General features: G+C 49.2%; 2 protein-coding genes across 8 annotated transcripts; one reads left to right on the top strand and one right to left on the bottom strand.

Moving 5' to 3' along the window:
- Positions 1 to 13,234: 13,234 nt before the first annotated feature.
- ADAR (adenosine deaminase RNA specific) lies at positions 13,235 to 53,522 on the top strand. 7 transcript variants are annotated; one of them, XM_082202049.1, is made up of 15 exons: positions 13,235 to 13,319; positions 29,424 to 31,044; positions 34,843 to 35,035; positions 36,842 to 36,999; positions 38,544 to 38,679; positions 38,904 to 39,115; positions 41,396 to 41,552; positions 41,811 to 41,982; positions 43,502 to 43,595; positions 44,279 to 44,398; positions 45,114 to 45,247; positions 47,301 to 47,483; positions 48,952 to 49,064; positions 50,808 to 50,935; positions 51,592 to 53,522. In XM_082202049.1, the coding sequence occupies exons 1-15, from the start codon at positions 13,250 to 13,252 to the stop codon at positions 51,830 to 51,832; spliced, it is 3,732 nt and encodes a 1,243-aa protein (XP_082058175.1). In that variant the 5' UTR covers positions 13,235 to 13,249; the 3' UTR covers positions 51,833 to 53,522. The 7 variants fall into 7 exon arrangements, with proteins under 7 accessions (XP_082058175.1, XP_082058178.1, XP_082058177.1 ...); XM_082202052.1 differs by having other exon boundaries at positions 13,239 to 13,258; XM_082202051.1 differs by lacking the exon at positions 13,235 to 13,319 and adding an exon at positions 19,270 to 19,373.
- A 2,416-nt stretch (positions 53,523 to 55,938) lies between these two features.
- CHRNB2 (cholinergic receptor nicotinic beta 2 subunit) lies at positions 55,939 to 89,594 on the bottom strand. Its single transcript, XM_082202303.1, has 6 exons — positions 88,653 to 89,594; positions 73,938 to 74,083; positions 70,578 to 70,622; positions 69,079 to 69,188; positions 65,513 to 66,527; positions 55,939 to 57,359 (listed from the first exon to the last, which is right to left on the bottom strand). Exons 1-6 carry the CDS (start codon positions 88,693 to 88,695, stop codon positions 57,189 to 57,191), a joined length of 1,530 nt encoding a protein of 509 aa, XP_082058429.1. The 5' UTR covers positions 88,696 to 89,594; the 3' UTR covers positions 55,939 to 57,188.
- Positions 89,595 to 101,400: the final 11,806 nt, after the last annotated feature.

The following is a 101,400-nucleotide window of genomic DNA, read 5'->3' as shown; positions in this document are numbered from 1 at the left end:
GATTCCTGTGATCCCCAGTTTTGAAAAATAATAATAATAAAATGAATTAAAGATGAGGCAGACCGGAGTCTGCTTCAAACCTTGGAGAGACGCTGCCTGCCAGAGCTGACAATGCTGGACTAAATGGGGGGATGCTCTGAACTTCGGATATTTATTGAGATGCATTATGTTGGAGAGGAACTGTAGTTTGGTTGTAGAGCATCTTGCTTTGCATGCAGAAGGTCCCGAGTTCCCTCCCCAGCATCTCCAGGTAGAGATGGGAATGTCCGCTGTCTGATACCCTGGTAGAGGCAGATGGGGCTTTTCCACCTGGAGACGGGCTGGTGTGGAGGACTCCCTGGTCCTGAATGGGGTAACCTGTCCATGGAGGTGCAGGTCAGTTCTGTGTCCAGGGCAGCTGTTTACCAGCTCCACCTGGTACGCAGGCTGAGACCCCACCTGCCTGTGGACTGTCTTGCCAGAGTGCTGCATGCTCTGGCTATCTCCCGCTTGGACTACTGCAATGCGCTCTACGTGGGGCTAGCTTTGAAGGCAACCCAGAAACTACAACTACCGTATTTTTTGCACCATAACACTCACTTTTTTCCTCCTAGAAAGTAAGGGGAAATGTCTGTGCGTGTTATGGAGCGAATGCCTGCGGGTGGCGGGGAGGGATCTGCTGCAGTTGTGAGCAGTGGATCCATGGTTCCCCTTCCTTCCCTCCTCCGTGGTTACAAAGCATGGATCCACATGGATCCTCAGGATTTTTGCATTGGGCTACTCCAAACTCACTGTCAGATCACATGTCTGTGGCCACAGCATGAACCACAAAAATCATATATCGACTATTTCGTTTAGAATATTTTTTTTCTTGTTTTCCTCCTCTAAAAACTACGTGCGTGTTATGGTCTGTTGCGTGTTATAGAGCGAAAAATACGGTAATTCAGAATGTGGCAGCTAGACTGGTGACTGGGAGCGGCCGCCAAGACCATATAACACGGGTCCTTCAAGACCTACACTGGCTCCCAGTAGGTTTCCAAGCACAATTCAAAGTGTTGGTGCTGACCTTTAAAGCCCTAAACGGCCTCGGTCCAGTATACCTGAAGGAGCGTCTCCATCCCCATTGTTTAGCCTGGACACTGAGGTCCAGCGCCGAGGGCCTTCTGGCAGTTCCCTCACTGTGAGAACCCAAGTTACAGGGAACCAGGCCCAGGCAGAGTAAACCCTGCACAAATCCAGAGTGGAGTCCCTAAGACAGTTACATGACATCTTATATGCCCCTTTGGGGCAACCCCCTCAGCCAAGCTGGTGCCAAATATCTTGCTATGCTTACCACTGGGCCACATCCGTGAGGCATGCTTGGGTGCTGCCCACCCCCAACTTAGGGCTTCAGGGGTCAAGTACAATCCATCGAGCGCAGCGGCGTAGCGTGGGTTGTCAGCACCCGGGGCAAGGCAAGTAATTTGCGCCCCCTAACCTGCCGCCGCTGCCAGCTTCTCCTTGCTGCTGCCTGGGCTGGTCTGGTGTGGTTCTCTCCCACGCTCAGCGCTGCGCTGGGCGGCCGCTGCACTGTCCCTCCCCCAGATAGTCCCTCGCTCTCTCTCCGCACCGCACGCCTGGCACCCACTCCCTCCACAGTGGGCGGCGACCCAGCGGCTCGGATCAGATTCGCACAGCCAGCACTGCAGTGAGAGAGAGTGAGTGAGCCAGGTAGGGGCAGAGAGCTGCGAGTGCGAGCGCCCCCCCAGATGTTGCGCCAGGTGCGGCCGGCACCCCCTGCACCCCCCACGCTATACCACTGATCGAGCGGCACAATGGACCCGTGCATCTGGTTGTTAACCAGAAAGCTGGTGGTTCGAGGCCACCCAGCGACTGTGGCTGTGGGTAGGACTTCTGCATTGCAGGGGGTTGGACTAGATGGCACCTCGTGGTCCCTTCCACCTCTACAATTCCATGACTTTAAATGGAGCCATGAAACAAACAGGTAAGCAAGAACCCTCAGGTGAAAAGGTTAAAAAAAGAATGGGGTTGCTTTAAAAACTACCTGACAAAATACAGTTCCAACAATAACACTCGGCTGTGCCTAGATTAAGTTCACAGATATAAGGGAAATTTTATTATTATTTAAAAACAATAGAATACAGATTATTTAGCTGTAATAATTGTGATGAAGCCACAAAGAGGTAGAGGGAAGTCAATAAACATATAAGGGACACAAACAAAAGAAGAAGAAAAGAAATAAGAAGATAACTCCTCTGTAGGAATTTTGTGTATAGAATATTCAAATTAAGGTTTGTACTTCTTAAATAATGTTGTGTATTTGATAAATATCTTCTCTCTTTGTTTTTTTCCTTCTTTTTTATAATTTCAAAAATTTTCTTTTATCTATTTTTTCCCCTCTTGGTATATGTGGTTTAGGGTTAATCTATTCCTTTTTTTCTGTAATTTTTTTAAAAAATAAAGATCGAGGGAGCAGAAGCAATTAATCCTGAGGAAGAGGATCAGATCGTAGGGAAAAGTCGCTGGCCTGTCTGATGCTGCCCCCTGATGGCCATGCGAGATATGCGCAGCTCTGGTCTTGGGGGGGGGGGAGGACCAGCCCATCCTATGCACCTCTATGAGATGGTACCCAAGAGGGAGCAAGGTGAGATGGGCCCTTTTAAAGCAGAGGTGGGTGGGAACCCAGATGTTGTTGTACTCCAACTCCCATCATCCTCAGCCAATGGCCAGGGATGATGGGAGTTGTAGTCCAGCAGCATCTGAAGAATAGTAGTGGAGAATCTGTTTTGCATGCAAAGGGTCCCAAGTTCAGTCCTTGCCATCTCCAGGTAGGACTCCTTGTCTGAAACCCTGGACAGCTGATGCTATCAGACAATGCAGGCAATACCAATGTGTCCAGGGCAGCTGTTTATCAGCTCCACCTGGTCCGCAGGCTGAGACCCTACCTGCCCGCAGACTGCCTCTCCAGAGTGGTGCATGCTCTAGTTATCTCCCGCTTGGACTACTGCAATGCGCTCTACGTGGGGCTACCTTTGAAGGCGACCCAGAAACTACAACTAATCCAGAACATAACAGCTAGACTGGTGACTGGGAGCGGCCGCCAAGAACACATAACACCGGTCCTGAAAGACCTACATTGGCTCCCGGTACGTTTCCAAGCACAATTCAAAGTGTTGGTACTGACCTTTAAAGCCCTAAACGGCCTCGGTCCAGTATACCTGAAGGAGCGTCTCCACCCCCATCGTTCTGCCCGGACACTGAGGTCCAGCACCGAGGGCCTTCTGGCGGTTCCCTCACTGCAAAAAGCCAAGTTACAGGGAACCAGGCAGAGGGCCTTCTCGGTAGTGGCACCCGCCCTGTGGAACGCCCTCCCACCAGATGTCAAAGAGAACAACAACTACCAGACTTTTAGAAGACATCTGAAGGCAGCCCTGTTTAGGGAAGTTTTTAATGTTTAATAGGTTATTGTATTTTAATATTCTGTTGGAAGCCACCCAGAGTGGCTGGGGAAACCGAGCCAGATGGGCGGGGTATAAATAAAATAATAATAATAATAATAATAATAATAATAATAATAATAATAATAATAATAATATAGATGGACCCAAGGGTCTGACTCAGTAGAAAGTGGCTTCCTGTGTTTCTGTTCAAACCATTCCTTTTCTCAGAAACATGAGGTCTGGAATCTTATTGGATTTATAGCAGATGGACAGCTCAGTGGTAGAGCTGTTAGGCTACCCCTATCCCTTTCATAGAGCTACAGTTCCCAGTGTGGTTTAACTATCTATCCCTCTTCACAGGGGTTTCTGGGATCCTAACATATGGTTACCAGATGTTCCCGTTTCCTGGGGACAGTCCCTGGATTTACATATCCGTCCCCAGACAAAATCCGACCCCGGAATGTCCCCGGATTTCATTAATGTCCCCGGATTTATATTTTAAGTGTTGTAGATTTATTAGTAGGGAATGAATGTTGTGTGATTGGTTCAAGGGCACAAGACACATCATATGGGGACTTCCGGTGTGGCAAAATGGCGGGCACCATGGCAGCACGCAGCTCCTGAAGCCAGCCAGAGCCAACTGCGCTACCAGGCTGGCTCTAGGCTGCTGAGACTGCCGCTGCCACTGCCAAAGGGGAACCAGGGACGCCCAGCGTGTCAACTGTGGAAACCACTGAACACCCCCCCCCCGGCGACCCAAATCGAGCCGGGAGCGAGATTGCCTGGCCACCCAGCCGACTGCCCAGCAGCACTCCGGGGCCAGTAAAAACCTGGCAAACTATGGCCCGGGGGCCGTATCCGGTCCAATCACCTTCTAAATCCGTCCCACAGACAGTCCGGGAATCAGCGTGTTTTTACATGAGTAGAATGTGTGCTTTTATTTAAAATGCATCTCTGGGTTATTTGTGGGGCATAGGAATTCATTCATCCATTTATTTTTTTCAAAATATAGTCCAAGGTCTGAGGGACAGTGGACCGGCCCCCTGCTGAAAAAGTTTGCTGACCCCTGGTCTAAACCACCATGAGTTGCCGGTGAAGGTGGAAGTATCTGTAACTTTGCATGCAAACAGATGAGTTTGAAGAACAGGGCTCTGGCAATAGCTCCGTCCGTCAGATATATTAACAAGCGTCTTGCCAATTTCAGTCCCGGGGAATGAGTGCCGACGCTATTAATGCTTGGCGGCACCAAGAGGATATTAAAGTTGTTGTTTCTTTTGTGGCAGTTCCTTGTTTAATGAAACAGATAGTGTCTGGGGTGGCTCCCGGCTCCGTGTTGCTCGCTTCGTATTGACGGGCGCTGGAGAGCAGCCCTGAGTTTCCATAAATCAGGAGACTTGTAAGCTGGCCTTAATTACTTGGTTCCCTGCGCGAAGTAGCATTCTATGCCATCCGTGGATGAAATACAGCCTCATAAAGGCCCCCGTACAGATAATTTCAGAGAGATACACAACTCAGCCAGGAAGAGCCTCTTGGGAACGGTAAGGAAATTAATATCCAACCCCAGGCGTGTTTGCTCAGTGATGATCAGTGATCAAAAGGAGGAGAGCCACTTCCGACAGGTGGTTTTACAGGCGCATGTAGCATAGACAGCACAATACATTCGCATCTTGCATGAGGGGGGTTACATTCCAGGGATATTGTGTTAACATAAAAATCTGAGGGCTCCCTTGGACAAAAACAAAGACACCAACCAGGATAACTTGGAGCAAAACAGCAGCCTTGGCCTTTATTGGATACTGTCGCGACAGGATTCCCACCCGCAACAAGATGAAGCAAAATGGAAGTCCAGAACAAAAGAAGATCCCAACTTTTATTAGTTACTAATCCCCCAAACTACACCCCTAAGACTACATCACAAAAAGGAGGGGTTGAGGGAGGAGTTGTGGAGGTAACCTGAGTGTCTTGTCACCTGGCTGGTTCCCCCTTTCCCCCTCCCCATGAGTACTTTCCAGGTGACAGAGGGGAGTTTGCAGTTTCCTGCCCCCAAAGGGAAGAGCTGATCATTGTTCTTTGTTCCAGGCCATGTTGAATCCACTCCCATATGCAAGTCCTTTGTGACCTGGATGGTTTTCTGTCTGGGACCATCAAGGTTGTCATGCCAACTGGGTAGGGCTCCTGTGTACGTGCTGGAATGGTTAAGGGATTATGGCCGTCCTGTATCAAACCGTCATCCTTCATGGAGTAAAATAAAAGAGGACCAGTGTAAATCCGATGTATGGTTGATTTACTATGAATTTATAACAGAAACGACACGTATGTCGTGAGTGTGTGTGTGTGTCGTGTTTGTACAAACTGAATGATGGGGGGGTTTCCTGCAACACTGCGCATACGCGAACATTCGTATACCCGAACCACACCTTGGAACTGCCACCACCAGGGGTGCCAACTTGAAGAAAATATTGTGAAGGCCCGGGTAAGCCCCGCCCCACAAATTGATCACATGATGTAGTGCACACACATCATTTGAGTGACGATGCCCATCAACTTGGGCCCCCCCGCCCCCTCAATTATTTTATTGCAGGGGCCGGAACCCCCCCCCCCATGGCACCTAGGAGTTGGCTCCTATGACCATCACATGGCCACCTTTATCTTCCAAGCAAGGTGGAGAGCTTTTAAGCTCTTTGCCTTGCCTACCTGATTTCTGAGATGCTCTCACAAGGCCATCCGAGATCTCATGAGTGCATACCTTCCAATATTTCTCCAACGAAAATAGGGATCACCTATTTAATAATAATAATAATAATAATAATAATAATAATAATAATAATAATAATACCCCGCCTATCTGACTGGGTTGCCTCAGCCACTCTGGGCAGCTTCCAACATATAGAAAAATATAGTAAAACATTAAACAGTTTAAAAAAAACCTCCCTATACACGCCTTCAGGTGTCTACTAAAGGTTCTATAGTTACTTATCTCCTTGGCTCGGGGGTCACAGAACTCCATACCCTCCCACGTTTCTCTGATGAAAATAGGGACATACTAAGGAAAAGTGACGGGACATGGTTGGCGCTGTGGGTTAAACCACAGAGCCTAGGGCTTGCCAATCAGAAGGTCAGCAGTTCGAATCCCCGCGACGGGGTGAGCTGCCGTTGCTCGGTCCCTGCTCCTGCCAACCTAGCAGTTTGAAAGCACGTCCAAGTGCAAGTAGATAAATAGGTACCACTCCGGCAGGAAGGTAAACGGCGTTTCCGTGCGCTGCTCTGGTTTGCCAGAAGCGGCTTAGTCATGCTGGCCACATGACCCGGAATAACTCTGCGGACAAACGCCAGCTTCCTCAGCCTATAGAGTGAGATGAGCGCCACAACCCCGGAGTCGTCTGTGACTGGACCTAATGGTCAGGGGTCCCTTTACCCTTTAAGGAAAAGTGGGACATTCTGCGATCAAATCAGAAACCATGACGGCTTCTGTAAATCTGGGGCTGCCCCTGGAAAATTGGGGGACTTGGAAGGCCTGTGAGTTCATCCCAAAGCCTGCTAAGCCAGGCAGAGAGCTGAAAAGCTATTTTGGCACTGGGAAAACCCAGCACAGAGAGAGCTTTTAAGTTCCCTGTCTTGCATGCAGTGGTGTTACAACTGGGTTGGGGGGGGGCGCCCCCGGTGCTATGTCTGGGGGTGTGTGACAAAAAGGCACCCTGCAGGGGCTCTCCTCGCTGTGGCGGCATGAGCCGCAAGCAGAGGATCCTGGAGGATGTACAGTGTATGTGTGGCGTTGCACGCATGCACTGTACGTAATGCACATGCGCTATACATAGTGGTTTGCTGCCGGCGCCACTTGAGCGCCGTATGAATGGCAGTGGGATCCCTCTGTCACCACTACAGATGCATGTAGACGATCCTCTGTTCGCAGCTGCAGCTGTGAGCATAGGATCCCGGCACCCCATCGCCGGCAAACCGCTAGGTATAGCGCATGTGTGGCGTCGCTTCATACGGCACATGTGTCATACATAGTGACGCCATACATGCGCCCTGCGTCACGATGCCCTGCCCCGGGTGTCACGACGCCTTCGTTCGCCCCTGCTTGAGTGCATTTAATTTGTGTCATTCCAATTGTCCATCCTTCAACTGTGCAAAGTCACAACTGCGCAAGTTAAATGTGTGTGACTTCGGAGTCGACTGTATATTTTGGAAAGTTTTTCTATGCAGCTTGACACCTCTTTAGCTATCCAGATTTGGCATGATGGTTCCCAGGATCAAAGAGCAGGCGTTTTGTCAACGTATCGATACAACCGGACGCCATTTTGAATCAAAATGGCTGACCGAACCTTTCAAAACAGCCTTGGTTTTAACTAAATTTTGCACGGTGGACAGAGAGGTCAGCATCACATCCATCCCTTGGGCCACTTTCCCCAATGGCCCTGCCCACCACTGGAATGTGGCCCCCAGATGATCATCCATGAAGTTATGTGGCCCTTGGGCTGTAGAAAAAGGTCCCTCACCCATGCTGTAAAGGAAGCTCGCCCTCTTACATGGTCCACCACGCCAGAAAAGATGCTGTCGCAAGGCATCTTCTTCTTCCTTGCCAGCAGCGGGCTGCCTCAATGCATTTTGATCTCCTTGCCAGATGGTAAATTACATTCCCTTAGTTACAGGGGGGAAAGCAGCAGAGCAGCTGACAAGCTCAATCTGCTTAGCGCCAGGAATTTTTGTCCTAATCAAATTAAAAGGGATTTACCTCGGGGGAGGGAGGGAAGACAAGACAGACAGACAGAAAGAATGGCGAATCCAATTTAATTGGAGACGGAGTCCTTTCTGTCCGTCTCTCTCCCCCCCCCCCGCTCCCTTCCCTACCGCCACTCAAGCTTCCATTTTAAAATTAAAATAGATGGCTCCACCTTCACATTCCTGGAAAGCAGCATCAGGAGAATTTAAATTGGGAATCAGCTGAAATAAACAGCAGCACAGCTCAACACTGAAAGCAATTAGGAGGATGTGCTTACAAGCTCCGGGGGGGGGGGGACGGGACCCAGCAGCTTTGGAGGTGTGCAGGAAACTCCTGAGTCAGACCACTGGTCCATCTAGATCAGTGTTGTCTACACTGACTGGCAGCAGCAGCTCACCACAGTTTCAGGCAGTATTGTCTCCAGAAAAGGGGGGGGGGCGTACCCTGAGGTGTCATGGACCAGTTGGACGCAGAGGAATGGTGGGAGGAACCAGCTGGGGAATCCCCAAGGGAAGAAGGCTTGGAACCTGGGGAAGGGTGGTGGGATGATGAGAGTGCCAGAATCTCCGCTACGACTGAGCTGATAAAGCTCATCCTTCGGTCGAGCCTTCGGAATCTCCTCTGACGATAATTAACGACCTGAGCCTTTGATGAGGCTCCAAGCACGTTTCCCCATTCAGCAGAGTATCAAAGCAGCAGTAGTGACGAGATTTATGAGCTACATTGCTATGCTTTATTTTCCTAACTACGCAGACAGAAAAGAAATCATCCTCTCTCTGTGAGAGCAGAGAGCAACTGGAAAACAAAGGAACCGGAAACCAGTAAACATCACATCCATCTCCCGTCTTCCGTGAGACTTCCAACAGCCTGGAATGTCTCTGGAATGTAAACAGAGTCTTGTGACTCCAAACACTGCACAGTGGCACAAACAGAAACTAACAGAGAGGTCAGAGGAGGGAGAGGGAGAAGACTGGGAAGAGGAGGCATAAAATGAAGAGGTAAGAGGGCTTAGTGAGCGGGGCAAGTTGGTGGAAGAGAGGAGTCCAGAAACGGAGGCAGATGCTGAAGTAGGAGAGTGGGATGAGGGAGGCCAAGAGGCAGAGATGAGTCTGGCTGGTGAAGAGTCATGGGTGTCTCCCCCTACCTGCTGTGACAAGCTTCCCCGCTCCTTGTCTCCCAGAACCAGAAGAGGCATGAAAAGGGCAGAGGAGAGGTTGGCTGAAAGGCGCAGTCTCTGGCTGTTTGGGAAAAGCTCTGAGGAGGCAGGGACTTGCAGTCTTGGCGACTGATTATCGTGGAGGAAGACCCCCCCAGGAATGAGCTGCTCTGCTCAATCAAGTCTGTGGAGATTGTGGTATTCTAATAAAGAGTTAACTCCATCTTTGAACTGTGTGATTATTGACCGGCAGACTCCCATGACAACTGCTGCCCGTGCATATTCTCCATTCGCTGAAGAAGTACAAAAGGCCGCTCAATCTTGGAGAATTTGTCCTGTATTGCCAGGAATTATTTTATTCCCTACCAGCTGCATCATTTTGAAAGTGTTCACTTAAATCTGGAGCAAAACATCTCCTACCATATTGTGTTTTGTATTTGCATAAGTAATAAACTGGAACCATGTTTCTGGGAATTTCTCTGTGCAAATTTCTTCTGCACTGCTGAGTTAATTTCTCATCAAGAGCCAACTAGCAGATCCTGGCATACCAGGAGAGGAAACCACTTATTTGAGGACAGCATTGCCTGCTGCAAAAGACATTCTACTAAAAAACAATATTATTGCACGCCACCCCAATCTCTGAGCCGTGTGAGGTTTCAGGGATTCTGGGTTCGATTTCCTTGGAATGAGGTGCAGCAGAGACTGTGGTGTCTTTATGATATACGGTTTATTTACACACATATATAAACTGAGCCTACGATGGAGGAGCTCACAGCAACAACCCGCCAAATAGTCTTCCTTCTCCTATAGTTCATAGTTCACAAAACTGTAAAGTTGGAAGGGACCCTGAGGATTATCTAGTCCATGGGTTGTCAGCCTGGTCCCTACCACCCACTAGTGGGCGTTTCAGGATTCTAGTGGGCAATAGAGGGTTCTACGGCACAAGCTGAATCGTCCTTCCATCGAGCACTGGTGGGCAGTAAGGAAATTATACCCTCAAGAAAGATGCATTAGTGGGCAGTAGGTATAAAAAGGTTGACTACCCCTGATATAGTCTAAGCTCCAGCAATGCAGGAATATGCAGCTGTCCCATATGGGAATTGAACCTGCAACCATGGCATTATCAGCACCACGCTCTAACCCATGGGTAGGCAAACTAAGGCCCGGGGGCCGGATCCAGCCCAATCGCCTTCTCAATCCAGCCCGCAGACAGTCCAGAAATCAGCGTGTTTTTACATGAGTAGAATGTATCCTTTTATTTAAAATGCATCTCTGGGTTATTTGTAGGGCATAGGAATTCATTCATTTTTTTATTTCAAAATATAGTCCGCCGCCCCCCCCCCCACAAGGTCTGAGGGACAGTGGACTGGCTCCCTGCTGAAAAAGTTTTCTGACCCCTGCTCTAACCAACTGAGTTATCCATGTTGTCAAGCCTAGGATTCCAGCAGAAGTCAAACCTGCCTCCGACTCCCAGCTTCTGCCTGCTTCTAGCCTGCTCTCGGTTCACACACTCTAGCTTTTTACTTTTTCAGTACCAGCCAGGGAAGGGAGGGGAGCCGCCACCCCCCATTTGCCCTCTAGCACAAAGTGGTCGTTAGGGGCAGGGCCATTAATTCACAAACTTTCTTGACTAGGTCAGCAATGGAATCCTCCATTAGATTTTAACCCTGACTGGATCCAGGAACCCAGGGAATAGACGGGACTCAAGGATACAGAATAAGTCCCCAAACTAACAATATTTTTTAAAATAAAAAATCTGCCCCAATTAATTAGGTTAGGTAGGTTGCCTTCCCCACCCTGCCCATCTCAGGCTTTTAAAGGCTTCTAAGTTCAGGACATTTTGAAATCTTGCCAATGGTTCTGTTTTATTCTTCTTAAAAGATTGTTAAGCCTGAGGGCAGAACCTGTCTTGTTTTAATTGATTTTACATAAGCGGCTCTGTGAGCTTTTTAGAGTGAAGAACAAAGGTACAAATGCTCTAAATTTATAGAGGTAAAGGCCAGTGCCCCAAAGAAGGCAAGTTTTTATGATACTGCTTTGAGCACTGTGATATAACAGTGTGGAATAACAACAACAACAATAATAATTTATTTATACCCCGCCCATCTGGCTGGGCTTCCCCAGCCACTCTGGGCAGCTTCCAACAGAACACTAAAATACAATAACCTATTAAACATTAAAAGCTTCCCTAAACAGGGCTGTCTTCAGATGTCTCCTAAAAGTTTGGTAGTTATTTTGGTAGTGGTTGGAAGGGAAGACTGAGACCTGGGAGAGACTGGGCAGGTCACTTTGTGAACACGATGTTGGACTAAATGGGCCATTGGCCTGACCCAACAGGCTTTTCCATGTTCTTAGACAAATGTTCAAATCCACCACTCGGCCATGTAACTCACTGGGTTAGGCCAGTCACTGCCTCTCAGCCTAACCCGCCTCACAGGGTTGCTGTGAGGATAACATCGGGGAGAACAGTGAGGGAGGGAAATTAAATGTACAAATGAACAAGCAGACAATTTTAATTGTGTGAAGGTGAAAGCTTTTAGATAAAAGGATATTTTATTTTTAAAAAAGGGGGGAAATCCAACCAATAAATCAATTACAAATGCTGCAGCCTAGTAACAATGATTTATATATTACCATCATTATTGGCTTGGGATGTACCCAGCTAAATCATACTCAAGAGTTGTTTTTGTTTAGTCGTTTCCGACTCTTCATGACCCCCTGGACCAGAACACGCCAGGCACTCCTGTCTTCCACTCCCTCCTGCAGTTTGGTCAAACTCATGCTGGTAGCTTCCAGAACACAGTCCCACCACCTCGTCCTCTGTCATCCCCTTCTCCTTGTGCCTTCAATCTTTCCCAACATCAGGGTCTTTTCCAGGGAGTCTTCTCTTCTCATGAGGTGGCCAAAGTATTGGAGCCTCAGCTTCACGATCTGTCCTTCCAGTGAGCACTCAGGGCTGATTTCCTTCAGAATGGAGAGGTTTGATCTTCTTCATTCTTAAGGGAATCAGCCCTGAGTGCTCACTGGAAGGACAGATCCTAGAATCATAGAGTTGGAATAGACCACAAGGGCCATCGAGTCCAACCCCCTGCCAAGCAGGGGGCTCCTGAAGCTGAGGCTCCAATCCTTTGGCCCCCTCATGAGAAGAGAAGACTCCCTAGACCCACTGAAATTACTGCGCCTAAATTAACCCTGTCCATTGCTTTCAAAGGTTCTAAAGTACGACTACAGTTTAGATACAATGGCATGTGAGCCCTTTTGAGAATCCTTGGACGGGGGAGATTTATAAATAAAATTAAAAATTAAAAATACATTTTTTTAAAAAATGGCTCCTGCTCTCTCGCTCCCCTGCCTTTCACAAAGGTACACTGCCTCTGACTATGGAGGGTTCTCTCTCATACGCACAGCCAGCGAAGACAAACACCTTTCCCTGCCTAGGCGAAGGGCCTGTCACGTGACGCCAGGGCAAGCCCGGGTCACGTGACGTCGCTGCATCCGCCGCCGGTCGCGCCTCGCGTGACGGCACCACTCTGCGCCCAGCACGGCGGCGCTGAGCAGAAAAAAGGAGAAAGCGGACCGCTGAGGGGGGCAGTTCGCGGCGGGCCCAAAAGTCGCCGCTGAGGGGCGGCCGAGCTCCGGGGCGGAAAGCGGCCGAGCGGGTAAGGAGCCTCCGAGAAGCCTCCGGCTGAGGGAAAAGGAGCGGGAGGAGAGCGCGGGAGGGGGAAAGCGGCGGGCGCTGGGCGGGAAAGCGGCGCTTCGCTCCGCGCGTGCGCACTGCCCTGCTGTGAGAGGAAGCTGGCGCCCGGCGCGCATGCGCGGCCGAGCGACGCTTTCCCCGCCCCCCTTTACCAGGCGAGCAGTGCGCCGCTTTTTCCCCGATAGACTCGGCGGCGTTCTGCTTCGCGCATGCGCGCCAACTGCGAGCCGGTGTTCTCTGCGTCTTAAGCGACGATGCGCGCAGTAAGCCAAAGGGGCGGGGAAGGCGGAGGTTCGCGTTGCACAAGAGGAGAGGATGGGAGAGGTGGGTGGGCGATGAGAGAGGCAGGGAAAGGGGCGGGAGGGGTTGTCTCGCGTTGTCATCTCTTGTCTGCCTCGCGCTTCCTTATTTTTTTTGGGGGGGGGGCGGGGGGATCGGGGCCCTGCAGAGAAATCCAGCCAGCGGATCCTGTGCACGCTTAACCTGGGAGCGCAGCCCCGTGAGGCTTGCTCATGTGGGGAATTGCACAGTTAGTTAGCTTGCAATCCTGCATTCCCTTACCTGAATTCAGTGGGCCTGACTTCCGAGTGTACACACGCAGGGTTGCGCTATTCAAGGGCAGAGCCACACCATTTAAGGCACATGACAAAAAAACCCCCCACCAAATAACCCCAGGAATGGTAGTTTGTGACGGGTACTGGGAATTGTAGACCTGTGAGGGGAAACTATAGTTCCCAGGACTGTTGGGAGTCCTGTGCTCTTTAAATGTGCATCGGGTGTTCTTTAAATAATAATAATAATAATAAATTTTTATTTATACCCCGCCCTCCCCAACCAAGACCAGGCTCAGGGCGGCTAACAACCAATAATAAAAACAAGTTGATTAAAATACAGTTTAAAAGATTAAGATACAACATTAAAACATTAGGATGCAGCCTCTTCACAAATGCAAGGTGTGGATCAGGCATAGGCAGACTTGGCCCTCCAGATGTTTTGGGACTACAACTCCCATCATCCCTGACCACTGGTCCTGTTAGCTAGGGATCATGGGAGTTTTAGTCCCAAAACATCTGGAGGGCCGAGTTTGCCTATGCCTGGTGTGGATCTTCCCCATGAGTATTGCTGTCCTCCTTTCCACCTTAACTGCCCCCTGCTCACTATACCTCAGCGCTGCAGATAAAATGAGAAGAAAGCTGCAGGTGAGAGTGGGGTGGGTGTTGCATGCCTTTCTCCCCACACCTCACTCTAGAGAAAATGGAAAGGAGATGGTTTAAAACCTGGGGCTGCTCACTAACCCCAGAAACCTTAATGGTCTCCTCAGGAAGCATGGAATTGCAGGCCACTAGCCTCTTAGGCTTGAGCCCTAACCCCATCTACTATGGAACTAGCCCCATTGAATTAACGAGGCTTTGCTTCTGATTAGATGGAGTTACAATTGTGCTGCTAGAGTGGTTTTAGAAAGAAGGAAAGGAAGAAAAAGACAGACTTCTATCAAGTGGGATGTTGGAGTAGGATGGTTCACCCAGTCCTCCCCTCTGCCAGCCCGCTGCCTTTCCAATATGGTTGCAGAGGAAAATATTTTGTTTCCTCTATGCATAGGAACCACAAAGGCTGGAGGAGGAGGAATGGAGTGACATGTCCCTTCATTTCCAACCTGATCACTTTCCTGTATGGAATTCCTGGTTGCCTATGCAACCAGATGAACTGTTAAATACAAGGTGTCCTTTTATTTTGAAGGAAGGGATATGCTTATTATTGAGTCATGACTTGAAAACAATGTTTTCTTGTTGCTGTTCAGTATGGTTAGCTTAACTGTGGTTGACTAGAAAGAGATGATCTTAATGCTGATGGGGGACAGAATGCAGTGTATTGGAGCCTTCAAACAGTTCTAATACAGACTGTGTGCCCCATATTTCTTTGAGAGTACAGACTGTGGTACTGGCTGCAGAATTCAACTTTGCAAGCAGCTGGACTTTAAAAAGTAAAAGTTTCCAGCCCTTATGGTTGCTGATGTTTGCATGGAATTCCACAGGAGGTACCTGATGAAATCTCTAAAGCCAGCGTAGTGTGAAATAAGATGTCCAGTGGTCCATGCCCGACTTGCCCCTTTTGTGACTAGCAAATCCAGCCCGCCAAAGTTAGTAACGTGCATGGGGCTGGCAAAGAGTGACAGAGAACTCCATCGCTCTCACAGCAGCATGTTTCACTTCTGCGCTGGGGGCTTGGTGTGTGGTGGTCCACTTGGTTTCTGTGCTGGGCTCTGGAGAGGAACAGAGCCCTCCAGTCTTTCTCTGCCAACCAGCTCATCTGCCTGCATGGAATTCCTCATGGCCTCTGGCTGTCAGGCCAGCGCTTAAATGCAAGGCTGAGTGAGCCGCAGTAAACTGTTCAAAATGAAAGAGTGGTGCAGGCATGCATGATTTAATCAGGCTGCAGTTCAGGAGTGGGGAACATTTGGACTTCCAGCTGTTGCTGAGTATCCCTGAGCTTCTTTGGGAGGAAGGGCCTGATAAAAGTTTAAAAGTAAATAAAGCTTCCATCAGCCCTAGCAAGTATGTCTAACAGGCGGAGGGGGGAGGCAGGGAGCTGTAGTTCAACTGCACCTGCTGTAGTTCATATATATATATTGCAAATGTGTGCATTTGAAATGTTATACCCTGAAAAGCTATACTATGCTCACCCCTGTTCTTTAATGGCCCCCCTCTTACCCCGCCCCAGTATATTTTGATTTAATCACCTTCATTTCTGCAGACAGTTATCTGTGCTTCATGAGAGAGGCCTGCCTGCAGATCAGAGCTTAATTGAAATTGGAATCCATGCTGCTTTCCCCAATTGTCAGCCTCTGCAATAACATTAAAAGCAAAAAAAGGGGGGGTGCCTTTTCTTTCCACCTTCCTCTCTGAATCTCAGTGTGTGTTGCTCACCAAAAATCATTTGCTTAATAGGTCTCCCCTCACCTCTCGGATGTGTTAACTCTTTTATTATGTGTTGCTTCCTCCTGGGTGAGGACTTGACTGGCCTCTTTGCTGGTGACTATAAATAGTCTAGGGTGGTAGTAATGACTGATTGGTTCTCAGTGTTCATCCCACTGCATGGAGAGCCTTGGGGTTTTCCGTCTGTTGCTGAAATGTGTAGGTTTCTGTTCCTATTTCCATTTCACTTCGGAGGTAGGCTGGTAGGAATATGGAGAGCTTGAAATATTCCTGATTGCTTATCCTTTCTGGCCGGAGCAAGAGGTGCGTGAACAAGCAAGATGAAATGGTGGAATAGGAGAATCAGGGGAGAAATCCTACAGAGTTACTTCCCAGTGTGATTGGACATGGACCACAGTGTGGGTGGAGACACCCTTTCTCCATGGTGGCTTGCTCATGCGTCAGCTAGAACTTTCTTCTCCATCTTGCTTTTCCTCTGAAGAACTCTGAATGGCTTGTGTGAGTTTCCCAAACAGATACTGACTGCAGTCTCAGTTGTTCCTGTTCTTGGTGGACTAAATGGTGAAGAGCTCTGTGTCTTGTTTTGTTTTGCTGTGGAGCACGCCTTGAGTTTCACTCGTTGGTCCCTCTCTGAGCCTTAAGATTCTGTGTTGGTTCTAGATGCATCAAGGCCACTGTGCCTTGGAACCAGCCAAGCTTCCTCCTAAAACAGCAACGCTAGACAAAGATATCCAAAGTGAATAACATGCAAATGACTTTGGTAGTCCAGCTGCCAAGCCTTCCAGTGTATGCTGTTTAAAGGTGCATCAACCGCTTGTAAAAACGCGCTTCGCCAATCTGGACCAAGTTGGCGAAGGCTGCTGTACTTTAGAATGTTTTATATTATTGGCTTCTGCCTCATAACGGGCAGACCAGCAGGTGGCTGCTTACAAGCTTCAATTGTACCAACCTGCAGAGTGTGTGTAATGGGATACAGTGATGATTCTATTGATCTCTCAATTCCTCTGAGGGAAGCTTTCTTTTTATTGCGCCTGCTTCACATGTAGCACCAGTTATCTTTGCAGAGTGCCAGAAGGAAACCGGTGTGCGAATGGGTAGTTTTAAATATGGCACCTAATTAATGTGTGGAATTTGATGTGGGGGGCGGGCTACGGTGGCAGTGGAAAGGAAAAGCGGATGAAGCACACGTGAAGGCTGTCTGTACTATGCTAACCGAATCAAATGGAACCTCCACATTCAGAGGCAGTCTCTGATGACCCACTGCTGGGGATCAGCAGCAGCAGAGAGGAATAGCCTTCATTCCCTGTTTGTGACTATCCTGATAGATCTCCAAACTTAGTTCAGCCCTCTGATTGCTGTAGGGCCCCTCTGCGGCACTGATGTAGGATGCTGTGTGCCTTTGTGTGTGTAAAAAAGAAAGAAAAAGAAATGGAAGACATCCTTGCATTAGGGTACAGTGGTACCTGGGGTTACATACGCTTCAGGTTACATACACTTCAGGTTACACACTCCGCTAACCCAAAAAATAGTGCTTCAGGTTAAGAACTTTGCTTCAGGATAAGAACAGAAATCGGGCTCCGGAGGCGCGTCGGCAGCAGGAGGCCCCATTAGCTAAAGTGGTGCTTCAGGTTAAGAACAGTTTCATGTTAAGAACGGACCTCCGGGACGAATTAAGTACTTAACCCGAGGTACCACTGTATTGCCCATTAAGGCACTGCTTATTGTGCCTCCCAGAGAAGGAGGGGCTGCAGCTCAGTGTTGAAAAATCTGTTTTGCATTGTGAATGCTCCAGGTTCAATCCCCGGTTTCTTCAGGTAAGGCTTGGAGAGAACCCTGTCTGAAATCCTGGAGAGCCACTGCAAGTCAGTGTCGACCAGGAGTTTGCAGACTGTGGTCTATGGACTACCAGTGGTCCGCATACTTCCTTCAGGTGGTCTGGGAGGGATGGCAGATCCACCCCATTAAATATTCACAGTTGCTTTTAAATTGTGTTTCCGTGGCTTCGTTATTTCTTATATTGTATTGCAATTTGAATCCTGTGGAATAGACTTAAAATACAATTATATAAGGAGAAAATGCCATTAAAAATCATACAGCATCTAGCATAGCACATCACATTGCTACAACACGCATGAAGCAATTCGCCAAGCCCCTCAGCAACTTCAAAGTAGTCAGTGGGAAATTATTTATTTATTATTTGAACCACGAGTGTAGACACAGAATTGAGCAAGACAGACAAATGGTCTGATTCAGCGTAGGGCAGCTTTCTATGCCTGGACCACCAGGTTGGCTGCTGCAGGGAAGGGATTATTGGCCAAGATTTGGTTTTGACTTGATCCAGCTGGTCCCCTCTGATGTTCTTAAACAAATTCATAAAAGCTGCTCCCTTACATTCCAACAAGTCCCGCTCTCTGGGTTCCGTGGCCAGACTGCAGGTGTTGGCAGGATTTGTCCCAAGCATTACAAGGGGCTTAGCCCCTCTAGGTCCCAGTCGGAGCCCCTAGGAGGACGGGTTGCTCTCTTGTGTCGATGTGGGGTAAGGGGACCCCCCCCCAAGGTAGGCTTGCCCCAAGTGTGGAGTGCACCTTCACAGATTGTAACTTGGGGGGAAGAGTTAAAACAGTTCCTGATTTAACTTTGAAACCTGACCCTATCCAATGCATTGGATTGTATCCAACGAAGTATTATGCCCAGAGTAGATTCCCTGACATCAAGGGATTTGGCTAAATTAAGACCCAGTTGATGCAATGGTAGGGTACACACAGTTTAAACGAGGAACGTAAACCCTCAAGTGCTCCAGTTTTCTGATTCCAAACCCTAGACGGCGCACATTATTTTTAGAAATAAAAAAAAATAGCCCTTGATAACGCCCCCCTCCAAACTCCCATTTCAGTTTGTCCCATCCGTTTCTAAAGCCATGTATACCCGTGTCGTTCATCATCACCACGTGTGTTTAACAGGGAAGGTTTCTTTATAGGCATGTAGCTGTGGAGTCTGGTGTTAGCAACTTAAACATAGCTGTCAACTTTCCCCTTTTCTTGCGAGGAATCCTATTCGGAATAAGGGAATTTCCATTAAAAAAGGAAACAGCTATGAACTTAAACCATGCCTGATGCTGCTCTTTGAATTTCCCTTCCCTCTCCTTTTCAAAGAGGCGGTACCTGGGAAGAGGGAGATTAGGGAAAGCTCCGCCGAGGTTTCCTCCTCTCCTCTCTTCCGCCAAAGGGTTTCGAAGGGTGGAGGCGGAGAGTTTTCTGCCCTCTCCAAAGAAGGCGGCTCCGGCTTCACTTCCTCCTACTCCCCATGTTCCCCCCCCCGGCATCACGTGCTTGGTGGCGCCGCGCTGCTGTTGTTTCGTCATCAGCCCTTGCCGGCGACCCTCCTGCACAATAGAGGCGGCTTCAGTCGACGGTGCCCGCAGGGTAGTTTTTTGGGGGGAGGTAAGGTAAGGCTTCGCTCGGAAGGGGATTGGGGCACGGAGGGGGGTGCATGTGTGTGTGCAAAGTCCTGCTTTCCACCGACCTGGAAGAAGCGCCCCGTTTCCCATGCATTTTCACAAGGGCCGCACAAGCCTCTCTCCAGCCCCCTTTCCCCCCTCTCTTCTGGGGCTGCACCAGTGCCCCTCCGTAGAACTGCACCATGAAACGCCATGCATGCAACCTGCCTGTCTCTTGACGAGCCCGATCCAGTTGCATGCCTACTCGGAAGTGAATTTCGCGGAGCTCGGTGGAATTAACTCCCGCGTCGGAGAGGGGCATAGGATTGCAGCGTGATCTGTGAAATGGAACCTCCGGGTTGAGAAGCAGTATACCCTTGAACGTCAGTTGTTAGGAGAGGGAGCAACCCCCCGGAAATCGGGAGGGTGGTTGTTTTTCTGCTTTGTTGAAGGCTTCGCAGAAGAAACACGCAGTCAGCCCTTATTGGAAAAGGGGGTACTGTGGGTCTGGTCAGGGCAGTTGCCCATTAAACAGCACGCTTTGCATTAGTTGCTAACAAAATCAGCTGTAGTTTGGGAAAGGAATGTAGGCTATGTTAGAGAACTAGTGTAGCTTAATGGTGAAAAGCCTGGGTTGTGAACCCGGAAGTACTCTGTTCAGATGTTGTCTCAGTATGTTGTAGCAAAGTGGAGCAGTTACAGATAGGTAGCCGTGTTGGTCTGCCATAGTCAAAATAAAAATAAAAAATTCCTTCCAGTAGCACCTTAAAGACCAACTAAGTTAGTTCTTGGTATGAGCTTTCGTGTGCATGCACACTTCTTCAGATACACTGAAACAGAAGTTGCCAGATCCTTCTATATAGAGAGAAGGTGGGGAGGGGTATTACTCAGAAGGGTGGTGGGAATGGGAGATTGGCAGATAGCTGAGATGAGCAGTGAAGGTTAAGTGCACGCACACACAATAGGATGATAACCATCCTGGACCACCTTAAAGGGTTGTTTGTGAGCATTATTTTAAAGTGCTTTGTATAAATTCTGAGTAGTTCCGTTTATTTTTGTTATGAGCTTCACTATAGTGGACTTGGATCTTTCGTATCTCATTGATGGTTGTGTGGTATGCATCTTCGATTGTTTACATTGACTTGTTTATATCTGCCTCCTAAAGATTAATCCAAAGTGGCTAAGCACACATTAAAAAGTGTGTCTCCTGTGCTTACATTAATCCACAGCATGGTGTGTTTGCTATAGTCCAATGCATGCAGTGTTAACCCCTCCCCTTGAAGTCTCCCCGCAATCCTGTGTCTACCAGTGGCTGTCCTGTGGGAAAGGTTCTGTGAGAACACAGAGGCAGACAAAGGTTTCGTACACATTCAGTGGCGTAGCGTGGGTTGTCAGCACCCGGGGCAAGGCAAGTAATTTGCGCCCCCTAACCCGTGGATTTGTGCCCCCTGACCCGTGGATTTGCGCCCCCTAACCCCCAGATGTTGCGCCCGGTGCGGCCGGCCCCCCTGCACCCCCCATGCTACGCCACTGTACACATTGCCACTTACTTCTACTCCAGTGCTCTTCCACCACTGGTGTCCATAGGTATCCTGCGCTTTCTTGAGAAACACTGTTACTTGATGCATTTCCCATCTGATTTGAATATGTAAACTATTGTTATGCTGAGGTGTATACTTTTCAGACATTTCTTGTGCATGTGCGGATGACAGCCTATGTGCAGTTGGCAGTTTCATTGAGTAGCAGTTTGGGGTGCATGAGTTGCAGGCACGGGGAAACAAACCTGGTAGTGGTGTGTACAGCTGCTTAAAAAAGGCAAGTTGAAGCACAGGGGGAACTACTCCCACTGTGTTTTAAGCCGCTAATGTGTACATGCCAGCAAATCTGTCTCCTGTCCCAGCTCCCTTTGCCCCTCACACAAGTATTGACCACCAATTTTCTGTTGCAAGGATCCTGACAACTTTTTTACACATTGATCATTGTCTTGCGACATTAATGTTTGTAAGCCATCATGGAAGGAATTGCTTCCTGAAAGGTGGGGTATAAATCGTTGTTGCAATGATGACCACACTTCTAGGCATTTTTCAGGCTATGCTGTCTTGCCTTTTCCCTACACCATATGCAGCAGTTTCTCTGCTAAAAAGCACATGTGTACGTGCTTGTTTCTTGGCTTTCAGGGAGTAAGAGCAGCTTGAAGCTGTAGGTAGACACTTCTGCCTCTTGATGTGGCCAAAGCATGGTATTTAATTTATTTGGAACCCAATAGCCGTCACTGTCTGTTGTTGGTACAAGAGAAGCTAAATAAATATTAACACAGAACAAGCACACGCAAAAAATAGCAGCATTAAGCAGTTACAGAAAGTCACAGAAAAAAACACATTTAGACAGTAAAGACAATATACTGGAAAATAAAAACACTGTTGGTATAGTAACCTGGTCAACCATCAGTTTTACAGGAAAGCCAATTCACAGAGAGCCTAGGAACACGGGAATCTGTCTTACACCAAGTCAGGCCAGTAATCCGTCTAGCTCAGAATTGTCTACATCAGTGTTTCCCAAACTTGGGTCTCCAGCTGTTTTTGGACTACAACTCCCATCACCCCGAGCTAGTAGGACCAGTGGTCAGGGATGAAGGGAATTATAATCTGAAAACAGCTGGAGACCCAAGTTTGAGAAACTCTGGTCTACACTGATAGGCAACAGTGGCTTTCCAGGGTCTCAGGCAGGGCACATGCCCAGTGCCGCCTGTAGATGGCGGGGATTGAACCTGGGACCTTTTGCATGCAGAGCAGGTGCTCTTCTGCTGAGCTAGAGACCGTTCCTTCCATGGGAAAGATGGAGGATGGTTTCCCCCGGTCATCCTAAGTAGGCTGGTAGCAAGACCTGTTGCTGCAGCAACCACCACACCATGGTACTGCACTGCAACAAGATGCTGCTTGGGGAGATGGAACTTGGCCCTCTACTTGCCAATCATAATTTAAGAAGAGCCATTGTGGATTGGGCCCAAGGGGCAATCTAATCTAGCATCCTCAGTCCCTCATAGCGCCCTCTGGATGCCTCTAGGGAAGCCCACAAGCAGGACAGGAGAGCCACAGCTTTCTCTCACTGTCAGTCTCCCAGCAATACCCTTTTAGAAGTAGACTGCCTCTGAACATGGAGGCTCCATTTGAATATCATGATTTCTCATGACCATCTTTTTTCTCAGTGCGGTAAGGCACTATCTAGCCCTTGTGGTTCATTTCTCTCTTAAGCAAAGTTCCTTGGCTTACTGATCGTGATTTCTTTCAAGAAACACGAACCACAGTCAGTGAATTCCGTAAGCCTGGCAGCCTGAAGATTAACAAGCCCGGCCCACTCATGTTTTTCAGAAGCTGCCGTAAGTGCTGATCCTTCCCTTTTTCTGGGTCATTTATATTCTAGCAAGTTTCAACTAAATATCTGGTGTATGCTTGTTTTGGTTTCTGTGCATGTGTTACAGATAAATAAGATATTGCCTCACCGCATGTAACACAAGTGTTTGTTTCTGTGGTTGAGAATAGCTGTTCCAAGTGGGGAGGCGGTGAGCTCAATCTTCCCACCCCTGCAATCTTAATTTGTGGGACAATTGTTGTCAGTAACTTTTATCCATGTTAAGTAGAGGACCAGGCTAATTTCCTGGATGGTGGGAATACCATGCAATCTGTATCTGTCCTGCTACATAAGCCGCCCAGGAGGGCATCACTCCTATCAGCGACCATAAAGCAACTAACTGCACCTTTTGGATCACGTGCATTGCCCCGCATAGAGCTCACTGCAGCCATCCAGTTTTGAAGTAACCAGTGCCTGAACTACTGTGGCCCAGCTTCCCCAGTCCAGGTTGCAGCTGTCATAACCAGTTGCAGTTGGTAAAATTCACTTCTAGCCATTCATGTTACCTGGACCTCCAGGGACAAAGCTGGATCCAGAAGCAGCCCCAGACTGTGAACCTGCTCCTTCAGGAAAAGAATGGACCAATTGCTTGGACCTGGGAACCCTTCGCCCACAGTGCCTCCGCCTTGCCAAGATTCAAGCTCAGCTTGTTTCTCCACATCCCATCTCACCACTGCGTCCAGGGCGCTGTTCTAGGCCTTGCATGGCCCCTCTTGATTCGGATGTTGTGGATAAATAGAGCCGAGTGTCAGCAGCATACTGATGGCACCTTGCCCCAAAACTCCTAATGACTGCTCCCAGCGGCTTCATATAGAAATTAAATAGCGTTGGAGATGAGATAGTGCCCTGCGGCAGGCGCCCCATTCATTATGCACATTAAAAGAGAGAGCTGAACGGTATAGTTGCCTCTATCCCGAGTCAGAGAATTGGCCTCTCACTTTGAAGGCAGCAGCTCTCAGCAAAGACTGCCAGACCCGTTATTGGTGCGTTTCAGGGGGTTGGATTAGATGACCCTTTGAGTCCCAACTCTACAGTCCTGTGATTCCTTTTTGTTAACTGCAGATGTTGGGAACGGAATCTGGAACCCTTAGGGTGCAACACAAGATCTTTGCCACAGAGTTGTGAGCCCTTGAGAGAGTTCTTCCCGGGTAGTTGTGTGTAGGCTTATTTGCATGGCTGATTTTATTTTGCACAAAGCATCTGGGCTCTGCTACCGTCAACAGCTACGACATTTTGCAGACTGTTAAGTTTGGCTTTGAAAGTTGTTGAGATGTGCATTTCACTTTAGTCAGTGTCCATGCTGCCCGAGACCTTCCTCATTTAAGAATCCAAAGAAGGAACCTTTTTTCCCTTTCTTTTTCAAAGCGTATTCTCAATCGGGCAGGAAATGGGATATGTGTGAACTGCAGACTTGGCTGCCACAAGAGATGTTGTTGGCTCCAAATAATTGAAATATGTTTGGCAACGCCATGAATATTGGGCATGTACTTTCCCTCTGGGATAAAGTTACCGCCCTTGAACCTTGTTGCAAAGCGCAGCGTGAGAGCTGCCACTGGGGTGAAATTTCACCTTCCCGGCTCAAGTGACCAGGCAGTTTGAACAGAGGGGCTGCTCTCAGAGTGCCAGGTTAGACAGGTGAGTTGAACTGTGGCTGGTAAGTTTCTGTGGTCCTGTTTAGCCCCCCTGGGTGTTAGAAGAGGGTAGGGGCAAACTGGGAGTGTGAATTCCTCCCCTTTTGTAACTTAGATCCCCCCCCCCCACAACTTATGCTTAGCTGGTTTCAAGAACATGATGCAAACACATGCAAAAGCTTAGATCTCCTTTTGATGTGTCACAGCTGCCTGAGAGAAGGCTGCTGGCTGAAACCAGAATGATGTTAAAATAAAAAAATTCCTTCCAGTAGCACCTTAAAGACCAACCAAGAACTAACTTAGTTGGTCTTTAAGGTGCTACTGGAAGGAATTTTTTTATTTTGACTATGGCAGACCAACACGGCTACCTATCTACTACCAGAATGATGTTGTTGTTGTTAGAATTTATACATCACCTTTCATTTGAAGCAGAAAATACCAAGGTGGTTCACAAAAAGATAAAGACATCAGCGAAAAACGACGACAACAAAACCAGTAATGACACAGCTGCCCACAATTAATTAGAATGCAATGTAAAACAGCTGCATTAAAACATCCACGATTAAACTATATAGTAAACAAGCCCATCAAAGCAGCATCGCAATTAAAACATGAGTCTTAAGCGGGGAAGTGTTTGTCTGAACAAGTGTATGTTCAAGAGCTGGTAGAAGGCCAGTGCTTGATGGGGCCTCCTTTATTTCAGCAGGTAGAGCATTAAGCAACACTGGTGCCACCACTGAGAAAGCCCACCTCAGTGTTACCACAAGCAGATAATCATCAGGCTATGGCAAAATGAATCGTCTTAATGCCTTACCAGGCAGTGGTGGGAAATGGCACCTTTCGGTTAACCAGGTCCAGAGTTAAGCTCTTTCCTTCCTCCCGGAAAGACCTGCCTCCAATCTTTCCAGTGTATCTTGAGGCCGTTATATATATATTTTTGGGGGGTGGGGAATAACTTGTGTTTTAATGGGGCAGAGCATTGGTGGGCTTTGAATCTTAACCTTGGTGAATTGAGGAGAGGGCCCAAAGGTTCTTGATCCATGTACAGTGGTACCTCGGGTTACAGACACTTCAGGTTGCAGACTTCGCTAACCCAGAAATAGTACCTCAGGTTAAGAACTTTGCTTCAGGATGAGAACAGAAATCGTGCGGCGGCAGCAGGAGGCCCCATTAGCTAAAGCGGTGCTTCAGGTTAAGAACAGTTTCAGGTTAAGAACAGACCTTCAGAATGAATTAAGTTCTTATCCCGAGGTACTACTGTATTCATAACTTACAAGAATGAGTCCTACAGAATATGCATGAATACCCAACGATCTTTGTGACTTCACTCTGAAAGGCAGACACTGTATATAATATCACATCGGTGTTGGTTGTTATTGGGTGCTTTATTGGCCATAGAGCTATTCGCTGTAAGGTTTTAAAATCCTTTCACGTTCATGTCGCAAATGCGTGGTGCTCAATTTAGTGCTGTTTTGTTTTTGTTTTTTAATTCTTTTGGGGGGCTTCTTTGCCAAAGATGAACCAGGTGCTTCCCACTGTTCCTCAGCCCATGCAACAGCTGTGCAGTTCTGCCCCCCCCATTGAACTGACCTGGCGAGCTCTTCCACAGTCACCATGTGCATGTCTCGTTTTGCACCTGGAGAGGCAAGCGGGTTATCTGAGCCTGTTAACCAATCCGAGGAGGAAAGTTTATGCTGTGCCATTTGCAACCTGCCCTTGACCCGGTTTTGAGCTACGCGCCTGCATCGCTTAATGCTTCTCACTTGGGGTTCTAGGATGGCTCCTGGCGCCTCTGCTCTGTTGGCTGTCTGAGATCTGCAGGTATCAATTATGTGTGTTAACCCAGCATGCTGGCTTATGGGAGTTGTAGTCCAAAATATCTGGAGGGCATGATGGACTGGCCTATGACTATGTTTAAGAGGAGGTAGTTGGAGGGAGGGGGCGCAGGTCACTTCCATTCAGTTTTCTCTTCTGTCATATCCAGGCCTCATCTGCACCATACATTGAAAGCACTATTTAAACAGTTGTGGCTTCTCCCTAAAGAATCCTGGGAAACGGTTGTTTGTTAGGGGCGCTGAGCGTTAGGAAACCCATATTCCCCTCCCAGAGTTCCCTGGGAAAAGGAATTGATTGTTAAACCACTCTGAGAATCGTAGCGCTGTGTGTATTGTAATTTGTCAAGATGACACGCACCCATAGGAGGTGAAGCCAGAGCAGTCATTCATACATTCACCTGGTCATTCACTAGGCAGGTTCCTCAATACTCTCTGTACTGGAAGTTGCTGAGCAGTGAGCAATGGCTGAAAAGAGCCAACTCCATGAAGGCAAAGGGGCAGTTGCTGTTGCGGATAGACGCATGTGTGTCTCAGGAGCCTTCGAAACAAACAAGCAGATAGAGGTGTGTGAACTTAGTAGTGAGGCTGGTTTAGGAATGACCAAAGGTATTGTTAAGGAGATGCGGAAAGATACCCCAAACTGCAGGAAGCTGGTGCCTCTTTGGTTGCAAGTGTTGGAGCAGAGAAGGCTGAGTTGAGGTCTGGCAGCTCTGGGTAAGGGATAAAGGAAAGAAGAGTTAGAAGTGAACGAATCTCCCAGTTAGAGAAGCATGAGATTCTGGTAAGTGCTTTCCCTTCTGCCTCGCAGATAACAGTCCCTCCCACCAGCCTGTGATGAAAAGGAACCAAAAATATTTTCCTGTAAGTGGCTGTGGGGCTTTCCCTTTCTAGGCTTTTTTTACTTCTAGGCAATGCTGCAATGAGCTTGCAAGAGAGGGGGAGGAAGCACTCATCATCGGTTTCTCGCCCCCCCCAACCTAAAGCTAATGGCTTTACCTCCGGCCCATCCCTCTGTCTGTAACTAGACACTCCTTGGGCGGAACAGCATAGAGGGAGGCTGGACCTCCGGAGAATTGAAAGCGAAACTTATCTGGCAGTTATGTTAAGTGAGTGATCCAGCCTGCCTTCTGTACTGTGGAGAGAGAAGGGAGGAGGATAGTGGGGTGTTTGTGTAATTCTTGCAGAGTCCTTGCTTTGTGGCGAGCCTTTCCTTCTTCCCTACCACCCCACGGGTGTCTGTGTCTCTCATAGTGTGGGGGGGACACACCTCCTCTTTTTCCTCTTGCCTTGCCCCCTCCTTGTTCTGGGGAAGGCCTTCTCTTCGCAGAGCTTTCCCCCTCTTTTTTTGTTTCTTGCTATCTATGCAATGCCTGGTTCTTACCAGCGTGGAACAAAAAGAGGTAAGACTATCCGATTTCCCTTAGCTATACCTGTTTTACCAGTTGCCTCCCCTTGAAATGCCTGGAATTCTCTCTGACCCCTCAACCAACCAACCCCCCCCCCCCCGCCTTCCTTGTTCCCTTGTAGCTCCTGAGATTGAGGTAGTTAGAGTTTGAACAGAGGGTATTCTGGAAAGGAATATAGCTCCCTCTCTGTGGGCTTCAAAACCCCAGAGAGCCACTGCCAGTCGGTGTAGGCATTACTGAGCTAGCTGGACCAATGTTCTGACTTCTCATAAGGCAACTTCCTGTTCTCCCAGAGAGCAGAAGACACTTAATTTGGTTGCTGCAGAAAGAGTTGTGGTGCCTTGAAAGATAGCCCGTCCCATGGCTCCATACCATAGTAAATTTGTGAGTCTGAAAACACCACAGGTCTCTTTCTTTGTGTGTGGGTACTGTGACATACCGAAGCCACAATACTATACCTGCTTTCCTGGCGACGAAGCCCCTGTGAACTTGGTGGGGCGACCCTGTACATCTAGGAATGTAAAAGGATTGCTTTGCCAGGCTGCAGTCTTGCTAGCACTTGCTTGGGAGTAAGTTCTGTTGAACTCAGTGAAGTTTGCTTTCGGGTAGGCCCGGCTGGGATTGCCTTAACATGGCTACCCCTCTTAAGGATTTCTTTTTCATCGACTGAAGGGAAGATGTAACTGTTATGTTGGTTCTGTGGGTTAGAACAAGGTGGTTGTTTTTATTTTTAAAAAAAAATTTGGCTCTCCAACATCAGTCATAGATTTTTCCAAATCTGCCTCTTGGAGAGAAGGCCTTTGAAGGCCAGGTGGTGGTCAGTTTTACAGCTGTACTGAGCCAAATAGACTCTGAAACCGTGTAAACAGACTCTGCTGACAAACCCAATTTGCAGCTGGGTTTAAATCTCACATATGTATAGACTGGGGGAAATCCCAGTCATTTTGGTTTGCAAGTTTTTCATCCTGGCATCTGGAATCTTAACTCTGCCCCAGGATTGTTCCTCTTAACTATTTTCTAAAGGTCTCCTAGGAATTGCCATTCTGCTATGAAGCTACTCTTAATCCGGCCCCAACCATATCACCACAAACGCAGGCAATATGGCTGTACAGGGAAAGGTGGGCTATGGGGTGGTTTTCAAGAACACGAGGAGAGCTCAGAGTGGCCTGCCTGGTCTTGTTCACACCGTGTCCGAACAGATGTCGACGAGAGACGCACAAGTAGGACTTAGTGCATTAGCAAAGCTCTGCACCTGCAGTTTGCAGCAACTGTTAACTCAGGGCATGCTGCCTCCCACCGATGGCCTCATTCTCCCTGAATTTGTCTATCACTGCCACCTGGGGGAGTGGATTCCATAGTTTAACTCTGAACTGATGGGAAGAAGTGCTTCCGTTCTTTTCCCCCTGAATCTCTTTTACTATGTGCTGGGAAGTAAAGTCGCACAACTCTCCCTTGGTTGCCCAAGAAACCCTGAATCAAGCTGAACATACCTTGCGTTGAACCGTGTTTAGGAGACTCGTTCTCCATCCCAGGCTCATCTGTAGATCTCCCCTGACCTTAGTGCCTTAAGCCAGTGTCGTCCTCTGATAAGGGAGCGCAGGTCTTCAGCAGCTGTACAGGAGGCTTCCGCTCTATCTGACAGGAGCCTCTTTCCATCGTCAGGTGTTGTCTTTTGGGAACTGGGGCAGAGGGGCTGGTTTCGGTAGAACTGCGTCGGCTCCCCCGAGCGTGTACCCGAGGTCTGAAACGTGCCCTGTTCTCTTGTTTTCTCTTTGCCAGGCCTCTGCGCAGCAGCCCCCGTGAGAGCAAGCCGCAGCTGCCTCTCGTCTGGTGCCCATGTGCCCGCCCCCAGCCCTGCGCCCCAGCAGCACGCTATGAGCAGAGGTGTCACTCGAGGCAGAGGTTCAGATCAGGTGCCCCCAAAACATAGCGGCCTCTCTAACCCAGCTTTCTTTAACGGTCCTCTTGTCCCGCAGGGAAGCGAGGATTTTCGGCAGCGGCAGGTCCTCTTCCTAAACGGGCAGCTCGGCGAAGCCCCGCTGTGGCAGCCCCGGGCGCAGCGACCCCAACTGTACCAGGGCTACCGCCGAGGTCCAAGCGCCTTCTCACCTCCCCAGAGCTCCCAGCACAGCAGTTGGGGCGCAGCCAGGAGGCTTCCCTGCAACAGTAGCTGGCAGGAGCAGAAGCAGCCTCCCCAGCCCCCCCGGCCGAGGTACAGCGGCAGTTCAAGGAGGGAAGTTGACGGGCTCATCACAGACTTACGGCACCTGACGCTCTCCGGCCAAGGAGTTGAACAGCGGCTCTTGGAGATCTTGGGGCAGCTCCGACCTGGGGAGGCCGAATCTGCCCGCTGCCTTGCCCGTAAACTCGAAGTGCAGAAGAAGGAAGTCAATCATCACCTCTACAGGCTTCTTACGCGAGGGCAGTTGTGCAAAATAGGGGAGCACCCTCCATTGTGGAGGTTAGCAGACAGCCCTAGGCCCCAGGGAGCGTTGAGAGAAGGGAACTCCGCCGGCCAGAGGGGCCAGGGCCGATTCCCAGTTCCTGGGGTTGGAGGAGGAGGAGAAGAGAGCTCTGCCTCTGACCCAGAGGACTATCCTGATTCCGCCGCCATGGCCGAGGTCAGGGAGAAGATCTGCAACTACCTGTTCAGCGTCGCGGACTCGACGGCGCACGACCTTGCCAAAAACATCGGCCTCTCCAAGGCCCGGAACGTGAACTCCACCCTGCTGTCCTTGGAGAAGCTGGGGGAGGTGTGCAAGGAGAACGCCAACCCCCCCAAGTGGTCCCTCACGGACAACAAGCGCAAGAGGATGCAGAACAAGCAGAAGGCGGAAGAGGTCAGGGAAATGGCCGCCCCTGCTCCAAAAGCGGACCCCGAGCCTCCGACCCCCTGCGCGGAACCGGAGCTGCCCGCCAGCTTGCCAGCTCCTCCTCTTCCTTCCCCTTCCCCGCCTCCTCCTCCACCGCCGCCACCGCCGCTTCTAGAGAGTGAGGAGGAGAACGTCGAGAACGGGCAGCAGGTGTCGTCAGAGCCAGCGGAGCAGGGAGACGCTTGCTCTCCCCGGGCGGCGGCCCCCCCTCCTCGCAAGCGGCCCCGGTACCACTGGTTCCCCAACTACGACAACTTTGAGAACGGCAAGTGGGCCACCGACGACATCCCGGAGGACCTGAATGCCATCAACAACCAGGACGAGGAGTCCCGGTGCATCATGGAGTCCCCGCTCTCCCCCAGCTACGCGGCCCAGTTCGACACGGCCTTCCTGTGCACTCCCTTGGAGAAGCTCATGGCGTGCCAGAAGAAGAACCCCGTCAGCGGCTTGATCGAATACACCCAGTACACGTACCAGCATTGCGAGTTCGTCTTGCTGAAGCAGAGCGGGCCGTCGCACGAGCCACGGTAAGAGAGGAGAGAGGGAGCGCTTTCTGGGGAGGGGGGTTGTTCTTAGCGGGGAAAGGGGATTGTGCTTGCTCAGCGTTTGTGCGTTTGTCTCGGACTGTGCAGGTCATTGGCAAATATGTTAAAAAGAAAAGTTTTCTCCAAAAGGAGAAGGGGATTACCGTATTTTTCGCTCTATAACACGCACCTGACCATAACACGCACGTAGTTTTTAGAGGAGGAAAATCCGTAGGCATGCCACCCGTAGGCATTCCCTCCATAACACGCACAGACATTTCCCCTTACTTTCTAGGAGGAAAAAAGTGAGTGTTATGGTGCAAAAAATACGGTACTTTTGCTCAGGTTACATTTCAGTGCATTTGCCTCAGCTTGTACAAGTCCCTGCAGACATTAAAAAGAGCAGTTTTCTTTAAAGCAAGAGATGTGATTTGGTTAAAATGCTAGTGTGATTGCAAGTGGTTTAAGATTATGTGTTGCCCCTCTTCCTTTCACAACTGCTTTTGCGTATTACTCTGCCCCGTAGGTTACAAAAGCCTCTTAATAAGCAGGCAGCTGAGATATATATCAAGTCTTCCCTTAAAAAGGAAAGAAAGACTGTTTGTTTTAATACTTAAAATGCAGGACTCTCTGTTCGTTCTTTCTTTCTTTTACAAAACACATTCTTATTATATTAACAGTTCGAGTGATGACACAGCAGTCTCTGCTGAATAATCTAATAATGTCCCACAGCCCCAAGTCCGTCTAAATTTAGTTAGTAAGCTCTGTGGAGCAAGGACTCGCCGTCTTTTAAAAACTCCGCATAACGCTGAGATGCTGGTGTCAAAACCCTGATCATCGTGTGCGACGATCGGTTTCCGCCTTCAGGGCTCTGAAGTTGGGGAGCGCAGGACAGAGGAACGAGCAGCAATGGGCAGCAATAGGAAGGTTTCATTTCTGCTTGCTACATCTCTTCCTTCAGGCCTGCAAAACAGCCACTTGCAATTTAAGAATCGCTTCCCACTGCCAGGCAGGGAAAGCCTCAGGGGGAAGGAGGAAGACTCAGCTAAGCGAGAGTAAAATGGAGAACCAAACCACCTGCATGGTGAATGTATTTCTCCTCCCCCCCCCTCTCTCTTTCCAAATTTGAAAAGCGGTGCCTGGCATGAGCTCTGCGGTCCCCTTTAGAGCGGAGGCTGGGGGAAATCTCTTTTTCAGCCCGAGGGGGCCACATTCCACCATGGGCAGCCTTCCTGGGGCCACGTGCAAGCAGTGGGTGAAGCCAGAGGTGAAAGTGAGCAGGAAAAAGGCATGCGAAAATTGGGGCATTTCTACACCCTCCCACCCACATCATCCAGGCAAGCAAGAGGCGTTGTTGAAGTTCAAAGGCACATTCTGTCCCGACAAAAGCACTTGAAGAGGGTGCATGGAAGGGGGTGTGTGGGTCAGCCTGGGGAGGGGGATGCAGCCTGCGAAGTGTCCTGGGGGGCGGATAGAGAGGCCTGGAGGGTGACATTTGGGCCCCCAAGCCTGAGGTCCTCCACCTCGGCTTTAGAATAGCGAATCTTCAGCTGCAGTTCCAAAGGGGGGGGGGTAAGCCCGCTGTGTGGCTAATTAGTAGTTTTGCACTAGGCAAATATTATGCCCCATAAGTTCCTGTGTGGCTGGAGGAGTTCCACGCTGTCTGCTTCTGGCAGGGAGCATCTGTTGCCATGTGGGGGGGGGACCCGGAGCGTTCCTCTTCCCTCCCTCTGGCGCATCGCTCTGAACAGTTGGGTGGGTTGGATTTTATTTTTACGTTCTTGCTTGGCTGCTCTTTATAGCCACTGTGTTTTTAGAAACACACACACACACACGAGTCTCTTTCTTTCTCTCTCACTCCTTGCCTTTTCTAGGCACCAGCAGAGTGTGTGTGCCACCCTCTGGTACATCAATAGACCCGCTAGACAGGAAAATTGGCCTACTTTTTTCCATGAGAGCAGATTCTTCCCAAGCAAAGGAGCGGGGAGCTTGAAACCGCAACCGCTATGGGGGCATTGAGCTCTGTAGTCTCTGTTGCTACCTGGGCCAGTGGAGGCTGGGGAGCTTGAAATGTATGGGGCTTTGCCCTGCTAATCTCATTCTGCCCCCTCAGCCAGCTCCCACCTGCCTGCCCCTCTTTCATTTGTTGCAGAGGGTGGCCCCGTCTGTCGGCTTCCTCCCGCTTAGCCTCAGTGTTGCCCTTGTAGATCTCAGCAGGGAGGGTGACTGTGGCAAAGCAGGAATTGGGTGGCGCCACCTACTGCTGGGCTCCCAACCTTCGGCCGTACAAGCCCCAACAACAGGGGTCAGCAAACTTTTTCAGCAGGGGGCCGGTCCACTGTCCCTCAGACCATAGTTTTTTGGGGGAAATGAATGAATTCCTGTGCCCCACAAATAACCCAGAGATGCATTTTAAATAAAAGGACACATTCTACTCACGTAAAAACACACTGATTCCTGGACCGCCCGTGGGCCGGATTTAGAAGGCGATTGGGCCGCATCCGGCCCCCAAGCCTTAGTTTGCCTACCCATGCCAACAAGCACCTGCCACCATCAACCTGGGCCTTTTTCTTCCTTGTCTTCCTTGTAGTGCTGCCACAGTTTGAAACTGGGTTCCTTGGGAGTTTTAGTTTTTGGGGTGGGATGGGGCTTCCTCCAAAGATAAAATCTGTAATGGCAGTCCAGCTTCCCTGAAAGAGAACTGCTAGCACCTTCTCAAAGCAGGATCCAGTATGGTTTCAAATTGGACGGGAATCACATGTTGATATTCCTACATTGCGGCGGGTTGGGCTAGATGAGCTTTGGGGGGCCCCTTCCAACTCTACGATTCTATGATTCACCTGGCAGCCTCTTTGTCAGCAGAACCAGAGAAGAGGGCTGGGCGGCTTCTAAGGGTTCTGCTCCTTAGAACAGAGAGGCCCAGCTGGCTAGCAAGCTTTTAGAGCATGCCCCACAATCTTTGCTGTGCCCACAGATCAGGCAAGGAGGAAGGAGTTCTCTAAAGGCGTGATGGGGGACATCTCTGGCCTTCCAGCTTTCATTGGGACTCCCAGCCTCCCACAGCCTTGGCCAGCATGGCCAATGCTCGAGTGCTGGTTCTGCCACCCCGGTGTAAGTGCTGCACCAATAAAAAAGGTAAAGAAACCCCTGACCATTAGGTCCAGTTGTGTCCAACTCTGGGGTTGCGGTGCTCATCTCGCTTTATTGGCCGAGGGAGCCAGCATACAGCTTCCGGGTCATGTGGCCAGCATGACTAAGCCACTTCTGGCGAACCAGAGCAGCGCACGGAAACGCCGTTTACCTTCCAGCCAGAGCGGTTCCTATTTATCTACTTGCACTTTGACGTGCTTTCGAGCTGCTAGGTTGGCAGGAGCAGGGACCGAGCAATGGGAGCTCACCCCGTTGCAAGGATTCGAACCGCCAACCTTCTGATCAGCAAATCCTAGGCTCTATGGTTTAACCCACAGCGCCACCCGCATCAATAACCCCTTCCTAACAAAACCTATTTGTCGAGGCAGAGGGCTTGGAAAGGAGAACCAGTGTGCTGTAGTGGTCGGCATCGGACTTGGGACCATAGAAGCCGAGGCTCAAATCCCTGCTCATTCGGGACGTCCGCTGGGCTAATCACGCACTCTCGAGGCCTAACTGTGTGGCTATCACTGCGAGGATAAATTGGGTGTCGGGTGAGGGGCACATACACTGCCTTGAAGCTCCTTGGACATAAATGTGATAAATAATGGCGCCAGATTCACTGATTAGCACACATCCTCACCATTTTGTGCCTTGTGTGTTTTGGTCAAGGTTTAAATTCCAGGCGGTGATCGACGGTCGCCGGTTCCCCCCGGCAGAAGCAGGCAGCAAGAAGTTGGCCAAGCAGGAAGCAGCCGCCCACGCCATGAAGATCCTCTTGCGCGAAGTCGAGCACGAAGGGGAGGACGGCATGGACCTGGAGAAATCCTTATATGAGGACAGTTCTCTCAGCGAAGCAGAACTGGTGAGAGCGGCTCCCCACCCACCCCTGTAGCAGGCAGGGGCTGAAAGTGGAGCTCTCTGGAGCTGCCATTTCTGTGAAAAGCGGCTCCACCACAATCCGATTTCCATATCGATTTATTTTCTCACAATGGAAGTGGCCCATCATCTTCTACTTGTTGATCTGTAATAATTAGGTGGTAGATCTGTGTTAGGGTTTTTTTTGGGGGGGGGGGTATGGTTTTTGTTTCTTAATGGTTGTTGTAAACGATTTTGATGTTTCTTGAAAAACTGTGGTATATACACACATACGCCTCCCTACCTTTTAGTCGATAGTTGGGAATGCTGCCTCTGTCAGTGGAGAACATAGTCATCAAGGTTAGCCCAGAAAGGGTGTTGTTTAGTGATAACAACAGCAAAATGACCAAGGGGATTCGGATATTTAATTTGGCACAACTTACCTGAGAATCAATTTACCTGAGAATCCTAAGGGATGCAGGTTAAACCACAGAGCCTAGGACTTGCTGATCAGAAGGTTGGCGGTTCGAATCCCCTTGGTGGGGTGAGCTCCCGCTGCTCGGTCCCGGCTCCTGCCAACCTAGCAGTTCGAAAGCACATCAAAGTGCAAGTAGATAAATAGGTACCACTCTGGCGGGAAGGTAAATGGCGTTTCCGTGCGCTGCTCTGGTTCACCAGAAGCGGCTTAGTCCTGCTGGCCACATGACCCGGAAGCTGTACGCCAGCTCCCTCGGCCAATAAAGTGAGATGAGCGTCGCAACCCCAGAGTCAGCCACAACTGGACCTAATGGGCAGGGGTCCCTTTACCTTTACCTGAGAATCTTCTGCTATTCTATTCTATTTAATGCAACAAATAATTTTAGTAGCTGTGACTGTGGTTTTATTGTATGTGTGGTGTCTGATGATTTTTATGTTTTGGGTTTTTTTGGGTTTGTTTGTTTTTTGTTCTCCTTCTGAATGATGCCGTGGCCTACGGCTAGTGCAATAAAAAGTTTAATTGGTCAATATATATATATATATATATATCTCAAAATGATTTCCCCCCCACCTCCTTAAATTAGGCTGCAAAAATGAAGAAAGCTAGCCAGGTATGGACTCAGGTGTGAAAGGATTTTGAGCCGAGTTCAGTACTGTTGAAAATAGATCCTAAGGTCATCAGCATGAGGCACCCTGTCCTTTTAATTCTTCACTGTTGGTCTTTGCACCTGACTCTGGTAGGCAGACCATGGGGTTGTAGTAAACAGCAAAATAGATCTGTCTTGCCTGATGTCTGCCCGGCCCTGCTGTAGTCTCTCCCCCACCCCCTGGGAAATTATCCACAAGCCCCTGGGGTTCTGCAACAGGCTAGTCAGTGGGGGGGGGGTCTCCCCCAGGCTAGGGTGCCTGAAACTGCAGCCCTGTGAGCCAAAATTTTGCCTCTGGGGAGAGGTTGGGGGTCAGTGGAAGTTTTGTTGAAGGTGGTGGTCAGCTCGCTTTTATAGCCATCCTTTCATTTGCATTTTAAATTGCATTTTAACCTGTATTTTAAATTGTGGGGGTTTTTTGGTTTGTTTTTTACTGTAATTTTATTAGTGTTAGCCGCCCTGAGCCCGGCTCTGGCCGGGGAGGGCAGGGTATAAATAAAATTTATTATTATTATTATTATTTCCTCTTCTGGGCACCAGGAGGATAATTTCCCATTGGTGTCCCCCCCCCCCCGCCCTGAGTTGCCAAACCAACAAAACAAAACAGCAGAAAGAGCCCCACGCTGCAGCGTCCTGGTACAACCCCTTCTTTATTTCCTCCTCTCTTCCTTCCTTCCTTCCCTCTCCAGCCTGAGCAGACAGAGTCAGAGGCTTTGTCTACAACGCAACAGCTGAATGTGCTTTCTGGGAAGAACCCCGTCAGCGCCCTGATGGAATACGCACAGAAGTCGGGGAGCATCTGCGAGTTCCAGCTGCTCTCTCAGGATGGCCCTCCCCACGATCCCAAGTAGGTCGCGACTCACGTTCAGAAGCGTGTGAAGCTCACGGCGTGGCGAAGCCCTAGGCTGCTGTTGCTCTCTGGGGAATAGACCAGGACACAGGCACCACCTTTGGTTTTTTTTGGGGGGGGTGAGGATGGAGGGAGGACTCGTTTATTTATTGCAAGAGTCCCTGAGGACGTTCGCGCACGCACATCGTTACCACCGGGAAAACCTCTTGTTTCTCCTTGTGCTGTATTCAAAACCTGCCAAGGAGTCCAGATCATTTTGTTGTCTTTTAAAGTAATTTGTAGAAAGTTCCCATTCTTCCTTGAAGTCACTGTTGTCCTTTTCACACAGTTTATATGTCAGTTTTGCCAATTCCTGCATAGCTCATCAATTTTTCTTGCCACCGGGATTTCCTCGATTCTTCCATCCTTGTGCCAACAAGACTCTTGCCGCTGTTGTAGCATACATAAATAAGTTCTTTATTTTTCTTGGCAGGTCTTGTCCTACAATCCTTAACAAAAATGCTTCTGGGTTCTGTTACTTGACTGTGCAAGAGACAAAGCTCTCAGGGCTCACTGCTAAAGATCAAAAACATTCCTGGCGGTCTTGCTTCAAGAGGCCTGACTTACCGTATTTTTCACTCTATAAGATGCACCAGACCATAAGACGCACCTAGTTTTGGGAGGAGGAAAACAAGAAAAAAAATATTCTGAATCTCACAAGCCAGAACAACAAGAGGGATCGCTGCTTTCGCTGCTGTTCTGGCTTCTGGGATAGCTGCACAGCCTGCATTTGCTCCATAAGACACACACACATTTCCCCTTACTTTTTAGGAGGGAAAAAGTGAGTCTTATAGAGCAAAAAGTACGGTAATCTCTTTTAATTGCCTCTCCTGAGCCCCTTCATTCACTAGGGCAGGTGTGGGAAGCCTTTGGCCCTCCAGATGTGGCTGTGTCGCAGTTCTTATCAGCTCTAGCCATCATGACTGGTGGGCAGGAGGGATGATGGGGACTGTAGTTCAGCCACACCTGGAGGCCAAAGGTTATGGGAGCACCCAGCCCACTAACCAGCCTCCAGCTGTTTTGTTCTCCAGCTCCCATCAGCGCCAGCTAGCGTGGCAAACAGGTCGTGGATGATGGTAGTTGTAGGCCTCCAATTTTTGGAGGGCCACAGGTTGAGGTAGGTTGGAATCAGCCTTGCCTTTGCTCCCCCCCCCAAAAAAAGCAGCAGTTATCTCAAAGGGGGACAGTCTAGGTTATAATATTTGACTAGCTTGGTTTAGGTTATAGTATTTAGCAGTGTGCTGGGCTCTGCACAAAATGCAGAGGAAGATATTGGCTCTGTCCAGTGGCTTGTCTGTCTAAAAGGAACTAAAATCAAGAAACGTGGTGTGTGTGTTTTTGGGGGGGGACAGGCTTCCTCTCCTTTTTCTGTTCAAAGGGAGTGGGGTTCTGGAAATGCCCCAGGCCCCACCTGCTTTCCTGCTGCAACCACTTTCTGTGTGATCTACCTTCGGTCTCAATAAGCCCATGAACTCTCTGCCTTCCCCTTTTCCTTCGATCAGGTTCAAGTACTGCGTGAAAGTGGGCGAACGCGTCTTCCCTGCCGTGGTATCGAACAGCAAGAAGGGAGCGAAGCAGATGGCCGCCGAGGCCGCCATGAGGGGCCTCACTGGGGACACCAGCACCTTACCTGAACAGGTATTCTTGTTGTTTATTGTTTCTTAAAGGTATAGACCGCCCCATACCCATAGATCTCGGGGCGGTTCGTAACGTGAAATCACAATATGAAAAACGCTCAGTACGTCATGAAAATGAGAACGGAGACAGGTTTCCCAGCCTCCTCTGTGCACCGCGCTCCCTGGCCTCGTTCCAGCCTCCTCATCAGCCTCTTTCTCTCTCTGTTTCCTTGGCGACTTTTTCAGACAGAGGCCCAGGGCGACCAGCCTGCGGACGTGCCTGGTGTCCAGCCTGCAACTGTGGAAGAGGCAAAAGCCGCGAGCGCTAAGGGTGTCGGCGAGCTGATTAAGTACCTGAACTCCAACCCAGTCAGTGGCCTCCTGGAGTACGCCCGGGCCAATGGCTTTGCTGCTGAGTTCAAGCTGATCAATCAGACTGGGCCACCCCACGACCCCAAGTGAGTAGGCGGAGTGGCTCTCTGCCCAGCCAGCCAGAGGGTTCTTTCCTTGTGTTGCTTGCAGAACATAGAAAACAAAGCCCAGGCCCTTAGTCTCCAATTCGACTGTCATCTTCCGGCTGGCAGGGGCTGTTCTGTCTAAAGGTCTTTCCCAAGCCCTGCTGCTCAATCTCTCTTAACCAGAGAGACCCCGGGGGGAACTGGAGTCTCGTGTGCAAAGCAGGGGCTCCGCTGCTGAGCTACAGAACTTCTGTATCGGAAAGGGCTCGCCTGCATCGCCGATAAGTCCTCCTGGTCCACTAGGGAACTGCCCTAGGCAGGATGGCCATTAAACATAAGGAGATTCTCGCTGCAGGATCAGGCCAGCAGCTCTGCTCATCCAGCCTCCTGTTATCACAGTGGTCAGCCGTACACCACAAGGGAAAGCCCCGAAAGCAGGACCCAAGCACAAGAGAAACTCTCTTGTGGTTTTCATTGTTATTACAGTGGACGCTCGGGTTGTGAACGTGATCCATGTGGGAGGCATGTTCACAACCTTCAGCGTTCGCAACCCACAGCGCCGCGTCTGCACACGCACAGGTTGCGGATTCGCCACTTCCGTGCAAAGCGCAATTTAGCGCTTCTGCATGGCCGCTGAAACCTAGAAGTAACCCGTTCTGGTACTTCCAGGTTTCAGCGCGTCCGTAACCTGAAAAAAACACAACCTGAGGTGTCTGCAACTCGAGGTATGACTGGTATTATCATCATCATCTTCTATTTTCTGGATACTTGTCCACAGATATATGAAAGTTCATACTCAATGCAAGGTGTGTTTTTATAATGCACCAGAATGAAAGAATAAAAAAATTCCTTCCAGTAGCACCTTAAAGACCAACTAAGTTAGTTCTTGGTATGAGCTTTCGTGTGCATGCACACTTCTTCAGATAAGAAGAAGTGTACATGCACACGAATCTGAATTGGTATCTGAAGAAGTGTACATGCACACGAAAGCTCATACCAAGAACTAACTTAGTTGGTCTTTAAGGTGCTACTGGAAGGATTTTTTTTTTATTTTGACTATGGCAGACCAACACGGCTACCTATCTGTAACCGGAATGAAAGAAACACTTTAAAAAATCTAAATCTAAAAAGGAACGGAAGGAAAAAGAGGGAAATGGAAAGAAAGGAGGGGGGCCCTCTCTTGTGGTTTTCAGGAGCTGGTGCCTCTGTGGAGGCAGAGAATAGCCACCGTGGTCTTTGATAACCTTACCCTGCATTAATTTGTCCAATCCTCGTCTAAAGCCATCCAGGTCAGTGGCCATCACCCCCTCCTGCAGAAGCAAGTTCTGTCACTGTTGCCTGAAGTCCTTTTACAGCCAGCTTTCTTGGATGCCCCTTTTACAAGAGAGGGAGAAAAAACGTTTCTCGGTCCGCTTTCTCCTGTTAATATGTCCTGCTCTGTCCTTGTGGCTATAATTTGTTCTCAAACTGTTTTTAATATTGTATTTTAAATCATTGTAACCTGCCCTGGGACCTTATGGCAAGAAACTGAATTATTATTACAGTGGTGCCTCGCAAGATGAAAAGAATCCATTCTGTGATTCTCTTCGTCTAGTGGTTTTTTCGTCTTGCGAAGCAAGCCCATTGAAGGATTAGCGCTATTAGCGGCTTTTAGCGGCTTATCTGCTGATCAGATCAGCTGATAAGCGGCTTAGCGGCTTAGAAAAAGGGGGGGGGAAGGAAACAAAACCGCAGGAACTCTCAAGACATTGTCGTCTTGCAAAGCAAGCCCATAGGAAATTCGTTTTGCGAAGCACCTCCAAAACGGAAAACTCTTTCGTCTAGCGAGTTTTCCGTCTTGCGAGGCATTCGTCTTGCGGGGCACCACTGTATTACGATTATTATTTACCACATGGTTGCCCTGGACTGTAAGCTGAGGATGGGGCACCTCTTGGGGCCCTCCAGACGAGGTCAGGCTTCCAACACCTGTCCAGCCACACCTGGACGGCCTCAGGTGTCCCCTTTGGAGAGATGTAGTGATCCAGCCTGCTTGGTGGAAGTCCAGCAGCCTCTTAGCAGGCTGATCTTAAAAACAGAACAAGGGTGGGGGTAGGACCCAGCCAGTCCCTTTTCGGGCTTTACTCAAGCTTGCTGCATTCTTTCTGACCTTTCCAACTCTCTCAAGCTCTTCCTGTGCATTGTTTTCCTGCTGGGGCTCTTGATTTTATAGCGCCAACCTCACCCAGGGCCCCTCGGTTACCGAACCTGCACCTTCTCTGCTGATTTTCCTCCTCCTGGCAGATTCGTCTTCCAAGCCAAAGTGGGCGGCCGCTGGTTCCCGGCCGTCACGGCGCACAGCAAAAAGCAAGGCAAGCAGGAGGCTGCCGACGCGGCGCTCCGGGTTCTGATCGGGGAGACGGAGAAGGCAGAGAACTCCGAAGGCCTGACCATCACAGAGGTAACACTGCCACCCTCGCTTGCCTCTCCTTTCGCTGTTAATGGGCCATATGGGAAGACCTTGGACCCGTAGATGTTGCTGAACTACCGCTCCCATCACCCCGAGCCATTGGCCATTCTTGCTGGGGCTGATGGGAGTTGAAGTCCAGCAATGTCCGGAGAGGCTTCCTTGCAGTTTGCTTCTCTCCCCTCTCCCCTGGGCCTTGTTCTTCGGCTGTGAAAACTCCCAGCCTCCCCTTCTTCTTCTTCCATCTCGCAGCTCCCCGTGAGCGGAAGCACACTCCACGACCAGATCGCTATGCTGAGCCACCAGCGGTTCAACACCCTGACCGCACGTATCCAGCACAGCTTGCTCGGGCGCAAGATCCTGGCCGCCATCATCATGAGGCGAGGGCAAGAGGGCCTGGGGGTCGTGGTGAGCATCGGAACAGGTAAGAGACGCTTCTGGTCCGGGCAGGGGGATTACCCATATCAGAGCTGGGAAGAATCTTGCTTAAAAGCTCCATTTAGCCATGGCTAAGTGACTCTAAGGGATGCGGGTGGCACTGTGGGTTAAACTACAGAGCCTAGGGCTTGCCGATCAGAAGGTCGGCGGTTCAAATCCCCACAACGGGGTGAGCTCCCGTTGCTCGTTCCCTGCTCTTGCCGACCTAGCAGTTTGAAAGCATGAAGTAAAAGTAGATAAATAGGTACCACTCTGGTGGGAAGGTGAACGGCGTTTCTGTGTGCTGCTCTGGTTCGCCAGAAGTTGCTTAGTCATGCTGGCCACATGACCCGGAAGCTGTACACCGGCTCCCTCGGCCAATAAAGCGAGATGAGCACCGCAACCCCAGAGTCGTCTGTGACTGGACCTAATGGTCAGAGGTCCCTTTACCCTTTACCTTTATTTAAATGACTCTAAACTGGTGTTTCCCAAACTTGGGTCTCCGGCGGTTTGGGAACTACAATTCCAGTCATCCCTGACCACTGGTTCCTTCTAACTAGGGACAATGGGAGTTGTAGTCCAAAAACTGCTGGAGACCCAAGTTTGGGAAATCTTGCTCTAAACAAAAACTTTTTTTTAAAAAAAAAAAGGTCATGGGGAACAGATTATTTTTGGATACCACCCACTCAGGTCACTTTGTTCTCACCCCCCCCCAAAGAAAAGCCAGATGGAAATGGACCGAGCTGGCACCCTGCTTGCTTGTTGCTGTTCTATTAATGGAATCTTGAGTGAAATCAGATCCAGCAGAATTAATATGAGCTTTGAAAAGCCCATAAAGCTGAAAGAGGAAATGGGGAAGAGTTATCACTCTTCCAACTTCCTCCTTCAGCTCCATGTGCTTTTCAGTGGAGGAAAAGGCAGCCGCACTCATCTTGCGACCCCAGGGGCAGCACATGGAAGGGCTTATGGGTGCCAGGGAAAACCCTGTACAAACCACTAGCTGCCTCTTCCTCTGGGAATAAGTGCCCTATGTTTTGGGTGTTTTTTCTTTCAGGAAGAGGGTTTTAAAATCAAACCCAGAATGAAATTGGAAACTAGCCTCAGACGTCTTTTTGTTTAATAAATAAATAAATAAGTAATCAAAGGGGATAGAACAATCGGAATGCAATTCAGCTGCTGCAGAAGGCCAGTCCGTCTAGATTTGCTCTCGTCGTAAAACACGGCTTTGCAAGCACAGTCCATATTGCGCAGCTTCCCAAGGTGGATTTGTGGAGTGCATTACGTAAACTGTAGCACGGCATCAGGTTCTACAGCAGGCTCATATTCAGTGACGGCTCGCGAGTGACAACTCTTTGTCCCAGCAAACCGCCAAGGATTCCTTGGTCTGTTGTTAAAAACACACACACACAACAACCACCTGGAAGTAAACAAATTCGGCTCTCCTTTTGTCCACACCAAGCCCTTCGCGCGGAGTCTGTTAATGCAGTATTTTCCTGACCGCTTTCTTTCTCCTCCTTGCCTCTCAGGGAATCGCTGTGTGAAAGGGGAGGAGTTGAGCCTGAAAGGGGAGACGGTCAATGACTGTCATGCGGAGATCATTTCCAGGAGAGGTTTCATAAGGTGAGGAAGCGGAAGCCAAGCAAGGCCATTCAGAAGAGATCTGCCCAGAATGGGGCATGTGTTGAGTGCCCAGCCCCTGTTCAAGGACAGAATACTAGGCATTGGTCCTACCTTGCAGGTCGTTGTGAGCGATATTGTGAATGAATGGAATATTTAATGATGGCAACCTTTATCTGTAACACACAGGGGTGAGGAACTTGTTTTTTTCTGTTGAGAGATATAATATTTTGGGAGGGGACAGAGAGGCTGGTGGAGGGTGAGGCAACCCCTTTTCTCTTTCGCTGTCTACCCCTCTTTACAGGGTGGTGACTGGCAAGTATGAATAATGATACCTTAAAATGATGAAATATACAGTAAAACCCTAACACCGTGCAATAGTTGTCCTGATGGTTTGAAGCACCTATTTATCATTTATTTAGATTTTAACACATCCCACTTTCGAGGCCACCAGAACCTCCCAAAGCCTGCATTAAAATTTCAAAACGGCAAACCTGTTTAAAAAGCAGTTAAACGAGGAGCCGGAGGGGGAAAGGAAAGCCAAACAACTGATTGATTAAAAATTGCAGTCCTACTTGGGGGGGGGGGTAAGCCTTGCTATGTGGGGCTTTACGGCCAAGTAAACGTGTGCAGAATGGGGTCCCAAGGCCAGGAAGGTTGACCACATTGTGGTGGTGTTATTCCAGGTTCCTCTACACAGAGCTCATGAAGTTTGACCCCTCGGCACCCGAAGACAGCATCTTCCAGCCCCTGGAGGATGGCAAGCTGAAGATCAAAGACGATATCACTTTTCACCTGTACATCAGGTGAGCACCAGCCAGGGCCTGACCTGTGTGCAGCGGTGCAAGATGGCTGAGGGGTGTGTGTGTGCCTGATTGTGCTGCGTTTTGCAGGGGATGTTGAATGCAACACGGGGAAAGAGCTATCGGGGAACCCAAAAAACAGCAAAGGGAAGAGTTGGGCAGGGGTAAATAAGTGTTCTACACCAGGCAGACAGTGTGACATTGATTTTATTTCCTACCCCTCCCCTTAAGGTCCCAGGGCAGGTCGCAACCATTTAAAGAGCAGTTCAGAACAAATTGCAGTCGCAGGAACAGGGTGGGGTCGCCCCAAACACCCGTTCAAGTGTCAAAAGGGCAGGGCAAAGAGGTGTGTCTTCAGCATACAATGAAAACCATGTTAGTGAAGGTGACAGGCGCACCTCTCTCGGGAGGGAATTCCGCAGCTTGGGGGCAACCGCAGAAAAGGCCCTGTCCAAGGCTGCTGCCCCCCAGCGAGCTCTGTGAGGGAGGTGGAACTGCCCAAGGGTCAGATAGAGAGGCCTGCAGGTCTGCATTTGGCCGTAGGACCTGAGCTGCTCTCTCCTTGGGCTAGAAGGGCCATTTAGCGCAATGCCTTTTAAATTGCCATTTTAAGGATTTGCTTGAGCCCTGTTTCAGGGGGACCTGCTGAAAAGCAGCCCACGCAGATTTCTGAATAGCCTCTCGGGTTCAGGGTGTGCCTTGTTCTTCTGCCCCCTAGCACGGCACCTTGTGGGGACGGGGCTCTCTTTGACAAATCCTGCACCGACCAGGCCAACACAGTGGGGGAAGGCCAGCACCAGCCGCTCTTCGAGAATCCCAAGCAGGGGAAGCTGCGCACAAAAGTTGAAAACGGTGAGTGCCAGGGGATCTGAGCCCACGACCGGGGTTTTGTTGCTTCCCTTTTTCAGCTTTTACCTGTGCAGCCGGATATTCTGGTACGCAGGGTTTTTTTTAGGATAACAGTTACCAGCCTTCTAATTGCGTTATACTCAGTCAGTCAGTCCATCCAGTAGCAGCAATAACTTCTTTTCATTGTATGCAGCCCAATGCCTGTTGCAATACGGAACGGTGATTTTCTCTTTTTTTTAATTGGTTATTTAATTACCGTATTTTTCGCCCTATAGGATGCACTTTCCCCCTCCAAAAATGAAGGGGAAATGTGTGTGCGTCCTATGGGGCAAATGCAGGCTTTCGCTGAAGCCTGGAGAGTGAGAGGGGTCGGTGCGCACAGACCCCTCTCGCTCTCCAGGCTTCAGGAGAGCCCCAGCGCCAGCCCCACAAGGTCGGGGGACAGCGGGGAGGCGGAACGGCGCCATCCCGCTGTCTCCCGATGTGGTTTGGAGACTGAACGGTGGGGAGATGCGTGCTTCTCCCCACCGCCAGCCCCACAAGCTCCGGGGACAGCTGGGAGGTGCAGCGCGTCTTCCCGCTGTCCCCGGACCGGGTCTGAAGGTGGGCGGCAGGGAGAAGAGCGGTTCTCCCAGCTGCTGGCCCCACAAGCGCCTGGGGAGAAATAATTTTTTTTCTTTATTTCCCCCCCAAAAAACTTGGTGCGTCCTATGGGCCGGTGCATCCTATGGGGTGAAAAATATGGGAGTTTTTTGTGATACAGATAAGCAAGGAAAGGTACATATAGCATCTCCACCTTCAATTCTGGGGAGGGGGGAGAGAGGGGGAGGGAAAAGGCTGGGGGAATAGTGGTCTTTTCATTCTGTTGCGTAGTTTGTCCATGGTTTTTGCGTCAGTGTCTTGTGGGCAGGCCCCTTGCAGTCATACCTCATGTTACATTTGCTTCATGTTACATTTTTTCACGTTGCGTCCCGCAGCGACCCGGAAGCACTGGAAAGGGTTACTTCCGGTTTCTGCCGCTCGCGCATGCGCAGAAGCGCCAAACCGCGCCACGCACCTGTGCAGATACAGTGCTTCAGGTTGCGGGCTTTTCAGGTTGCGAACGGGCCTCTGGAATGGATCACTTTCACAACCAGAGGTACCACTGTACAGTGGTACCTTGGGTTAAGTACTTAATTCGTTCCGGAGTTCCGCTCTTAACCTGAAAGCGTTCTTAACCTGAAACACCACTTTAGCTAATGGGGCCTCCCGCTGCTGCCGCGCCGCTGGAGCACGATTTCTGTTCTCATCCTGAAGCAAAGTTCTTAACCCGAGGTACTATTTCTGGGTTAGCGGAGTCTGTAACCTGAAGCGTCTGTAACCCGAGGTACCACTGTAGCTGTTCGTTTTGCTACTGGCATTGCAAGGCTCCCCTGGCTGCCCATCTGCCCAGGACACTATTTCAGCCAGGCTGAAATGCTCAGGGAACTCTAGAGGGGTGTGCCCTGTTTTATGGGTTAAACCACAGAGCCTAGGACTTGCCGATCAGAAGGTCGGCGGTTCGAATCCCTGCCATGATGGGGTGAGCTCCCGTTGCTCAGTCCCTGTTCCTGCCAACCTAGCAGTTCGAAAGCACGTCAAAGTGCAAGTAGATAAATAGGTACCGCTATGGCGGGAAGGTAAACGGCGCTTCCGTGCGCTGCTCTGGTTCGCCAGAAGCGGCTTAGTCATCCTGGCCACATGGCCTAGAAGCTGCACGCCGGCTCCCTCGGCCACTAAAGCGAGATGAGCGCCACAACCCCAGAGTCGGCCACGACTGGACCTAATGGTCAGGGGTCCCTTTACCTTTTTACTAACAGCTGAATGGAACCTCTCTGTGCAGAGGCAGCATACCTTTTGAACACATCAGGTCCTGGAAGAAGCCCTGGCCCCCATGCCCTCCTCTCTGAAGATCCAGCAGCATCTGTCTGGCAGCAGCGGCTGGAGACAGTCATCCTTGGACTCTAGTGAGGGTGTGTGTGGCCTTTGGGCCATCCCAGCAAAGGCAGCTCCCGACTGGCTCCCTCTCTTCCTGCAGGGGAAGGCACTATCCCGGTGGAATCCAGCGACATCGTGCCAACGTGGGACGGGATCCAGCACGGCGAGCGTCTCCGCACCATGTCCTGCAGCGACAAGATCCTGCGCTGGAATGTGCTGGGCCTGCAGGGGGCGCTGCTCTCCCACTTCCTGCAGCCTGTTTATCTCCGCTCAGTCACACTTGGTAAGGGATCTCTCCATCCTTCCTGTTCCTGGGTGTGGGGATCTCGTATCTCTTTTCTCCTGCCTTCTCAGCTATAACACACACACCCCAAAGCACCTATTACTTTACCCCACTCCATTCCAAGATGTCTGAAAGACCACTTCCTTCGCTACAGAGATGCAGACCCTCTTGGATGCTAAGATCAGCAGGGGAAGGGCGGTATTGGCCTGGGAGAAGAGGGAACCTTCTCTGTGGCAGCCCCAGAATTCCCTCCTAGCAGAGGCGCCCTGGTGCCTTGGCTGTGCAGCTTTCCGTGTACATAGAAGGCACACCTCTCTCCACCCCCCACCCCCCGGGCAGCTTTGACACCAGAGAAACATTTCCTGTTGTTGATGGGGCAGACTGTCGCCAGTGCATTGCTCAAAAACCTTTCCCTGGCTGCCAGGATGCTGCCAAGCTTGAGTTCAAGGTTCCTACATTAATTTCCAGCATCCTTAATGACTTCGGTCCAGAATAGCTTAGGAGTGCTTGATTCCTTCTATCCCTGCCTGGCCACTTAGGTTTTTGGAGAAGCTGATGCACGTTCCATATGGTCGGCCCAGTTCTGGGAAGAGATGCCCCTTCCCTGTTGAACTTTTTGGCATCTGCTGGAGACTTAAAAAATAATAATAATAATAATAAATCCCAGCAGCCATTCTTTCACCGTTCTGATTTTACAGTTGGTTAACTGGTTTTATCTTGATTCTATTTGTTGGGCTTGGTATACACTGCCTAGAGATAATAAAAATTAAGCGGTGTATAAATTGTGGGGTTTTTTTGGGGGGGTTGTCCATATATAGAGAGAGAGAGAACCCCCCCCCAAAAAAATATCTTTGGTTTAACCAGTTTTAATGCAGCACATTTAAACTGTTGTAACCTGCCCAGGCATGGCAAAGCACAAGTAAAATATCTGATTAGCAGTAGTCGTAAAAAAAATAATGGGCACGGTCTGTGAGAAGACTCGAGAGCACAGAGACGCAATTCTGCCACAAATGACTCGCCTTAGGGCAGTGGTTGGGAAACCTGTAGGGCTCTCTAAATGCTGCTGTACTACAACTCCCATTAGCCTCGCTGGCTGGGGGCTGATGGGAACTGGAACCCAAGAACATCCACATAGCCCAGTTTTCCCATCCCTGCTCTATAGGAAGCAAAAGAGGCTGTTGGGATTTTGCTGCATGTTCATTTGGGTGTTTCCCCCCCCTCCTCCTCCTCCTTTTGGGACCTTGGAAGCCCCCGTCTCATGACAAGGACACAGCAGGCCCTGGCTATAAATGTCTTAAAGGCAGCAAAGTACTCAAGGCTTGTGTTAAACCTCTGCCCTTCCTGTCGAGATGCAGCTGCCGCTAGCCCTTTCAAAGATGGTGGTGCCCTGGAAGCAGCTGATCTGTGCTCCTTTTTTTCAAAAAAAATATGCCTGCGCCATCAACCTCATTTTGTGTTCTCTTTCCAGGCTACTTGTACAGTCAAGGTCACTTGACGCGTGCCATCTGCTGCCGCATGTCAAGAGACGGCAACACATTCCAGTCCGGACTCCCCGAGCCGTATTTTGTCAATCACCCGGAGGTAACCGCTGTTTGATTCCCGTTGCGGTTTTAATTCCTTGCCTTCCTCCTCCTTCTTCATCATCAATTATTTGTATGCCACCTTCCCATAGTTCAGTCGTGCTCAAAGCATAGGTGTCTGGACCTTTTCACTATGCAGCTGCAATATTTGTCACTTACGGTCTAGCTGAGATTCCTGCATAGGCAGGGGTGGGGCTAGACGGCCCTTGGGGAATGGCTCTCCAATGCTACAATTCCATAATTCTGGTTTGGAGGAGGGAAAGCAAGTAAGTGGGGGATATTATAGAGGTATACAAAACGAAGCCTCCTGTGGAGAAATTGGATTGATGGGAGGAGAGTCTTTTCTCCCTCCTTAGTATCCAGACTCTGGGCCCATCCAACAAACCTGAATGTTGGAAGATTCAGAACAGGCAAAATAACGTACTTATGCACAATGGACTGCTGAGTTTGCTGTTGCAAGATGTGGCAGAATCATCTTCTTCTTTGGCGATCATTCGTAGCCAAGTAAGATTGTCTTCCATAAACACTGTTTTAACAATGAGTCCGTAAGTGACTGTGGAGGCCAATTCTGGATCCACACGCCCTTCCACAGTGGGGACATTGGTTTCCGGGCACGAGTTGATCATGGTGTGGATTTGCCAAGTGTGCTTCCTCCTACCACGTTTCTCCCTTGTGCCCTGAGTTCGAGTGTCTTCAAAGCCCATGACACCTTTGGTAAAGGCTGTTCTCCAACTGGAGCGCTCGCAGGCAAGTGTTTCCCAATCATTGGTGTTTATACTACATTTTTTAAAATTTGTCTTGAGACAGTCTTTAAACCTCTTTTGTTGACCACCAGCATTACGCTTTCCATTTTTAAGTTTGGAATAGAGTAGTTGCTTTGGAAGACGATTGCTTTGGAATAGAAGAAGAAGAAGAGAAGAGTTTGGATTTGATATCCCGCCTTTCACTCCCTTTAAGGAGTCTCAAAGCGGCTAACATTCTCCTTTCCCTTCCTCCCCCACAACAAACACTCTGTGAGGTGAGTGGGGCTGAGAGACTTCACAGAAGTGTGACTGGCCCAAGGTCACCCAGCAGCTGCATGTGGAGGAGCGGAGACGCGAACCCGGTTTCCCAGATTACATGACTACCGCTCTTAACCACTACACCACACTGGCAACCAGATTGAATGGCTTTAAAAGAGAATTAGTACATGCGTGAAGGATAAGGCTGTCAATGATTGCTAGGGTATGTTCTTACCTCTGCTGTTGGAGGCAAAGGGCCAGCCAGTGCCTCTACCTAGGTCCATCCTCATTTCAGAGATCGTGATATATCACTCTTAACATGACGTTTAGCTGGTGATATATCGCAGTGTTGAAACTCGGTCCTGGTTAAAGCCACTGGATACACTGTTTGTTATTGAGCTCCCGTTGTTCAGTCCCAGCTCCTGCCCACTTAGCAGTTCGAAAGCTCGTCAAAGTGCAAATAGATAAATAGGTAGCACTCCGGTGGGAAGGTAAATGGCCTTTCCATGCGCTGCTCTGGTTCGCCAGAAGCGGCTTAGTCATGCTGGCCACATGACCCGGAAGCTGTACGCCGGCTCCCTCGGCCAATAAAGCGAGATGAGCGCCGCAACCCCAGAGTCGTCCGCAACTGGACCGAACGATCAGGGATACCTTTATCTTTATACACACACACACACACAGAATATTCAACTTTGCTATCTCTCTCTCTCTCTCTCTCTCTCTCTCTCTGCCTGCCAACACAGGTTGGCAGAGTCAGCGTCTACGACTCCGCAAGGCAGACAGGGAAGACAAAGGAATCCAGTGTCAACTGGTGCCTCCCTGATGACTCTGAAGTCGAAGTCCTGGATGGCACAAAAGGCAAAGTAGATGGGTAAGAGTGGGGCACAGCTATCAGAGGGGAGGCGTAGAGGGGTAACCGCAACATCAGGCATGGTTGGGTCGCTGCTTCCAGTGGGTGTGGGAAGCAGATTTTTGGCTGCCTTTGTTTTCATGCATATTCCATCCACATGCTCGGGGCCAGCAACGAAACTGACACTGGATGAGATATAAGAAAAGTGAGTAATTGGGGGGGGGAGCACCGCCTGGTGTGGATTAGGGGCGGGGGAGACACACTTCCTTTGCACAAAGATGGTCCCAGGCATCTCCAGGCAGAGCAGAGAACACACCCAACCTCGCACATACTTTCAGTGTAGGTCAGTGGTGGCCAAACCTGGCCCTCCAGCTGTTTTTGGACTACAACTCCCATCACCCCTAGCTAACAGGACCAGTGGCCAGGGGTGGTGGGAATTGTAGTCCCAAAACAGCTGGAGGGCCAGGTTTGGCCGTCACCGGTGTAGGTAATACGAGCTGGACGGCCCCAACAGTTTTGGCACATTCTTACGAAAGATCAGCACATTCTTATCTTCCTGTCGTCCAGTTTGAATTGCTAGCACTGGCGACTGCCGTGGGGAAGCCAGGAGGACTCCGAAACACTTAGGCTCCCTCCTGGAGTCCTTTTCCTTTACGTTCCTCCCTCCCTCCCGTCAGACCAAAACTGGACGTGTCCCGGGTCTCCAAGAGGAACCTGTTTGCACTCTTCCAATCGCTCTGTGCCAAGATGGATCGCAAGGCCCTGCAGAAACTGACCGTGTACTCGGAGGCCAAGGAAGCGGCCGCCACGTACCAGAGTGCCAAGCGGCAATTCTTCTGGGCCCTGCAGGAGATGGGCTACGGGAGCTGGATCTGCAAACCCCAAGAAGAGAAGACCTTTGGCCCGTCCGAAGTCTAGCAAGCTGTGCATTTTTATTATTTTATTTTATTTTACTTTTTTTTTTTGGCTGCGGGGGGAGGGGTGAAAGGAAAGGGGTATTTTTTTTATTAACATAGGTTGTGTGCATTCTTTTTTTAAAAATGGAAGCAGGAATGTTAACTTAGGGTTATGGATTTGCCGCGAGGCCTTCCGATTTAAATTGGCAGCATTGGGGAAGGAGCGGGGGGGGGAGTCTCCCTCCCCTTTAATTCCCCCCCCCTCTTATCAACGAACATTGCAAAGACGTGATCTGAGTGCGCAAACCTGAGAGATAAAGAGAGATTCACCAGCATCAAAGCTCGTCTTGTGACAACACCCTCTCCCCATCTCTGTCCCCTTCTGGTTAGTCAAAAGGCCGCCTTCCTTGTCTTTTCTTTTCTTTTAAAAAAAATCAATTCTTTGAACCCCTCCTTTTATTTTATTTTTAAAAGCTGTGAATTGAGGAACTGGTAATTATGCACACACTGTCTTTTCCACAGCAGTTCTGTCTCTCCATGGATTTGCATAAAGGTGAACTCTAGGAACATCACAGAGATTTCCCCTCACTTGAATTTAATTTTCTGATATATATAACCCAACCTCTCCTCTTACCTTTCTGTTTAATTCACAATTCTGCCTTTGGAGCCACTACAACATTTACCCATCGCACCGCCAGGTTATGGTATAATTCTGGGTTTTTTTTAATTTGGGGGGGGGGGGTATGTGTGATCATTTCCCCTCTCCCCAAATCTTTGGAATGCTGTTGAATTCGCCTTGTTCCCAGCGAGACAGACCAGCCTTTCTGAGGTCATTCTAAGCTAAAACCGCACAGCTCCCCCACATTCTCCCAAACTCCTTTCCTCCCTGCTCTGTATTGACACCTGCTGTCCTGAGAGCCAGCCAGACTCACCTTAATTTTTAATATTAAAAGGCACGGAGGAGCAGTCACTCAAGCAAGTATGTCCTAGCTGTCGTCTCTGTGGCGGCCCAGCCTAGAAACATACCACCGGGTTTCTGTGAATGTTTAAATATGGGGTCATCCCTTGATTCCTTCTAACACCTGAGAATTCCCACGCTCCCCCTTTCTTTTAAGTTACTAGTCCTCAATTTTTAAATATATGTATATAAAACTCCGGTTCCAAGGTGTTGGCTGCTATAGAGTCGGCAGTGGTTTGTCTTATTTGTGGAATCCTTCCCCCTGATGTTCCAAGCAGCCTTTGTTTTTCGTTTTTCGTTTTCTAAAGGTGCGTTTGAAATGCAAAGGATCCCAGGCTTTGGGGATTTATTTTGCCCCCACCAGCTTTTCTCCTCCCCATCAGTTACGTCTGGGCAGTTGCTGTAGTGGAATTAACTGGGGAGAGCTCTCTTTATGCAAACTCTTTTTCTGTCGAAAGGCGGCAGCCTCTCCTCCGTCCCTCATCTCCCCACTTTGTCCCTCATGACGCACAGTTCATTTCCTTCCTTAGTCGCGAAGGCGCTGGCGAGCAAATAATAATAAAAAACAGATGTAAATTTATTCAAGGCAAATCTGATCCTTCTCCCACCACTATTGTAATTCAGGTTATTTCCTCCCCTCCCCCCTTTTTTTGGCAAGTCTGCTTTTTATTGCCCCTCTAGATACCATCGTTTGACAACTGAAGTCACCACATTCCGCCTGAAAATAATAATAATAAAAAAAAGGTTTTCTGTATTGGTTTTGCTGGTGTGATTCTTTTTTCTTTTCCCAGGGGAGAGGGGGCAAAGCAAACATCTTTTTGTTTTTTTGTTCCTCTTTTGGGAGGGGGGAGACCATCTCCCATGAGATTCTCTAAGGCGGATCTATGTGCTTAATTTCATTTGGGAAGGAGGGTGGGGGAAGAAGCTGAAATGGCCGGGGGGGGGGAGGAGAGCGGGGGGAGCCAAGACCTCTGCAAGCAAATGCTTTGTTACTCGGGCAGGAGCAGCCTTTTCCCTGGAGGAGCGTCTTCACCTCCATCGTGGAACAACTGTCTTCGGGAGTGAATCTGGTGCTCACAGCTCTGAGTTGTGAGTCCACAGCACTTTTACCTGTTCCTGTGCAGAAGGTGGTCTCTGGAAGTGCTACCCCAGCTCGCCTGGCCCAGTCAGTGGCACTGGCTCAAAGGGAAATGCTGACACAGCCCCCCACAAGGTCTGAGGGACAGTGGACCGGCCCACGGCTGAAAAAGTTTGCTGACCCCTGCCCTGGCCTGTGGACTCTGTTACATAGGTTGCCATATCTTGAAGGGCAAAAAAGAGGACAGCCCGACCAAGGAAAGAGGTAAGTGTGCATAGAATCATAGAATCCTAGAGTTGGAAGAGACCATAAGGGCCATCATGTCCAACCCCCTACCAAGCAGGAAACACCATCAGAGCACTCCTGACATATGGTTGTCAAGCCTCTGCTTAAAGACCTCCAAAGTAAGAGACTCCACCACACTCCTTGGCAGCAAATTCCACTGTCGAACAGCTCTTACTGTCAGGAAGTTCTTCCTAATGTTTAGGTGGAATCTTCTTTCTTGTAGTTTGGATCCATTGCTCTGTGTCCGCTTCTCTGGAGCAGCAGAAAACAACCTTTCTCCCTCCTCTATGTGACATCCTTTTATATATTTGAACATGGCTATCATATCACCCCTTAACATCCTCTTCTCCAGGCTAAACATGCCCAGCTCCCTTGGCCGTTCCTCATAAGGCATCGTTTCCAGGCCTTTGACCATTTTGGTTGCCCAACCATTTTGGTTGCAGAACAAGCCGAGCCCACGCCGCTGCTGGCCTGAGTGGAGACAGGACCCCAGTTCCTACCTGATCTTCGCTGCGACAGCCTCACTTCGCTGCAGCGCTTCTGCTGCTGGGACATAGCGCCCTCGCAAGCAGTGCACACCACCCCCCCAAAAAAACAAAAGAAGCCTACCCCATCCCCAAATAAAAAACCTCCAAATCCAGACATTTCCTTAAAAATGCAAAAATCTGCCCAGATGGGCATGTTGGCCCCCAAAAGGAGGGCATGTCCTGGTTTTCCTGGACACATGGCAACCCTTCTGTTAAGGTAGTTCCCAGCGAAGCTGCAGAACAGTCAAGAATATATGTCATGCATCTCTGCCTTAGATTTATTGTTTCTGATGGCGGAGATTGAGGCTGTTTTGACCAAGGCTTGGATGATCAAAACAGAGATTGGCATAAACCTGACCTGGAGCCTGCGATTTTCATAATACGGTGCTGGTAGAAGCCAGGAGTTTGCTCCTGGGTCCAAAGACAGAAACAGGCAGGCTGGATGCATGGGTGCCCCCCCTGCACCCCCCACGCTACGCCACTGCCAAGAAGGCCTTCTGCCTGGTTCCCTGTAGCTTCACTTCTCGCAGCGAGGGAAATGGCAGAAGGCCCTCGGCGCTGGACCTCAGTGTCCGGGCTGAACAATGGGGGTGGAGACGCTCCTTCAGATATACTGGACCAAGGCCGTTTAGGGCCTTAAAGGTCAGCACCAACATTTTGAATTGTGCTCGGAAACATACTGGGAGCCAGTGTAGGTCTTTCAGGACCAGTGTTATGTGGTCTCGGTGGCCGCTCCCAGTCACCAGTCTAGCTGCCGTATTCTGGATTAGTTGTAGTTTCCGGGTCACCTTTAGAGGTAGCCCTTATTACTATTATCTGTAGATTAAACAGGATGTTGGTTTGGCCTTCACAGTTTAGAAAACATCTGAAGGCAGCCCTGTTTAGGGAAGTTTTTAATGTCTGACATTTTAATGTATTTTTAATCTTTTGTTGGAAGCCGCCCAGAGTGGCTGGGGAAACCCAGCCAGATGGGCCACAGCTATCAACCTTCCCTTTTTTTTGCTGGAAATTCCCTTATTACAGCACCATTTCCCGCTGCTTCCCGCTGCTATCCCAGATTGTTAGATATCCCGTAGACCTGTCCCGTAGACAGGTGAGGCTGCTGATCCCTTATTTTCGAGACTGCTGATTCCTTATTTTCAAATCTGAAAGTTGACAGCTATGAGATGGGCGGGGTACAAATAATAAATTATTATTATTATTAACCTGCAGGATTGGGGACCTCACCTGCCCGCAACCTTGAAATACGCTTAAAAAACAACCACTCGCACACAGCTGAACCGAAAGAAGGAATCTCTCCCATCTATGTGACCTATTTTATTGGTATTGCGGTGTCAGCGTTTGGCTTTTCAGGAGCAGAGGAGGACAGGGTCAGGAAGACACAGCCAATGGCTCTGTGGGGGGACACTGGTCTCTCTACCGAGGCTGCTGGTGATGGCCCAGAGTGGAAGAAGCCGCCTGAACCGGACCCTGGCTGGCTGGAGCACCAGTCTACGCTCCATCTCCTCTGGCCACAAACACATATATTGTTAGGGGAGCTGGTCCTGGCATCAGTCTGTCCTGAGAGATCCCGAGAGTCCCTTCTTCGCGCAGGGTTGCCACCTGACCTTGTGGATGAATTGGTCAAATCTCACGGGTGGTCCTAGGAATCCCCCCTGCGAAATGTCCTTTTTTTCTGCCAAGCTCTCCCCACCCCACACCTCTCCCCGCCAAGGGTTGCGCCCCAGGGTGGCCTTCCAATCTGTAGCTGCTCCTCAGAGATGGAGGGTGTAGATGTGGATATTTAATTATATATAGACACATAGATCATCTGATTATTTTATCCCTGAGTTGGGAGCTGGTTCCCCGTAATTGGCACAAGCCAGGGAGTATGGGGTGGGGGGCAGGGAGAAAGCTGTAGTCTGTGTCCAAAATGCCCTCGAGGCTGCAAGACTCACTGCCCCCTGTGCCCCATAACGCATCCAGACAGCCGTCCAGGAACTTGACCTCAGCCTCTTGGAAGGAACTGACACCTCCTGGCTGCTTGGAACTGACACCTCCGATCAATGGGAATGGAGGAAGCTGCCTAAAATAAGCAGATCAGACAGCCAGGCCTGACCCTGCTGCAACCTTTTCCACCACCACCACCTCTTTTTTTTTTAAGTGGGGAAGCCGGGGATCAAACCTACGACCTTCCGCATGCAAAGCAGGTGCTCTACTGTTGAGCTACCATATCATCCTGGCAGCCCGGAAGAAACCAACCTATTCCAGTATTGTCGTTTTAGCTCTGGTCTGCTTCTCTGCAAGCAAGGCTCTGTTCTCAGTACTGAAGCTTGAGCCGGGGCAATGGCAGACAGCAGGGGAAAGGGCCCACAATCCCATATTGAGCGCACCTCAGGCCGGCGTCCGTAAATGTAGAGATCGGGTAGGGTGTCTCTCTGTCCCGCTCCATCTCCCTCCCTCCTCCCTCCCTCTCTCTTTAATCTTCCTTGGCCCGCCTCTCTTCGCTCGCTCTGAAAAGCTTGGCAAAGGAGAAGGGCGAGTCCAGTTGCTACTTGGAGCCGGAACCACCGTGGTTGATCTGCAAGAGGGAGTTGGTGGCATAGTTCTGGAAGAGAGGCTGCAGGAACATGCCGATGGTGCCAAAGACGCAGACGAAGACGAAGATCCACAGGAAGAGGCGGTCGATCACCATGGCAACGTACTTCCAGTCCTCACTCACCTGGGGAAAGGGCAAGGATACGGAAGTTAGCACCTGTCAGCTGGAACCCGTTTTGGCTTGGCAAGCACCTGTTGTGCGTGGGCCCGCTTCCGACCAAACAGGTGCCAGATCTAGGTAAGGTAAGGTAAGGTAAGGTAAAAGGTAAAGGGACCCCTGACCATTAGGTCCAGTCGTGACCGACTCTGGGGTTGCGGCGCTCATCTCGCTTTATTGGCCGAGGGAGCCGGCATACAGCTTCCGGGTCCTGTGGCCAGCATGGCTAAGCCGCTTCTGGCGAATCAGAGCAGCGCACGGAAATGCCGTTTACCTTCCCGCCGGAGCGGTACCTATTTATCTACTTGCACTTTGAGGTGTTTTTGAACTGCTAGGTTGGCAGGAGCAGGGACCGAGCAACGGGAGCTCACCCCGTCATGGGGATTCGAACCGCCGACCTTCTGATCGGCAAGTCCTAGGCTCTGTGGTTTAACCCACAGCGCCACCCGCGTCCCAAGGTAAGGTAAGGTAAGGTAAGGTAAGGTAAGGTAAGGTAAGGTAAAACAAAACAAAACAAAACAAAACAAAACAAAACAAAACAAAAAAACAAAAACAAAAACAAAACACACTCTACAGAAAGTCCAATCTGGGCTGTCTTAAGCATATGCAGTGCCGGGGTTTAAAGATCCACCGAGTGCCACCCCCCCCCCCCCGGTTGCCCAGGGTTATTGCATAATTGTATACAGTGGTACTTCGGGTTACATACGCTTCAGGTTACAGACTCCGCTAACCCAGAAATAGTGCTTCAGGTTAAGAACTTTGCTTCAGGATGAGAACAGAAATCGTGCTCCGGCGGTGCAGGGGCAGCAGGAGGCCCCATTAGCTACAGTTTCAGGTTAAGAACGGACCTCCGGAAAGAATTAAGTACTTAACCCGAGGTATCACTGTAATTATATGATCGCTGTCTAATCTTAGGGGTGTATGAGGGGCCATTTCTGTGACTATCTTGAAGGGACCCCGCACTTCTGAATTTGCCACCACACTCCTGGTCAGGCCCCTTCCTGCTTCCTTACAGCCAGTCCAATGGATAGCCCAGGCTGTTAGTTTTCTCCTCTTGGGTCTCAGTTTTGCCCTTGTAGAACAGAGCAGGAAGGAAGAGCAGAAGCAACTGGCCTTGCCTGCCATCGGCTCTGGCGCCACCTGCTGTTGATCTTCTTCTTTCTTCTTCTTTGGCGATCACTCATAGCTGAGTAAGATTGTCTTCCATAAACACGGTTTTAACAGTGAGTCCGTAAGTGACTGTGGAGGCCAATTCTGGACCCACACATCCTTCCACAGTGGGGACATAGGTTCCCGGGTGTGAGTTCATCACAGTGAGGGTTTGCCAAACGTGCCTTCCTCTTAGCACATTTCTCCCTTTTGTCCTGAGTTCGAGTGTCTTCAAAGTCCATAACCACCTTTGGCAAAGGCTGTTCCCCAATCAAAGCACCTGCAGGCCAGTGTTTCCCAATTGTTGGTGTCTATATTACTTTTTTAGGGATGCAGGTGGCGCTGTGGGTTAAACCACAGAGCCTAAGACTTGCCGATCAGAAGGTCGGCGGTTTGAATCCCGTGACAGGGTGAGCTCCCGTTGCTCGGTCCCTTCTCCTGCCAACCTAGCAGTTCGAAAGCACGTCAAAGTGCAAGTAGATAAATAGGTACCGGGGGGGCCACTAGGGGGCGCATTGGAAGATGGCTGACAATAACATCTCTCTGACCCACACGAAGTAATCTGGAGGCTATGATGGGGGTAATTAGCCTCCTTAACCCCCCCAGGATTGTGGGGGGGGGGACGGCCCTTGGGAGAGGCAAGACCTGCTTAAATATTTTAAAGAGCAGACTGTTTAGCCTGCTTTTAAAAATGGTTTCAGCTCGGGTTCCCCTCCTCTTTCTTTCTTTCTTTCTTTCTTTCTTTCTTTTTTGTAATGCTGGTTTTAATTATTGCTTTTGTTTTAGGAAGTTTTTTTTTGCTAATTTTGCAAACTGCCTTCAAACCGATGGTGAAAAGCAGAATAGTAAAGTTAGCATTAAACAAAAACAACAATAGAGTTGCCTGTGTTGATTGCACCCTTTACAGTTGTGTTAGGTAAAGATAAAGGGACCCCTGACCATTAGGTCCAGTCATGGCCAACTCTGGGGTTGCGGTGCTCATCTCGCTTTACTGGCCAAGGGAGCCGGCTTACAACTTCCGGGTCATGTGGCCAGCATGACTAAGCCGCTTCTGGTGAACCAGAGCAGCGCACGGAAATGCGGTTTATCTTCCCGCCAGAGCAGTACCTATTTATCTACTTGCACTTTGACGTGCTTTCGAACTGCTAGGTTGGCAGGAGCAGGGACCGAGCAATGGGAGCTCACCCCATGGCAGGGATTCGAACTGCCAACCTTCTGATTGGCAAGCCCTAGGCTCTGAAATGACAGCTCCCTGAAGGCTATCTGAAGCCTGGTTTGCTGGCAAACCAGGAAAGTCCTTCAGGTTTCTGCTCTGGGTCAATTTTATCTTCATTCTCATGAGGGCTAGAGCCCTGGATATGCTTTTAAATGAAAGCTGGGTTTCCAAGGCTTCTAAATTCTCTGTATGGGCCATACCTGTACTGGGAGAATGGGGAGGGAGTCTCAAACACAGTACACAGAGGATATACTCATCCTCAGCTCCAGCTCAGCTTCCAATTATATTTAAGTGTGCAATCTCTCATGGACCCATGTTTACATGGGGTTTTTAAGATTTATTTTTTGAAGTATGCCAGTTCTCAAGGGTGAGACCCAAATCCTTTGCCAGGAAAAAGCAAGAAGACTGGGAACTTTGTGCCAAAAGGCATATTTGCTTATTGTTCACTTCTCATTGCCCACAAGAGTGTCTTTAAAGCCTCAGAGAGTTTTATTCTATTAAGTGGGTTATATGGAAATTTGTAAAATGCAAATCATAAAGGCTGGCTCAGGAATGGGGAGACTTCTTTCACCCTGAGGGCCGCATTCTGGGGGCCACACACACCAGTGATGAGCAGGGCAAAAATTGGGCAGAGTGCTAAATCTAAGTTTTACCTTTGCACTATAAGGTAAAGGTAAAGGGACCCCTGACCATTAGGTCCAGTCGTGGCTGACTCTGGGGTTGTGGCGCTCATCTTGCTTTATTGGCCGAGGGAGCCGGCGTACAGCTTCCGGGTCATGTGGCCAGCATGACTAAGCTGCTTCTGGCGAACCAGAGCAGCGCACAGAAATGCCATTTACCTTGCCGCCAGAGTGGTACCTATTTATCTACTTGCACTTTGACGTGCTTTTGAACTGCTAGGTGGACAGGAGCTGGGACTGAGCAATGGTGGCAAGCCTTAGGCTCTGTGATTTAGACCACAGCGCCACCTGCATCCCTCTCACCTCCAGTAAAGGTAAAGGCAAAGGGACCCCTGACCATAAGGTCCAGTCGTGACCGACTCTGGGGTTGCGGCGCTCATCTTGCTTTACTGGCTGAGGGAGCCGGCGCACAGCTTCTGGGTCATGTGGCCAGCATGACTAAGCCGCTTCTGGCAAACAAGAGCAGTGCACGGAAACGCCGTTAACCTTCCCACCGGAGTGGTACCTATTTATCTACTTGCACTTTGAGGTGCTTTCGAACTGCTAGGTTGGCAGGAGCAGGGACCGAGCAACGGGAGCTCACCCCATTGCGGGGATTTGAACCACCAACCTTCTGATCGGCAAGCCCTCGGCTCTGTGGTTTAACCCACAGCACCACCCGCGTCCCTCCAGTAGTTTCCAGCAACTGGTATTCAGAAGCATTCCTGCCTTCGACTGCAGGTGACGAAGGGAGAGTCTCTCCAGTCTCCTCCCCACCCACCCCCCATCAGTGCTCAGCTGGCTTGGCCCCAAACCTGCAGCCTCAGAGCACAGCCTGGGGCAGTGACATCACTCTGCTGCTGTTCCAGGTTCCCCTTCCTCTCGGTTCCTATGGCAACTGCTTCATACCTGACACCTCCCTGGTCCAGTGGGCATAGAGCATCTCCTTCTGCAAATAGTTTCTGGGAAGGCTACCAGATCAGATGAATGATTTGCTTTGGTGAGGAAGTCGTCGTTGGCGGGGGCTACCATTGACCCATTGCTCTCTGGCCTCAGATGGATGGGGGAAGGACTTGGACAAATGCCCAAAACACCCCCAGCACCCCTTGTAATGTTTTATTATGTTTTTATGTATGTTGGAGGCTGCCCAGAGTGGCTGGGGCAACCCAGTCAGATGGGCAATGTACAAATTATTATTATTATTATTATTATTATTATTATTATTATTATTATTATAGTGGTACCTCAGGTTAAGTATTTAATTCGTTCCAGAGGTTCGTTCTTAACCTGAAACTGTTCTTAACCTGAAGCACCACTTTAGCTAATGGGGCCTCCTGCTGCCGCTGTGCTGCCAGAGCACGATTTCTGTTCTCATCCTGAAGCAAAGTTCTTAACCCGAGGTACTATTTCTGGGTTAGCGGAGTCTGTAACCTGAAGCGTATGTAACCTGAGGTACCACTGTATTATTATTATTATTATTATTATTATTATTATTCCACCAGCAAAGCAGCAGACCTCCAAGAAATATAAGTCTGTTTTCCCTGACTTCTCTCTCTCGGTCTCTCCCTCCCTTACATCCATATCTCACTGCACATGAATTTTTCATGCGCCTTCAGCACAGGGATCCAGCCGAGCAGAAGGGAAATATTGATTCTGGAGCTCGCCGGTGTCTCAGTTGGAGAACACAGCTGCCCTGCGCTCGGAGGTGGGGAACAGGTCAGTAAAGGACAGGGTATTCTGACTCAGGGCTTGGCAAAGGAGAGGCGGCAGGGAGATGGGGAAGAAGCAAGGAAGAGCTGTGTCTCCCCCAGGAAACATCTAAGGGATGGGAAATTGCCACAGCCTTTTTCTAAAAAAAAAAAACACCAAACAAACAGTGCATCATGTTTCAGGAGGTGATGATTCGAGATATGGTGGGGAAAGCTTTGTAAGAAGTGCCCTGACTTATCAGAACGAAGCGTCGAGTTATACAGCGGTTCCTTGGTTTACAGACGCTTCAGGTTACAGACTCCGCTAACCCAGAAATAGTACCTCGGGTTAAGAACTTTGCTTCAGGATGAGAACAGAAATTGTGTGGCAGCAGCGGGAGGCCCCATTAGCTAAAGTGGTACCTCAGGTTAAGAACAGTTTCAGGTTAAGAACGGACCTCCAGAATGAATTAAGTTATTAACCCAAGGTACCACTGTAATGTGTTCAGGCAGAAGTGTCCAAATCGAACCCTTAAAGGCAACCACTGAGTTTGTTCCCCAGCTACTGGAATTCGAAGGTAGACTGTGCCTGAACAAGGAAGTTCTACATAGCCCAAGGTAAGGTTACCAGACGTCCCTGTTTCCCAGGGACAGTGCCCGGATTTACAAATCAGTCCCCTGACAAAATCCATCTATTCAATAGGAAGTTGAAAAGTGTCCCTGGATTCACTGAAAAAAATCTGGTAACCTTAGCCCAAGACCACACATTGAAAGCAATTGCGATATCACATTAAATGCTCATGGTTCCTCCACTTGCAAAGAATCCTGGGAACTGTAGTTTAAGGGTGCTGAGAGCTGTTAGGAAACTCCTGTGACCCTCACATGGTTACAATTCTCAGAGCTCCCTGGGGAACAGGATTCAGGATTAGATAATAATAATAATCTTATTATTGATACCCTGCCCATCTGATGGGTGATCAGCTTGGTCCAGCAGGGGCTCTTTTTATGTCAAAGACTGGCAGATTGGTTTTCACCCAGAGATCATTGCCACTGTATGTATATGTGGTAAAAAATAAATTAGAAAGCAAGTCCCATCAGGCGTCTTGGGACTAAAGGATGCTGTCATGGAAGCTTTAGCTGAGATTCCTGGATTGCAGGGGGTTGGACCAGATGACCGCTCTCTGGAGCACCTACCCTCCTTTAAAAGGCATTGGGGAAAACTTTGATTCGGGGGGTGGGCTCTTTCAGAAAACTGTGAGCAGAGGAGGCTAGAGGATCTGCAAGGGAATAGGTGAGGGATAACGGGGGAAGTGGGAGTGGGGTTGGCAAATGGGGGGGGGTTGGAGGAGTGAGCAGGAATGGCAGCGCTAGTATCCTACACACACAGAGAGAGCAAGCTAGTAACTTTTTGTGGTGCGACTCATGCAACACGTTGGCGATTAATATACACAGAACAGTAATTATACTTACTTTATCAACCTTCTGAGAAATATACAAAACATTAAACAAAGCAAATCAGTCTCTTAAGCTTAAGCCAAGAAACAATATTCTCTATAAGACTGAATATCAATATACGTATCAAGACTTTGAGATTAGACCACTGAAGAAGCCCGGAAAATTATCTTGGGAGTGTGCTACCTGCAAGCCCCAGTTAAAGGGCTCCATCGGGGGCAAACAGCAGCCTCTTGATTACTTGGACTGGCAGGGCGAAGCAGGTGCAAAACACCGGCACCCTGTCGTACACAACTTCATTAACATCTATCTACAACTCCACTAGCATCTCTTGGTATTGTGAATAACACCGGACTTACATTTTGTTGGTATCTTCATGAACTTATCTAAAAGACTGAGTTAAGCATTTGAAAACTCTATTGAAACCAGACAATATAAGTTCATCTTAGGCTGGGTAGTTTGCAAGTCTCTGTGGCTTTGTTTAATGTTTTTCTCAGAAGGTTGATAAAGTATGTATAATTATTGTTCTGTGTATATTAATCGCCTATGTGTTGCATGCATGAGTCGCACTACTTCTATGCACAGTTTGCATTTTTCTAGCACAGTAACTTTTTGTGGGCTTATATCAGGCCCTCCAAGTGTCCCTGTTTTCCAGGGACGTCCCTGATTTGGAGAAGCCATCCCGGTTTCTGATTTGATCCCGGAATGTCCCACTTTCCCTTAGGACGTCCCTATTTTCATCAGAGACATGTTGGTGGGTGTGGAGTGACCCCCGAGCCAAGGAGATAAGTAACTACAAAACCATTAGAAGACATCCGAAGGCAGTCCTGTATAAATGCTTTTTATGCTTTTGTATATGTTGAAAGCCGCCCAGAGTGGCTGTGGCAGCACAGTCAAATGGGTGGGGAATTATTAGTATTCTTTTGGAATAGAACGTCCTTATTTTCTTCTTCTTCATAATAATAATAATAATAATAATAATAATAATAATAATAATAATAATAATTTATTTATACACCACCAATCTGACTGGATTTCCCCAGCCACTCTGGGCAGCTCCCAACAGAATATTAAAAACACTATGAAACCAGCCAACGATATCCTGAAAGATAAAAATAAGATATTCCTCTATGTGACAGCAGCGGCTAGATTACTAGTGGCAAAAAAAACGGAAAACAGGAAAAATATTTCAGAATGGAGAATGGTGAATTTATGGAGATGGCAAAGTTAACGGCATCAATTAGGGGCTGCCCCAAGCAAAAGTTAAAGAGAGAATGGGAGTGTGTAGCGATATATATGAAAAAATATGGATATGGAAATTAAGTTTAACATAAACGTAAAGGGAAAGACGCACAAGGCTACAAGATCATATTATAAAGGATATGACTATTAAGTATAAATAACTGCTAAGACAACAAGAAACAATAATACAAATGCCAATAAGATCTCACATGGGTGAGGGGAAGTCGGGTGGGGGGAGGGGTGGTATTTGGAAAATTATTGAGAATGTGAGATAAAAGTAAAATTATAGTGTTTGTAATTTGAATTATTTTGAATGATTGTGGTTGTAAGTTTTTTTCCTAGTTTTTACTCCTTTTTCTGTCACAAAAACTTTAAATAATAATAATAATAAAAACATCGAACATAAAAAACTTCCCTAAACAGGACTGCCTTCAGATGTCTTCTAAAAGTCAGACAGTTGTTTATTTCCTTGACATCTGATGGGCGGGTGCCACTACCGAGAAGGCCCTCCACTTGGTTCCCTGTAACCTCACTTCTCGCAGTGAGGGAACCACCAGAAGGCCCTTGGCGCTGGACCTCAGTGTCTGGGCTGAACAATGGGGGTGGAGATGCTCCTTCAGAAAAATTTGGGCGGGTATGTTATTTACAAGACTGACTTAAGGCCACCAAAGCCCACCACCCTGCCCTCAAGCCCCTTCCCTTCCAGACACTCACACTCTGGTCGTCGTCTTCGCTCTTCATATGATCCGCGATGAAGCGTACTCCGTCGACAGCCTCCTCCAGGCCGCAGCAACAGGGGCCTGGCGGTGGCACCGTTTGACCCGGCCTGTCCCGGTAACCGTTGACTCCCGGCTCCGACGTTTCCGTAAAGGGCCTTCCCCCGCCATCACCGCCGCTCCCCGCCCCGAACTTCTTGACCGTGGACGGGTTGACGTAGCAAGTGCAGGACCTGGCTCCTTCGCGGAGGAAGAAGCTCCCGGTCGTCCGCTCCTGGTTCTGCCGCTTCTGGCGCAGCCTCTGGCGGGCGCAGTTCTGCCGGGGCTGCTTCATGAAGAGGAGGGTGGGCAGTTTGTCCAGGAAGACCACCTTGACCCAGGGCGGCATGGTGTGGGTGGTGGGCGAGCGGTGGTGGACGTTCAACACACAGACGCTGGTGACGATGGAGAAGGTCACCAAGACCATGGTGAACATCAGGTACTTGCCCACCAGCGGCACGTCCAGCGAGGTGGGCGGCACGATCTTGGAGATCAGGAGCAGGAAGACGGTGAGGGCCAAGAGGACCGAGATGCAGAGGGTCATCTTCTCGCCGCAGTCGGAAGGTAGGTAGAAGACTAGGATGGCTAAGGAGGTGATGAGGATGCAAGGGATGATGAGGTTGATGGTGTAGAAGAGCGGCTTGCGGCGGATGATGAAGTCGTAGGTGATGTCCACGTAGGTGGAGTCGTTGGGGTTCTCGTTGCGCCGTCCCGGCAGGGCAATGATGTCCCACTCCCCGCTGGGGGTGAAGTCGTCCAAGCTGGCCACCTCGCTCTTCAACACCAGGTCGATCTCCGTCCGGTCGTAAGTCCACGAGCGGAACTTCATGGTGCAGTTCTGCTGGTCAAAGGGGAAATGCTTCACCTCGATTTTGCAGGCACTCTTGTAGATGGCCGGAGGGAGCCAGAAAATGCTGCCGTCGTAGGAGACGACGGCGTTGGAGTAGAAGGACACCTCGTACATCCCGTCGGCGCTGGGGGAGGGGAGAAGAAGGGGAAGCAATGCTCATTGTTGGTCTAGAACAGGGGTCAGCAACCTTTTTCAGCCGTGGGCCAGTCCACCGTCCCTCAAACCGTGGGCTGGACTATATTTTTTTGGGGGTGGGAAATGAACAAATTCCTATGCCCCACAAATAACCCAGAGATGCATTTTAAATAAAAGGACACATTCTACTCATGTAAAAACCGGCTGATCCCCGGACCGTCCGTGAGCTGGGTTGAGAAGGCAATTGGGCCAAATCCGGCCCCTGGGCCTAAGGTTGCCTACCCCTGCTCTAGAGGGTGCATGTCAGAGGCTGGTCGGAGGAGGAATGGGGGGAGCCGCTGACCCCTTCTCCTGAAGCTTCCCAAGGGCAGGAGGACAGTATTGAGTTAGAACAGTGGTTTGCAGAAGGGCAGAGTCCAGAGGTGAAAAGCTGGGAAATACTGGATAAGGAACAGCTAGAAGAGGAAACACCAGCAGAGGGTCAGCTGGCAGATTCAGTGTCCTTGGACAGCATTCCAGACCCCCTTTTGCCTAGGACTAGACGGGCTCCAAGAGTGATAAAACAGAGAGCGCAGCGGCAACAAGTTACCCGACGTAGGAGTGACGCAGATTAATGGGGCCAAAGGAGTGGAAAACCTTTACTGGGAGCACCGCCATTTCTAGAGAGATATGCATTCCTTTGCCTCTTGCTGTGTTTATTAAAGAAACTAACTGGTAAGAACGCTCCTTTCATTTGATCTGCTTATTCACGGCAACCAGGGGAGGGATCCGATTCGCCAAAGCCTGGCGGTGCAGGTGCACAGATCAGAGCTCACGCACCGTGTGCACACACGCACAAACGCCTACCCATGCCATCCACACATTCCTCATAACGCAAGCCACCCGGACCTGCCTTTTTATCCGTTTGATTCTATTTATGAATCGTGGCCCATAATATAGTTTGAAGCGCTTTCACAGTAGGAACCTCCACAGCCGAAACAATGAAATGAAGAAAATTGGTCTTTAAAAGCGCTTTCCTGTATAAAAACAATTAAAAACTATTTCCTGTTGGACTGGACGACTCTCATGGTCCTTTCTTACTCTACAGTTCCATGCGGAAACCAGGGCTTTCAGTTGGAACTCAGTTCCAGCACCTCTCAGGTGGGCGCCATTGCCATTCTAACAGAACAAGTGAGGCATTTGTGGCGAGTTCTGGCACCTCTTTTTCTAGAACCAACTGCACTGGCTCCCGGTGGAGTACAGGGTCAGGTTTAAGGTGCTGGTTTTGACCTTTAAAGCCCTCTGCGGCCTATGACACACGTACCTACAGGATTGCCTCTCCTGGTATGCCCCACGGAGGACCTTAAGGTCCACAAATGACAACACCTTGGAGGTCCCAAGCCTCAAGGAGGTTAGATTGGTCTCAACTAAGGCCAGGGCCTTTTCAGCACTGGCCCCGACGTGGTGGAACGCTCTGTCACAAGAGACTAGAGCCCTGCGGGACTTGACATCTTTCTGCAGGGCCTGCAAGATGGAGCTGCTCTGCCTGGCCTTTGGTTTGGACTCAGTCTGACCCTTATGTTTCCCTCACCTTATGGTCTTGCTTTATCAGCTATTTTAAAATGAGGCTGCATTTTAACCTGTATTTTAAATTGGGTTTTTTTTCCTCCCTCTCTTTTCCCCCTATTATGTTTTTATTGTGATTTTATTTTATTGGTGTTAGCCGCCCTGAGCCCACCTCTGGCCGGGGAGGGCGGGGTATAAAATAAAATTATTATTATTATTATTATTATTATTATTATTATTATTATTATCATTTCAGATCCAATAAACGTACAGTTACTCTGTCTCTCACACATACACACTCACTCTCAAACATGCACAGTCTCTCTCTCTCTCTCTCTCTCTCTCTCTCTCTCTCTCACACACACACACACACACACACACACAAGCATGTTCCACTTTCTAACCTGCTTTTAAACCACCTCAATCCCTATCTAGCAGCAGGCAAGTGTAGTGTAGTGGTTAAGAGCGGTAGTCTCGTAATCTGGGGAACCGGGTTCGCTTCCCCGCTCCTCCACTTGCAGCTGCTGGGTGACCTTGGGCCAGTCACACTTCTCTGAAGTCTCTCAGCCCCACTCACCTCACAGAGTGTTTGTTGTGGGGGAGGAAGGGAAAGGACAATGTTAGCCGCTTTGAGACTCCTGAAGGGGAGTGAAAGGCAGGATATCAAATCCCCCCCCAAAAAGCAAGTGTAGGGGACCTCTGGCCCTCCAGATGTTGCTGAACGACACCTCCCATCATCGCTGCCCATTAGCCATGCTTCCTGGGGCTCATGGGAGTTGTAGTCCAGCAACGTTTGGAAGGCCAAAGGTCCCCTACGCCTGGCTTTGAAAGCTCTTCTGATACCGCGGCATGGTGACAAGGAGGAAGGTGGGGCCAGGCGGGCCCCTCCAGATGGTTTTGCAGTCCTAATACAGCCCATGAACTGCAGGTTCACGATTGTCGTCCGAGATCCGCAAGCATTAGACCCAGGGCAAAGAATGCCGAGGTGCACCTACTTGTTGTAGAGCACAACATCCGGAAGCCAGATGTGTTTGGATGGCAGCCGCACCTTCTTCATGTCATCAAACTCCTCTGGGTTCCACGTAAGGCGATAATCCTCCCATTCCTGCAATGGAGAGAGAAAGAGAGCTGGGGGGGTGCTTGACACAGTCGGGATGGCCAAATCCCCAAGCCTGACCTGAAGTCTCCAGTTTTGCCTCACTCCTTCCAGGTGGCAGGGGGAGGTCCTGAATCTCCAGGTGGGTGAGAGTGGCTTATTTTGGGTTTTTTTAGTATTAAAAAGATGCATGTGGCTTGCGAGGTTCTATTAGGATATAGTTCTGTTCCACCTTAAAAGAAACAGGCATGACTGTTGTGTGTCACATGCCTGTTTACTTCCAGCACAGGCTTGCTGGGAACGTCCGTTTGTATATTGCTATTGCTTTGCTCTTTTGTCGGACACGAAGGGAAGCAGACATGTTTTTCCTTTGTTCCTGAACTATGCTGAATAAACGTCTGTAAATAATGCTTACACATGTCTCTGTCCGCCACTTCCGTCGTGAGAAGTCCGAGTCACAGCACCAAAGACATGTGTAAGCATTATTTACAGGCGTTTATTCAGCATAAACGCGGGTGGCGTTTATTCAGGGATGCGGGTGGCGCTGTGGGTTAAACCACAGAGCCTAGGACTTGCTGATCAGAAGGTCACCAGTATGGCAGCCGCATTCTGGATTAGTTGTAGTTTCCAAGTCACTTTCAAAGGCAGCCCCACGTAGAGTGCATTGCAGTAGTCCAAGCGGCAGATAACCAGATCATGTACCCGGTGCTTTTTTCTGGGGGGACGCAGGGGTACGCATACCCCTAAACATTTTGTGAATCTAAGTTTGGTCTCATTGAGGGGCAGTATTTCAATATGAGTAGGGAGATGAGAGTACCCCTAAACATTTTTTAAGAAAAAAAAGCACAGCATGTACCACTCTGGCGAGACAGTCTGCAGGCAGGTAGGGTCTCAACCAGTGTACCAGATGGAGCTGGTAAGAATTCTCGACACCTTTAACAAGCTACTATTCCCAGGATTCCTTGGGGCTGTGCACCTGAGTTATGGGGGACCTCTAACAGTGACTCCCCCAAATACCGCAGTGACTGGGCAGTGATATGAGAAATCAGAGTGGTCCTTGAGATATCTTGAACCCTGGTTGTTATGGGGCTTGTAAATTAATGCAAGACCTTTGAATCAGGCCTGGTAGTGTATGGGCAGCCAGTGTAAGCTTTTGAGCACTGATGATTGATGGATGATGCACTGGTGGTTGTCTCCATCAACAGTCTCCCTGCAGCATTTTGCAACAGCTGGAGCCTCTGGTCTAGATAGTGTCCCACATGGTGCTCATTTCCCCCTTCCTGCTTCCAACTGCAGCAGAAGGTAAGTGATTAAGCAAACCACTATTATTGAAAAGGGGCACATTGGTTCTATTTATGAGTAAATAAATAAAGAGAGGAGTGGTGGCAGGCAACTTACCTGGGTCAGCCACACGTTGGTGGTCATGATCTGCTCCCGCTCGTGCTGTCAACAGAAGCAAAAGAAAAGGCATCAGAATAATAATAATAATAATAATAATAATAATAATAATAATAATATTTATACCCTGCCCATCTGGCTGGGCTTCCCCAGCCACTCTGGGTGGCTTCCAACAAAATACAGTGGTATCTCGGGTTAAGAACTTAATTCGTTCCGGAGGTCCGTTCTTAACCTGAAACTGTTCTTAACCTGAAGCACCACTTTAGCTAATAGGGCCTCCTGCTGCCGCCGCGCCACCACTGCGCGATCTCTGTTCTCATCCTGAAGCAAAGTTCTTAACCCAAGGTACTATTTCTGGGTTAGTGGAGTCTGTAACCTGAAGCGTATATAACCTGAAGAGTACCTGGGGTACCACTGTATTAAAATACTGTAACGCATCAAACATTAAAAGCTTCCCTAAACAGGGCTGCCTTCAGATGTCTTCTAAAAGTCTGGTAGTAGTTGTTGTTCTCTTTGACATCTGGTGGGAGGGCGTTCCACAGGGCGGGCGCCACCGCCGAGAAGGCCCTCTGCCTGGTTCCCTGTAACTTGGCTTCTCGCAGTGAGGGAACCGCCAGAAGGCCCTCAGCGCTGGACCTCAGTGTCCGGGCAGAATGATGGGGGTGGAGACGCTCCTTCATGTTTACAGGACCGAGGCCGTTTAGGGCTTTAAAGGTCAGCACCAACACTTTGAATCGTGCTCGGAAACGTACTGGGAGCCAATGCAGATCTCTCAGAACCGGTGTTATGTGGTCCCGGCAGCCACTCCCAGTCACCAGTCTAGCTGCCGCATTCTGGATTAGCATTGCAGTAGCATTGCTGCCATCAGTCGTGGAGACATTGTGGGCAGTAGCTACGGATAGCTCCTGTCCAATCTTCTTTGAACACAAGCTCAAGCCCGCAGCAGCCAGCCTGGCCAATGGTCAGAGCTGGTGGGAGTTGTAGTACCACAAGCTTTGGGCGGGATGACACCATGTTATAGAGAGTACTTACATTATGATGGTTACTTGGTACGAGCAATGATCTCCTTTCAAGATCAAAATTTGGCCAAATTTATCCATAGATCAAGACATCTCTTCTTAAAGGAAAGGATAGCAATACGAAGATTCTTTGAAAATATTGTACCATTGACCCCCCCCCCACCCTCTTTGATGCCAAGTGTGGTTAGCCAACGGTAGAAGAGGACCAGGAAAAATCCAAAAAGGAGAACCAACTCCAAAAGGTCATAAACAAGAGACCCCAAAATTAAAAAGTAAAAGCACGCCCTTACACGATTTGCAATGCCCTGTGAGCGAGCAAAAGGACAATTTCTCTATAGAAGAAATAAAAAAATTCCTTCCAGTAGCACCTTAAAGACCAACTAAGTTAGTTCTTGGTATGAGCTTTCGTGTGCATGCACACTTCTTCAGATACACTGAAACAGAAGTTGCCAGATCCTTCTATATAGTGAGAAGGTAGGGAGGGGTATTTCTCACTATATATGAGAAATACCCCTATATATATAGAAATACCCATATATATATATATATATATATATATATATATATATATATATATGCTTTCGTAGATTTTCACGGGTATAGGAATGCAGGTTTTGGTGTCTTCGGGTGTCTTCCCGTGTAAGAGTCGGGGTGTCTGTGCGACGTTTCGACGAGGTCTCACTCGTCATCTTCAGGCTGGTGCTTTCGGCTTCTTGTTACTGGAACAGAGCAGAGTCTGGTGTTTGAGTTCCTATAAATACTGTTGAGGGGTGTGGTGTATAGCCTCCAACGTTCTGGGTAGAGAGGAAGTTCCTAGATTAGTGTGCCTTTTCTTCTTTTGTTCCTTAATTACTTGAGGGATATCTTGGGTGATTTCATGAGTGATATTCTGAATATCACTGGGTGGGTCATTAATTACTTGAATATCACTGGGTGGGTCATTAAGTGTAGATTAGTTGCTAAAGCTCTCGTGTCTTGACCTCTTGAGCTTGTGAAGAGTTTTTCTGAGAAGATGGCTGTGCTGCATTTAGAATATCACTCATGAAATCACCCAAGATATCCCTCAAGTAATTAAGGAACAAAAGAAGAAAAGGCACACTAATCTAGGAACTTCCTCTCTACCCAGAACGTTGGAGGCTATACACCACACCCCTCAACAGTATTTATAGGAACTCAAACACCAGATTCTGCTCTGTTCCAGTAACAAGAAGCCGAAAGCACCAGCCTGAAGATGACGAGTGAGACCTCGTCGAAACGTCGCACAGACACCCCGACTCTTACACGGGAAGACACCCGAAGACACCAAAACCTGCATATATATATATATATATATGTATATATATATATATATATATGAGAAATACCCCTATATATGGGGCACACCTTCTCACTATATAGAAGGATCTGGCAACTTCTGTTTCAGTGTATCTGAAGAAGTGTGCATGCACACGAAAGCTCATACCAAGAACTAACTTAGTTGGTCTTTAAGGTGCTACTGGAAGGAATTTTTTTATTTTGACTATGGCAGACCAACACGGCTACCTATCTGTCTATAGAAGAAAACACTCTAAGTCAATTCTGGTCATTCCCATCCTCAGTCCAAGCTAAAATTTTAGAAAGACTAGAAACATTCAGAAACAGACTGGCTGAGAAAGACACATATAATGATACCAAGGTAAGGTAAAGGTAAAGGGACCCCTGACCATTAGGTCCAGTTGTGGCCGACTCTGGGGTTGCAGCGCTCATATCACTTTATTGGCCGAGGCAGCCGGCGTACAATTTCCGTGTCATGTGGCCAGCATGACTAAGCCGGTTCTGGCGAACCAGAGCAGCACATGGAAACGCTGTTTACCTTCCCGCCGGAGTGGTACCTATTTATCTACTTGCACTTTGACTTGCTTTCAAACTGCTAGGTTGGCAGGAGCTGGGACCGAGCAACGGGAGCTCACCCCGTCGTGGGGATTTGAACCGCCAACCTTCTGATCGGCAAGTCCTAGGCTCTGTGGTTTAACTCACAGCGCCACCCGCATCCAATGATACCAAGGAGGATGACCTAAAAAAGGGCCAGATTTTCTCCAAAATGATTCCTACACAGGAATATAACTCAGCAAGGCGAAGCAGAGATTGGGTGGCCATCCGTCAGGGATTCCTTCGCTGTGATGCCCACCTTGCAGGGGGTTAGACTAGATGACTGTTGGGGTTCCCTTCCAACTCTGCAGTTCTATGATTCTAAAAGGGCAGCTCCAGGAAGGAAGCTTTCTCCAGACTTACAGAAGACCTCTGCTTTGAACAGCATTTTGACCCGTTTGGCAGTTCCCAGTTCCCCATCTTTGGTACGTACCACGCTGATGAGCTGGGCCAATGATACCATCAGCTGCACAGTGACCAACTCGGATCCATTGGTGGCCGGGCGGATCAGCTTGTTGTACCGTGACGGATCCAGGAGATGTTCTACCAACCGCTCTTCCGTGTCTGTGCCCAGGGTCCCTGCGTGGAGGTGGAGAAGGAAGCAGGCAGAGTAAAGCAAACACCGTTCAGAACGAACACAGAGCATATGCACAACAAGGCAGACATCCCTACTGTTTGGTACTGAGTTGAATAGGATCCAAAATGCAGCAGTCTGATTGGTCCTAGAACAATAGGGTTCAGAATGCAGCAGTCTGATTGGTCCACAGGAGCCACCCAATCCAGCTCCAGGCGGAAGTGAATCCACAACCTGATTGGCCTACAGGAGAATTCCAGAATTAGCCAATCACGTGGGGCCCATTGTGTAAATAATGTATATAAAGCAGACATTCTGGGACAACTTCCATTCCTCCTCACCACTATGAGCTGAAGAAAGAGCATGAAATCCACTATCGACTCCGAGTATATTTCACCTACTTATCTCTTTTCACCAGTGAGCCATACAGCTTTCTAAATCAGGATGTTCAGTGATTGGTATTCAGACACTTGACTGCCTATTAATACGCAGGTTTTGTTGAGCTACCGTGTCTGTATTAAATATCAGTGAGCCTCCCTCTCGTTCAGTGTCTCCTCTTTTTTTAAAAAAATTGTTTTTAAGATTAAAACTTTACATTCACATATCGAACGTACAACATGGAAATAAGATTCCAAGGAATCTCCTGGACCCCTCCTCCCATTTGTGGGTCCTGTTGTTAATCGTTTCCTCCTGCATCTTTTATGACAATCCACATCTTTTACTTCTCCACTGTGTCCAAAATTCACCCTTAAACTACAAGTGATATTCCAATCCTAGTAACAATTTTAACTGTTTACAATGGTTTTTTTAAGATAGGTTAGATAGATAGTTTATTAATTACGGTTGGAGACCAGCTTATAAAACACACTTGGGGGTACAATCCAAGAAGGAAAACAAACATTTAAAACAACAACAACAACAATTTATTATTTATACCCCGCCCATCTGTCTGGGCCTCCCCAGCCACTCTGGGCGGCTTCCATAGAAACCAAAAATACAGTAAAATATCACACATTAAAAACTTCCCTGAACAGGGCTGCCTTAAGATGTCTTCTGAATGTCAGGTAGTTGTTTATCTCTTTGACATCTGATGGGAGGGTGTTCCACAGGGCGGGCGCCACTACCGAAAAGGCCCTCTGCCTGGTTCCCTGTAGCTTTGCTTCTCGCAATGAGGGAACCACCAGAAGGCCCTCGGCGCTGGACCTCAGCATCCGGGCAGAACGTAAAAGATAGGGTATACATTTCCCCCATTCCTTATTAAAATTTTGGTCTTCCTGTTTTCTTATTCTTCCGGTCATTTTAGCCATTTCCACACAATCCATCAACTTGATGGATCTGCTGTCCTTCTCTGGTAGGGACTTTCTCTTCTAGTTCCATCTCTTCTTCTAGTTCAGTGTTTCCAAAACTTTGGCCTCCAGCTGTTGTTGGACTACAACTCCCATCATCCCTAGCTAGCAGGACCAGTGGCTAGGGATGATGGGAGTTGTAGTCCAACAACAGCTGGAGACTCAAGAATGGGATCACTATTCCCTTTTCCTCAAGACACCTTTCGGTCACATCTTGTGACAGAAACGGCCCTAAGCCAATGAACATTTGTACGAAAAAGGACTATTTTGGGGAGGGATTCAGGGGCCCGTCCTGAGTCTCTCTTTCTCTCCTCTCCACAAGGAGCTCCCCTGACCACAAGCAACAGCCTCTCAAACAGGCTCGTTTCCAAGCCAGCTTCCTGATGGATAGCTAATCCCCAGGCATTCATGAGCCCATTTTGGCAGGCTGTTAAAATGTCACCAGCTCTTAGCTTGCTCAGAATTACGGCCTGCTCTGATCCAGCAGCCCTTGAGCAGAGCCAAGGCTGCAGCTGAGTAGACATGCAGGCTGTGTGTGTCTTGCTCTTCCAGTCTCCGAATCCACGCATGGCACCAGAGTCAATAAGGACACGGGTGGCTCTGTGGGTTAAACCACAGAGCCTAAGACTTGCCGATCGGAAGGTCGGCGGTTCAAATCCCTGCGACGGGGTGAGCTCCCGTTGCTCAGTCCCTGCTCCTGCCAACCTATCCGTTTGAAAGCACGTCAAAGTGCAAGTAGATAAATAGGTACTGCTCTGGCAGGAAGGTAAACAGCGTTTCCGTGCGCTGCTCTGGATCGCCATAAGTGGCTTAGTCATGCTGGCCACATGACCCGGAAGCTGTACGCTGGCTCCCTCGGCCAATAAAGCGGGATGAACACCGCAACCCCAGAGTTGGTCACGACTGGACCTAATGGTCAGGGGTCCTTTTACCTTTATGCCCTTGTAATTCCAAGCAGCTGGCATTCAGTAGCATTGCCACCTCTGACTGTAGCCTTTACCTGATCTTTCACGCATTTGTCTAAACCTACTGTACATAACTCCTGCCAACCTAGCAGTTCGAAAGCCCGCCAAAGTGCAAGTAAATAAATAGGTACCGCTCCGGCGGGAAGGTAAACGGCATTTCCGTGCGCTGCTCTGGTTCTCCAGAAGCGGCTTAGTCATGCTGGGCATGGAACCTGGAAGCTGTACACCAGCTCCCTCGGCCAATAAAGCAAGATGAGTGCCGCAACCCCAGAGTCGGTCATGACTGGACCTAACGGTCAGGGCTCCCTTTACCTTACCAGAGCCAATGGTAAGTGGAGCCAGCTTGCTCGAATTTTGCCCCCTTCACCCTCCTCCTAAGACTAGGGAGGAGGAAGGTGACAGACAGTGTCACCCCATGAACTGGGAGTAAGTGGGAAGGCAGCCAGGTGGGGAGTTGACTGAAGGCAGGCAGAAGTTCTTGAGGTAAAGCCTGAATCGACCAGCCTTCATCGTGGCTGCAGCATTATCTGAGTCACATCCCACCTATGATTATCAACTCTTTTTGTTTGTTTCTTCCTGGCCTCCTTTTGCCTTTAGCTGCTGGATAACAAGCTGAAAGCCAACAGGTCAAGCTGGACCTGGTGTGGTAGTACATAGCAAGGGCCACCAGCCAAATTTTCTTCCCAGATGTCACAAAGGAGGCCTATTTCAAAAATCTCGTTCCTAACTCTCCTCTGCACCTCCTTCTTCAACACGGTAATATTCTTGTCGTTCCTGTGTGTGCGCCTATATCCCCACACTTGGTGTTGTTCGGGGTTTTGGTGAGTGGAGTCTGTGTGCCTTTTAACTCTGAAAGCCCTTTTAGCCTCACGCACAAAGACCACTTAAAAACAACCACACGCCGTAAGGATGAGCACAGCTAAAAGGAAGCCATCAGAAATACATTAAAACGGCAGTATAAATAGAATTTGAAAGGCCAGCTGCATCAGGCCTCCTCTCCCTCTACTGCCACCAGGTAGCAGTCATTCCAGCAGGCTACGTCAGTGGCAGAGATGAGAAAGGCCATCAGCTGAAAGGCCAGCTCTGTCTGGCACTTCCTACCCCTGAGCTGCTTCCATTCCAGCTCCTCATGATAAGAGTTCCTGTTTCACTTCAAGAAATGGTGCCTGAGTTTACTTCTTTCCTCTTCCCTGCTTGTTGCCTTTTCCTTTTGTGCCATCACTTTTAGGCCTGCGGGCAGGGAAGGCCTTGTTTTAATTTGTAGTCCACAAACTGCTCTGCAAGCCCTTTGGCTTAAAAAAGGGAGTCCAACCGCTCTAAGGGAGTCCAACTGGGACGCGGATGGCGCTGTGGTTTAAACCACAGAGCCTAGTACTTGCCGATCAGACGGTTGCCGGTTTGAATCCCTGCAACGGGGTTAGCTCCCGTTGCTCGGTCCCTGCTCCTGCCAACCTAGCAGTTCGAAAGCACGTCAAAGTGCAAGTAGATAAATAGGTACCGCTCTGGTGGGAAGGTAAACGGCGTTTCCGTGTGCTGCTCTGGTTCGCCAGAAGCGGCTTAGTCATGCTGGCCACATGACCCGGAAGCTGTATGCTGGCTCCCTTGGCCAATAAAGCGAGATGAATGCCACAACCCCAGAGTCGGCCACGACTGGACCTAACGGCCAGGGGTCCCTTTACCTTTAACTGCTCTAAATAAGTAACACTGAGCGGGGGTTGGGGGGGACCCTGATGGTTCTTAACTACTGTTAACATCTTTGCCAAACGAGACAGGCTCTGCCTGGTGTCTGAAAGAAAGCTATTAAAGGTATCCTCTTTGGCTGAGCAGGGATTTGAACCCAAGTCTGCACTGAATCCCAACAATCTAACTGCAGCACCACAATGGTTCTTTGTTTGTCTCCATTTTCATGCACTGGAACATAGGAAACTGCTTTGTACCATATCAGGCCATCTGACTTAGATTGTCTACACTGGCTGGCAGTGGCTGAACAGGATTTCAGACAGGGGATCTGGATTTGAACCCGGGACCTTCTACATGCGAAACAGCTGCTCAACCATTGAGCTATGATCCTTCCCTTAAATATAATAGTAAGATTTTATTATTCCTCATGGTGCTGATTTAAATAGCAAGTTGCCTCCAACCAAATCAGACCATTGGTCTGTCTACATCAGGGTTTCCCAAACTTGGGTCTCTAGCTGTTTTTGGACTACAACTCCTATCATCCCTAGCTAGCAGGACCCGTGGTCAGGGATGATGGGAACTGTAGTCCAAAAAAACAGGGTTTGGGAAACTCTGGTCTACATTCACTGGCAACAGCTCTCCAAGGATTCAGACAGAGGAGTGGGGCTCTCTCCCAGTTCTACATGGGAATGTTTGGTGCCTTCTGCATGCAAAGCATATGCTCTACCCTTCCCCTGGGCCAACGATCCCCTACTGGATTGCTGAGACCATGCTTTCATTTCCTTTTCCCCCTCCCTGGCATCTGTTAGCTTGAGGGCAAGTTCAGATTAAAACAACAACAGAACCATTTTTTAAAATACATAAAACAAGTGTGTTGAAAGGGGCATCAAGGGAAGGGGAAAGTTTAAGAACCAGACATTCAACAGGCACAATATTGCCCACTCCCTTTAGCATCTTCTTCTTCTTCTTCTTCTTCTTCTTCTTCTTCTTCTTCTTCTTCTTCTTGGCTCAGTATACTTGAAGGAGCATCTCCACCCCCATCATTCTGCCCGGATCTGAGGTCCAACGCTGAGGGCCTTCTGGCGGTGAGAAGCAAAGCTACAGGGAACCAGGCAGAGGGCCTTCTCAGTGGTGGCACCCGCCCTGTGGAACGCCCTCCCATCAGATGTCAAAGAAAAGAACAACTACCAGACTTTTAGAAGACATCTGAAGGCAGCCCGGTTTAGGGAAGCTTTTAAAGTTTAATAGGTTATTGTATTTTAGTGTTCTGTTGGAAGCCGCCCAGAGTGGCTGGGGAAACCCAGCCACATAGGTGGGGTATAAATAATAAATTATTATTATATATTATTAATATATATATATGGTTTTGGTGTCTTCGGGTGTCTTCCCGTGTCGAAACGTCGCACAGACACCCCGACTCTTACACGGGAAGACACCCGAAGACACCAAAACCTGCATTCCTGTACCCGTGAAAATCTACGAAAGCATATATATATATATATATTATTATTATTATTATTATTATTATTATTAATGACTGCTGCTGTTTTATATTTTATAAATATATTTTATATTTTGGCTTCTGTTTTATATTTTGGGGGCTGTGAGGAGGGCTTCCTGTTCCCAAGCTCTGGCCTGTGGTCCAGCTCCAAGGGCCCTCATTGCGAGAAGCAAAACTACAGGGAACCAGGCAGAGGGCCTTCTTGGTAGTGGCAACTGCCCTGTGGAACACCCTCCCACCAGATGTCAAACAACTACCTAACATTTAGAAGACATCTGAAGGCAGCCCTGTTCAGGGAAGTTCTTAATGTGTGACATTTTAATGTATTTTTAATCTTTGTTGGAAGCTGCCCAGAGTGGCTGGGGAAACCCAGCCAGATGGGCGGGGTACAAATAATAAAGTATTATTATTATTATTATTATTATTATTATTATTATTATTTTCTTCTTCTTCTTCTTCTTCTTCTTCTTCTTCTTCTTCTTCTTCTTCTTCTTCTCCTCCTCCTCCTCCTCCTCCTTTGCCAAAGCTGCACCAGCTAGGTTTTTGTGTGTCAGGTTGCTGCGAAAGGCATGGGGTGGGGTGGCAGGGCTGGTAAAAGGTAAAGGGACCCCTGACCATTAGGTCCAGTCGTGACAGACTCTGGGGTTGTGGCGTTCATCTCGCTTTATTGGCCGAGGGAGCCAGCGTACAGCTTCCGGGTCATGTGGCCAGCATGACTAAGCTGCTTCTGGCGAACCAGTGCAGCGCACGGAAACACCGTTTACCTTCCCGCCGGAGCGGTACCTATTGATCTATTTGCACTTTGACGTGCTTTCAAACTGCTAGGTTGGCAGGAGCAGGGACCGAGCAACGGGAGCTCACCCCGTCACGGGGATTCGAACCGCCGACCTTCTGATCGGCAAGTCCTAGGCTCTGTGGTTTAACCCACAGCACCACCCACGTCCCTGGCGGGGCTGGGGAGGTCTGGGGGGGGGAAAGTGTAACTCCTTAGCTTTCTGTCCCAGCGCATTGCGATCCGGACCTGCCCACCTCCCTTCCTTTCCTGCCGAGGCTGTGAATTGCAAACGCTTCTGCTTGCTCCCTTGACAGCTTAATTGCAATTTTGGGAAGTGGCTGACAGGCGTTGGAAAACAAGAAGCCGGACTTGAGTAAAGAGGTCGTTGGGAGGATCGATCGAAGGAGGGAGAGAGCGAGGGGATAATGTACTACTGTACAGAAAATATATTTTACGGCGGGGGGGCGGGAGAGAGAGAGCGCGCGCATGTTTAGTTGGCCGCAGATCTCTGTGCCAACTTTGTCCTTGCGCCAGCATGGCTCAGGCAGGCAGCATCACTTGGGGGCAGGATGAGGATGAGGATATTCTTCTTGGACGAAGGGTGCCCTTGAGCCCAGAGTATCGTGTTTCCCTTTCTGATGGTGAGAGCCATTTGACAGAGGAAACAGACTACATCACTGGAAGTTTTTAAACAGAGGTTGGATGGCCATCTGTCAGAGATTATTTAGCTGTGAATCCTGCCTTGAAGGGGGGTTGGACTAGATGACCCATGGGGTCCCAGCTCTCTGATTTTACTTTGATAAACTCGATTTAATTGTCCTTTAACACCAAGTCTCTTGGGATGGGGAACCTGCAGCCCTCCAAATGTATTATTATTATTATTATTATTATTATTATTATTATTACTACTACTACTGATAGATCAGTTGGTTAGAGCATGGTGCTGATAATATTGTGATGGCCTGGGACAGGCTCGGAATCGGAACCAGAGGAGACTCAGTCTGCACCGGATCCTTTGCCTCAGGCATCATCCAAGTCTGGGGCCTGATCCTGAAGAGTCCCAGTCTGCACAGGTTTCCCTGCGACAAACACCAGCTGGGCCAAGTCAGGGGCATGAGCCTGCACTGATTCCAGATGTGAGGATTATGATCCGTTGACTTCAGCTGGGTCATCGCTTACAGCTGAGAGACCTGGGTACTCGCAGGAGGAGTGCTCACCTTCGGGCGAGACAGGGAGGTGAGTCACCAGGGGATCAGGACCGGCCGCTACCCCGACAAAGATAAAAGGCTGTCGGACCCCGCTCCAGGTTGTGGGAGCAACATTGCTGTATGCTAGATCCTGCCCCTGTCCTTGCCTAGTATCCTGCCTCATGTCTTGCCTTGGCCCTGTCAGACTGACTCCCAGCGGAACCTTTGGATTCTGGTCCAGTCTTGGACCGCATTTGATGGGTTACCCCCGGGCCCAGCACAAATACCAAGTTTGTAGGTTTGATCCCCAAATCGGACAGCTGCATATTCCGGCATTGCAGGGGTTTGGACTAATTATGATTCTCAGGGTCCCTTCCAAGTCTACAATTCTATGATGATGATTTAAACTTATTGCCTACTTTTCACCATCAGGTTCCAGAACAGCTCCCAACAGTTTAAAATTAAATTTTAAAAACTCTTAAGCCAGGATCAAACCATACTTTATTATTCCAGCTTTTGAGCTAACCATCATTTACAACTACGTTTATCATCCCTGAGCACTAGGCAAGCTGGCTGGGGCTGATGGGTCCAAAGGCGGGCCAGAGGTTCCCCATCACAGCTGTACAGCGGTACCTTGGTTCTCAAATGCCTTGGTTCTCAAACGCTGCAAAACCTGGAAGTAAATGTTCCAGTTTCTGAATGTTTTCCGGAAGCCAAACATCCAATGCGGATGTCAGCTATTGTTTCTGGGGCGCTTGCACCAATCAGAAGCTGCGTCTTGGTTTTCGAACATTTCGGAAGTCAAACGGACTTCTGGAATGGACTAAGTCTGGCACTTTGGTTTTTGCTATTTATTTTGCGTTTTTGTGGCTTTTTCAGTTAATTTGTTTTTGTGGCTGTGTGGAACCCAGTTCAGCTACCGATTGACTGATCTGTGTGACTGCGGAAATGGATAAAAGCCTCCCCATCCAAACAATGACTATCACCGGTGCAGGTAAGAAAAAATAATGATTTTAATTTTTACCATCTACAATAATGTCTTGTTTATTTTATAGTACAGTACATTGATTATTGCTTCCATTTTATGGATCCACGGTCTCGTTAGATAGTAAAATTCATGTTAAATTGCTGTTTTAGGGGTTGTTTTTAAAAGTCTGGAACGGATTAACCCATTTTGCATTACTTTCTATGGGAAAGCGCACCTTGGTTTTGGAACGCTTTGGTTTTGGAACGGACTTCCGGAACGGATTAAGTTTGAGAACCAAGGTACCACTGTAACACAAAGACCAAACAATTGTGCCACCCTGCCAAGCTGATTGCAGCCTATCAGTTGTATCTTATAATCTCTCTCTCCCCCCCCCATTTTTGTTCCTTGTGTCAGATGGCAGCAAGTGGGCATGACCAGTCACTCTGGCAAACCACGCTAGCTTGCCTTGGCAAGGTGGAATCTGCCTCTGCTTCTTCTATTCTTGGCAGACTGCTCGGCAGTTTTGGCTGGATTCAAGCATCACACCCAAAACAAGGCTTGTTTTTGTTTTTTACACCTGAACCTTTTGGGCACTTTCCAATGCAATGCTAAATGCTTCTGGCGTGAGCTGGCGTGAGCTAGAGGCTCCTGTCTCCCTCCCTCTTGCGGTGCCTCTGGGGTGGAGAAGGTTCCACCTCTGCTTTTAAACTAGCCAGAGTTCCTTGTTATGCTAGAACTTAGGGAAACACTGGTTAGTTTAAACCAACTGGGTGGTTTACTCTCATCATCCCTAGCATGGCCAATAGTCAGGGATAACGAGAGCTGGTGTCCAGTAATATATGGAGGGTTGAATGTTGCCCAACCCTGGTTGAAGCGGAGAGAAAAGGAAATGTTCGTCAATTCGGCCTCGGTCCAGTATATCTGAAGGAGCATCTCCACCCCCACTGTTCTACCCGGACACTGAGGTCCAAGGGCCTTCTGGCGGTTCCCTCACTGCGAGAAGCCAAGTTACAGGGAACCAGGCAGAGGGCCTTCTCGGTAGTGGCACCTGCCCTGTGGAACACCCTACCACCAGATGTCAAAGAGAACAACAACTACCAGACTTTTAGAAGACATCTGAAGGCAGCCCTGTTTAGGGAAGCTTTTAATGTTTGATGTATTACAGTATTTTAATATTTTTTTGAAAGCTGCCCAGAGTGGCTGGGGAAGCCCAGCCAGATGGGCGGGGTATAAATTATTATTATTATTATTATTATTATTATTATTATTATTATTATCATTCAAGGATTGCAATTCCCTACGGGCTGCCTTTGTGGCTAGAGCTGAAGAGAAAATTGGACAGAGCAATGGATGTGACTCTTTACTGAGCTATGGCCCTTCCCTAAATCATAGAGACAGAGGAAACTGCCTTATACCAACTCAGACCATTGGATTCACCTTAGCTCAGTACTGTTTACACTGACTGGCAGCAGCTCTCCCGGATTTCAGGCAGGGGGCCTTCTTCCACCCTACCTGGAGTATTGGACCCGGGACCTTCTGCAACAGGTAGATGCTGTACCACTGAGCGATGGCACTCATAGAACATTGGCAGCAGAAGCAACAAGAACAGAGAAGTGAGAGCGCAGTGTTTTGTGCCTGGAAGATGGGAGCTGTGGGGGAAACCATTGGGTGAGTGGTCCATGATTCATAGGTTGCTTCCTTTCATAACACATCACACCCGATGCATAATGAATGGTGCAAGCTTGCCCATGAAGTCATGCATTGTTGCTGCATAGGGACTGGGGTTTGGTGGGTGGGGGAAAGAACGGAGGCAGAAAGAGATCTGAAGAATCATATGGAAAGGGACGGTAATGTAAATATAGAATGTTTATGGAATTTCAGCAGTGGGGCTCGGAAGATCATGCAAGGGCAGTCCAGACCCCTCAAGGCTGACCTGCCTGTCACTCAGCAGCCTTCTCTCCTCTGTCTTCCTTTCATTGCTCTCACAGTATTTCTCTCTCTTTAACATAGGAAATGAGGAAACTGTAGGCCTCCAGATGTTGCTGTACTACAGCTTCCATCATCCCAGACTACCTTGGCCTGATGGGAGTTGGAGTCCAGATGGCCCCAACTTCCCCATCCTTGCGAAAGAGAGAAAGAAGAGTTGTAAAGACCTCTTCTCTTCAGGAGCGAGTCTCCTCTAAAGCAGAGGTTGGGAACTATGGGCCCAGGGGCCATACGCATCCCTCGGGGCTTCTCTGAGACCCTCCTCAACCTGCACACGCTCCCATGCCACACCCCTCACTCACCCTGCTTGGCTTGGGGTTTTCCCCCTGGCTATAATGTGCTATGGTTTTCCCAGTAGTGATGTATGGAAGTGAAAGCTGGACCATAAAGAAGGCTGATCGCCGAAGAATTGATGCTTTTGAATTCTGGTGCTGGAGGAGGCTCTTGAGAGTCCCATGGACTGCAAGAAGATCAAACCTATCCATTCTGAAGGAAATCAGCCCTGAGTGCTCACTGGAAGGACAGATCCTGAAGCTGAGGCTCCAAGACTTTGGCCACCTCATGAGAAGAGAAGACTCCCTGGAAAAGACCCTGATGTTGGGAAAGATGGAGGGCACAAGGAGAAGGGGATGACAGAGGACGAGATGGTTGGATAGACCAAACTGCGGGAGGCAGTGGAAGACAGAAGTGCCTGGCGTGCTCTGGTCCATGGGGTCACAAAGAGTCGGACACGACTAAACGACTAAACAACAACAACAAATAATGTATCCTTGACCTCTGATAATGCTTCTTCCATGCTGAACGGAGGACAGAGAAGTGCGTCTATGAAGACTCACCTACTGGTCATTGGTAAAATCAGCCACGTTTTAAAAAGTAGTTACATAGAAACAAATAACCTTGATCTATTCAGGAATGGGGAAACTGGTCTTCTAGACACCACTGGACTCTGGTTTCCATCAACCCTGACCACTGGCCAGGCAGGATGGCACCGTGCTCCGGCGGCAGCAGGAGGCCCCATTAGCTAAAGTGGTGCTTCAGGTTAAGAACAGTTTCAGGTTAAGTACGGACCTCTGGAATGAATTAAGTGCTTAACCTGAGGTAGCACTGTACATGTATAGAATATTTCACATGGGAAAGTCTGTTGCATACCTAAAGCAATCCTTATGACAGTCTTGCAGGGCAGACTAGGGAAAATGTTATTTCCCCTAATTGACGGGTGGGAGGGGTGGTGCTGAAGCAGAGAGGTGGGGAATGGTACCTGTGGATGAGCTGGCAATAGACTCAGCTGCTTAGCCACCAGGGACCCTGGAGTCCTTTGGAGTCTGGATGCTGGAGGCTAGCAGTAACTCACAAGTAACTGTGGTTCATCCGTCTTCCTCGCTGCTGCTGCTCTGTGCAGCTCTCCTGCGCAACAGGACTGGAATTCCCTCTGAGAGTTAACTATACATACAGCGCACACACATACACCCAACTACGTGATTAACTGTGATTCCTCTTGACATGCATGAGAGAGGAAAGGATGTTAAGTTGCCCTTCTACAATGCACACGCGGAATGGATTTGCCTGCCAGAACAGGCATTGCAAATTCGAAATTACCTACACAATGTTTATAAAGTTCTGCTTGCGTGAGCATCATCTGATCCTCCTCAGGAATGTGACAGAAGTTTATAAGATCAGGAGTGATGTGATGTTGAAGAGAACGTAGTGTGAAATGTTTTTCTCTCTCCTCTCTCTCTCCTTCTCTCTCTCAGCTTCCACCACTCCTCCCTCAAAGCACTAACCCTTGAAGTGGGCTAGGTAGGCATTTCCTGTTAAGAGAAATGGCTGGATTTCCTTTTAAAGCAGGTAGGGGGAACCTGCGGCCCTCCAGGTGTTTCTGGTCTTTAACTCCCATCATTCCTGACCATTGGCCATGCTGCCTGGCGCTGATGGGAGTTGGAGTCTGACAACATCCGGGTGGCCACATGTGCATTTAATATGTGATCCCTGACGGGTTGGGACAAGTGTCTAGGAAATAGGTTGGTAGCTTCTGGCCCTCCTGATGTTGCTGGACTCCAGCTCATCATCATTCCTGACCATTGGCCATGCTAGCTAGTTGGAATCCAAAAATGTATGGAGAACCAGACATTCCCCATTCCTGATCTAATAAATAACCTATAGAATTCTGCTCTGTGGCTTTGTTTAAGACAGTTTGATGGGCACACAGGGTTCTTCTCTGTTGAATCCAGTGTTAAGGTTGCTCTACTCCACAATAGGAGATGGATCGTGTTCATGGAGAACAGGACTTTGGGCATGTCATTAGCTGGTTGTGTGTGAGGCATCTATAAGGGGAGGGAAGCTACAGGTCAACACAAAACAGCAAGAACCTAAATACAAGGCATCTAATTTATCTGCTGGAAGCTGCAGAATACCCAGATGTTAAACCTGCTGCCTTGAGAGAGTCTACCCTCTCTGGATGATCCCTCATTTTAAATATTGTCAAAATAAAAAATTCCTTCCAGTAGCACCTTAAAGACCAACTAAGTTAGTTCTTGGTATGAGCTTTCGTGTGCATGCACACTTCTTCAGATACACACAAGTGTGCATGCACACGAAAGCTCATACCAAGAACTAACTTAGTTGGTCTTTAAGGTGCTACTGGAAGGAATTTTTTATTTTGACTATGGCAGACCAACACGGCTACCTATCTGTAATTTAAATATTGTGGGTTTGTTTTTGTTTTTAATGAATATCTCACTCCCCCTGCAATCCACCTCAAACCAGCTTGCAATTGAAAAAACACACAAGTAAACCAGAACATTATGTATTAAAAGAAACCCATCACAGTAACAGCCAAATTATTCTAGGCCTATAAGGCCCAGCACCATTCAGATACTTACGGTAGTAAAGGGCCCCTTCTGCAACAGGAGTGGGGAGCCTGTGTCCATCAAGGCATGGTTGGACAATGATTCCCATCAGCCAGGCTGGTCAGGGATGATGGGAGCTGGAGTCCACTGAGCGATGTCAGGAGGACTGCAAGCTCCCATCCCCTATTCAACACTGTCTGCAACTGCCGTACAATTGTCTTCTCATAGAAGTCTTGCAAGAACCCAATACCCAGTGGAGGCTAGTCAACTGGGGCACTGCCCCACCAAGCTTAGTGTGCCCCCACCTGCCTGCCTTTTGACTCATAACCAGGCCAGGGGTGGCCTTGCCTGTCGGCACCCTTAGTCTCAGTGATGCCCCTTGCAGAACTCAGCAGGGAAGAGGAGGGTGGGGACAAAACTATAATCAGTTAGCTCTGCCTGTCATTAGCTCTGGCTCCGCCTACTGCCGGGCTCCCTGCCTTCCGCCCCACCAGCCCCAATGAGCACCAGCCACCAAAGCCAATAACCGCCAGATCACCATCTAGTGCTCCTATCAACCTCTCCTCCATCCTCATATCGCTCAGAAGATCCTCCGGCGTTTGCGGGTTCTCCCCTTCTCCCTCTCCCTCTCTCCTTGTTTCCTTCTCTGTCTCTCATCGTCATCGTGCCTGGGGTTATGAACTTTCCAGCTCCTGCAGCTGCCCCTTGCTGGAAGACAGATGGAGCTAGCTGGACTGTCAGACAGAGCCAGTCCCATGGAATTTCCCTGGGGCTATCCTCCAGCTGTAAACAGTCGTGCCTAAGGGGTACCTAATCTCAGCCCCCATCCTGCTGCCCCACTCCCCAGCCTCTTTCGCCTTGCCTAGTGCGGTTCCTCGGATGGAGGATGGGCAGATAAATGACCTTCTCAGATTCCCCCCTCCAATTCCCCCCCCCTTTCCTTTTTTCTTTTTGAGGAGAGGGAAACTTCAGCATGAGTTGGCCTGTTGAGATGGAAGTCGCCTTGCCCACCCTGAGTACCGGTTAGTCAGGAGCTGGACGGGGCGATCTGGCTTCCCCGCTAAGCCATCGGCGGCCTGTCAAATCTCTGCCCAGCTGAGTAACTGACGTATTTTTCAAGAGCATCATTTGGAGACACAATAAAAATAGAAGCTCGTACTCGCGACCGGCAGCGGCTCCCCTCCCTAGGAAGTCGAGAGGAGGAAAGGGCGCACTGTCTGATTCTAAACAAAGCCTCTGCTTTCATTTAGAGTAGGATGCTAGTCTTGGGGGAAAGGGAGCCCTAAACGCTATAGGGAAAAGGAGGGGGGGTCACACTTACTTCTTAGGATCCCAAGGAGGCAGAAGCAGATCAGAAGAGCCATTGAAGCGGGTGGGCGAGGAATCTTCTCCCTCAAAATAAAGACATTGCCTCTGTCCTTACGCGTTCCACACACCCCCTCCAATATGGGGGGTGGGTTACAATCCAAGTGTGCAGGCGGTTCCGGCAGCTCCTAGGATTGAATGAGGTGTGGGGGGGGGAGGTGGGGAGACTGCAGAGAATGGAGGCTTCTCTGAGTTGTTTTGGGGGGGAGGCACCGCAATCTCTAACCCAGCCCAAGTTCCTTCTAAGTCGCCCCCCACCTTTCGGCCGCTCTCCGTGGTGCTGAAGACCAAGCCGGCGCTTCCTCTTTCGGGGCAAGGGCGCGCTCTCCGTGGTGCTGGAGCGCTTTGCCGCTGTCCCTGGTGCTGAACGGACCGTCAGCCCCGCCGGAGAGCCATGCGCAAAAACCCGGGAGCCCCCATCCACTCACTCACCCACCTACCAACCTACCCACGCCTCGACCTCGCCTGGCTGGCCAAGGCGATGCGCAGGAGAACCTGTGAAGGGGCCGAGGCGAGATGATGCTCAGGAGGGGGGGGGGAGAAAGAGAGAGAGAGAGAGGCAAGTGCCAGGATGCTCCAGGCTCTCTCTACATTTGGCGTCCTCTCTCTCTCTCTCCAGCGCCTTGGCTCCGGCTGCTCCCCTTGACGCAGAGGCCACCCCTGAGGAGCTGGCGAGCGCTGGCTCTTACGTCCCCGGAACACACGGGCCGATCCAGGTCCGCGGGGACCCATCCGCCGTCTGCCGCTAGAGGCGGAGGGCGGGGAGGGGGGGGAGGTAGCTGCCCTTTTCCCAGCGCAGGGGAGCGGAAGCGAGTGCCTCAGAAGCTCGGAGATGAGGATGGACAGGACCACGCCGGCATCCTTAGGACTGGCCTATATCTAGCCCTCCTGATGCAGCGCATTGCTTGGTGTATATTCAGGATATGGAGGAGAGTAGAAATCTGAAGGATGGAAGAAAGGGCTAAGATATAGATGCTTGTATTTAGATGGCTCTCTCTTTGTGTGTGTTCTTTCCTTTGTCGCGCAGACATAAAGGTACGGCTATGGGGAGTGGGAGAGACAAAGTCTTAATGCTCTGTAAAGACCCTCTGTCCCGCCTTGTGCAAGTCTGGATGAGTATGGGAGAGAGGGGGGAGACTCCTTCCAGGGGGAGAGAGAGATAAAGAAAAATGTGTACACGAGGGAAAGAGACGGAGGAAGCCGACTTATACTGAGTCAGACCACTGGTCCATCCGGTTCAGTGTTGTCTACATCAGGGGCTCCCAAGCTGTGATTTGTGCACTGCCAGAGGTTAGCAGGCTTTGTTCAGGGGATCCGAGGCATTGCTGCATTAAATATGCATATTGAGTTTCAAATTGCCTTTTTACTGCTTCTTTCCTTCCTTCCTTCCTTCCTTCCTTCCTTCCTTCCTTCCTTCCTTCCTTCCTTCTTAAAATTATCTTATTAAATGTATAACAAACAAGACAGACAGGGTATTCCAATGAGTCAACAAAAGAGGAAAGGAACTGAGCACGCTCAGGTATAAGGTAAGGAGATGAAAGGTATAAAGAAAAATACCTGAACAAACTTGTACAGAAGAGGCAACACGGCAGCATCACAAGATAAGACATAAACAGCAGATCAAAAACTCATATAATCTAAAAGAGCGCCGGATGAAATTGTATTTAGATGGCATTTGCCACCCGTGTGACTGTGTCATTAAGTAAGCTATAAAAACCCACTACAGTAGGCAGCTCAAAGAGTGTGCTTACCCTCTGAGAACCTGGAGTGCGTGGGTCAGTTATCTGATGTGGCTATAAATAAGGCTTTAAAAAAAAAACAGCTTGCTTTTTAAATTTATTGTATTGTATTCTATTGCCTTACCATTTTAATTCCAAGATACAATTCAAAATCAGACAGCACAGCCCATTTCAATTGCTACAATGGGCAGAAATTTCACGACGTGATACAGCAAGGCAGTTGAGCAATATTCAAGTAGTCCAATAGTCTACAATGACCAGCAGCTGCTCTCCAAGGGCTCTCCCAGGGGATGTTTCCAGCCCTACCTGGAGATGAACCTGGAACCTTCTGCATGCCAAACAGGTGCTCTAACACTAAACCAAGGCCCTTCACTGATGGGACACTCAGTTATACTGTGCCAGACCACTGGTCTCTCCAGGTGAGTAGTGTCTACTCAGCTCCAACTGATAGCAGCTCATTCCCAGCCCTAGTTACAGATACTGGAGATTGAACCTGCATGTAGTGCAAACACTCTACCACCCAGCTACAGGCAGATCTGTTACAGTATGTGCCTATCTTCTTCTTTGGCGATCACTCGTAGCTGAGTAAGATTGTCTTCCATAAACACGGTTTTAACAATGAGTCCGTAAGTGACTGTGGAGGCCAGTTCTGGATCCACACGTCCTTCCACAGTGGGGACATTGGTTTCCGGGCAGGAGCTGATCACGGTGTGGATTTGCCAAGCATGCTTCCTCCTACCACGTTTCTCCCTTGCGTCCTGAGTTCGAGTGTGTCAAAGCCCATGACACCTTTGGTAAAGGCTGTTCTCCAACTGGAGCACTCACAGGCCAGTGTTTCCCAGTTGTCAGATAATTCACCGAGTAGATGTGTGTGTGTGTGTGTGTGTGTGTGTGTGTGTGTGTGTGTGTGTGTGTGCATATATGGTATATAAGCAGAAGCAGGCACTGGAGAGAACTATATACTTCCCACCTTGCAGTGTGTGAGAACCAGAAAGTGGGGGTGGAAGGGGAGAGATTCCCTCCCTGTTTATTGTAGGAAAAGGTATTCGCTGTGGTCAAGTATGTACAGTAAGCATGCACGAGTGTATTGATTTGATCATGTACAAGAGGTCCTATGAGTGTGATTCTGGGTACCTGCACAATAATTCCTGAAGACTACATGCATCGTTTTCTGTGTGTGTGTGTGTGTGAGAGAGAGTGTGTGTGTAACAGGATGATCGTTCTGTGTGCGTCATCCTTCATCCATTGATGTTGGAAAATTCAGGACTGAAGAAAAGAAAGAACTTCTTTTTGTAGTTAAACGATGGGATTCCCTCTGGCAGGTGGCAGTGATGGGCACCAACCTGGATGGCTTTAAAAGATTTGACAAATTCATGGAGGAGAGGGCTATCAGCAGCTACTGGCCAGTGGTCACTCCTCTGTTGGAGGCTTCATGCCTCTGAATGCCAGGTGCTGGAGATCACAGGCAGAGTGATTCAGGTCCTGCTTGTGTGATTCCCAATGGAGCATCTTGCTGGCCATTGTAAGAACAGGATGGTGGAGTAGACTGGTCATTGGACTGATTCAGTGGGGTTCTTCTTATGAATGAATAAGCCACGGTTGTACAATCTGTATCAACACTCCTTTCCTGTACTGTATGGCTGCGCTTCTGGTGTGGGAACTCAAGAGTGGTACCTCAGGTTACAGACGCTTCAGGTTACAGACTCCACTAACCCAGAAATATTACCTCGGGTTAAGAACTTTGCTTCAGGATGAGAACAGAAATCGTGCTCTGGCGGCACGGCAGGAAGCAGGCCCCATTAGCTAAAGTGTTGCTTCAGGTTAAGAACAGTTTCAGGTTAAGAACGAACCTCTGGAATGAATTAAGTACTTAACCCGAGGTACCACTGTATGACTTTAAGTGTGAGAGAGTGTATGTGTTTGAGTTGTGCGAGCCTTTGTGTGGCGTTAGCTGCACACGGGTATGTCTGTGTTTTTAAGTTAAAGGTAAAGGGACCCCTGACCATTAGGTCCAGTCGTGGCCGACTCTGGGGTTGTGGTGCTCATCTCGCTTTATTGGCTGAGGGAGCCGGCGTACAGCTTCCGGGTCATGTGGCCAGCAGGACTAAGCCGCTTCTGGTTGGCAGGAGCAGGGACCGTGTGTTTAGTTGACTCCATATGCTTTTTTTGTGGAGAACCGATTGGAGAAAGGAGAAACTGAAACAAAAATTGACATGGTCGCACATCCCTAACATACACACACGCACACCGTGACAGCAGAACAGTGGATTTAATCTCTCAGTGCGCTTCCCTGGCGCACATATACCATTTTGCGTGCAGTCTTGTTTACAAACACGAAGCCTTCCTGACTGAGCAGGTGACTGGAACACATCGCACTCCACTCTGCCCCCCAAACCACCTAGGGTTTGGCCAGGAAGAGGAATGTGTGGAGAGGGGGGGCTAGACTGAAACCAGCCAAATTCAAAGCAGGCTCCATTTAGGTCAGTCAGGGCTTAACCCACAAACAAGGCCTGATGGATGCCTGGGGAGGGGGCTGGCTGCTGGAGGGGGGGGTAGGCAGGACACAAGAACGCATCAGCCAAGAAGCCGCCCAGATGAACAGCCTGGTCTTTGTTTTCATTTAGTTTATCGGAAGCATCTACACACCTTCATACAAATACACCCCAGGGCAGTTCACAAGAAGAAATGTCCATTTCTTCATGAAAGCATTACCAAAATGTAATACTAATGCATCTGATGAAGTGATCTCTAGTTCTTCAAAAGCTGATGCATATGAATGTGATTCCTGCATTTAGCTAGCTGTGATTTCTTCGATTTTGCAATCTTCTTTGCCCAAGCTTTCCCGGGCCATATATATATAAATTCATATGAACACCCATTTTGCAAGCTTTTATATATTTTTACACTACTGTTTTCAATGTTTCATGCTGTATTTCTGTTTTAGTTTTAACAATATTTTTGACCCCGTTTTTATGCTTTGAGATTTTTTAAAAATAAAAATGATTGTTATGCGTTTTGCGGGTGAGGTTGGGGCTCAGTCCGGATATCATCTGGGGTCCCCTTCCAATATACGAGAGCAAGCTTGCCAAACCAGGTCCATTATCAAGTTAACGGCTGGCTAGTTAAGTGCCACGATTTAACATCCCCAAAGAAGTCGCTCTGTTGCCATAAAACAACTCAGTGGGCTTCCACCCCCCGCCCTGCTTCATGAACTTGCCAGTGTTGTGTGTGAGAGCTGAAAAGTGGAATGCTAGAAGCTGCAGACAGAGAGACTGTGCTTCACTCTGTACTGGATCTAAAACTGTGACCAATGGAACAGCAAGGTCTGCTGAGGTGTTAATGCTGTGAGCCCCTCCAACCTACGCTCAGGTTGTATGTATATCTATCTATCTACCTATCCCAAGGGGCAGGGACGCGGGTGGCGCTGTGGGTAAAAGCCTCAGCGCCTAGGGCTTGCCGATCGAAAGGTCGGCGGTTCGAATCCCCGCGGCGGGGTGCGCTCCCGCTGCTCGGTCCCAGCGCCTGCCAACCTAGCAGTTCGAAAGCACCCCCGGGTGCAAGTAGATAAATAGGTACCGCTTACCAGCGGGAAGGTAAACGGCGTTCCGTGTGCTGCGCTGGCTCGCCAGATGCAGCTTTGTCACGCTGGCCACGTGACCCGGAAGTGTCTCCGGACAGCGCTGGCCCCCGGCCTCTTGAGTGAGATGGGCGCACAAACCCCAGAGTCTGTCAAGACTGGCCCGTTCGGGCAGGGGTACCTTTACCTTTACCTTACCTATCCCAAATGCGTCAGAGTCTCCTCTTGTTACAAGGAAACTGAACCCTGGGCAAGTGCTGGAACGGCTGGAGTTTCTCACTGCTTGGAGATTGGGGCGGTATGTCACAATAAGAAGCAGTTTGTAAATGTTTTAAATTCGAATAAATCAATAAATCCGCAGTACAGTCCCACCCAGTCCAATATAAGCTGTCTCCATCAGCAATACAGTGCCCACATATTATATTCATTTCTTTTGGTTTCTTTTTTTTTTTAAATAATCTTTTTAAATTTTCAAATTTACGAATTCTTTTAAAAACACAATCACAACAAATCTCTCCTACCCGTTGATTTCCAATCCAACCTTCCATGGTGTTGTTTTATTCCCTGATAAAGCTGCTATGTTGCTTACATTTTATCCATCAGGTGTCAAGGAAATAAAAGAACTACACAACTTTTAGAAGACATCTGAAGGCAGCCCTGTAATGGGAAGGGTTTTTTAAAAAAAAATTTGACATTTTACGATGTTTTTATATGTGCTGGAAGCCGCCCAGAGTGGCTGGGTAAACCCAGCCAGATGGGCAGCGTATGATCAGCATCAGCATCCATTATATACGTTAATTCCAAATGGTTAAACTACAGAGTCTCATCTTTTGCTATACTTCAAATCCTGCATATGTTGAACAGAACCATGGTATTTATTTTCCAAATGGAAATATTACGCAATGGCAATGTTTTGCGGGATATTTGAAGGTTCCCTTTGGTTTCAATAGCAAGGTCAACAGCCGCGTTTCTCAAGTTCCTTCCCTGCTCGCCCCCCTCCCCACCCCATTCAAACAGCTCCCCTCCCTCGTCGGAAAGTCAGGAGGTCAGGAAAGGCAGGCGCAAGGGCAGCCATGCAGATGGCGTCTGGCATTTGCTCTTCTGTTCTAGCCAGGCGTGATGCTCTGGGCCAGAATGCCTGTCCATGCGTGAAGAGCCTATGGAACAGAAAGGCAGGCTGCACAGGGGGTGAGGGGAGCTGGAAGAGAAGACAGCGCTCTCCTACTTAGCTGGACTAATGGCTTTGTCTGTAGTCAGCTGTAGGAACCGAGAGGCGGCCTCTAACTCACCTGCTTTGCACGCAGAATATTCCAGGTTCAACCCTTGCCATCGCCAGGTAGAGCTGGGAATGCCCCCTGCCTGAAACCCCGGAGAACTGCTGCCAGTCAGTGTAGGCGGTGTTGAGTTCGATGAGCCAACGGTTTGATGCTTTTTAAGGCAGTATCCCATGGGATACAGGTGGCGCTGTGGGTTAAACCACAGAGCCTAGGACTTCCCAATCAGAAGGTCGGCGGTTTGAATCCCCTCGACGGGGTGAGCTCCCGTTGCTCGGTCCCTGCTCCTGCCAACCTAGCAGTTCAAAAGAACGTCAAAGCGCAAGTAGATAAATAGGTACCGCTCCGGCGGGAAGGTAAAAGGTGTTTCTGTGTGCTGCTCTGGTTCGCCAGAAGCAGCTTAGTCATGCTGGCCACATGACCTGGAAGCTGTACGCTGGCTCCCTCGGCTAATAAAGCGAGATGAGTGCCGCAACCCCAGAGTCGGTCACGACTAGACCTAATGGTCAGGGGTCCCTTTACCTTTAAGGCAGTATCCCACATCCCCTTTTTTTGGAGAAGGGCCATAGTTCAACCGCAGAACATCTGCCTTGCCTGTAGAAGGTCCCCGGTTCATTCCCTGGAGTTCTGGTACGACATCTGCTGACATCTGTGCAAGCGCAACAGCTGTCTCAAATATCCGCACCTGGGAAGCGGCTGCGGTGTGTGTTTTCAAACCAGGTGGAAGCTGGTTTGAGGGGGAAATGCTTCAAGCAGGTCAAGAGGATCACAGTGCCTCAAGGAGCGACTCTCTCCACGTGAACCTACCCAGACCCTGAGATCACCTTCTTTGTGTACCTCCTCCACGTTGAGGTCTGGAGGGCGGCAACACGAGAACGGGGCCTTTTCTGCAGTGGCCCCCTATTTGTGGAATGCTCTCCCCAGGGAGGTTCAGCTGGCGCCTTCATTATACACCTTTAGGTACCAGGAGAGAACGCTCCTGTTCAACCAGCCCTTTGGCTGGTACCCTTTTAAATGTGTTGTGGGAGGGGGAAATTCTTGGTATGTTTTTATTATATATTTTGTGTTTTGTATATTGTAATTTTATGTTGTGAACCACCCTGAGATCTAGGGATGGAGGGTGGTATTTTATCTCAAGAAACTATGGCACAGATACGCATTGTGGCTCATGTCATGTGTACATGGCGTCGCATACCGGCAACAGAGGAACGCACTGGAGCCAGAGTAATGTGTACACAGACTCAAGTGTTGCCACTGTAGAACTCAACAGGGAGCTCTAGCACCACCTACTGTTGGCCTCCCTGCCTTCTGCCCTACCAGTCTCAACAGCCACCAGTCACCGCTGACTCTCTCTGAGTGTGCGATATACACTCATTTGTATCCTTTTCCCGCCAACCACGGTGCTCTGATGATTCAGCAGCCCTGGCTTTAATAATTCACAATCGCCCGGGAGTGAGACGAGCATTTAGCAGGGGAAGCGGGAGCTGGATGATGAGTCAAGTCTAATAAAAGAAGTGGTGGGGACATTGCAAGGAATACAAATGTTGTCCTCCTCCTTCTCCTCTCCCCACCGCGTTCTCCCTCCAACCCCACCCTTATTGTGTTTTGTTTGTGTTTCCTTCTGGCCCTTGATGAAGAGCACTTCCTTCCCTGAAGTCTCTTCTCCAAACAGCAGATCCAAGAACAGGGCAGGAGTCCATGTTGAGGTTGAGAGGGCAGGACAGCTCCTTCCACACAGTCCTCTCAGACTGCGCAGGCAGATCTCTACCCCATAAACAGTTTGGCCTTGGGATGTGATTCCCCGCACCCCAATATTTTTGTCTGGTGCTTCTCCTGCAAATTTCCCTCTGGGTGTGTTTCAGACACACACAGAGATAGAGAGAGACGGGGGGGGGGGGAGAGAGAGAGAGACAGGGAGAGAGAGAGAGAGAGAGAGAGATGGGGGCCCTCTCAACACAATCAGGGTGGCCAGATCCCCAATCTAAATTATTAGATAGATAATTTATTACGGTTGGAGACCAGCTTATAAAACACACTTGGGAGTACAATCCCAAAAGGAAAACAAACATTTAAAACAATGTACAACAATAAATTTAACATTTATAAATGCGATAAGCGTATAGACACTTAAAACTTTAAGATAAGCTACCGCAGAGAGATGACCTAGAGTCACCCATGGAACTGAGTTTGGGGGTTTTCTTAACGAACTAGTTTGAGTCGGGGGATGGTCTGCGCCTCCAGATCTGTACACAGAATCTGGCGACCATCCGAGTCATCTTATGATCTGTGCCTAACAGGAAAAGGAACCCTTTCTTTTAGTACAGTGGTACAGTTGCGTACGCTTCAGGTTACAGACTCCGCTAACCCAGAAATAGTACCTCGGGTTAAGAACTTTGCTTCAGGATGAGAACAGAAATTGCGCGGCGGGGGGCAGCAGCAGGAGGAGGCCCCATTAGCTAAAGTGGTGCTTCGGGTTAAGAACAGTTTCAGGTTAAGAACGGACCTCCGGAACGAATTAAGTACTTAACTCGAGGTACCGCTGTATTACGAAGACTGTGCATGTAGCTTGCGAGCTTCAGCCTGGCAGAAGCTGGCTGCAAGTGATTGCGTAGTGTCTCTGGGGTGGGGGTCTGTTCTCCTCTGCTCCCCCTCCCCCTCTTCCAATTAACCTCCCTCCAGCATAATGTGAATCAGCCACAGTACCACAACCTTGTTGGCATCTATAAAGGTCACACCGTTCTGTGCCAGCTGCCTACTTTGGTAATGGAGTTTCCATGTTTGAGGGCAAATGCGCAGGGCCCTTGGAGTGGGGGGCGGGGAGAGAACGGGGCCCAGGGAGGCACTTTCAGATTGTGCCTTTCCGCTAAGGCATTTCAAAGGACAACAACAGCAAATTTCGCGTCTCCAGGATTGATTCACCAGGGAAGCCGCCTCAGTGGCCTAGAAACATGTTCCAGAGGCTGGCAGATGTGGGAGATGTCATTAGTTTGATTATGGCAAGGAAGGAAGAATTGATGCGTTGACAGGTTCTCGTCATTTCGCCATCTCTAGAAGAGTAGCAGTGTGAGGAACGGGATGGGGGGTGCTGTTCTTATTTGCTTCGGACAGGAGTGTGGGGTACCTCAAGCCTCTCTCCTTGCCCCTTGAGATTTTTCCTTAGTTACAAACCCCCAGGTCACACCCCTCACTAGCCCAAACCCTCCAACATTTCTCTGATGAAAATAGGGACGTCCTATTCAATAATGAATGGGACGCGGGTGCCGCTGTGGGTTAAACCACAGAGCCTAGGACTTGCTGATCAGAAGGTTGGCGGTTCGAATCCCGTTGCTCAGTCCCTGCTCCTGCCAACCTAGCAGTTCAAAAGCACGTCAAAGTGCAAGTAGATAAATAGGTACCCCTCCGGCGGGAAGGTAAACGGCATTTCCGTGGGCTGCTCTGGTTCTCCAGAAGTGGCTTAGTCATGCTGGCCACATGACCCGGAAGCTGTACGCCGGCTCCCTCGGCCAATAAAGCGAGATGAGCGCCGCAACCCCAGAGTCGGCCACGACTGGACCTAATGGTCGGGGGTCCCTTTACCTTTACTCAATAATGATGAATAACAATATTTAATAATATATATATATATATTTCTCTCTCTTTCTCTAGCCTAGCCTTTCCTGCAGTAAGGAATCTCGGCCTGGGGTTTGCCATCTCAGACTTTAGGCTCCTCCATTCCAACCAGTTCCCTGCCCCAGAAAGCCAGAACATCAGGGAAAGGGCCAACTCTCCTCCTGGGCACACTAGATTTCTACGCACGGGGTTGTTGCTGTTTCCTACAAAGGAGCACTTGGTGTGCACTACAGGTTATATTATGCGTTGACCCTGGAAGAGGAAGCCGCCCCCCACCTTTCAGCAATGCACTACCCGTTTTCACACCCTACCTGAGTGGGCAAGCTAGCAGCTTGAGTGTGAAGAACAGAAATATGAGGTTTGTTCAGATTCTATTGAGACTGATGCACTGTAGGTGGCAACCCAGCACATATGCATTAATGCTTTAGTCCCATACACACCTTCCCTTTAATGCACATTGCTTCCCCCTAAAAAAATCCTGGGAACTATAGTTTTCCCCTTTGCCCCAGGATTCTTTGGGGGAAGCCACGTACTTTAAATGGATAGTGCAAATGTGACCTTCAGGTGTCAAACCATGTTCCAATGTCCTCTTTTCACTTGTTTGTATATTACTTTAAAATTGCAAGGTTCAAAAACTATAGTAAAAAGCTCCCCTTCGGCGCAGACAAAGGAGCATTTGGAGTTGAAGTGCTCACTAGAAAATGCTGTGGTTACAGTGTTTGTCGCCTCAGTGAGGAAGTGGCCTTTGTCTCCGGTGATGAGGGAGGAATCTCCGTCCTTGGTATCCATGGCAACTGGTCCAGAGAGTCCCCCACTGAACCACCACATGCATTTTTCAACAGACTCCATGCACACAAGCAGACAGCTGGCTTGTGAGCAGCAAAAACAGCTGGAGCAGACACCCTCCTTCACCTCTCGCCAAGGGCACTTCAGGGTGGCGAGAGAGGCTGCATCTCTTTCAGCAAGGCCCGAGGCTAAAGGACCAAGGGTCCGGCTGGATTGCCACATCCTGATCACCGTCTTTGGTGACCAAGTCTTCACTGGGAATGAGCTAGCCGCTTGCATCTTCCTCCATGCCCTCGGATGTATTTGCCAAGAGCTGGTTGGAGCTCCCTCACAGATCAGGATCAGGTTCAGCAATGCTGCTCTCAATTTCCAAAGCTACTTAGGTCTTGCAAAGGTCTGCTTAGTTGCCAGGCGTTACATGTGAGCCATTCATCTGCTCTGGCTTAACAACCCCCTTCCTCTGAGCTTAGACTCCACCCACTTCCTCATTACATAGTCTGTATTATTATTACTGTCATTGTTATTACAGCGGCACATCTGGATGCGAATGGGATCTGTTCCGGAGCCTGGTTGGCATCCTGAAGTGAACGCAACCCGCGTCTGGGGTTGCAATTTGCCGCTTCCGCACATGCACGTGACGTCATTTTGAGCGTCTGCACATGCGCAAGTGGTGAAACCCGGAAGTAATGCGCTCCGTTACTTCCGGGTCGCCGCAGAGCACAACCCGAAAATGCTTAACCTGAGGTATGACTGTATTATTATTATTTTACAGTCATCAAGGGAGTGTTAAAAATATGTTCTGTCCCTGGAAGGAATCCAAATGTCCTCTTAGAGCAGGAATAGTCAACTTTTTAATACCTACCCACTAATGCATCTTTCCTGATGGTACAATTTCCTTTCCGCGCACCAGTACTCGATGGAAGGAAGATTCAGCTTGTGTTGTAGAACCCCCTACCACCCACCCAGAACCCAGAAACACCCCCTATTGGGCGGTAGGGACCAGATTGACAACCCCTGTCCTAGAGAAAGGGAAACAGACTCACAAGAGGAAGGCACAAGACAGGTTTGGTTTAGCTAAATAGAAACCCAAACCTTGGCTCGTGCCGAAAAGTAAGGTGGCTTGCTTGCATTATTGTCCAAAGCGCTCTTATACAGTTCAGCAAAGCAAATCCCATGTACAAATCCGAGCGTAACATCTGTAGCTGCTTCAGCACAACCAAACTGCAAAACTGGTCTGAGCTGGATTTCTTCTGCAGGCTACTTGTTTTTCTGCTGATTCATTAAAAAGGCGGGGGGGGGGCTCCTCCTTCAGCGGGAACGCAGCTGGTGAGATAAGAAGGCCTCCAAAGGCCTTGAGCATTTCTAAGCAACTAGCATGGAATACTAGGGCAGGGAAGGGACCCCAAGGGTCATCCAGTCAACCCCCCTTGAAATAAAACCTGCTGTAGCTTTAATCTAACAGAAGCCAAAGTTGATACACGAATTTTTCCACATTCACATTCTCTTTGTAAACTCTTGCTAAGGTACAAAAGAGGGGAAACAGCTTACAGTGCAATCTTATGCCTGCTGCCTCAAGAGAAGGTCCCGTTGAGCTCAAGGCACTTACTTCTAGGTAAACACGTGTAGGCTGCAATGCTAACTGTACATCCTAGGAAGTACCGTATTTTTCGTCCCATAAGACGCTCCGTCCCATAGGACGCACCTAGGTTTTTTTCTTTA

This window comes from Podarcis vaucheri, assembly GCF_965113315.1.
Source record: "Podarcis vaucheri genome assembly, chromosome: 16".
In the NCBI taxonomy this organism is placed as follows: domain Eukaryota; kingdom Metazoa; phylum Chordata; class Lepidosauria; order Squamata; family Lacertidae; genus Podarcis; species Podarcis vaucheri.
This window is presented reverse-complemented; position numbering and strand designations above follow the sequence as displayed.

Coding starts and splice junctions, on each gene's coding strand:
- ADAR (XM_082202049.1), top strand. CDS start 13,250: ATGCGCGCAGTAAGCCAAAGGGGCGGGGAAGGCGGAGGTTCGCGTTGC. Junction 31,045..34,842: donor GGGCCGTCGCACGAGCCACG/GTAAGAGAGGAG, acceptor GTTTTGGTCAAG/GTTTAAATTCCAGGCGGTGA. Junction 43,596..44,278: donor TCCAGGAGAGGTTTCATAAG/GTGAGGAAGCGG, acceptor GTGTTATTCCAG/GTTCCTCTACACAGAGCTCA.
- CHRNB2 (XM_082202303.1), bottom strand. CDS start 88,695: ATGGCTCTTCTGATCTGCTTCTGCCTCCTTGGGATCCTAAGAA. Junction 66,528..69,078: donor GATGTTGTGCTCTACAACAA/GTAGGTGCACCT, acceptor CCCCTCCCCCAG/CGCCGACGGGATGTACGAGG. Junction 57,360..65,512: donor GCGAAGACGACGACCAGAGT/GTGAGTGTCTGG, acceptor CCCTTTCCCCAG/GTGAGTGAGGACTGGAAGTA.